The sequence below is a fragment of the Passer domesticus genome, chromosome 1, assembly GCF_036417665.1.
Source record: "Passer domesticus isolate bPasDom1 chromosome 1, bPasDom1.hap1, whole genome shotgun sequence".
NCBI lineage: Eukaryota > Metazoa > Chordata > Aves > Passeriformes > Passeridae > Passer > Passer domesticus.
Window position 1 is genome coordinate 121,589,294 of NC_087474.1, and position 141,085 is coordinate 121,730,378.

The 141,085-nt window shown below is 36.6% G+C and overlaps 1 protein-coding gene and 2 long non-coding RNA genes across 6 annotated transcripts; 1 reads left to right on the forward strand and 2 right to left on the reverse strand.

Annotated features, from left to right (window-relative positions):
- Positions 1–17,299: 17,299 nt before the first annotated feature.
- On the reverse strand, positions 17,300–33,685 carry LOC135289400 (uncharacterized). Its single transcript, XR_010352155.1, has 4 exons — positions 33,392–33,685; positions 25,120–26,585; positions 17,893–18,196; positions 17,300–17,422 (listed from the first exon to the last, which is right to left on the reverse strand). It is a non-coding gene; the product is annotated as an uncharacterized LOC135289400 (long non-coding RNA).
- Positions 33,686–52,425: 18,740 nt separating this feature from the next.
- RB1CC1 (RB1 inducible coiled-coil 1) lies at positions 52,426–118,564 on the reverse strand. Of its 4 annotated transcripts, XM_064386222.1 has the most exons (25): positions 118,342–118,564; positions 105,530–105,635; positions 104,284–104,402; positions 103,434–103,561; positions 100,957–101,083; positions 100,529–100,699; positions 90,205–90,407; positions 88,665–89,100; positions 84,518–84,688; positions 82,498–82,682; positions 81,342–81,528; positions 81,179–81,260; positions 80,290–80,351; positions 79,174–79,277; positions 76,609–76,735; positions 69,696–71,611; positions 65,760–65,916; positions 63,374–63,482; positions 63,014–63,254; positions 61,419–61,470; positions 60,284–60,331; positions 57,218–57,276; positions 55,339–55,475; positions 53,716–53,786; positions 52,426–53,395 (listed from the first exon to the last, which is right to left on the reverse strand). In XM_064386222.1, the coding sequence occupies exons 4-25, from the start codon at positions 103,502–103,504 to the stop codon at positions 53,318–53,320; spliced, it is 4,794 nt and encodes a 1,597-aa protein (XP_064242292.1). In that variant the 5' UTR covers positions 103,505–103,561; positions 104,284–104,402; positions 105,530–105,635; positions 118,342–118,564; the 3' UTR covers positions 52,426–53,317. The 4 variants fall into 4 exon arrangements, with proteins under 4 accessions (XP_064242292.1, XP_064242302.1, XP_064242282.1 ...); XM_064386232.1 differs by lacking the exon at positions 104,284–104,402 and having other exon boundaries at positions 55,348–55,475; XM_064386212.1 differs by lacking the exon at positions 104,284–104,402.
- A 7,370-nt stretch (positions 118,565–125,934) lies between these two features.
- On the forward strand, positions 125,935–127,522 carry LOC135289405 (uncharacterized). The gene is made up of 2 exons (XR_010352158.1): positions 125,935–126,302; positions 126,628–127,522. It is a non-coding gene; the product is annotated as an uncharacterized LOC135289405 (long non-coding RNA).
- Positions 127,523–141,085: the final 13,563 nt, after the last annotated feature.

The following is a 141,085-nucleotide window of genomic DNA, read 5'->3' on the forward strand; positions in this document are numbered from 1 at the left end:
GTGGGACAAAAAGAAAAAAGACTTGAGATATCCTGTAAGATGTGAAAATGGGAAATTTAGTTTTGAAGGATATTTAAACTATTCTGAATCTGTCTGGCACACAACATTTCCCTACAAACGTTGTCTCTTTCCCCAAGCTCCTTCATTCATACCTTTCTCTGTCTGTCTCAGGCAGCACACACTCTGGGCTGTGTCTCACAGGGGCTGTGTCATTGCTGGTGATGGGGACCAGCTTCTTTCCCACATCATCCTCTGCTTGGGCCATCCTCACTCACCTTTGGGGGTGTGATCCCACAAAGATCAGAGATCAAACCACATTTAACTAATAAATGCTTGCAAAGGGTTTTATCACAGTAATTTTTTTTAGATGTCAGTGTACTGCACTAGATACACTGGACTGAGCTGTGGATTCCCAGAATAACTGAAGCAAGGTGCCACTCTTTTTCTTGCTAGGTGGTTTCCTGCTTTTGCATCTTTATTGGGTGCATATAAGGAGTTTACTTTTGTCAAGCTGATGGTTAAGTTCAGTGAAGAGGGAAAGGAGAGCACTAATCAGCTGAGAAAAAAAAGTAGCATATTAAATTATCCAGCTGCAAAATAAATCCTAAATTTTCTCTCCATTTGCTCATTTGTTTCTATTATTTTATTATTCTTTTATTTTGCCCTCAGAGACATATATCGACACCACAGAATGGGACTGATTTTTTCTATGGAACCTACCGAAGTATTGACTTGACTGAAGCTCCTCTGCCCAACTTCATTACTAGTTATAGATGAGAATTATATCTTCTAGCCCTGGAAGCAGGTCACATGGGAAGGAAATCCATGTGGCACTCTTAAGACAGAATAATTTTGCTGCTCATAAAAACCCCAAAGTCCTTATTTGGTGTCTGTTTGAGGCAGATGGCAGAATACTCATAAGGATTAAAAGCAGTATTGCAAAAGGCAAGCAAGTAGTCCCTCTATTCTCACTCACATCCCCAAAGAAGACCTAGGGAGTCTGCAGAGACTAGCATGGCTGACTATGTCATCTTGATGGACAGCATCCTGGGGCTGCCAGTTTGGGAAATTTCTAACCCCTTCAGCAAAGATTCTCAAATATGTCACCCCCACGTAGTGGGTTCATAAGATAAAAATGCTGCTACAAATACAAAGGACATTAAATTTTGTTCTTTAACTTGCATGTTGATTATTTAGGGAACCCAGCTTGGCCATTTACCATTATGAGCCACCCAGTTTTAACCTTGTCCTTTAGGTCTGTTATAACTTGTTTCTCTCCTTTGGAAGAGCTGTATCCTTCTTTCCTTGGATGGACGTTATACTCACCCAGAGGGAAATGAACTGTTTTATAATTAGTTTTCTGTTAGACAAATTAAACAGGTAGGTTACTTAATTTCTTACCCTTTTTTATGTTATATTTTGGAATTTTCAAAAGAATAATCAAGAAGTCAAGAAAACAAGAGAGTGGGTGTCCCTGCAGAGCAGCTTGAGAGGCAGATCTATCAGCCCTTGAAGTTACTGCAAAGATTTTCATTCATTTCTGTAGGAGTTGGGACAAGACTTAAAATGAAAAGAACCAATTAGAACCATAGCACATCTAAATCACAAGTTTTAAGCAGCTTTTTCAGATTCTTTCTATGCTCAAGAACCTTAAAGTTTTGTGTAAAAACAAAAAAAAAAAAACAAACCCAAAAAGATTTGTTTTCCATTATTGTGCAAAGCCTTGTCCCCTTTTAAGTTGTTTGGATATTTGAATTCATCAGAGAGAAGTTGAAAGAAGGAGGACCAGACTGCATCCAGAGGATGATGTTTTACTAATCCTAGGCAATTCTGGCAAGATGAAACCCCATTCTCATTGGCCCTTTTGTCAGTAGCTCTAGTGTTTCTCCTCATCATTATATGGAGAAAGAATCTCAGCATGAGATTTACATCAAAGAGACCATCTTAGTGCTTCACTCACTATCTTATTTAAGAACAGAAAACCTGTTAGTAGTGAGCCTAAATAAGTCTGGTTATTTGCTTCCTGTAGCTAACAGATTTAAACAGGTACTTCACATTATTTTTCCTGCGACATGGTCTTTTTATTTTCTGGTGTGCCTTACCCACAAGTATGTCTGATTGAAGTCAAAAGCAAATCAGTTATGTTGAAGTATCATAGGGCTGACAGAGACTCAGAGAGATGATCTAGTGCTTTCCCTTGCTCAAGGCAGAGACAACTGTATCTATGTCATCAGGGCTCAGCAAAAAAACTTTTAATTTCTCCCATTAAGCTCAACACTTCATCACAAATCCATTGAATGAAAAATTGCTAAATGTGGGTTTAGAAGTGACATTTTACCTTAGGATTTACACTGAAATAAAAAAATTATCTAAATGTATTCCCAAAGCACACACTCAAATAAAAGACAGGCTAAAGTCGTTTAAAATTTAGGTGTCTTGCTGTCTCTACATAAATCTATCAGCCAAAGATTTCCATGGCCACTCATCTAAATCAAGAAGAAAAACAGAGAAAACCTGCTTCTGTTGAAGTTCATGGGAATTTTTCTGTTGACTTTGTTAAGCAGGGATTTAATGCAGGGTTGTTACAAAAGGAGAGGTGAAGAAGTGAAAAATCACCTCAAAATATGAATGTATTAGCCAAGCTAGTAAACTATAGATGGCTGTTGTAATTTTTGGTAAATAACAGAGGATTCCAGCTGTTTTCAGATCAGAGCATTTCCTTAAAATCGGAGATTTTACACAACCATATACATATGTGCCTATAGGGGCTCAGTGCAGAGGATTTGATCAGATGGCCTTTTGAATACTTTTTGCATTCCTTTGTTTCTATGAGTCTATAGGGTTTTTGCAAGTGGCTTTTAAGGCACAGGTCATGCTAATGAACTGATGGGGAGGCAATATAGCTAAAGAAGCAAAACAGTGTCACTAAAAGAAATGTGAGAGTCAATGTGCTGTATTTATATCTTAAATTAAAACTTGGTGCATCTTATAACTTGGTGTTATTTTTTGAACGTTTTTTATAGAAGTAGCACAGCAGAGAATTGTGGTTGTTGTTAATAGAACTTTAGATAGCAGCTTCCATTGGTTATCCTGTACAATAAAGATCATCATTTTTCTCATTAAAGAGTAACATATGTTTTATTACTATAAACATATCTAAGCATTTTTAATTACAAAGCTGCAATGATCTTTACTGGCCTTATCATTAAGAAATTCTAAAATTAAGTCACCTTTAAGGTTTGGGGGGCATTTTGCACCTTCAATTAAAATATGAGTCATTCTTTAGGCCCCTTGTCTCCCTTGTGCCCTGGAAGGCTAAGCTGGAAACATGAAGAAGTTTCTGACATAAAGATTTCAAACAATAACCTGAATACTAAGCTACAAGTATTTTAGCAGGAGGTGAAGAAGATCTAGGGAGAACACTGAGGAGTCAAGTTTGGTAGGACTATGAAATAAGTCCTATATTCTTTTATTTTTCCTGAAACAGTTTCAGATGGGAAGGTTTTGTTTCTGCACTGTCTGCAGCTGGGACTGTTCAGCTGAAGGTGGCACATGGAATAAACTACTGAGTCTGAGTCTATAGATGTTATTTCACAAGAATCTGACCCGAATAGTTTTTCTCTTAACATAGCTGATATTGAGAACTTAATAGCAAGAAATGAACGTGGCTTGCCTTTTAAATTGCTCCCTGGACAAAATCTTCTACAAGATTTTCAAAGAAAAATAAAAATACTCTAAAACCTAGAAAGATTTTCCAGGACCTGAGAATTGTGTGCTGAGGACAGCTGGTCTCAAGGGCTGAGAAATAATCTGTCTGGTCAAAGGACCCTTTGAGCTGTGTGCAGTTCTTCACAAATGCTGGAACATGGAAGGTGTGAAGGCAATTATTTGTATTACCAAGAGTCTGAAGATAGACAGCTTAGCTTATTTTTAGAAAATATCCAATAGCAGCTTGATTTGTTGTCACCTTTTGATTTTGACCAGAATTACCTTTAAGAAGGACAAGGCAGACCCTCCACCACAAGAATCCTGCTGCAGGCACCTGCTGTTAACTGACCCCAGAATACCAAAAATAGATACCAAATTGTCCCACTGGTTTGAGCTTTTCTTTTTCTTCTGAACCTAGATCCTCAGCTCTGTCAGATGCACTGCAAAAGACAAAAGTTCTTTTACTGAGGTAATGACAGCTTATTACACCTGTCATTATAGCAGCTAAAAGAGTTTATTTCCAGATGCAGCAGGTTTAAATTAAATCTCTTGCCTGGCACAGAAGACATCTCCACCATTATGCCCCTTGTGACAGCAAATTCATGACAGCAACTTCCTGACAGCACCAAAAAGCTGACTGGTGACCAGAATAACCATGCTGGTGACATGGCTTCCTTGAATAGATCTGTCTAACCAACATAAGGATCATTACCCAAACTTTTCCTCTCAACAACAACAAAGATTGAGTGACACTTTCAGGGCTTGGCAAGAATGACAATATCAAGACTTTACATTCAAATCATTGAGTCGTTGATTCAGAAAAAAATGTTTAATTCCATCTTGCAGTGAGAGCCTTTACCAGGGGAGCCTGAACCTAGGGATTTTTGTGGATGGAAAAGTTCAAGGGCAACCTTCAATGCAGATGAGAATCACTCCAGGAGTGCTGCAGCACAGTGGCCTGAGATTAGAGCTCACTGACCTCCACTGCTGAAGTAATCAACTTTTAAAAAAGAACAAGAAAATTTGGTTGTGTTATGTCAGTGATGAAAGAGGAGGCTTGAAAAATTGTAGAAAAAATTAACTGTAAGGACCACTCCAAATTAAAAAGTCCTCCAGCTTAGGTTCATCTTACTTCCAAAGCACAAGTTAAGACATCTGATGCCATTCCCTACAGCAAAGATGTTTTCTGATTATCTATTACATTAAGGATAGATTTCCACAGTGGTCTCCTGTGAATCCTTGCTGATTTCTTGTATGATTTCTCATCAGACTGGCAAGCTTTCCAGACCTGCTATCCCATGGATAGTTTCAATGCAAAAGATTTCTAAGAAGCTTTGTGCTTCTTGACAGTTTAGACAAGAACTTTGAAAGTTAACATGGTTTTAATTCAGTGGATTAACTAGTTCTCAGAGGAGCCTCATACTAAAAATGTTAGTGGGGTAATGTTTATTTGAATAAAACACACATCAGTGTTGATTTCGTAACAGATTTTCAGCAGTAATTGATTTTTAGACTGAAAAGAGGTAAAGATTATTGGTCTCTGATTTGCTGGCCAATATGGGCACTGAGACTGAGGGCCACATGCAGGGAGAGGAGCTCTCTGAGGGTGGATTCCTGCCTGAAAAACAGTTGGCCAAGCAATGCTGCTGATATCCAGAAAGAAGAATATCAAATAATACTGTTTCTCAGTGGTGAGACTGCTGATCAAATCTTGTACTTTAATTGTCAATTCAGACATCAGGAAGAATAACAGAAACTGAAAAGAAAAAAAAAGAATATGATTTTAAGTTCAGAAAAAAATACTTTAAAGCAAAAGACTCAAGTTCATCAGAAAGGACTTTGAGCTTGGTCTAAAAATACCTACTCAGAAAGCAGAAATTTGATGCTAGGAATCTCTTTAATATAGGAACATGAATTTGTAAAAGACCATTGTGGCCATTCAGTCTACAAACCTGAAGCTGTTAGAGTGCAATAGAGACTTACTTCAGACAGAGTATAAAACATGCCCTCCACATGCCCCTACAGACTTCAGATGACACAGTATTATTAAATAGTCTAGAGAAAATTTAAAAGGCCTATGACAAGCCAAAAGCAAGTCGATAATGTCTAAAGGCACTTCAGGAAAATATCCAGAACAATGCCAAAGCCTTGAATGAGTAGGGGATTTTTAAAATAAACCAACCTGAGGAAGCAGGTCATCCCTTGCTATGAATGTCAGAATTCTTCTGCCTACCTGACCCAGAGGAAAAATTTCATGATGACTCCAGCCCTGGTGACTGACTTAAAGCTGAACCTGTGATTATGATACATAGCCAAGCAGCTGAGAATTTTATAAATTACTAATGGATCTTTTTGACATATTGTCTCCAGCTGTGAAAATCTCCAGTGACTCAAAGGGAAGGGAAAAATACCAATCTGTATATACCAATTCCTCCTCTCTGCCTCCTGAGGCAAAGAAGGCATCAAAGGGACACCTAAGGAATAGTTTATATTTAATCAGGTGAGAACATGGGATTAAAGCAATGGGAATGAAATTGGTGAGCAGTACTCCTATAACTTCTAAATTCACTTGGATATAGTCATTGTTATTTTTCAGAGACTACTTCTAGATCTGGCACTGTTCTGGTAGTAGAGGCTGTGGAACCAATGGCTTTATCTTCTCCCTACCACTTCCCACCCCCCAGATTTCTTATTAAACTAAATAATGGTCCAAGGGAATAATTGATTGAAAGACATTTTCCTTATTTCTGAAGATGTCTATCCTTTGATAAAAGTTATTTTGTAAAAACCTCTACCAATGGCAGAGAAAAATCACCTTATGCTAAATTATGTAAAAGTGTCTTTAGATCATAAAAATTTAAAAAATAAAGTGTTTCATTTGTTAGCATCATGTTTGAAATGCTTTTAAGGACCTTGCCATATCCCTGATCCCAACTAAAGCTTTTGATTATCATAAGAGGAACTAATGAATTACACATTATGTAATTATATGTGGGGTTTTTTTCTGATAAGTTTGAAAAGAATAAGCATTTAATTTTTCTTCCTTTCTACTGTGTTGCAAGACTGGACTGTTGAAGGTCTCAGCTCCAAAATCATATAAAAAATAAAAGAACTAGATCTTTCTAACCCTCTTCAATTTGTCCTTTTTTGTCCTCTTCTATTGCACTTCCTGTCATGCTACTCCTAAATCTTAAAACATCACTTAACCTGTTCCTTCAACTGCCTCAGTTTCTCCTTGGTAGACACTTTTTGATCCTGCCTTCCTCTTGATTCTGCCTTCCTCTTTTCAGCCATCCATCCCCCACACTATTTTTTTTTCTTTTCATTTAAAATTACACAGGACACTACAGCTGAAATATCAGCTGTGTTCACTCATGCGGTTTTTTACATGTTCCTCATATTTCTAACAAACAGAAAGCCATTTACTAAGGTCTTTGTTACCAAGGAAAGAAAGAAGAAACCATATTAAACACATCCAAAATCTCTACTAAACTTTAATTTTTGTCCTGATCTTAATAATGAACTTAATAACAACTTAATAAAGAATCTGAGTAACACTTTTAGTGGTTTTTAACTATTTAATTTTAATAATAATTTTAATTTTGGTGGTGGTGATGTATTTTTTTTTTCTGTGGAGTTCTTTTTTCCAAATTGACTTGGACATTTTTAAAAGAATAGAGATTGACTGACAGAAAGTCAAGCTGTGTTAATTACATGGTGTATTGTTGTTGGAGATTATTTTCAGTCTAGTTGAAAATAATATTAAAACTGGAAGTTGTGCTGAGGTTGTACATTCCTTATTCTGAATTATTGCATCCTTTGATATAAGTCCTGGCAGTGAGACCCTATGGGAGCAAAGCTGTGCCTACCTAATAGCTTCCACTGGATCCCTTTCTGTTCACCACTGAAGGGACTCCACAATTCAGGTAACACACTTTACACCAGTGTCATCTCTTTGTCAAAACGGGACCACTTCTGATATAGAAAGGACCAAATGGAGCAGAAAATAAAGAAAAAAAACCCAAATATCTATCAATCCTTTCCAATCACGTACAGCATTAATACGAAGCACATCCTGATCATAGAGGCATAGAATAACATGAGTTAGAAAAAAAAAGAAGCTGAACTGGCTTGAGAAACCATTTTGAGCTGAAATTCATTCCAATAGGCTGGTTCCCCTAGCAGGCCCACTGTATAGCTCACAATTCCTCTTGGAAAGAATGTGAAGAAGCGGGTACCATGGAGATGTCAGTGAATTGCTGGTAGCAAAGGGGAGCAGGAGTGCCTCTTTCAGAAGCCTTGCTGTCTTATAGTGTTCATAAATTTGTGGGTCCAGATGAGATTGTGGTGCCCTCTGCCCATCTCAACAACGTTTGAGTGCACTGGACATTTCAAGCATTTTGACAAATGTATAACAGTTAAAGATATCCTCATATTTTTCTAAATATAAAAGACCAAGCCAGAGCAATTCATTAGTGCATGGAGAGGAAAAGGAACTAAAGACCTTTGTGAGGGATGCCATGCTCTTCTGTTCTCCTTCCCAGGCCAAGACAGAACTGACTCAGCAGGAGGTGGACCCAGGAGTGCATTCGCTACTGCTCCATCTCTACTGTCTCATCTCCTGTTTTCCTTCCTCCACAATTCTCATCTCTTCATCATTGTAAGAATTTGAATATGGTGCTGAGACAACTGCACTGGGCTCCTCCCATGCTGCCTACTCACCTGGTAGGCAACACCAAGATGTGCAAAACCCAACAGAAGGCTAGGCAAAGACTGCATTTCGAAAGCCCTTTCTTTTTTACACTTCTAAATTAAAAAAAAAAAATCCCTATTAAACAATCTTTTACCTGCCAGATGTGATGTTTAGACAGTTTATAAAACACTGTGAAAAATGTGTTACTAAAGCTAGCGGATCTAAGATAAGCAGATCTCCTTGGCCCAAAGACCCTGAGCTGTTTGAGGAGAAAGACTAAGATTAGGGATAGCCTGCCACACTGCCTGCCTGCAATATATGGGCCTTTACTAAATCTGATTTCAGTAAATTTAACTTATTTGGATGTAAGCCCTAATAAATATTTGAAGAGCACTTTAGAGTAAAAAGACACAAACAAACCAACCTTTTTTTGCTTTGTATGACAAAGTATCAGCTCTGTAAGGCAGAAGAATAAATACTGCAGACAATACTGGAAAACAAAGCAGAATATGGATGTCTCTGACAACTGACTCCAGTGACATAGTCGAAGCACTCCCACTTGGTTATCTGAAACAGCTACCTATCTAAAGTGAGCTTAGCAAGTACTTTAATCCCTAGCCCAATTTTCCCTCAGTAGAGGATCACTGAACAACAAAATGATGGGAAACTAAACAAGGACTTCATCATCCTATTAGATGCCATTGCCTTCTTGAGTTGTCTTCACCCCATCTTTGTCTCTATAATCTCTTTTTATATTGTCACGTTCATTGGCAGAGACCTCATGCTTTCTATGAAAGGCTTCTTTTCTACTATTATTAATAACAATAATAACATGGAATGAGTCAAAGAGAGAATTTAACTAGGGAAGATAACAAGCTAGTGGAGGAGGTAGAAAAAATTAGAAGAAAAATGTTGAGTGAGTGCAGTGAGGAGCAGTGATGCAGGGAGGAGGAAAGATGCAGGGCACAGAAGGGTTAAAAGAACAGCAAAAGAAAGTCTGAGTCAATGCAGAGTAGGAGGAGGTGATTAAGAAGAAATCAAAAAGTTGAATGTGGAAAGGAAGGAAGATTTTCTTAGATTGAAAGCAGAAGGGCGAGGAGAAAGAAATGGAAAGACAGGCTGAATAGGCTGAATGAAGGAAGTTCTGCTCCACACCTTTTTTGTAAAGTGAAGAAATTGAAGCAAATTGAGAAGGAATGAAGGAATTGGAACACATGAGGTAAACCTGAAGAAAAGAATAGTGGGCTGTGGTAGGATAGGAAAGGAAATTATGAAAAGCAAAAATCATGTGTTTGACATATGAAGGGGAAGAAGCTGAGGTATTGGTTTAAATACTATATTCACTGTATTTTCCTAGAAAATGAAGGGGTGTTTTCATAGGGAGAGTTAAGTCAGAATTGAACATCTGAAAACGGGAGTTAAAAAACCCAAACAAACAACTTTTATAAACTGAGGGAGAGGTGTTTACAAAAGAAATATCACTTCAAATAATAATTTATGGGCAAAGACTGCTGTCAAATCATCACCAAATGCATACCTGAAACACATACGGACAGGTCAGATTCTTTTCATGCACTCTTCTCAAATATGAATTATGCTACATAGATTTTGCTCGGTATGTAAGTTAGATTTTATGACATTTACTAGCTGAAAAAAAATCCCAAAGCAAAGTATTTTCTCTGGCATAGGGAATTATAGAGGAAATTTGTTTGCTACTGAAGTAAATGGAAGATTATGAACTTGGCTTTGCTATTGCATAACCAGGGATGATGTTCCTTTAGCTATCCTGCACTCATGCAACAATGCTGAGCTTTTATAAACTGGCTCTGGGCATTTCTGAAGCATGACAGACTTATAGCTTTCTGTGTCTGAAAGCTGAAGACACTGGCTTATCAGGGTTTCCCCCCAGCTTCTACCCATTCTCTGAGATCATTCCTATCCTTCTGAAAGGCCCTGCTTGCTCATATCTTGAAATACCTGAGTGTCTTTCACTATTGTCAGCTTTCAGGACCCCTGTGGCTCTTTTTCAGTTTTTCTTGAGCCCTATTTGAATACAGTTCTGATACATTGGCACATCCTGGAAGTGTGCTGAGCACACATAAAGTGTGGATTTGAGAAGAACTCTCCTGCATGCCACAGAAAATTGTTTTGCTGAAGAAAATTACTTTTTGTCCCTGAAGGATTGCTACTCCATTGGAGAGTACGAATTAAACAGCACATATAAATCCTGCAGGAGTCCATAAAAATTCAACAGAAATAACACAGATTTCCTCATACAAGGCTCCAGCCAGCTGGCAATGGGGTGGGGAGGTTGCCTGCTCTCCATAATCCTGCACTTGCTCCTTTGTGGGAAGAACAGGAGCTCGGCAGCTAGCAAATCAAGAGAGACATTAGAAGGATCTCATTCCCATGAAAAATGTCAGGTTTCTAAGTTTTCATCCATATCCAGGATGACATACACGCATGTGTATGTATGCTTATGTATAAGCAAAAAAAAAAAATCATACATACATATGTCTGCATATATGCACACCTATTTAAAAATACTAATTTTTGTGAGAAATTAAATCCTTATTGTTGACCATGATGAATTTTTGCTGTTATCTGCCATGAAGTTTCTAAGGAGGCAACTGAAGGCCAAAATTAAGCAAGATAATTTCAGGGACCTGGGCTGATTATAAAAAATGCCATGATGTTGTCACTGCACATTATCACAATAACATAACAGGGCATGAGGTTAAATTGATAGAGCAGAGCTTTTTTAGTCCTCCATTAAACAACCATCACTAAATGCTTTTTCAAGCTTTAAGTATGAGGAAAATAGGAAGGCAAGAGGAAAACAGTGTAAGTCATTTAATTAAATTTAAAAAAATATATATTTTTGTGAAGTAGGTCTTCTGTGTCAGCAATATTTGCTCTTACATTTGTCCTGTTCCTATTTGTAAGAAAAAACATTCCTCCGTTTGGCAACATAGAGAAAAAAAATAAAGCATGAGTTGAGAGGATCATAAGCTCATTCTGAGGACCTTCTGATCCTGGTTCTTTAAAACAAAGGGCAAATTAACGGAAATACTAAAAAAACAAACAATAGCAAAGGGTGAAAATGCTGTAATATGTCCATCACTGCTTCAGACAGAGGAGCAGGCTCTCCATTTTAGCAATACTGATGGAATGGCCAGCAGAGCCATAGAAATATCCTGAGGATGTTGCTTTCAGCTGGCCATATCACAAAAGCAGTGTTTTGAGGAATGCAGTCCTGGCTGGCTGGACCAATCAGTCAGTGGTTTTGTCTATCCAAAGTGCAGAGTAGGGGGGAGAGAGAAGAGAGAGAAGACTGAGGCAGAGACACACAGGTCTGTACTGTGCGGGTGACTATGCACTGGAACACAGTGCCCAGAGAGGTTGTGGAGTCTCCCTCTCTGAAGCTATTCAAGAATCATCTGGATACAATCCTTTCAATGTTCTCTAGGATGACCCTACTCAAACAGGGAGGTTGGACCAGATGGCCCACTGTGGTCACTTCCCACATGATCCGTTCTCTGATTCTGTGTGATTCTGGGTCTGGAAAGCACAAGAGTGGCCCGAAGGACAAACAGTACAAAGCCACAATTACTGCATTTTAGAAACTCCCTTGTATGTAGAACAAGGCGAAATTATAACAAGAAAGAAGTATAAAAGATGCAGGAAACCTCCTCATATGAAGATTTTTTGTCTTGGATATGGAAATCATTCCTTCCCCTAAGCTTTAAACAAGTACAGAAAAATGTTACATTTTCTTTAAAAAAATTAAATAATTGAATCTTATTTCATAGAATCATAGAATATGCTGTATTTTAAGGGATCCACCAGGATCATCGAGTCCACCTCGTGGCCCTGTGCAGAACACCCCAAGGGTCACACCATGTGCCTGAGAGCATTGTCCAAAGACTCCTTGAACTCTGTCAGGCTTGATGCTGAGACCACTTCCCCTGGGGAGTCCATTTCAGTATTCAACCATGCTCTGGCTGAAAAACATTTTCCTGATACCCAACCTAAATGTCCCCTGGCACAACTTCAGGTAATTTACTTGGGTTCTCTCACTGGTCAGGAGAGTGAAGAGATTGTTACCGGTCCCTCTTCCTCCCTTCTCAAGGAAGTTGCAGACTCTAATGAGCTTTCCTCTCTGTTTCCTCTTCTCCAGGCTGAGCAAACCAAGTAACCTCAGCCACTCCTGATAAGGTTTCCCCTTCAGACCCTTCACCATGCTCTTAATTGTTCTTTCAACACTCTCTAATATCTTAATATCTTTCTTATATTGTGGTGCCCAGAAGTGCCTCCAGCACTCAAGGTGAGGCCACTCCAGAGCAGAGCAGAGCAGGACAATCCCCTCCCTCGTCTGGCTGTGATGCTGTGCCTGATGCACCCCAGGACAGGGTTGGCCCTCCTGGCTGCCAGGGCACTGCTGGCTCATGTTCATCTTGCCACCAGCCAGGACCCCCAAATCCCTTTCTTCAGCGCTGCTCTTCAGCACCTTCCTCCCCAGTCTACACATATCCAGGGCTGACCCATACCAGCTACAGAATCCAGCACATTCCTCACTGAAATTCGTATTGTTGGTAATTGCCCAGGCCTCTAATTTATCTAGGTCTCTCTGAAGGGCTTCTCTGCCCTTGAAGGAATTGGCAGCAAATTTATTAGATAATAGCGAATTAAGAATACTTTCTATTTCAAGAGAAATAAGTTCCAACCAAAGTTAACAGTATAATATTTCTTTTATTGATAGTGAATTTTTCTTCTCTTCTGAAACACCTCAATAATTAAATACAGTAAACTTGAAACATAAATATATCCATTGACGCTAGCATGCTTTGATCCCCTTAATACTGGCAGGCCTCTGTTGCCTCCCACTCTTGATTTTGTTAACAGTAATTTAAGCAGCAATCCTTTCAAGATAAAAGGATTACAACTATATGAAAATGTTCTCTTACAGAATTCAAACAACCATTCATAAAGCTTGTCAGACAGCTTTACTTGCCTCGTACTTCCATAGCACAAGACCCTGAAATCCTTGGTCTCTGCTGATCTGTTTCCTCCTACAAGCTAGTAGTCTTAAATTTTATTTTAATTTATGGTTCAAGTTGACAAAGTTTTCTTTACTGCTCCCAGCACCTGAAAAACATTCATCTTAAATGAATGAGAAATGAAATTTTAGGCTGTTTGAATCACCATTTGGCTTTTACATCAGTTCTCATCTTACTTGGTGAATGTGCGGCGGTTGTTTAGAGAAAAGGATGTCAGCTGAAGCAATTTCAATCTATAATTGGAACACAAATATGGATGAAATTTAGGGCTTCTGAAAAAATACATCTGTTAATTTTCAAGAGAAACTAACAACCATGAATGTGTTTAGGAAAGTCCATACACCATTGACTACAAATTGAAAAAAAAAATCCTTCTTCCAAATTTGTTTTGATTAATCCTCTAATCTAATCTATAGTTGCAATAATACCACTGAAGTATAAATTTACACACAGCAGAAAAACTTATTTTTGTGTTAGTTACGACACAAGTGCAGTAATGGCATCACTCAGGGTAAATTTACATTATATCTTTCTAGTGTAAATGGCTCCAACTTCTAATAAAGTTAGTGACGTTGAGCCATTGAGGATGTGTTTAAAATTAGTTTTGAATTATTTATATGTAGGCATGAAAATCTTTTAAACACTGAGCATTCAAAATAAAAGTGTTGAAAAACATTAGTGCATTATTACATTTGTTAGTTCTGTACAATTAGTACCCTTAAATATTCAGATATCGAAGACAAATATTTAAGATATTAATAAGGGGTTTGTCACTTACTTTGTTTTGTCTGTGATTGATTTCATAGCTGCTGGTAGGGTCAGCTCTCCTTTACATGTTTAAATTAGTAGAATTTCCATGCAGCAAGGGTTTTCCTTTCTTTGCTCTTAAGACCAGTGTACCAATAATAAACAAAATGTGACAATCAGTGCATTTCTTTTAGAAGCTCTCACGGTATTTCTTCTCACAAGATTTGTGCCATGAGTAAGAAACTAAATGTGGCGCTCAGTGCCTTCTTTGAGAAGATGTCATGGTGTTTCTTCTCACAAGGTTTGTGCCATGAGCATGATTTTTTTCCCTCAAGCAACCAAGTAATCTCATACTTGAAAATTTCAATTTTTTAATCCCTTGGAGGTGTCCTAGCCAGGTGTTTGTTGAAAACAGGAGCACAATCTCATGTAAATCATACAAATGGAGATTTGTGTTGTAAGAGACAAAAACATCCAACTAAGACAAAAAAAACTAGCATAAGAAGTGCACATTTCACATGGGGTAATATTCTCATTAAAAGAAAAAAAAGAAAAACAAAAAATTTTAACAGCAGCACGTTCAATTTCAGGTCAATTTTGTAATTCCAAATGCATTTTCTCAGTGGGATAGTAATGTTAGCTTATTTGTTGCCAATAGATGGCAGTGATCACTCAGTTTCCTTCAGGAATAAAAATTCTGTAACAAATTAAGTGTGGGGAGATTGGTAGGTATTCAGGCAGATCCTTCTACAAATCCTGAAGTTATTACTATTAGGCGTTTAACCAGAACATTTCCTTACTTTCATATGTTCCAACATCAGGTAGTCCTTGGATTAAGGAAACCTCTTTTGATGCTTCCTTTGAAGCCAATTTCATGGCCTGGTGTCAGGCTGAACTGAAGCCCTCCCAGTACACTACTCCTCCCTCCTCAGGAGGCACCTGGGCAGGTGTACTTCCTTTGCTAGCTCATATCCCACAGTTTATAGGAACATCTTCCCTGCAGTTTTCCCTTTCTGGTTTCTGACATGTCTCTCCTGCTCAATGGGCAGCTGCCAAGGGCAGCTCAGCAGGCAGTAGCCACTCTCTTTGGAAAGGTACAGTCAAAAGCAGACTTGATGGACAGGAAGCTTGGGGCTTTGAGAATGGTGAATTGCCTGAATTGTTTGTGTCCCTGGTGATGCAAAGGATCTCCTCATCTGGCATATGAAATAGATTCAAAATTTCCCCTTTCGCTCACTTCCTGTAAGCAAAACAGAAATCAGCTGGCATTGCTGTGCCATCAGCATGAAAGCAAGAGAAGAGAACAGCAAATCCTCACCGAGTCACTGGTGGGGTTTTTTCTGATCCAGATGGAACCTACTGGGCTTGAGTCCTCTGTAGCTCTCAGCAGTATGGATGTGTTTCCTTGAATGACTCAGAGCACACAAATATTCACTCCTTCACAAAGTTCAGACAGCCTCTTGAAGGGTCTGAGTATGCAAATGGTGAAATATGCAGCACATTCAAAATTTTCTCTTTCAGCATTTGTACAGCTTGCCAAGACACAAGGTGACTTCAGCTCACATATTATCTCTGACAGATGTGTCTTCTCCCAGCATATTACAGCCCATATCAAAGCATCTCACAGCTTTGGAAAATGAGTTAACTATTTTCTTTGTTTTAACTACTTCCGTGACCACTCTCAGTTGTTTACTTTCCACTGTGTTAGAGGAAAATGAACCCTTCCCAAACATTTCTTGAGACTTTAGCAGCCTTTGAATAGACTAATCACTACAGATCCGTTAAGGGACTTGGACATTTTACTTCTTCTTTGAATACCTAAGTCAAATCTCTAGATCCTCAAAATACCACACTTGTCAATCACCTAATCATCGTTCCATCTGTAGTCTGAAGGCACTTTTGTTTGTGCAGAGTCTTTATATATTTGATGAGCAGCCAGACATTGTCACTGTACCAGAGTTCCAGCAAAATTAACAAATTAAGAGCTTCTCTTCCAAGTTGGATGAGACTATTCTCAGAACAGTATTTGCACACACACCAGCAAAAGAGAAGCAACAATGGCAGCATATTTTTGCTTATTAATACTGTGGTTAAAAATTTACTTGGAATGAAGAAAATCAAAGCTAGCTCCCTTTCCTGCTTGAAAATAAAAAGCTTTGAAATTTGACAGCTGCTCTAATCTGTACAGCTGCAAATTCACAGGAATTCACAGGAGGTGAGCACACTTTTCCTCCTTTCTAAAAATTACCCAAGCCATTGACTCATCCTTTCAATACCCCCTTTCTCTTCCCCACCACCATTTATACTGCATTAATGTTTTCTTAACTACAAAACAAACGTCATCGATATGAATATCATAAAAAGAAATAACTATTTTCCAGCCTTGAGATAAATGTCAGACTTCCTAGAGGAAATAGTAGTGGCTGAATATCCATGTCCAAGTATTACAGAAAGAAAAAAGGGACGTGTACCTATAGTACTACAAGCACCAACATGAATTTCTGGTACACCTGACTGAATTTGGATCCAACACACATTTCCTAGTCACAAAGGTCTCTTCTACTCAAAAAAATAGCTTCTCCAGGTCCCATCTGTAGTACTGATTAGCATGAACCAGTATATACATGAGGAGAACTATTTAGTAATTTTGGTGTCTTAGGGTGGGAACATCTCGGGGCTTTAAGATGGATCATGGTAGGGAGGAACAGGCATTTCTCACCTACCAAGCTTCTAATGCATTAATGCAAACACGTGGATGGTAATTTTCTCTCTGTGGCTCAGTAATGACTCAGCTGATATAGTGGGTTTTTCATTTAGATCTGAAATATCACCAAAACCAAGCTATTTAGATATTTGTGTTCACATGCTCATCTGGTCTGGTAGAAACAGATGTGATCTGATACTACTTCCCATGTAAATTAATTCAGTCTCAGTATGCTCAGGACAACTAATAACTGCCATGGTACAAACAGCTTATGAAAGACAAAAAGAAAATAACAAATAATCCACTGTATTTTCAGGATGCCTCCAACATAACAGGCTCAGCTGAATTGGGCAAAATTTGAACCCAAACTACAGGACTTGCATCCAATGTCTTTTATAATATCTCATTTCTTTATTGCACCTGTTTCATAGTTGGTACCATTAATATTCAGTATCATTCCTCTTTCAATACTATTCAAAAGGAGATAGAATGGAAAAGAATGGATAGAATCTGAAACAGAAAACAAAGAAAATGAGTTGAATTTTTTCTGCCCTCCTGCCTTAGCTTTCAAAACTTATTAGTCAGGAAACTTTTAAGAATGAGTGTACATAAATTGCCTAATTTCTCTTCATATATAAATCTGTGTTAATTTCTCATTAGACCTCTTCTCTGCTTTGAATCTAAGTTATCAGCCAGAATCATAGATCATAGTTTTGCTATGTGTTTCACTAGACTTTATTCCAGGGTAAAATTTTAACTTAGCTGAGGCCCAGACTTTCACAGCTGACTCAGTGCATGACATCCATAAATAATGTAATTTATGACACAGAGCTTAAAACCATCAAGACAAGATGCCAGGAAGTTTTCTCAGTTTAGAATCTTTTTTTTCATATGAGCTTTGATTAGTGTCAACAATTTTTCTTTGATCTTTTTAGAAAGGAGTTCAGACTTCTCACTCCTAAACTCCAGCTAAAGATTACCTTGATGATATCTTGAGCCTCCAGACTGTGCCAGAAGAGTTGCCAGAACAGCAGTACTTCTGTTTATTTATGAATTCCATTGGTTTCTCATTCACCTCTGAATAATTCCAGGCATTACTGCATGCTTCAAATCTGCCTGAGGGTTTTTTGTTTCAGAAACCTAAGAATCTACCTCATTTTTTGGTCTGATGCAGTAGCTCTGAAACATACATGCTCTTCATATAATTGGCTTCAGAAGAACTCTTATGGTTTTACTGACTTCAAGGTCAGAGTGCCAGATTTGTTGCTGTAATCTATGATAAATCTGAATAGAAAAGAAGTCATTAAGAGTCTGAAAACACATTTTTAAAATTTTGAATTATTGGAAAAGTAGGGAAATATTAGATATTTAATTCAATATTGAGGTCTATAACAATCATATATCATAATGCACTTAATGTATTAGAATGGATCCATTCATTAAAACGATTAGTAAACCAAGATTGGTAATTGAGCACAAACAATCTGTTGCTCTAACCATACTGTTCTTGATTGAGGGAAGACAGAACACAACAGCAGCTCAACAACTTATAGAACCTATATTTGGGTGAGGAACAGCTCCTATTTAATGACGTTCCATGCATAACACACAGGCTTTTAAAAGAGAAAATCAACCCAGAGCAGTTAGTCACTGACAGAAATGTGTTTTGGCCTTGGTTGGTATCTGTTTAGAAAAGCAAATCATTCCAAAGTTTTCAAAGATCAGAGCTCCTCTGCCCATCCCTGGTTTACAACAGAGCTTGTACTTGAGTTGGAAAAGTACTTAATTGAAACATTTGTTGAGTTAATATGGAAGAGTTGTTGTCTTTTACCAAATGCCTCGGGATGGGAGGGAAGGCAAAGTGATGCAACCTGAGACCAATGATATCACAACTTGACCAGTCAGGATTGATTCCAGGTCACACAGAGAAGTTCCAGTGGATGCTCACCCTGTTAACTGTAGGTGGTTTAGCTCCTTCAGTAGCTTTTTAAAGATTCCTTTCCTCTTGTGTGTTCTAAGCTAGAATAAAGTTTATAGAAGTCTTGGGGCTAGATTTAAACCTACTCATTTCAAAGGAATGGCTACGTTAAAACAGAAGATCAAATTCAAGACACCATAAAACAACAAATGCATTTTAATATTTCACCCAAAATTTGTAGCTGTCATATTGGATCTGTCCTAGAATAGTTATCTTGCTGAGAACAGAGACTTGTTCAATCAGTCACGTCAGATATGTAAGGTATTATTTCTCTCTTGGTTTCTGACCAGCTTGCTATGGCTCTGATTAGAAAAATCTCATTTGTGAACTGCAAACATTTCATATTAACCCATTAATATTAAAACATAACACAACCTCTTCATAAACAGCAATTAAAACTTAGAAGAATAAACATATTCTCAGGTATGTAAATAGAGGCTAAAACCTCAAAATACCTCCTATTAACAGAACCATGCACAGTTCTAACCTACAAAGTTTAGTAAGGGTAAATGCAATAAAGATCACACTGCTAAAACAAAATTATCATCTGGGAAAAAAATTATTTACAAGCTCTAAATAAATTTTGAAAATATTAGATCTAGAGTTGATCAAGTTATTGAGCTGCTGCAAATAGAAGAAAGGTGGTCAAAACAGAAATATTACAGCCGCAGACCTTAGGGATATACAACTGGATGACAAAAAAAAAGGTTTACATGGCTAACATACCAACATTCACTTGAGAATCCAAATGCCCTAAATAGGACTCTGGGAGGAAAAGTAATTCCCTAGTAGGCAATACGTCTATTGCCTTTGAGACAAAACATCCCTGATCTACTTCCTTTTGATCTCTGATCAAGTCTGGTCAAGAGGATGGTCAAGTCAGATGATCTTTATTTCAGAAAAGTGATGGTAGGGAAATAAGTTTCACAACCATCCCCTCTGACTCACTTCTCTTGCCACTTTTCTTTCAAAAGGGACTTGTGACAGATCTTCTCTGCAGTCACCCATCATAGTTGGTAGAAATGCAAATTCAAGATCAGGAAAGGCTTTACAAACATTTAATTACCTGTTGCCCTGACTGTGAGGCACAGAGAGAGCATAGCCAGCAGATACCTAAAGAAACAAAGGTTCATTCACCTCATAAAGGAAGAGATCTGCAGTAACATCCAAGGGAAAAATGGAAATTGTGTCAATTGAACTTCAGACTGGGTGTGCAGAGTGAAATTTCCTGTAAAATTCTTCGTTTTCAATTTCACCAAAACTTTTAATGTAGTTTAAGTTTGACATGTTTTACTGGAGTCCACCACAGTTAATGTAAACCCGAGAAGGGTGTTGGAGCCCAGGACATCTCTCTGGATACCCTGGATGTCTCAAAGCCCTGGCAGGGGCTCAGAGACCCTGGCAGGAAGCCAAAGACACCTGGAAATTCGATCTTAATTCATGGAGCAAACTGCCAACCTGATATGAAGAATTACAGGTCACAAAAGTTTAAGTAGCATAGTAGTAGCAATCACAAGGTGAAGGGAAAGATTTTGGAGCACTGTACAGGGGGGTTTTGAATCTTGTACAGGGGGGTTTGAAATTCTGTACACGGGGGTCAGAGGTTCTAAGATGGAGGGATTTGGGCGTGCCCTGTCCTTCTTCTTTCTTCTCCTTGGCATCCATGTTCAGGATGATGTTGGCATGTGTGGATTGGTTCATAGAGAAGGTGCACTTGCCAACAAAGGCGAAAAGTATTGGAAATTGAAGGTAAATATCTAATACGTAGTTTTCACTATAAAAGAGAAAACTAAAACCGCCCCGTGGGTGGGAGAGAGTGCCCTTGGCTGTCTTGCTTATCAGACCTCGGCTGGACAGACAGAAAAACTTTGTAGATAAGGAACAATAAACTCAACTGAAGACCGAAAAGCAAGAGTCCAGACTCCTTCTTTGAGAGCGCGGCCTGCCCAGAACCACCTTTTCCCGTGCTGGGGCAGAGACAAGTGACAGCCGACCCCGGCAAAGGGGATATGGAACAAGGCACTGATGGAATATACAAGGGAAGAAACCTGGTTGTGAAATATTTTTACACAAATTTAGTCTCTCAAAACTATAGACACATCACTACAAGCAATGTAGTCAATGAAATGTACTTAAAATCACACATTTTATTTAATTTTTTTTGTAGTTCTATAGCTCTTTTAAACATGTCTTAAAAGAATCCTCCTAGTTTGACATTATGTTTAGTAATAGAGAATCATGAAACTGTACGGGTTGGAAAATACCTCTAAGATAATTGGGTTGAGCTTTTAACTCAGAACCACCATGCTCATCACTAAAACATCCACAAGTCTTTTAAAGACCTCCAGGGAGAAGGCATCTTTTCACTGTTCTGTGTTTATTGAGGCTGGAATTAATCAATACATGTAAGGAAGGCTTAAACATGAAGTCTCAACAAATTTCTTTGAGGGTCTCCTGGAGGTACAGCACTGGTCCATTCAGCAATAGGGACAATAGCATGGTTCATTCAGGTAAAAACTGCAGAGCAAACTCCTGTGTTTTACCTAAGGCTGACAGGGAGTGAGCACCTGACTGCTTTTGTGTGGTCTGGAACTGTCGATCAGAGGCACTCTCTGAGCCACTTCCTTTCTCTGCAAAATGGGGTAAAATTGCTTGAGCAGCACCCCGAGCTGCTCAGCAGAGGCTCTGCGTAAGCGCAGCTGTGCCGTGCTCACAGGCTCTGCTGGGAGCCACAAGCAATAGCTGAGTTCTCAGAGCCTGATGCCTGCAGGGATGACACAGGAATTGTGTCAGTGTCTCCTCTGGAGGTAGCCTGCAGGTAGAAAATGCTTCCTCTTCCATTAGCACAGATGAAAGCAGAGGGAGCTTATGCCTAGCAGGCACAATAGAGAGATGGCACTGCCTTCCTCCTCATCCTTCCATTACAGGTCATAGTGCTGCTCTCCCATTTGCCCTACATATGGGTTGATGGTCCAGCATTGGCACCATGGGAAGCATACTCTCCACTCTCCTCTTCCAGAAAAGTGTTACTCTTTCTACATGCAGTTCTTGAGTTCCCTCTTCTCATAGGAAAGTAGGGGTGGAAGTGATTATCACATAACATCTGATCTCCCAGCCTTCTCCAAAACACAGCACTGGCATTTTTGATGGATGCTTGCACAGTCTACTCTGAATAGCCTACAGTGCTGGGACACTCTCTCGTCTCTAAAATCAAACTACTTCAATGCTGTAAGAAAGTTTTGCTCTATGTAATTTATTGTTACTTATTATAATTTAAATCTTTTATTAGTAATCCAAATTGAAACAGGGTGAGTGCTTACTCTTCCACATCTACCTTTAACTGAAGGCGATTATCAAATCTTCCTCAAATCTTCTCTTCCCTTAAGTAACAGCCATCCTTATGGAGACAAGTGACCATGATTGTTTTTCTTTTTTCTGACATAATAAGAATCCAGGAAAAGCTTTCTGCTTTTTTGTTGTTTGGGGTTTTTTCTGCAAGAAAATTCTCATGACTATTGCTGCAGGCTTGGCTCTTTTTATGGCTGGTAAAACAACAAAGTCTGCACTACCTCCCAAAATATATAAATATTTTAGATTTTACAGGCAAATGTTACTGTCTAAAAATATTAAATCATATCACTAGGAATTACCTAACCCTTGAACCAGGTTTTAAACTGTGATTCACTGAAGACATCAATCAATGATAGAAATAAGCATTTTTCCAGGAAGACAGAAACCACTTAATAGAAGACTAAGGCAAATAAAAAAAATCTGTCTCTTAAATCATAGTCCACCTTACAGAAAAGCCAACAATCTATAACATTGCTGTATTACTGAAATTGCTTATTAGAGTCCTTTGAGAATTTCCCTTAAGACTTTTAGAACATTAAGACTGAGAAAAGAACAGGAATAAAAGTGCTCTTGATTTTCAACTTACATTATTTAACTTGAAAGCAAATATAAAGCAAGGCAGAGAATTCAGCTGGAGGCATTATTTTTGGAAGATGTATTTACTTGAAATATTCTGTCACTAGCAGTTAGAAAAGAAAGGGAATTTAATGTAAAAGTATCAGCACTTTCACAGATCTGGGGCTCTTGCTGGTGTTGCTTTGCCTTAGCTTAGCAAATCTGACTCTAGCTTCACAAAGAGCCTTACTGAAATGATTCCTCCAAAAATTAGTTTTCTCAAAATACCCTTTTTTCTCCTTCCCTCTTCTGTCCAAGATGTATTAGATGATAATCTGAAGCATGACTTTGATTACATGTCCATCTACAAACAGTGTACTTGAGTAGCAAACAGATGTGGAGGAAAAGATCATTACTCAGTGGCCAAATCACTCATGGTATGTGACAGGTAAAAACAAACTAAGAGCACAGTGTTTGCTCTAGAAAGCTCCAAATGATGCCACCACCTGATAGAGATTTTTCCATAGAAATGGTATCTCCCTGTTCATGCAAGACAAAATGAAATTAAAGATTGCCATCTCTGTGGAGATTATATACTACCCATGAAATATTGATTTTCTCTCTTTTACTTATTTAATACTCGGAAGTCCACCGAGAAAGGTGATATGATCACAATCATAAATTTTGTAGTTCTATTGCTCTGGTTTTCTGTCTAGGAATTGTAAATCACTTTTAAAATAGAAGCTTAGCACAGAAGAAAAGGCAGTTCCCATTGGTACCTCTCTGTGATCTGACAGACTAGGAAATAGACAAAATGTGTAGAACAAATGTGTAATCTGTCTAGAAAAGGCATTTTGTAGCATGGTATAAATTTCTGCTGAAGAAACTGCAGGAAAAGCTAAAGCTCCTTAATTCCTCACTGAACTTTTTAGTCACTCAAGAAAAAACACTGGGCAGGAACAAGAAAGATGCAGATTCCCTTCCCACCATCTTAAACCATTAATGAAACTGCCCAAACTCTTTTAAGAGAGCATATTGATCCACGGAGCTTTTTTGTCTTTTTTGGTTTTAATTTTGCTCTTATTAATCAGCTAAGAATTGGAAATATGTTTTTTCTTGCAAGCTTGTTTGTATCTCAGAGTACGAACAGGGAATATCTGGAAAGAGACCACTAGAATAATAAAAAAGAGTGGTTAAACAGTTCTTTTTCTACTAGTTTAACCTTTCCAAAACCTGATGCCAATACCTAAAGCCCATTTTTTAATTAATTGTTCTCTTTGCAAAGGTGGACAACAAAAGCTGTGTTTAGGTCCCTGAAATCAAGCAAAATATATTAAAAATCTACAAAAAGGAAAATAATTTAAGTCAGCATTTACATAAGCAAATTTGCAAATTTGAGGTTTTAAATATTTCATCTAATAGTCAGAAAAAAACTCCAATAATGCACAGAACAAATTTTTGTTAAAATGAATGATGCATCTTCAATCATTAGAAGTTTTGAAATTTCTAATTTTCAGTATTTGGCAAATAATATCCAACACATAAAAATAAGCATAATACTTGTATTTTTTTAATTAATAAGTCACCAACTATAAGAGTGAGAAAGAGGTATGGCAGACATTTTCTAGATATCTATAATGTGTAGTCCCCTTCCTTAAAAAGCTCAAGTGCTTAGTTCATATAACACAAATATATATAACATATAATTCTCAAATATAATGTCCCTCCCCAAAAAAGTGAAACCCTTTTAATTCACATAATTAAAAAAATTACTAGGGCAAGAATGAAGGTGTAAATAAACTAAAATTTATAAAACAAGGTATATCTTCATAATATACACTAGTTTTGTATGCCAGTTGTGATATACCAATAATCTCTGCCAAGCACAGGATTGTTACAACTTTTTCAAAACACTTCACTTTGAGCATCGAGGTTCCCTTTGTGTGTGGCAGGTTCTATTTTCTGTGACTAACAGTTTAATTCAATCACAAAGACTCATTCAGCAGTACTAAATATTGTAACTCCAGTGGCAGTATGAGCTGTTAAGAAACACTTCAATGCGACAGCTATAAGTTTTAAGCCCATCATCAAAAATTTAATTGCATAACATTTAATTGCATAACATAGGGACAGGAGCTGGTTGCAGGTGTAGCTCTCTCACTTGATGACTCATATTATTGACTCATTTTAATGGTTTTAATGACTCATTGTCATGATTTCAGCAACATAAATTCAGTTTGTTTGTCAGCAACATAGAGATATCAGTGACACACTACAGAAAGAACAACATAAGCAGTCTAAATTAAATAGAATAAATGGAAACCTTTTTTTTGGGTAGTAGCATTGATGTCAAACACATAAACCCAGTCTTGTTTACAATACCCCTAATTTGCTTGTGGCATTGTTCCGAGAAAAAAGTAGCTGCTCACTCATTGAAGGGTGTTTCTGTTGTCCTTGATTGATGAGGGCAATGCTCTGAAAGGTCTGGGCTACCACTGGTTAGCCACTGTGACTCTATGCATGTAATTAATTTCAAGGCATTTGTGACATCTGAGATGTTCATATCTGTACATGTTTGCTCACTTGAATACACTCGTTGTCCTCTCCCTTTGTGACAGAGCAAAGTGGAAGAAGAAATGCCACCCATCTCCTCCCTTGTCGCAAGAAAGCTGCCAGAGTTACACCTGCTTTTCTTGAGCTGCCTGAGCCTGCAGCCCCCAGCTCCCCTAATGGGTCAGTGAAACCCCAAACCAGTCTGTATCACCATTTCCTCATGGAGCTGAGAACTTCTAAGATGGGAAATATCTCTGTCACACCCCAGTTTTCTCTGGGTTACTGAGAGCCTGGGCAGGGGTCCATCGACTTCATTCCCCAGATCCTGGTGCTTACAGACATCCCCAGAAACAGGAGTGTCAGAGGAGAGGAGATTTCCATACCTAAGACAAAGAGAAGTAATTCCTAAATCACACATAGGTACTAGGCAACTCGGGTGTCTATGTATAGATTCAGCCATAACTACTAATAAGTTTAAAAATTGCCAAGAATTTCATGAACCAAATTAAAACCATGAATTATTTAGCTCACCAGCAAACAAGAACTGGGGAGAAAAGTGCCCCAAATTTAGCCATAGACCAGCCCTCTCTTAAATTTTCAGTACCCAAATTCTCATTTAGGCTCACTTTTGAATTCACCTTTGAAGAAGCAGTCTTGTGTGTGTAAAGCATCCTCAGATACTTTACACAGTAAAGTATCTGAGGATACCTTACACTTTACATCTGCCACAGATTAACTGTGATCCACTTCATTAAAATCACAAAAAGTGATGCTTTTCTGATAACAAACCTAATGTATTTTTTTATCATTATAATCTTTATATCCAAAGTCTTGATGGTAACGAAGTAGCATTTTGTTTCCAGTGCTGATAAATAAAATTCAGATCTTTAAAATACGTCAACATTTTTCACAGCTTTTAACAGTCCTAGAGTACCTATGTTGTTAAGACAAAATACATACATTTTTCAAACCCTTATTTTATAAAGATAGACCAAATTTTGTTGTGAGGGATACATCTAAATTTTTTTCTTTCTGTTCTTATTGACTTTTTTCCCATGTCAGAAAATATTTAACAGAAGAGCAAACTTCCTGAATACTTAGCTCACTATTCAAGTATGGACCCTTTGTCTGATCTCTTTTCCTTCATATGGAACTTTTTACATAGCCGTTCTACTCAGATCTGTGGATAACATGTCTGAAGAGCATCCTCTAGGAAATTCTTTCTGTGGCAGACACCTGCAAATGGACAGATAGAAAAACTCCTCAGAGTTCATCACACTGCAAACTTCCTTGCAAAATGTTCTGTTGGACAGAAAGTTATGGCAAAATAGCTCAAAATCTGTGATGTTTTCATTGTTGAAACCACATCACTTTGGTTTAAAAATAATCCGTAGTCTGATTAGAAGCTACTGAAAATAAATGTAACAAAACACATGTTTTGTGGAAAAGGCATTTTTTCTGGGCCTGAATCTCATAAAACACCATGGAATTTTCACAGATTCATAATTTGTAGAACTTCTAGTTATTTCTCATACGTAGGTCAAACTATCTTTTGCTTCTCTTCTTTACCTTGTTCTGTTTCTACATCAGAGCAACAAGAGTAAATGCTTCCTCTCATCAAGCAAATAAACCAAGTGGCCTGGTCCTGTTACTGAAAGCATCCCAGCAGCTCCTCCTGGCTCCTCTGAGAGTGACACTACAAAGACATTCTCCAAAAGAAAGTGCACAGCCAGTCACATCTACAAGTCCAAGCAGTTTCTTTTAGACTCTTCACCTGGGCCCACTTTTCTCCTCCACTACAGGGCTCAGATCAACAGAAAATTTTCATCAGAAAATCATCAGAAATTTTTCTAAGGATAAATAGAGAAGATAGTACCCTATTATATTCCAGTTTTTCAACAATTAAAGCAAAATAAAGCGTCATCATTTGTTCTTTCTGATCTGCTACCATGATTTGTCTTACAAATAGAGAACTATAGTAGAAATACTACTAACAGGGTTTTGTTTCTCTAATAGACTTTTTTTCCTAGAAGATAAGTTTTCTAAAGGATTGCTCATTCTGCAAAAACTGACTTTGTTTACTTTTACCACAGCATGAGTATGGAGTAAAAAGCCAATAAAAGATAGCTAAACTTTAAAAACAAAGTTTTCATTTACTTTGGAAGAGCAGTCTTTGCCAGTGAGCATCCAAACCACAATCCCTCATTAACTTTAACAATCATGTCCTTTGGAATAAAAGATTTTTTTTTGCTTGTTTTGCAATGCTATTTGTTGAATTAGTGTGAAAAAGACCAGTCCAGCAGCAACTGAATTCAGGAAGGATTACAAAAATACAATGCAGGAGTAACTCAGACCTGCCTGGTGGGTTGACAGTTACCCATTCTGGTCTAAGACAATTAGAGGACAAGGAATCAGCACAATTGAATTGAGAAGAGAGAAAACAAGTTTAGGAACCCTAAACTTTCTCTGCCTCAATGTCAAATGGAACTGCAAAGTCTTTAAAGTCAGACACATTAATGTGCATTAGTGCCAGCAAACTACTCCAGCCTTCAAAGCACAAAATGCCCTGAAAATTCACAGTCCTGCTGTCTGTGCTGGAGCTACTCATGCTCTCTACAATCACCAAATGCTTTGTCTTAATGGGGGCCTTCAGCAACAAGGCACTAGTATAAATTTTAGAACTTCATTGAGAGGAAGTTTGAGCTTAAAGGAAAAATGCCTTTAAAGTGGTGTCATCAGGCAGAGTTTTGAAAAAACTTTTGGAAATGGCATAATCAGTTTTAAACCAGCATATGAGGATATATGTGTACAGACAGAATTAATTAAATTCATACTTTTAATGGCCAAAACCCATAAAAATGTTGGGAATTTGGTGATCAGTTAAATTTTCAAGTGATAAGGCAGAATAGTGACATAATTTTTGCCACACAGGATGGACAGTCTAAAAAGAAATGGAACCCCTGAATCCTTGGAGGCCAAGCACTGACTGCATTACACAGGGTATGAGCCACACTCTAAAGATAATCTGGAGGAAGTCTGCAAAACTCTTCCATGTCATACCTGCTCCCTAAATAGGCAGCAGCTTCCAGAATTCAGAAGTTCCTTTCTGTAATTTTTCCAGCAGGACTAATGTATGTTTTTACATTGGAAACAGGGAGCAGAGCAGGCTGTGGACTCTTTCCAGAAGAGGTTGGGTTGCCTTCAAAAAAACTGAAGTTCAGACATTTGGCTACTTCCCAGCTTATCCACAATAGTAAAGAAAAAAGAAAAAGGTCAGCAGCCTGTAAACAGTTTCTTACGGAATTTAGAGTTATTAGGGCAAGTAATAATTAACATTTTACCATCTTTGTAATTAAGACAGAATGTAGCCTCCAAATACCTCTGATTTATATATTAAATAGCTCAAATGGTAAACTTTGCAGTCCTATTTCCAAGCTCACACTCTCCAACATAGCCATCCAAAAGGTGACAAAAAGTTAAAATAAAAGTGGTGTGAATAAAATCTAATTTCCTGATGAAGAGGCCAAAATTTTTCATCAAAAAAAAGTTTTTTTCTTGTCAGAGAATATTTGAATTTTGACTTGAATATGGTAGTTTTAGAACAAGAGTACACTTGGATACAGTAAATAGATTTCTGTAGTACCAAGCCAAACAACATTATGGACAGCAATGAAGAACCCTCCTGTTAATTTGTATGTAGAAAGTGACATTTTTTCCTATAGTGAAAAATGCAGCATATTCTATTTTTCTCTTCTTACAACATTTTAAATGTCTTCAAAGAAACGCAAATTTAATCCTTGTAATAAATCATTAAATGATTCCCCTATGAAAAGACAGACTTAATTTCTGCATGTCAATTTAGTCAGTTCAGTCATTAATTTGAAGTGTGTAATTGTTTCAGTTAACAGTCAGAGAGCTCAGAAGCTTTTACCAACTAAGACCAGGGCAGGAAATTACCTAGTTCATTATGATTTATAAGACACATAAAAGAATTGAAATAGTGAAGGATTGCCTAGGAAAGGAGGTCTTTTTAATGAAGTGCAAGAACACAAAACTTAGCAGGAATCAGTCCTACTAAATCTCCTTTAATCATTCACAATTTACTATTTTTTCCTCTAAATTTTAAGTTTCTGTTTGAATGTTATTATAACTTGTATATAAAGCAAACCAATACTTTAAAGAATTTTGCTCCTCCCAATTTAATTATAACAATTTCTGTTAAAAATGTTGATGAATATTTAAATTTTCTTAGAAGAGTTAAAGGTGGTTGGAAGGGGTATGATTTCTACAGCACCAAAATGTCCATTGAAACTGGAAAAGCGATTTTTAATTCAATTCCAATTATACAGCGGAGTTTTAACCTGATCTGCCTGTTTCTATTACAGTTAAAAAAATACTTCAAAGTTTTGAACTGGCAGAGGTTTAATTTTTACTTTTGTACAAATATAAAGTTTTAAAGTCGCCACCTTAGGTGAGCACCAAGCCCACAAGCTTCTGAAACCCCACCTGCAATGCCCAGAAGGTAATAGGTTTCTACTTCTTATTTCACTAGTCCATCCATAAACCTTAAGGCTTAAGCACTGGCTCTAAATTGTGTTTATTAGATTTAGAACTGTGTGTAGGATTGGAATTGTGTTTCAGAGCTTTAACAGCCCCACAGAAGATGCAGTATCACAACAAATAAACAGGCAACCAGCTAAGGAAGGATATTAAACACTTTATCAAACAGGCTTTACACACAATCACACAATTGCAGTTACTTCCATTTGTGTTGACTTTTTTTTAAGAAGTTGGGCTCACTCAGAGGGAATATTTTCCTCTGTGTTAAAGCTTGGAGGTGACTTAGAAAAGACAAAGCTTGGTTTTATCAAGTTACCACAAAATTTAGGTTTATAATACTGGCAACACAGTATAAAAATGTGAACATTCTTACAGATATCGCTAAGTCCTTGAGATTTTCATAGTCTCCTGCACATATTGATTTATCAAATTATTTTATTTGCATAAACTGGTCCATAATCTAGATAGAAATACACACCTAGACCAAAGCTAGGAAAGCCTATTCAAGTGCCTTTGCCTCATAGGTCCCTTGTGGTCCAGAATTAAGTTTAGCAGCACCTGCAGAAAAACCAGAAGGTCACTAACAAAGACCCATATCTCTTAATAGGGCTGATGATGTTTTAGTCATTGCTTATGTGCCTGCTTTTCCTTACAGGTTTATGGAAAATGGTCACATGCAATGGGAACTTCAAGGATTTCTCAGGTGATGTCTGAGAACCTTTGACTTAGACTGGTTTCACTGGACAGACATAAACTCAGCCCATCTCATTGCTGCCTGGAGCCTTACAGATTGTTCTAGCTGCCCCAGGACTGACACTGAAGTAAAAGCAAGACATTTGATAAGCATATGGGTGCAGTAATTTTCACACTGAGAATCATCTGAGAAATGCTGTGAGAGCAATAGATCAGAGAAAAAAACCCACAACACTCTATTTTCATTTACTGTTTTAAAAAGTTTTCCTTTCTTATTTTTAAAAGGATACTGAAATGAGAAAAATTTTCCTCTTTAAAATGCCTAGTACTGAATTGCTGTCAGATAAAGCACAGCACCTCTCTGGGTACCTAGAAAAAATTACATACTTTATGTAGGCAGTTTTCACCTCTATTATTTGCAGGTGGTTTGACACTTTGAAAACACTGTTGGAACGTGAACTGTGAGGTGAGCAGGTGCCCATAACACCACTACAACACCAGTGACAAGATAATTAATGTAAAATTGTAACCACAGGTTTGGAGGGTACTTTGGTGAAGGGGGTTGGTTGGTTGCTTTGGTTTAATTTAATTTAACTTACTTAATACAGAATCACAAGCATTTATCCGCTGAAGCAGATTTATCTTGTGAAAAAAACAGAGAAGCCAATATTAATTCTTAAATGATTGTGTGTGAAATAATTAAACTCCTGCAAAGCTCCACCTTCTTAAGCTAAGAAAATTGGAGTGACAAAGTCACTCGCTCAGGTGCTTTGCCCATCATGATCTCATGATGGCCACTAACAAAAGAGAAGAGAAGGAATTTAAGTATGAACACTGTCTCTGCCCAGTTTCCAGCGCCCCAAGGAGCAGTTGTATTGACACCTTTATGTCCAGACATATCTTACTGCAGTAAGCAACACAATTTTACTAGGATTTATTTAAAAAAACATGTTTGCTTTTGCTTTACATTTGCTGCCTACTAATTGCATCTGTTGTCCTCCCTTTTAGTATCAAGAAGCCCAGTGAATTATTGCCTTTATGAAGCTTTATGGCAACCTCAGAGACAAATTTCTGCTACCCTCAGGTGCATCACAGCATCACAAGACTGGCCAGTAAGGTCACCCACCTGGCTGGTAACAGTGGTTTGCAAAGCAAGGAGCATTGCAGTGACCCTCATGTGACAGGCCTGACAAGTATTTCGGGCACAGCACATGGATTGCTGAGAATTGCATTCTTCTACTGTGAAAGAGTAAACAAATCATTCAGACAACTGTACATGGTCTAAAAACCAATTTCAGATATTTCAGGTACCCACGTGTGATTCTTTGAAAGAGGCTGAAACATTGCCACAAACAAAAACAGCCCTTAGCTGCAACTATTATACAAAAAATAGGCAACAGAGGTTTGACTGTGTCTGGAAATAGTTTCAGTTAACTGCTGTTTATATTTCAATGCAAACCCTTTTAGGCAATTTAGCATAGATAAGCTCAACAGACCAAAAATACTCTGAAAACAGGAGGAAAATTTGGTGCCATTATAACAGCATACAAACTAACTATCCCAGAAATAACCAGGGATCTAGAGAATGTAGTCAAGAAGTTACTCTGCTCCCTCAAAGTTAGTACAGGACAAAGCAGACTTCCAAAACTTTCACCCCAAGTGCAATTAGGGTATGGATGCAATGAAAGACTCTTAGGGTCAAGACATCAACAAAGTTTGAAGAGAGAGTGGTCATTTCTGCAGATGACAGCAACTTCCACAGTATCACTCATTACAACTGATTCAGTGCAAGAGACATTAAACCACAGCCTTCAGGATTTAAGCAAATTTCAAATGATTACAACACAGAATAAGCCTTCAAATGTCTGTGTATTAGCCAAGAGCACGTAATCCCATTTTCAACTGATGTAAATGACACTAATCATTGCTGGAGATATGGTATGGCATTAGGTGAGGTTTGGACCTAATCCAAGGTGTATTTCCTCTATGCCAGCTCAATTCTACGTTTAGCTTTTCTGCCAACCCCCTCCAGGGTGCCCATAAGCAGAGCAACTATTGCCAGCATTTGTTTTAACTGCAGCCTTGAGACTAAAATAGTCTTGAAGACACACAAAGAACCAGTGCGTCATGTAAGAGTCAGGAATCCTTACCCCAAGGAAGAAATGTATCAGAATATCTCCCAGTTTTCATATTTTTAAGAACTGCAAAGGGAGAATCAAATATTCAGGGAAAACAGAGAACAGATCAAAACTTTTAGAAGTTCAAATGTGCTGTCTGAACTATACATACTGATTTAATATTTTTTTTCTGAACTCTTGAGTTTTTCATGCTGGATCTGGATAGAAAGGGCAAATACCTCTAGCCAACTTTTTTACCACCAAAAAAAATCTGTTTTGAAAGACATCTGGATTTGAGAACCCTGGGGAGATCCAAGACTGTCTTTTCCAAGCATTCCAGTACTATCGGTCAGTATCCCTTCATACACTTAAAAGTGTAATATTTTTTTTCTTAATAATCAAATTTAAATCTACTCATCTGAAATTAAAACACTTGGTCAAGCTAATTTTCCAGGCTTACAAATACCCATAAAGCATTAACTTCCATGGTTCAAGGGATATTTTTTTTTGTTTAAAGTAATCACAAGATTACAAGTGCTGGAAGTTCTCAGTTCTAATGACACTACAAACATTCAGCATACCAGCACTTTTTCCTTTCTCCCTCTTCTCTGATCAAGCTGTGAAAAAAAATGAAAAAACAGAGCAAAGTCCGGATAGCAAATAAAAACCTACTATTTGATCTCCTGGAGCCAGACTTTCATCTCATGAATTGTTATAACATGGCCAAGAATTATACTTAGCTATTGTTCCACTAATCCAACATCCCCTTCATAGCAAACCCTTGAGATTCAGCATAAATCAGCACCCAGAACTATTAAAGAATTCCTGGGAAACTCTATGTCATCAACTCTGTTAGAAATAAGGAATGTGACTGAAGATAACAAAACATAAGCAAGGCCTCACAATATTGTGCTTTTCTTCCTAGAACTTCCCTTTCTCATTCAAAATTAACCAATTCACACAGTATTTTTTCTCTTTTTCATGCCTTGTTCATCTGCCCCAGTTTCTTTGCTTCTCCTGAAGCTGCTGAAGCCTTATCTTCACCTTTTTTTTGATACTTCCCAACTGCTAATATACTTCACACATCTGTTTTCCCAGAGTAACAGATGTTGTTGCTCAACGAGGACAACAGTCTGTATGTTTAGGCTATGAAGTGCAGGAAAAGCATTTAGAGCTAGTTTCTGCTTTTTCTCAGAAGATGCTTCAAAAATATAGATTCTGCAAAGAAAGTGTATTTCCAGTACGTGTGCACAGGGTTTACAAAGCAAACCAAACTGAAATGGACCTAGATAATTCTTGCTGCTCAAGAGGGCAAAAAGTAGCATCTTTCTAATATGTTTAAAAAAAACCCAAAAACAATGTTTCAGCCCTTAAGTGGCTATTAATTGCATGCAATTAAATCCACTGTAATTATTTGATATTAAGCAAGATAATAATGTATGATATATTAATGGATAGTAATTGTATTAATGTGATTCTGCTCTATTCCTTCATATTCTGGTTCTGGGTCATTTGCTCACTAAAACAGTGCAACATTTAACAACAAAATATTTCCAAACCAAGACAAAGAAAATAGCTTTCAAGTGGTATCTAGCAACCCCGCCAGCAGAGCCCAGAGATTATCATTCTGCTCATGGTTGTTATTTCCCACCATGAGTGTTATTTTCATGAACTTTGGGAATCCTGGGCAAATAGGCAGGACAAGCTGGCAGGACAGATTTTCAGTGGGCATCAGGGGCACGAGCGCTTATCCACCATGCACTGCACAGTCTGTACGTACCTGGGACCCTGGACTCACCCTGTGACATGGTGCAGGAGCTGCCTCCAAGTGTCCCCTCAGCACAGAGCATCAGCAGGGGAGCCCAGAGACCCCCTGCTTTTTCTGGATACACCACTCTGTGTCCCACTCCAGATACATCCTGGCTGCTTCTGGAACCACTCTGCACGTGAAACAGAGTAATAACAGAGTATGTATTAACATGGTCTACAGACACAGGCCAGCTGTCTCTTCAGTAGAGATACTGAAATAATATAAACAATAGAAATGTAGCACAATGCTCTATAAGAATGCCTTAGAACCAAATGTCTGTGATCCCGTAACTTAATTATCTAATTTTCTTAGAATTTTGCAGAGAGCTTGCATGTATTTGGAAAAAACTAAGTGTTTGTCCATTTGGATTTGCTCAGCAGTTATAATAAGAACTTCCTCAATTTCTATACTTCTTCTGTGGAAAAGATGTCACAGCACTCAACTGAAAATAAAAATATTTCTAGATGGTTGTGGATGTTTTCCCTTTATAGAAACTTGCTGATTTTCTCATTATCACATTTTGAAGGCTGCCAGCCTTTTCCCATAATACACTTTGTAAAACTATTCCCCCCACCTATGTCATCTCTAACTCATTCTGTTAAGCATCTACTTTTAAGAATATTATTCCAACTTTACCCACACCCTTCTCCTTCATTTACTATTAGAGCTACTCTCACTTATGTCCTAGTTTCTGCAGATCTACTGCAGCACTATTTATTACCCATATTTGGGTAAATTCTTTCCAATTTTATTTGCCTAACCCTCCCAGTTTCAAGAGGAAGGAACAAAAACCCTGAGAAAAATACATAAGATTGATCAAAATAATACACAGGTATATTTTTGGCAGAAGCTAACAGAGCTCCAGATACTTGATAATGCTATTTCAAACCAGCTCAGTGCATAAACAGTTTACACAAGGGTCCAAAGGCAGATTGTAATTAACTAATTCATATTTACTTATGAGAACTATCATTATTCTAGGAAAGAATTATTTTAAACTACTAAACCAGGTCAATTATTTTTATGACACAGCCAAAATCAAAACATATATATGTTGCACCTACATGTTACACACTCTCCTACAATTGAATCTATTACATTTATGAAAATACCTAAATGTCAGACAGTAAATGCATAAAAGTTCATTATGCCTTTCTCTGAAAATACGTCCTCACACTTATAGCAGTGTAGAACTGCACCTTTCACAGGAAAATGATAACAAAATGGAAACAAAATACTGCCCCCACCTACAAACTCTCATTGTTCCAGTGGAGCACAGCTCAGATTTCCAATATAACAAAAGGCTGTATTAGCCAAAGATTTTTATACATGCGAGTCAAGCCTGTGCTATGAAGCACTTCACAGCTGGGATGCACTTGTCTCTAATGAGGTAAAACTATCAAAGCTGGAAGTTTCTTACAGACAGTTTACATTTTGTGATGACATTCCCTTGAATCTTAAATGCAGCAGCCTTTCTTTTTTGTGGGTCTGAAGCTCTCTTCTGGGAATGGAAACATTAGCTACTGATGAAAATATTCATGAACTCTTTGTCATGCTGTTTTTATGGAAGAAAATTCCATCTATATCATGATCACAAACTGACAAGTAAACTAATCTTTTCTCCTATGTGTTACTCATATTTTCCCGTATGCTCTTTGTAGAGCTAGTGGCACATGCGTATTTAATTTAATTCTGCATAAATATTCAACAAGGCCTTTATCTTATCACCTTGATAGCTCATTTGGCCTAATAGCAATTAGCCTTAGAGCCAGAAAAACAATCAATTTTTTACACTTAATACAACAGCATGTGACGCTTATCAGCACTCAGCCTCACAGAAAGCGTATTGCTGATTTAAGAGTAAATAATCCTAATTCTGCACATCTTAAGGAACTGGCCAATGACAACCAGGATCTCTGCTTTTTTGTTCACTTTCAGTCACAATATTCACTGATTTATTTGCAGTTTTTACTCATTATTGTGTACAAGCATTATTCAACTAAGCGTTCAAGTGATGATGATGCACTTGAATTTTGCAGTTAGGAAATGAGGTGATTAAATAAATTTAACGTGGTTAAATGGCTAATTGTGAAGAGTCTAGAATCTGAATATATTCTCTGTGTGAGAGTGATTATCATTTAATATTCAGAACAACTTTGTGACACAAGACAAATAAACAAAATCTATCTAACATGCCCTCAGAACAGTGCCGACAGCTCTCTGAAGAGATTTGTGTTTCCAGCTCACCAAACACCTCCGAGACTGCAGAGAGAACTTCTCACTTTCATCTGCACCAACAGGACACATTTCTGCTCCACTGTGAACATCACATTTGCCATTTCAGGGCAGGCGCTTTCACTACAGGCAGCAGCATCGTTTACTTAGGAAGTGATGGAGAGAATCTTCCCACCTATTCTGCTTCTTCTTTGGAGGATACACCATCCAGTGTTCTAGCCCTTCAAAATGCCATAGCTAACAGGGATGGAAGGGGAGAGAGCCATGACCTGCTGCTGCACTGACTGTACAATGGATGGGGCACAGGGAAGCAGCCTTGGAGCTGCTTCTGTGCACTATCTTGAAATCTCTGGCTCTACTCCTGCTTGCCACTGCCAATACTACATCACTGCACTAGGACAGCCAGACCAGTTTTCAAGCTGCCATTGAACTAGAGGACAACTGAGTTCATCTTTCCCACCTGTGCTATTTATATGCAGGATGTTCAGGAAGTGTATGTTGCACACTGCTCTATTTCTGACCAAAACATATGCTTTCAAGGCAGCCTACAATCACATACAGCTCAGAAATACAGTGTCATAGGGGGAAAGAAATTTCTTACATAAGCTCCCGCATCGCTTCCTGTAATACCAATTGAATTTGCCCTAAAAGCCAGTGATAGTGAGCTCAGAGGTATCCAAAGTGAGTTCAACAATCCAAGGAATGTGTCTGAGCAGCCTATTTCCATGATGACCCATTCTGGTCTGCGATGTCTTTCTTACGTGGGAAGATGCTCTAACTGTTTAACTTCATCTCACTGGAATGTGTTTTGCAAATGTTTTAATAAGTTATGACCCTACTTGTCTATGCAATGCAGTTCTTCAAATATCTCAGCTGCTCCTTTCAGCTGTTTAAGCTGCAAATTCCATAACGCCTGTGATGTTTAGGAAAAAGGGAAATTTATATCTTGCTAAATAGGGCTGTTGCTATCCCAGTGACAAATTCTCTGGATGGAATAATATCTGAGAAAACTTTTTTCCTTTCCTTTTTTATTTTTTAAAGGTATATTTATTATCTTTCATGGCTTCTAGGAACCTCTCACACCTCTGCACTGGATGTTTTCCACCTCTCACAGCATGAGTGTCACAGGAGATGCAGCCTGCTTGGAGATCTCAGCACATCTGGAATCTACAGCAGCCGCAACGATCCTCACAGAGGAGGAGCACACTACCTCCCACTCAACTGCTCCTTCCTAGAATTGGCACTGTGTTCCACAAAGACTCAAAGCCCTAGGTGTGGGAAGCTTTGCCATTCATTTGCTGTCAAGAAGACCATTATCTGTGTTTAAATGACTCCTGAATGTTACCTACACTATCACAATAATTAGGCAATCATTTTACTTAACAAAACTAATCAGAGAAAGATCAAAAGGCTAAATGTAGCTTCAAATATAGTTAGGGGGAAGGAAACCCAAATAGTAAACCCAACTTATCATGTTCATCATATTTCAAGAAGGCCAGCATGAGGAGACTGAAAAATTACTTTGCCACCACATCTAATGGGACTTGTGGGGAGTCATCTCCTGGGAGGTTTGTCAGTCACGTGAGCTCTGACACTTAAGAGTCACTTTTTATCAGTATTCAACTTGCTCAACACATCAGTTCCAGTTACTGCTTTTGAATATAACAGAGACTCATTTTAAAAATATCCTAATTTCTAAAATTTCTAAATAAATACTTCAGTGTGATGACTACACATTCAACACAATGAGAGCACCTTCAGCTATTTTCTCCCCTGGCAACAGAGCACTGAGCCAATTCAGATCTGCCCTAGAGGTAGTTTGAAATCCACCCTCAGGATTGGCAGTCAGCTCTGGGGCTTCTGGTCACAGAGCTGGAGATTGTACAAACACTGAAAGAGCATGGGCAAAGACACATAGAGCAGACACAGGAACTGGGCCACTTGTCCCTCCTGAGGGATGGGGCATCTCTGCCCTTGGAGGTGCATCTCGTTAGAGTAATGGTCTGGCTGGTAGATTTTTGTGAATGTACTTTAGATTTCCACAAAGAGAAAAAAAACCCCTAACAAATACAAACCACCAACATCTTACATACTTCTAGAGATCAATCTGTGCAAGCCAGTTAAAAAAGAGGAATAAGACACAAAGACCTTCAGGAAGAGAAGATGCTTTCCTGCTCTACCTAGGCCAGCAGACACAGGATCACACTCAACCATTTTTTGAGCACAACACACCCTCCAGGCCCTCTCTAAAGTATCCTGGGCCAGCAATGAGCAAAACTAAAACATGAGCTGGAAAATAAACCACGTGCATTGGATTTAGAAGTCAGGCCTTTTTTTTTCTTTTTTTTTTCTTTTTTTTTTTGTTCTTATTTTTAGAAGGTGGGATTAACCACTGTTACAAATACTTATGAATTAGTGAGAGCCTTGACATCAAGACCAAGTGTCTTGTGGAAGACAGACTCATGTTTTGAGCTATTTTTATTTTGGCAAGTGGAGTTTAGTTCTGCCCTAATAGAGAAAAAAATATAATGGCCTCTAGAGTGCCAAACTAAGGCCAAATTAAGTGATCTAATCAGTTTTCTGACTGACATGGTATAAAATTAAAATACATAATTAATTATTAAATAACTCATTAGAACAGCAGCAAGAGAAGTTATCCCATTCTTTTTTGTGAGATGGAAGAATTCCTCATGCTGGCTGAAGATAGTTATTCTAAAGCCTTTCTTTAACACCATAGAAACAGATTCATCTAAAGAAAAACTATTATTAATGTTTTTCATTATTTACTTTTTAACACAGGTCTTCTATTGAATTACTAAAAATAAATTCATATTTATCCATAATTGAGACACTTTGTCACCACAAAGATTAATCTAAGAACATAAATTCTAGCTAATGTTCACTGCTCAATGGCTGTTTTTGTTTCTGAAGGGTCTTCATCTAATTATTTTGTAGTGGAAGACTGCTCTAAAGGATCAGCTTCCAAAATAGTTATCTAGATGTTTAAGATCATTATAATGAATGCACACTTGTTTAGTCTCAGAACATATTGCCAAGAGATTTTTACATGACTGTTTTATTTTTCCCAAGATAAATTATCATCAGCTTTTTTCCTCTCTTTTTTTTTTTTTCTCCTTCAATACCTTTCTTCAAGTATCAGATATGCAGGATGATTTTTAAGAACATATTTGGAGCAAATTTAAAATTCTTTTTCAGAGATGAGATTAGATTTTTTTTTTTTAATTTTTGAAAAACCAAACATTAAATTAGGTAAAATAGACAGCTTTAATAAAATTCCAAAAGGCAGCCTTTCTCACCAAGAGTATTTTTATTTTGGTGCATCTATTTCTTTGTAGAAGATTGTTGATTCCCTCATTATTTTAAAGTTGTTGGAGAAAGGTTGCAGCACCTTTTTTCTGACCAAGATGCATGATCTTGCAACACCTCCCATGGTGTGTTTAATATCCAGGATGGCTTGAATTCTTGCAGAACACTCCATATCCGTTAACAGACATGGCATTACAGATGTTAGAGCAGTCAAAGGTTCATCTCAGCAAGACACTAATAGAAACCATTCGTACTAAAGATAAGGCTTCTCATGAATAATGAAAAAAAAAAATCAAAGTCAATTTAATCAGTTGTCTTTTGGCTCATATTTCCTGTCACAGGCAACTTTTCCCTAATTTGGAAAACAATATTTCAAAGCAACAGCAGTTTTTTATTAGTTTCATAACTTCATGGGAATTTCCCACTATTGTGGTTGCGATATTCAGACCTATAAAGCAAGAAAAAAACTTTGTTTTTCTCACAGATGCCCATCCAGTTGTGACTGCTTTCCCAAAGAATAATCTGTACCCCTTTCTCCCACTAATAAAGAAACAGTTGTGTAAACTTAAAAATTTCTACTATAGGCAAAAAGTGACCAAAAAAAAAAAAAAGAAGATAAATCCATGTCTCCTAAAAACTGACAAAAAACATTCCAAACTCTGGATTGTTAGGCTCAGTCTTCTAAATTCAGTTTATAGGTGATGTTTTGCTGTTGCTTGGATTTGTGGGTCTTTTTTAAATAGTACTGCTCTGCCATTAGGGGACATTACATTAATTTCATTGGGCATCACTGGGCCTCAAAGCAAGAGAGATGTTTTCCTTCAGCAGGACAGAAAGATGTGGCATTTTTAATTCACTTTCTTTCATGTCTTGAAGTAATTTAATTCTTTATTTGCCCTTCTCAGAAGATAATCTTGTAAGAAAATGAAGGTAACTTATTTGTAAACATTGTTATCAGAAAGCACCACCTTTCTCTCTGCATCCCTCATGCTACTGCCACAGTGTCAGCTGCTGGCATCCTAAAAAACCAAGGACTGATTGATCCACTTTTTAAAAAATTTTAACCACTGCATGTTTTGACACTTCAGTGTGAGATGAACTGCAGATAGGTAGGTTTCTAACATTTTTACTCTGGGTCTTCCTTTTAACAAATCAGAAAATGGCAAAAAAAAACCAACAAAAAAAAAAAAAAAAAAAAAACCACAAAAAAAAAAACCACTTGAGGGTACAGGTCCTGGATCTTTTAATGCTATGGAAATTTTCTTCCCTCCCATTACTTTGGGATGAGGAGTCCCAAAGGAATCATGTATCTAAGCCTGAACTTCTCTGCAAAGTCCTGCACTTCATGCTCAAACTGTGACTCATTGCAAACATTAGACTGTCCTTCATCTGAAGTCCTTGTGAGGTTTTTCTGTAGTCGGTAATGCTGCACCAAAGCCTAGACAAGGGTAATTGTGCAAGAACTCAAGGGTCAAAGTGTAAGGCAAGGGCCTATTTTTCCCCACAAACCAGTCAGCATAACATTGGTCTTTCCTAAGCCACCAGCCTCGGGTTACCTTGCTTGTCTTGGTCTTTATTTTTAACCTGTACAGCAGAACCTTGAGCATTTCTCCAGGATTTCTAGCCAAAGCTGTACTTGGAAAGGGCTCCTCAAACCTCTGAAATGGTCAGAGACTTCCATATAGTGTTTTAATAATAATTTTCAGTATCTTTCTGTAACATGTGAGGAAATGTCACTCTGCTCTGGAAATACCACCCCATGCAGGATCAAATGTCTTCATTATATTTGTCCATATATTTGTATCTTAGGAACAAGGAGGATTACGGGAACCTTCTTCCATGCCAGAAAACCAGAGACACTGGGAAAATGAGGACCCATTGGAATACTCAGTGAAGCACCTGGGAGCCTTCAGGAAAAAAATTTCCTTTCTCCTTCAAAGTGGAAAGCTATTTCTGTCACAGAAATATCTAATCTGTGAAATTCCAGGACTATTCTAGAATCTGTATCATATTGCTAATGGTTACCTCAAACCTGAACAGCATCATTTCCATTCTGGTATTCCTTACAAATACTGCAGCTTTTCTGAGTAGCTAATGCCACAAACAATCAATTTTCACTTTTACTCTGAAGACAACAAATTTTTTTCCTGCCTCTTCATAACTTCAAAACCTTCCTGAAATGCATGCAGGCTTTTCTCCTTTAATTTGCCATCAAAGAGTCACTCAAAGTGTGTAGTCTTCAGGTCAGAAGCAAACCATCAGCAAGATGACCTTAGCTGCCTGCCAGGGCACTGCTTGTTTTTCTTTTCACAGTTCAGCACTTCAGAGTTGCAAGGGATACAATTTCTTCAAGGCAAAAAAAAATCAATATCTATTCTCTCACAGAATCAAATGATAGAGATTAGAAATCAGGAGACAAGGGGAAAAAATGAAGGCTAAGAAGGTGGAAAAAAAATCTCAAACTGGAGAATAGGAAAAATGTGCAGACTTGTAAGGCCTGGTTTATATGAAAGAGGAACCTGGAGAAGCAACTCAATTGAGACCCTTATTTCCACCTACCGAAAAGTGATACAGAGAAGTGACTGGAATTATGAGTAATAGCTCTTAACAAGTAAAACTACAGTATAGTAAAACAGTGTTACTTATCCTTAAGAAAGTATCCTTTAAGTATAATAATGTGTTGTTACTTGGGAAAGTATTTTCTAGTCGATAGTCAGCATGTTACTTTATCCATTATCTGTCTCCAAAACTCATATTTCTCAAAAAGCTGTGGGTTTTGCTTCTTACAAAGCACAAAGACTGTATAGAGCCATTCTTCCCTTATAATTCTTTTCATATAACTTTTTAAATAGAATATATTTTCACTCACAAGTCGAAATTAGAACTTGGTGGAAAGAGAGGAAACAGAGGCTAAACTAATTCCTTGCAGGAAATTACTCTTTTTTCACGTCCATCTTCAATGCATGCAACTTTTAAAAGCAAGCCTAGAGGAAGTTGGTCTAATGAAAGGACTAATCTCAAATCAGACAGAAACAGACAAAGGGAATTATCAGCTTTATATTAAGCACATTCAAAATATCACAGAGTAACACAGCTGTTCATCATATCACACAGTAACAGCAATGCTGTTTTCATGCTACACAACCTATATATACAGAAATATGTTGAAGTCACAGCTCAGGCATATCGTCTTAGTCAAAGGATGAAGCACAGAAGCAGGGAATTCCATTGAAGGGGTTTCCACATTTGTTCTCTACTTTTACTGATCACCAGAAACAACCAGAAATTGTCTCAAACCCATAAAATAACTGTTTATATAATTGGACGCAGTTCAATAAAAGAGAATTTTATTTTTTTAAATCTCATTTTAAAATAAGAAAACACATAATTCTATATACTTAAAAATAAATTTAAACATTACTTATGTCAAAGAATTGCACGAGAATAATAGTATGCTTTTTTTTTTTTTTTTTTTTTTGCTTTTCATTGAAGTAACCCACAGATTTTGTGTTATAAAAAGACTTCTGGATTCCTGGGACACATTTAAAATAGTAACTTACCACAATTCACTTTATGCATTCAAAAATTTAATAATAGACTATCCCTGAGTAGGAATTTCCTTTTTTTTTTTTTTTTCCACATCTAGAAAGGCTTTCAAATGAAAATAGCTACTAAATCAACTCCTTCCACTTTCATGTGGAAGCATAATCACATGGTTGTTTAAAGAGGAGTAACCAAGCTTGCAGAAATGGAAGGGCTACTATTCTTCTGTCATTTATCTAATAACTGTGCTCATAGATTAAAAAAAAATATTCTCTTGGAAAGAACACAACAGAAGTTATGCAACAGTGACAGACATCATCCTGTTGAAATGATCCATCTATTTTAGGAAGATAAAAATGTGGAGACTGTACCTTCTGGAGGTGCGTTAAGGATGGAAACGCCACAACCACAAGTCACTGAAACTGAGTATTTGTGATTGGGAAACATCAGAGCTCGTAGAGAAGCCAACCACATTTTTGTGGGGGCTCATAAATCTCTAGCTCTTGCAGCATCACACTGTATAAAAGGGGGTGAGCTTTAAGCAGTGTCCTGGGTTTCCTTTCTTTCAGAACAACATGTGCAGAACTGCTTTACCAGTGACCCTGCAGAGGACATGCTTCAAAGTTAAACTTCAAGGACAGTTTCAGAAATTACTTTTAGTTCCCCTGGACAAAGGGAACTAAACCTGTGCTAAAATAGCTTTTCTATCTTGGTACCAGTTTCTGGGATTAATGTTAAGAAGAATCACAGGAAGCCTCTGGCACAGCTATTTCAAAGCCCTCCTCCTCTTCCTGCTGTCGTCTTCCTCACCTTTGCATCCAGGCTCACACAGCCGCAGAAGCCTGGATCAATGCAAGGAAAGACCTGCAGCAAATCAGCATCCTAAAGAACCTGCCTGTGACCCTGTGCTGTGAGTATGATCACAGGCCACTGCCAGCACCAGAGCTCTGATCCCACTGAGGTCCACTGCTCCTGAGCATAAATCCAACATCCACTCCTCCCTTGTGCCACATTTCCTGAACATGAAAAGTACAGCCATAAAGGAAAACAACATCCAGCCCATTGCAAAACAACTCGAGTTTCTGCAGAAATCTCACAAGGTGAAAAGATTAAATTCCACCAACCCAGGGAAACAATTTGACAAGTTAAACATAGCAATTTTGGAGCAACTGAAAACATGAAGGGCAGGGGAGGAGTATTTATCGAAGATGGTGTAAATTCTGTGGCAAGGAGAAGGCAAAATGTCACCAGTGAAGATGGTTATCATAAACTCTTAAGGATATTCTTCTCTCACCATTCAACATGCAAATTCAGCAAATGAGAAACATCAGCAGCAACACAACAACAGCAGATTTGTCATTTTTCTCACCTATATCAAGTTTCCAAGAACATCTACTGGGCAATGACTAAACAACCCCTTCACTACATTTCCTTCTTATTTATATTCATTTATGCTTAGAAATACAAGACAAATTTATTTTCCTTACAATAAAAATAATAATTCCTAGTATAATTTTCATTTTCTATATAAATATTGAGGATGCTTGAACAAAAAATTCTATATTTAGGAAAAAATCAAATTATGCACTGAAGACCTGAATAGGTTTATGACTTCATCCTCTATAGCTGTCATAGGAAGCAAGAAGGGAATAGGCATTGCCATCTCTAAAATGTTGATTTTTGTCTCAAAATTTGATTGCAAGTGAAATTACAGAATTATCTAAGCTGAAAGTCTTTCAGCTAGGCTGAAAGTCTGTGACATCCCAAGATCTTCCTGCAGAATAAACTGTTGTAGCCTGCTGTTTAAAACAAAAGATGAGATAACAGATGCATTGATTTCAGCTGCTTGAGAAACACAAAACCAATAAAGAAGTCACTGTCTGATGGGTAAAGGAACACAACAAAATAAATTGGTAAAAAATTTGAAAATAGACTTTTTTTTAATATTTACAGAAAATAAAACCATTTTAACATCTACCATTCTCATAGTTTCTTAACATATCCATTAAAATACTTGATTATAAAAACGTTTTGCAGTCAGGAGACTGGTGCTGCTGATGCCCACTAAACAGCTATTCCTCTGCACAGAATGCATTCCAGTTTTGATGCTTAACTCTTGCAGTTAAGGAGAAAAAACAAAAAACCCAACCAAAAAAACCCCAAACACTAAGACTCCTGGGAGAAAGCTATTTAATCAGTGGCCCAGCAGTCAGAAGTGAGGTGTCTTCCCTCAAGAGCCACGTGGCCCCTTTCATGCCAGACCACACTGTGGCATCTGTACTCACAGCAGCTTCCATGTACATCCAAGGAATTTTTCAAGATCCTAAGAATTGAGATTTTCCAAAAAAGAACTTTGTACTACACCCCAACCAACAAGCTCCAGCACATCAAACCTTCTGCACAACTTTTTCTTGTCACCAGTGAGTAGGTTAAATTACCTGCATGGAATGGAAAATGCGATTCATCTACACAATGAGACAAACACATTTTCTTCATTTAACCATACAGGGATGCAGGGAATGGACTTGAGCTGGCAAGTTCCTCCTTCTGAACTAACTGAAGAGCTGCAAAGAGGACATGTGACATTAAAAAAGTATAAGAAAGATTAAAATAAACATGTAAGAATCATGGCTCATCCTGTTTCTTGTGCAGTATTGGGTCATAACTTAAAGAAAATTTCTCAAGATGACTTCTAGGTGACTACAGGAACAAAATGTCAGAAAGTTCAAGATGACACTTGCAGCTTGGCAAAGAAATAATATGGCAGATGGAGAAGTGCCAAGATTGATTTTTTTCCCTTTTTTTTGAATATATTATGGAAGTCTAATATAAAGCTGAACAATGCAGGAAGATCTCTAGACAGAAATCAAAACCTACTGAAGTCCACTGAAAATAAATTAACATTTTCAGGTAAAAAATTGATTTTTTTGGTGTATTAGGTCTCAGTCAAAGAAAAACACTAAGTATGTGATTTAACACACACGCCACATTACAACAGTGCATCTTGTCTTAATATGGAAAACTGGTTTATAGAGTAAGAACTGACCCACACGGATACCAACCCACAATTCCCAGAGGTGCCTGAAAATCACAAGTACCAAACAGGGCAGAGAAGTAAGGCTTTAAGTTTTACTTTAAGTGTCACATGCCTTTGAGCACACTGCTTTACCTTCTTGCTTACATAATAGAGAGAACAAAATGGTGAGAGCACAGGATTTGAAGATATAAAACTGCTATGGTATGAAAGAGCAGCCCAAGTATCACAAATTGGTCACCCTGGTTGTCAGGTACCAAAAATAAGTAAATTGTCTGGAGAAATTCAGGTCTTACGTAAGAGATACATAGCAAGCATTCTGCTCAGAAATTGCCACCATAAAAAGGACAAGAATGTAATCATATGTTCAAGGCAAGGTTTTTATGTATAACTGAGAACAGATGTGGAAGCACAAGCACAGGAAAAGAGCACCTAATTAGCTAATTGAAAAGCGCATCCTCAGGCATATAAAATCCCAGTTTGACAAGCAGTCATAAGCTGACACATCTCAATTTTTCAGTGCTTTAAAACTGCCAAAATAGAAGCATATGCCATCACAGTATATAAAAACATTCTGTAATCATACATAGAATTGTGGAATATTCTGGATTGACAGGGTCTTCCTAAAGGATGTCTAGTCCAACTCCCACTAATGTGAATGGACATCTTCAACTAGATCAAGTTGCTCAGAGCCCCATCCAGTCTGACACTGAATGTTTCCAGGGATTAGGCATAGACCACCTCCCTGGGCAACCTGTCCTAGTGTTCCACCACCCTCATCATAAAAAATTGGTTTTATCTGGTTTGAATCTACCCTCTTTTAGTTTAAAGTACCAGTCACCCTATCCTATACCTACGTTCAAAAGATTTACTGGAACTCTGGTGTTCCAGAGTAGCAACAACACAGTATATATACTTACATTCTACTGGTAATTTGGAATTTTTTTTCAAGCTCTACAATGTACTGCTAGAAAGTCAACAGAAGCATATTTAGCTGCATGTATCATATCTGGGGCAAATTATTTGAGCTTCCAAAAATTCACTTATAAGTAAGAGCTACAAACATAAGGAATAGAAATATTATTAGTATTACATGGTCTAAAATTAAAATAAAATATTTTACTTCTTAGCTGTTTTGTTGATTTTAAAAAATACAGTCTCTGAAAAATTACTTCAGCCTAATTCAAGAAATCTTAGTATATACCAAAAAAGGTTATTTCTAGTTTACAGACTTTTAAAAGCAGACAGTTGGTTTTAGTCAGCTGATTTCAACTGAAAATAAATACGTTTTTTTCTGTATAGTTACATAAAATAAATGTCTCTTCTGAAGCTGAAAAAGCTATCAATTGTCTACAAAATTATCACTTATTATTTACAGTATTCTGTGCTGTATTCAGTATAACCTTTTTCTACCATTTCAATCATTGTTAAATCATTGCTAAAAATACACCCCACCATTCACAAGAGACATGGTAGACAATTAATGCTGACCAGCACCCCACAAGAAGCATAGCTTAGCAGTCTCCTCATGAGCACTTTGATTATATTAGACATTAAGAGCTGACATTTCAACTGCTTAAATTAACTGGCTCAGAGATGGACTGGTACTTAAAACTGACTGCTACCCCTTAAGGATCCAGGATCTTCAGGCCATGTTTTTTGGCCCTCCTATATAACTGACATATAAAAGTTATTATGTCCTTGATAACGACTATACAATGTGTCAACTCTTAAGTGTAAAATTCCAACACAGCAGAATGTTTTGGTTATATGTAACTCATAGCTCTGTACCTAATCTTCATTAAAAAATAAAAATGAGGCATTACTTATAAATTTTTTTTCTGCAACTTTAACGTTCCCAGGACAGGTAAACAGGTGCTACTTGTTGCAGGATTTGCTAAAGCTGTGTGCACAGGCATGCATCCCTGTGTTCAGAACAGGTAGATCTCATGTAGAGATCTGGGGCAGAAACAGGACTTATTAATCTGAGCGAGGTGAAAAAAAGTTCTTCATTAACATCCTTTTGCAAACAGTACAAATTTTTGACTAGGAGGTAAGAAAACATCTCTTCTCACTGCAGAAAATAATCTGCTACTTACTAAATAATTTTGCTTAGAAAGTTAAAGCCACAGTGAATTTAAGTCCAAAGAAGCAAAAGTCAGGAAAAGGAAAGCAAGGATGGCACCTATGATTAATTTCAGAAAATCGAACCAGAAATAAGGGAGAATTTAAAAATTACTCAAATTACAGTAACAGTTTCAATCCAGGCTTCAAAACAAAGGACTAAATTGAATGTTGAAAACATTGAATTGCCAAATCAGTTGCAAATTGAAGACCCTTACTAAAAATGCCACAGGATTCCAGTCCCAGCAGAGTTGGGCGAGACAACCTCAGGAGGTTCCTTACAACCTCCACAGTTCTCTAAATCTGATGCTGCTTGAGAGCATCAACATTGAACTCAATTCTTAGCCAGTATTTAGAGTCTGGGGACTAGACTTTCCCATGCTCCTCAGTATTTTATGTGGATGTTGTTAATATGAGTGAGTGTTAATAGAGCGAGTGCTAAAGGAAGTAACTGTTTACCCTCTCTCATTTATCATTGCTGCTTCAGGACTGCAGAATGGCTTGTAAAGACAGATAAAGAAATCAGAGACCTTAAAATGCAGCACTGAGATCACTGAAGTTTAAAAGGCTTGAGAAGGAAAAGGAGTTCTTATATGGAGAATGCTCTCTTTCTGAATTATTAATTTGGCACTAAGCAGTAATTGTCTGCATTTATTAATTTTAAAAATTAATAATAGTTTTATATTAATTCTTATAATTAATCATTTAATTAAAATAATTGACAATTTATTAATTCAAAATTATAGCAATGAAACAGCACTCCAAAGTATTAATAAATTTTTGCCATAGCTGCTCATAGCCAATCTGCCTTCTAGTTAAACTTCACAAAATAAGGCTGCAATGTAGGTCACAAAGAAAACTAGTGGTGCAAAAAGGCACAGAATAATTCTGCAGAGGGCAGACCTCCCAGTTCTACTATACAATATAGGTAACTTATGGAAAAGTGTATACTTCAGTGTAAAGATGGTCCTATGCAGACCATCTTAAGATTCAAATGCAACAAATGCTGAATTCTAAACAGCATAAGCTCCTGACTGACTGCAGAGCAGTGCAAAAACTGATATGCTTCTCAGAGTATTCAAATGGATATAGCTTTCCAAGAACACTGGAAAAAATCCCTTTTAAATTATCACATCCCTTCTGTTTTAAGTCTGCAGGACAGCATGTGCTTTCAATCAACTTTTTCTACCATTCATTTCCCTTTCTGCAGTTCAGAAAAATAAATTTCTTCTCTCTAAAGCCAGACTTTAGAATAAACATGTATTAGCAGTAGCACAAGAGGCTTTTACTTTTAGTATTTGCTGTTTCCAACATGCTGCTGCACAAAAGAATTAGGGAAATTTGAGATCACCAAATTTATCCTCCAACTTCTCCCCCATCCCTCCTGACCATGCTCCTCATCCAAATTATATAGCTACACACAAAGTTTTATTACGGCGCAAGATGAAGCACATAGGTGGTACATAACAAACATACTTTCAAGAACCAGTAAGGCTGTGACACACAAAAAATATGTAAACTACATTTTTCTCAATGGCTGTTCAGAATCATTACTGAATACGTTAGGAGTTTGTTTGACAGAATTTCCATTTTGAATATACATAAAGATTATAAAATGAAACACATGACAAATATTCCTAAAACCCAAAGGCACTGTTGTTTATTGATATTTTTAAAATATTATGTCATGTAACAATAACAGACACATCCTGGCATTCTATTAAGTGGCTGATATCAGAAGGGAAGGAGTTTTTCTTCCTTCATAGTTTGCATTACAGCAATTTATTTTAATCAATTTATTTAGGTGCTTCCCAAGTTCACTTTCATATATTGTTCATGTGTTTCTGAGTTATATAAACCTCAGTCATGTCTTTTTATCTGAAACTAGAAATCAAGCCAATTCTCATAGTATCATATATCATCGCTGCTACTGTCCATATATAAGCTTAAAAGTATGCATTTTTAATCTAGGCGACAGTAAAATGAGACTAGAAAGTTTAGATGTTTTGATAGACAAAGATAAGGAATTTGAGGTCTTTTTTATTTTTTGGCAAGCAAGTTAAGTCTCAGCATGAGTTCTGTACTCAGCTCACTTTAGCACTCAGGGTACCATCTCAGAGCCTACAACAAATGAACTTCATGGTATGTCATCAACACAAAGCAGAAAGACACACAAACTTTAGTGATTAATGATTCACAGTGTAAGAAAAATGTGTATTTTTGTATGTCCTAAAAGGAGTGCCACTTGTAAGTACTCTGTCATGTAGGGCCATCACCAAATTAGCAGTTTTATCCAACTTAGAAGAACCTGATAAACAACACATCCTTTCCTCCTGGAGAAAACTCTTATTTTACTTTGAAGTAGATTATTCAATAACAAAAGAGCGGGGTCTTATGTTATAGCACTGGATTGCCCTTTGCTACACAGATTCATTGCTGCTACTTAAGGAACACCTGCCCTCCCAGAAACTGAAGGATTCAGTGCTCCTTAGCAAAGCCTGATGGCTTCCAAGAAATAACTAATCCCTGGAAGACTTATAATATTCACAGCAGTAGTATCTGAGGCTGAGAAAGTTTTGTCAATGGGTAAAAGACATCAAGGCTACTAAACATTTGGCATACTAAAAGAAATGAGTTACACTATGTGCACAACTTCTTAAACCACTTGTGACTAAGTTGACTTAAGAAACAAGACTGCACCAAATTGCAGACAGAACTGAATTCCCATTTAGCTGAAGGTGAAAAATTCAATTATTAAAAAAACCATTGCATCATGGGCTGTTTCTCTGGCTTGCCTTTTTTATGCATTAAACCTACAGATCTATGTTATTTACACATTTGACACTGGGCAATACTCAACTATGGTAATACTACTCTTGAAGAACAAGGCACATTAGAAAACTAATTTTAGAAAGTCAGTACATCAACTAGTAAATTTAACAACCAGGTAAGAATGCAACTTGACAAAATGACATTGTTATCCACAGATCAATTGTCTTAGATTTATTTAATCAAAGATATGATACAGTTACAAGCCCATGCATTTCATAAAAATCTGAACTTAAAATTTGTATGGAACAAAATTTTAAATAAAGCATATACAAATGTTTCTGGCTATTTAACTGGACTAATTAGTCTAGAGAAATATTATTTGAAACGTATGAGCAGAAGCATTGAGATTTTCATGTGGTCGTTTCTTTACCTCCTCTTCCACTCCACACCTGAAGATAAATCACAGCTGAATAACTCCATGAATTGAATCCGAGGCATAAGCTCATAGCTGAACTCGTAAATTCACTTCCCATTGGTTACATATTTATAGTATATCCCTTTTATACTGTTATTAAAAATAAATAAGACTACATTTTAAAAATGTAGGCAGTATAACTACTAAAAAATGTCACTTATGCATTTAATATGCTGACAAAATTAAAATTTCTATTTAAATTCATTTTGATGATTACAAGGTAATTCTTGTAATTCCCAAATGCTTTTGAAGATTACTACCTCTCATAGAAAATGTAGATATTTCTATGTAATGAAACCACTGGAGAAATCATAAAGATGCAACACATTAACATGAAATAAATATTAGAGATGGTATTTAAAAGGCACACAAATACTTCAAACACATACAGTTTCAAATCTTTATTGTTTTAAAATTCTACATGTCTTTTACAATTACAATAATTTGTTACTTAAATGACTCTTGTATGGTTAATGTACAATGAGTTTTTTCCTGAAACTCAACCATGAAATACAATTTCATCAATATGATTTTTCTAAATAGATTAATACAAGACTTCTGTTTTGTTGGGAAGAACAAGTGCTTCACCTTGAGAATAAACAGCACAGGTGTCTTCCCTTCAGAATCTGTGTGATCAATCCATCGAAAGTGCTTTTGAAGATTGCAGATCTAACTGTGACTGATTTTCAAAATCAGTCCATCAAATTACAAGGGTTTTTTAACATTTAAGAGCATTTTCATGTAATGAAACAAGCTGCAGTAGTTATTTTTATTTATCTACTGAGGCAAACTCACGTTGAAGAAAAATTATATGATTATCGGCATGCAATGAACACCCTCTTTAAATAGTTGATGAATTTTACACATATAAAGAATCTGTTAAAGAGTGCAAGTACTTTGATAATGATTTCACAAAAGGACATATGCTGGTAATAATGGTAACTAACATTTAACATCTAAATACAAGCTAATGGTATATTTAACAGGCAATTAACATGGCAAACAAACCATGTTTCATGTGGTTGCCCTTAGAGAAAATGAACTCATTTGGTCCACACTCTTAAAGTTATCTGGGTAAAAAAATCGAAGCAGTTAGGGCCAGAGTTTTTGATGAATTTCTAAAATGTCACCTGTTAAAAAGTAAAAGCAGTACATCAATGACGTATCTTGTCACATGACCTCAGTATAAAAAGATGGCCTGGTATTTGGAGCGATGAACGAGCACTGAAGGACAAGTCAAAAAAGAATGGAGACAGAATGAACTAAAACTTTGTTGTGTTATACTTTCTTGTTCCATGGTACTGCTTTCACTCTGTAGAATTTTGTACCCAAGGGAACTTTGAATCTGTTTTGTGCCTACAAAAAAAGAATAAAAATTAAAATGTGGAACTAGTCTACCGATTCTGGTACTTTTAAGCTCAAATTGATTCCCACTACTCAGTATTCAGGAGACCCTTAGAAGTCCGGCAGGACTCTGAACAGTGTGGATGCAAATACCCAACCCACCACTCGCTCAACTCTTCTAGCTCCCCTACTCTTGCTATTCACTGACTTAAAAGAAAAGCACTTTCGTCTAACTTCTTACGCAGAGAGAATTTCTCACAATTGTTAAAAATACTAAAATACACTTTTCTTCTCTATTAATCAGAGGTGATTTCTCATTACTATCTTCTTACCTTTTTTGCCTGGCAATACTCCTTTTCCATCACTTTTCCTAGCACCCATGGTCTCCTAGATGCACCCGATGCTAAAGAGAAAATGTATGTAATATTTTGGATAAGCAACTATAAGTACCAGGATATTACACTATATTTTCATTAAAAGCAGATTTTTTTTTAAAAAACAGTTTAAATAAGCAAACATTAAGTAAGGTCAGATTTAAATGCAACATTTTGGTGGCCCTTAGAACAATAACTTGCAGTACCTAGGCCAACCCCAATTTTAACCTATCACAAATACAACTAGTGTTCTGAATTTACCTTTCCCCACTTCCCTGATGCAGGAATAGAATCAAGATACAGTTTCCTGAAGCAGTGAGACAGAGACAAATGTGTCCCTCAGGCCGTTGTTAAGTCTTGATATTTGTTTTATTTGCAGTTTTCTTAGAGTTGAGATTAACTCTATTCAGCAATTGGTAAGAACCAGAGCAAACTAAGTACATTTGAAAACAGGTCAGTGAATCAAGTATCCACAGTAACATACAAACTGACATAGCTTTTACCTTATATATGTAAAAAAAAAAACAGTAAGAAAAGTCTATCATATTTCACACAGCTATGTATGCACTACTAATGCCATAGGTCAGAATATATTACATCTGGAAGTAAGACATGCATTTTGCCCTTAGGTTTCACAGATGACACATGACACAGATCCTTCAGCAGACTCACAACCCAGTTAGGGCTTAGTGGTCTTCTGGAGAATACACAATTTTTCAAGATCTATCATCTTCCATCATAACTGCAATCTACAGTGAGTCTGCTCAGGAAAATTATTTGACAGCTTGTCATATGTAATAACATAGAAACTTTCACTGATAAGTTAGAATTAATATAAATTGTATTTTGATGCATATTCTTAGAAGTTTTTACAAAGTTGGGAGCATAGCTGGGTTTGCAAAAAAGCATGATAGTTTAAAAACATTTCCATTAATCCACTTCATGTAGAGCTCATGGTTTAGTGCAAAGCATTGTTATTTTTCCTCATCTAAAAAGATTTCAACTTAGCTAAGTTTAGATAGCTGCCAAAAAAAAAGCCAACAAAAAGCCTTGACAATTAAGGGAGAAAAAAAGTAAATCTGCCATCAACTTGAACATAAACAAAGAAATACAGGAAGTCTTCTCTGAAAAATTATAATAAATACAATTTTAATTTGGTGGAAAAACTATAAGCAAAAACATTGCTTGTAAACTCCCATATACTGTTGTCTACATTTTTTTATTTATTATTTATGCTGAGTAGTTAAAGCAGCCTGATGGGAATGTTAACATACCCTGTGTGTGTACCAAATCGGCATATTCTCCCTCTTTTTTTTTTTTTTACAGCTTACTTGGAAGATGCAGGTCCTTTTCCCCAGTTTTCCAAGATATTAACATCTAGATAAATTTTTAATTAAAAATGTTTTGCTTTGAAAAATATTTTGCATCTGAACAAGTAGCAAAAGCTACAAAAATAGCTGACAACTGCTACCTGCTTCTTGTATTTATCACATATATAATTATAAAAATCACTTAGTGTTAGAAAGTTAAGACTGTTAGTTGTAAGAGGAGATAATAATTAGAAAAAAATCTGACACTTACCACACTCACCTGGTTTGAGATCCAGTGCAGCAAGGGACTCCGAGTGCAAGAAATACAAGGTTGGACTAACAGTAAACAACACGTAGTTGTCATGCCTTTCATCCAAGATGATGAGTACTAAATCGCCAACCTGAAAACTAGTGAAAAAAATAAAATCACAGAACTTAACTTAAAAAAAAAGTACAGAAGCTTAAAATTACATTACTTACACTACATTTTTTCCCCCATGTATTGCATGAGAGAGACTAAGTTGAAGAGCAGCAGACATTTCCACATATGTCAACTCATATACATTTCCTATTTTCTGAAGACAACAAAAGCAGGCTACTTTTAAGAAGTGTTTTTGAAATGTTCTACACCCATTGGCTCAAATTCTTTTTCTCAAAAGAACTGTCATTTTTTTCTTTGAAACATAATCAGAAATACCTAACTATATGCTAGTATTTCAATTTTGCATTATTTTTATTCACCCGTACTTAAGGTAACCATCACTGTAGTGGTGTTTACATCTTTTTGTTGTTTTAAACTGAAGCAAAATTGAACACAGAAAAATACAGCAAGAACATTTATGCAGCTTCCAATCTTAAAATTTTAAGCACACAAGACAAAGAAGGGATGAAGTGTTTATCTTTGATCAAATGATGAAAAGCCAAAGAAACACTGTGGCAACTGTATGTAAAACCTTTTAAAACTCTGCTTTTCTGACACCAGCATAACACAAAAAAACAAGTTGTCATGTGAAATTTCAGCTACAGAATTCAGAGAGCAACTTCTGTCTCCAAACTTCTTATTCCACAGTGTAAAGTGTTGCGAGTAAATTATTTACCCATTAATGAAATGAAGTCTAAAATAGCCACAAATTAAGCATTAGATCACAAGGGAGCTGTAGGAATAAATATTATTACTCCTCTGGGGATGAGGGAGGAAGTGCAAAGAAAGTGAAAAACTTCTCCACAGAAGGAGACTACAAATACACAGAGTCAATTGAGCTGATCTAGAGAAATTTAGGTCATCATCTTTAAAGTCCATTTTTGGGTTAAATAAACAATACTTCAAACTTTTCTGCCTGGACTTACTATGAAGACAGGCTATATTGACTTAAAAACATCTCTACTGAACAGATTAATTCTTCTTTCATACTATTTTCTTCCTCAAAATCTACCAAGACACTTGTGAGAATTTTCAGATGCTAGAGGGAAAAAAAATATTCTTCACCTCCTGATCTTATTACAGCAAAAATGAGTACTGGTGTAATTCAGAAAACATTAATAGAAAATCTGCACAGATTTTCTTTCTCAAAAGATTTTTTATATTACTCAAGTAATAGATAAGCCTAATGTAATTAAAAAGCTGTCTGTAGCTTTTACATTTTACAAGAATACATCTTTTTCCAGCAACAATTCTACATGCAGCTGCTAAGAGATCGATGATACCTCACAAAATGTTTCAGTTAGTTTTATTTCATTTGGTTAGGGTAAGACAAGAATTGGGAGACTTCAGGAAGGTAAGACTTCTCTTGAAATATAATACAGCACTATGCATATACAGGATGAATAGATTTTCTTTTTCTTAGGCTTCAAGGTTACAGGTAAACAAAAAAGTAATCTAAAAAAAGCCTCAGAATTCTAGAAATCCTATGAAGTAAGGAATTCAAGACAGTCACTGACAGAATTCAAAAAGGCCATTTCATTGTTTATAAAAAGGTTTTATAAAATTTGATTTATGCTCAGGTGGGACTGTTCAATAGCTGATGGCTAAATTATAGTGATCTATGCACATTTCACCACAGAGCAAGAACAGAAGAATTGTAACATTAACTATACAATTATTTTATTGCAAGCATATCCATCTGTTTATATGAAAATTAACATGTACTTACTCTCTAATTGCTATTTTTTCAGAATGCCTTGAGGATACTGACGACATACTTTGGGACATCTATAAAAAAAGAAAAGCTATAAAGTACTGGCAAGCTATGATGAAATGCACATTGCAGGTGAAAATATGACAAGATTATTTTTCATTGATGTCAAACAGTGCCTAGTCTTGCAGGTTTTATATTCACTCTGTAGTGGGTTTGGTTGCTTGTGGTTCTGTTTTGGCTTTTATTACTGTACTTTTTTTTAATAGCTATCTTTGATTACAAAAGTTCCTGCATAACTTCTCCCTCATTATTTAAAACTGGGAAGGACTTTTCATATCAGTGCCAGTGAAGACTTATTCTGGGCAAACACAACAGCTACGATAAAACTGTCCATCGTAACAGAGAAGTCACTGGTACTAGAAAAGGCTGATGGTAGAACACCAGAGATTAAACACGTTTATTACAATTAAACTCTAGATGTTGAGCTCAAGATAGTCTCTCAGTTTTTCTACGAACTGTCACAAAATCTCAAATTTATTGCAATCAACAGGGCAGCACTCCCTGGAACAAAACTGGAGTCAGATTTACTAAGACCAAAGGTTCAATAATAAAGGTTTACTAAGAAACAAAGGTTCAATTCTGTAAGGTTTTGGACATAAGAATTATCTCCTATATGTATATTAGCTTTTAATTCTGTTTAAATTAATAAAATACTAGCACATGGAACAACTTCAATAGGACAAACTAGACCTAAAAATAAACATAAGTGCACACGAAGTTTCTACAAGAGCTGTGATAACAAGAAATGACAATGGGTAATTAACACTACCTCTATTTCCACAGGAATACCTATCCTACATGCAGACAAGTAGCTGGGAAAGCTGTCCAGATGTAAATGTATCAGTTTCATCACCCTCTGGTAACCTCCTTACAACAGACAATTCATAATTGTTCCACAGAGACCCTGTCTAGAGGTCCTGCAGTTTTTCCATCCATTCCTACTTCCTGGACCATTTATACATGCTATTCAAATCTAGATTGCTCACACTTGAAGTTTAGCATGTGATTTTTCAGCTGTAACTCAGATATTGTTCCCTACAGCAAATTTCCTTCCTATTGTCAATCTTGCCCCCTGCCTTCCTCAGAGGCAGTACCAGCCTGTTTTTGTTTTTTGAGCCTGAAGCCTATTCACAGCTCATTTTCTTCATTTCTTCAAAGAACAGGTCCAAACTGAATGCAGTACATCGCAGAATGCTCTCAAATTCTGATGACACCTTCAGCAGTGTTCTTTATACAATCTAACTTCAGATTTTTTCTTAATTTTTTTTTTTATTATTTTTAAAATTTTAGAGGCTACCTTTCTTCCTTGAAAAGGTTGCAGTTACTGTGAAATTTGTCAAATTTCTTTAGACTGTTCACAAAAGTGTTTGAGGGTTCTCCTCAGATATAAAGACCAGATATTTTCTTGCTATTTTTTGAAACTGGAATAAGTGTTAAATGAAAGCACAAAATAGCTTGATTTCTGTAGTTTTCCTAAACTGCTAACTTCAATAAAAACAGAATGAACTAGAATGTTGAGAATAATTATATTAAAACCTAGTAAGGAATGTTTTATTAATACAATTGTAGTAGCCTTTATACAGAAAAAATTGTTCCCTTTCTCAATAACTTATTTACTGTAACAAAAATCCTGTAATAACAAATATTCCAAATATTAAAAGGAGCTCCTTTTTGTTCCTTGTAGAAGTAACCCACAAGTTCTTCTGCAAAAGCCAATGAGCTATGAAGGTTTTCCTTTTCCCACATAATGCCTTCTGAGCTCCCTCTCCGAAGTACCTCAATAGAATAAACACGGGTATTGAAGTGTTGTTGTATACGTCAGTTTTAGAAGTGCATTTAAAAGGAGAAGGAGAGGGAAAGAAGGATGAAGACACAAATAATAAACTTATCTATGTAAAAACTCACTTTATAAGTAAGGAATTTAAAAGATATGAAGTTCCATTTAGAAATCAAATTTGAATTGCTTTAGAGACCAAAGAATTGCCAATGTCTCCTACACGGCTTTGTATTAATCATAACAACAATAATCCTCTATTTGTCTCACAGAGAATGTTTCTTTCATTCTATTTTACTCTAATTTGACAAGAGATTAAGAGTTTGATTCAGGAAATCTACAGAGAGGTTTAGAAAACTGTCTGGGTGTATTTTCAATTTTATTGTAAAAATTACACTTAAATAAATTCTGTGTACTTCACTGACATTCTGAATTAAAAATAATCCTTGAAAAATTATACTTTTAGATGTTTTGCAATCCTTTCTTACACCTGGTATGAAGTCTAACTTCCCACTACAGAGGTATCAGTTCCTACCAAACTTTTAGGTATCACCTGTCGCTTAAAGAAAGTGTGATCTCCCTGGCCAGTCCATCGAAATGATGTGCCTGTTTCTTATACACACAGAAATTTTTTTAAGACCTCAAATTGAGACCTCCTAGCACAGATAAAGTGGGAAGAAATAAAAGGAGAAGAATTTATACTACAGGAATCAAGGGCACTCTGTCACTGAATTATTTTTCGTTCCACAGACATTTACTGTAGGCATTTTGTAAGGTGGCTGCCTGCCTGCATTTCCAGATACTAGGCAGAATTACAATTTCACACCTTACAAGGTGGCAGGTGCAGTTTTGCCAAAACAATCTGTATGTTATTGTTAACACTCCCAATTATGCTTAAAGTGCAGGCATATTTCTATTTTTGTAAACTGGCCTTTAATCTACTGCTGCTGAAAACTGAATCATGGTGCCCTGGAAATTAATACCCCGTTATCCCAACTCTGGATGGTCTGTATTCTTTGGGAAGAAGTCACTCTTCAGTCCTGTGAATCTTTTTCCATGAGAAGACTAAGCTCATGTACCTCTGGAAGGTTATCAGGTTACCTATTCACCACATGCCTTAGCACTCAAAATATTTTTTTAATTAATTAAAAAATATTCTTATATTCTTAGATTTTAACAAACTTAACATTTTTAAGCTTTTCTTATTTTCTCATGAGGCTTAAAAAATGGACTGCACAAATACTCACCAATCTTTGATTTAATCTCTTATTTTCCTCTTCTTTCAACTGTAAAGTCTAAAAGAAAATCTTAATCTGATTAACTGGATATTATACTTTATACAGTACAAACATTTTTTAAAAAAGTTCTGATATGACTAGAGCCCAACTACTTGTACAACACTACATCCTTCAGTTCTAAAATTATCAAAACAATTATCAATTATCAAAAAACCTTTTGAACAAAGACGTGCAAAAAACCCCTTGAAGTCTAGGAAATTATCCTAGTGCTACAAACTCCCATGCTAAGATTTCACCTCCATACTCATACTTCTCTTTCAGCTAGAAAAACATGCAAATGATAGAACAGCAAAAGAAATGTAATCTATTACTATGTTATAGCTTCTACCCATGACAAATCCTTTGTAATCAGATGACATAATAAAGCATGTATGTGCTCATAGTCAGAAACATCCAGGCACTTGCTTCATACGGTGTCACAATCCATTAACAGAAAACATTCCTTTTCTTTATTTGGTCCCAGATTTTAGTCCAAGTGATCCTAGAAAGCTGGAAGCTAATGACACCGTTTTTTAAAAATAAAAAAAAGTCAACTTCAAAAAGACAGCTGTGATGAAGTTAGATATGACTGGCCAGTCAAAAATTACTAGAATCTGAAATACTCCAGTGTAACTACTAGAGGTTAATATCACATTTTACCAAGAATACAGCCTAAGAGGAGAAATTACCCAATTTTATGAGAAACTGGCAAATCAATCTTAAATCCTGTCCAGCTGTTTTGTATTTCTTAATTAGAAAGAGAAATTGTAACTTTTTTTCTATAGAAATTCACTGTATCAGTGATCTGTTGCTCCTAAAATACGAGAGCAGTCACTCGTACTAAAGCCCACATAAACATAACAAGGATAGGCCAAGAGTAATGTTTTAATAGTTATCCTGAATTACAGTTATCTTGAATAGTTATCAGTGAATTACAGTGATCCAAAAGTACAATGAAAAAACATTCTCTGAAATCATATTTATAATCCCTGCGGACACTATATTGCATCAGAGCATACAACTGACCACAGCACAACTTCACATGTACATACTTTTAAGTACTTTGTTTATTTGTGAGGTAAAGTACTTAAGACTATCTACTCACTCTTTCTAGCAACATTATCCTCTGCTTTTCTTCAGACATATGAACATTTTCACTAAAAGAGAAAGAAAATTGACAAGTTAAAAACTAACTTTTTTAAATAATCAAAAATGGTCTTTTCCACACCCACCTGTTATCTTCACTCAGTGAAGAGTGTTATATATATTTGCTAGCACACAGGAAACAGCACAGAAAGACACTTTAGGAATCAGCATTGATGTTTCTGGCTGGTGTTTTGGATTTTTTTTTCCTTTGCTTTAAACCAAAGAGGTTCTTTGCTGCAACATGCCAGTGAATTTTCAGCCACTGATTAGTTTATCAAACTACATCAGGGCATTTCTTGGTATTTTGCGTTGTTTTCAAGACACCAGGATGAAAGATACAGCCCCATTTGCTTTGACAGTTAACCTCTGATAGTGCAATTCAGCTCTATTATGCCCCATTTTCCTGGTCTGTAGCTCAAAGGCTACTGGGGAGTAGTCTGAAGTGCCCTGGTACTCCATGGTAGAGACATTAATGTGAACTGCTACTTGTTGCCGTTGATCTGTGGGATAAACTGAGTACTGGGGCATGATAAAATAAATGCTAACATCCCAAGTAATTGCTTAAGAACATAAACAGTAATTCCTAAAACAGTTATAACATACTTTAAAAGCAGTTTAAATAGGGAAGAAACAATGTATTTTCTAGTCCAAACTGATTTGGTTGAGAAAACAGACAAGTTTTGGGATGAAACATGCTATAAATCCAATCAAAATAATCTGAAAAGCTAACTGATTACAATTAAACCATACTAATCATTCATTTCCATTAAAAGGCTGTTTAGCTCTCATGTAATAGGAAGCAGTCAACAGAAACCTGTGAAAGTTTCTGTCTAATCATACATTGGGTCATAATTTTTTTGTTCACAAGCTCACCTTAATTTTTTTTTTGTACACCTGTTTTGAGAGTGCAGGACTAGAACGATTACTATAAGAAACAGCTCTTTTTGTAAAGATGGGGTACTTCCTTGTTCTTTTATCACTGCAAGTTTAGTTTGGCGAGGACAACCTGTTTTTATCTTCACTTCTACAAAGCTGTTTAGTGCTCTGGGTAAGGCAGCATCGGTTGTGATGCACACTGACTAAAGCACACCTAACAATTTTGCTCTTGTTCCTCTCATGTGGCTGCCAGTCAGGTTTCTTATTTCTCTGAATGGTATGGAGAGAAGGCTGGAGTTCATTAAAACGCTAGTGGCATGCAAGTGAGACACTGTTCAAAAGATGTGTCAGTAACATGCAGCCTCCCAGTTCATTCACCGCTAGTTTTCCTTCTGTTTGATGTATGTTTTGCATACTTAGGTATATTCTTTTATGTCATGTTTACAGGGCCAAGTTTCACCTTGAAGCTGCATACTTCAAAGTCATCAAACCCACGCATTCCTAATGATTGTGACACCACAATTGTATGCACATGTATGTTTAAAAGAATATTTTCAGGAAGAGCATCAAAAGCAGGAGGAGAGTTAAACATGCTCATCTGTACTTCACACTGCCCAAGAGCACACAGTTCCAGAATTGAGAGCGTGCTTTGTTTCTACTCTAATGCCCCATACTTACTGCACAGCCATCATACTGGTTTCCATCGTGGAATCCATTCTCCCCTCAGCCCCAAAGTCAGCAACCAATCTCTCTGTGTCTGTGGGCACATCAGCTGCACAGGCCCCACAGGCTTCTGATGCCGCTGCCAAGTAGGTTGATGGAGAAAAATTACTACTTCTCAGTTTACTAACTTCTTCTTCAAGTTTCTTCTTCTCTTCAAGTAAGCGAGCTCTATCTTCAGAAAGTGTTTCAATCAAATCTGTGACACAAACAAACAGAATTTCTTTTAATTCCAGCAGCACTAACGATCGAAATCAACCTGCAAAGAATGGAACAGTCCTATCACAAAAGATGAAACTTCATCAGAACTTTGCTTACCCTTATCTTTTTCTTGCTGTTGTGTAAGCACTTTTAATTTGTCACTAAGATCATTAATAATGTTTTCTTTTTTCATTTTCTCTCTTGCCAGAACAGTGTTAAAGTTGGTCTGAAAACAGAAAGAAAGTATTGAAATGAGGAATGTATTGTAAAAATGTAATGCAAAATAGTACAAAAGATTCCAGTTTTCTACAATATAATTAAAGACGTAATTAAAACTTTTTTACTTTTTGCTTTGGTGAAGAGATAAAATGCCAGTACATTTTATTTTCATGTTTGTCTTTAAAATTTTTTGTAATTAATTTTATTTTTAACCCTCTCATTCCCTCAAGCCTGATACATACAAGTAGTACAATAAGAAATAATTTAAAAAAAATAAGTTGTTGATTGTTCTTTAAAATTAATACTTTTTATTCCAGTTAATGTAAAATAGTTGAACATTCTATATTTAAAATAGTTACTTGAATGGTTCAAATTATTAAGATAAAACTAAACTGCATCCAGATATGTTACATAAAATGAAAAATACCATTACCAGTACACTATAAACTGAATTAAAAATACATTTCAAGTAATGCATTACATCTTGAATGAACAATTCATTCTTGCAAAAGACACACAGGAATCCTGGTTAATAGCTTGAATAAGTGAACATAAAGAGACCAGCAGAACCTTCAGTACCAGTCTAACAAATATTTCCACTTCTTCAATCCTTCTATTGACCATTGTGCCCTTTAACTCTGAGGGTGCTGCTGAAGAGATAGACAAAACCTACTAACAACCATCTATTAAAAGGATATTTCAAATTACTTTTAATTTTTCTGTGACTTTGAAGATTCTCTTGATATATGCCTATCAACTCTTAAAATGCAAACTATTTGGTGGGCTACACAACTTACATAGGGCACAGCAGCCTTTGTTATATGTCTGCATAACAAATCTCTGTTATATACAGATATATAACATATATATAACTTTGTTGTATGTCAGCATAACAAAAGCATGACACCTCTAAAGAAACTTCACAGAGGAAAAAAAACCCAAAAAAGACAAAGGCAAGGCTGAATACCCAAAATACTCAGTAATCAGCAGAGCCAGTGAAGTAAAATGTCAGCACTGATACACCTTTTTCTGGGCTTGTAGTATTTATTTGCTTTGGTTAGGGTCTTTTCTGGGGTTGTTCATTGTTTGTTGTTTTTTAAAAAAGTTCCAGCTTTCCCTGGAATTTGCTATCAATGCCTCAGAACCTTCCCTTCCACGCTCTGCTGCAGAAATGAAGAATATTATTACATAATGAGGAAATTGGAATACTAAGGAATATTGGAAAAAATAAATCAAATTATTACCAATGTAGGAAAAAATTTCCTATTAGATTTACTATGTAAGGCTAACTTCAGTATTAATGCTTGCAGCCCAATTGCAGTAACACTCCTTTACAGCCATGTGCAATTCTGTGTTCCCTATTCCCTGCATCAAGTGATTCATAGCATTCATTCACCAAGCTGGCTGATCACCACCCTTGTCTCTTTGTCCTTATTTGATCCTACCACTGCTACAGTAAGGAGAAATGCTTAAAACAGAAAATCTTTTCTCAGCGTTTAAATGCAACAAAGCTGCAGATAATAGCTGTTACTAACAGATTTAATTTAAGAACTTGAGACTCATCTACAGAAACTAAGAGGCTCAAGATGTTTTCAAAGGAAAAAATGTGTGGCTACAGATGTAAAATAATAATCCAGTGCAATGTGATTTTTCATCAAGATAAGAACTACACAGTGGCTTTAAGTTTATTACATAAAATACAACATATACTATTTGAACCTCAAAATAGAATACGTTTATGCTTAGAACCTCAAAACACCACCTGTCCATGGTAATAAACTTTAAAAGGCAGTGAAACACTAATTGATTCCAGATCAATTCATAGTTCAAATAATTAATTTAGTGTTGTCCACAAGTTTTATAATACCTGGTATCTTTCTGCAGTTAAAATTATTAATTAAATATTAATACATTTATAATAATAATAAATTATTATAATTGATTTAATAACAAATATTATAATAATTTAAAAATATGCCAAGCACTTAAGCAAAAGAAGTCACAAAAATTTAATCTGGATTGCCAGTTGTTTGGTAATTGGTTTTGTCTTTTGGGTTTTATTTTTCAGTGGAGTATTTTTGTTTGTTTCTTTCTTGCGTTTTTTCTCTTAATGCTTAAATGTTTGATTACATTAACACATCATATCCTGGCTTCAGATAATATCAAAAGTTTAGAATGTGGAAGTGTTACAGAGCAAAAGAGAATACCATACTCTAACTTCAAAGAGGCAAAAGAACACAACTGTCATGGAAGCAAAAATATTTTTTTTAAAAATCAGCTTTACCTGCTGCTCTGCAGTGAGCGATGTTCTGATGTTCTGCATTTCTTCATTCTTTCTTTTCTCTTGTTCTTCAAGTTGCTCTAAGAACTTCATTTTTTCTTCCTGAAGCTTCTCCTGAAGTTCAGCGACTAAGTTTGATTCAGCAGATGATTCAGCAGGACTTAAAAAAAAATGTTTATGCTTTAAATGTGCAGCATATACCAAGCCCCACATACATGAAATAAACACACACAAAAAGTCAGACGTTCATTTTGAGACATTATTCCTGAAATTAATTATCTGTATTACAATTAAGTCATTACTAACTTCAATTCTACTTTTTAATCATGTCCATGTCACCAATTCTTACTCTTGAGCATTCTGTGTTTCTGGCATAGCATGCTGGCTCTAACTTTGAAGTTTTGTTGAGAGGGAGGACTTTTGTGTATACTTTTACTAATGTAACAGAACACAAGGAAAGTGGTAAAAAAAAAACCAACTATCAATTTCACAAAGATACTTAGTATGTAAAAATGCAAAGCCTTCAGAAATATCACATAAGGAAAAAATTCAGCAGAAATCTGATGCTAAGGAATCCAGATGTGAAATTCAAAATTCTGGATTACAGAATCTGGAGGACAGCAGTGATGAACTTAAAGGAAGGAAAACATCAACAGTCACAAAGGCAGGATAATGACCTTAAATGGCTTTTGAAACAATGTTACATAGTATTTTTCACCACTGAAGCAAAAACTAACTACACTCTTCTGTGTTTTGGCTTGAGTTAGCAAAAACGCCCTTGAAGAACTTTAGAATAGAGAAACCCCTTTGATTGTCAACAATTGTGAAAAATTGCATTATTTTAAATGTCTATTATTCATCTGCACCCGAATTGTATTTAAACCATATTGATATTAAAATTAATCATATTTAAACCCAAAGCTCTCAGCTGACCTAAACCAAAGCAGGAATCATCTGCCTCTCAGATGGATTGCCTGGACTACCATTTGCAAATGACAGCCAAGTAAAGGATATTGCTGTTCTGCAAAGGACGCTAGCACATTACCAGTTTTTATACCTCATCACTGTACCAGGCAGCAGGTTTAAGTATTTAATCTGAAAAGGTCTTGTCAACTACAGCAACAGTGACAATGCCTAACTTTATTGTTTTCAAGATACCAAAAGCACATATCTTCAGATCGGGGTTTCTTTGCAAACACTTGCACTGCTCTAAGATGACAAAGGATGTACTTAACAATACTGCTACTGTTCTACCACATGGGCACGTACTACATACAACTATTATGCAGCAGCTCAGAAACCACTCAGAAAGCCCATAAGAACCTCTAAATAAGAGCTCTGAAAGCCAACTGAAGTTCTCAGAGTGGCTAAACAGCCTCTGACATTCATGGAGTTAGAAGTAAAATAAGCAGAGAAAAGAAAGTCATGAAACATTCAAGCAAATCTTTTTTGTGCCACTGAGAAAACATTTTCATGCTTGATTAAATTTCCATTTATTTCTAAATGAAGCCTAGCTAAGAGAGAGAGGGGACATGTGCTCTGTGGAGAAGCTCCACTACTTATGGTGGTCTGACAGAAGTGGCTGGACAATATTAAGACTGCAAGATACCAAAGCAGTAATTCCGTCTTCAAAGCAGTTTGGATTCCTATTCTACTTTTAACATTCTTTACAGTATTATATATACATATATATTTCAACTAACTGGAAAACTGTCTTATAACACTTAACAACAAATCATTAAAGATATTGTGGTTTTCTCTATTGTTTTGCACTACTACAGAGTGCAGAAAGAGTAAATGGAACTACAAACACCTTGCAGTTTTATTATCTTTCTTAATCAAAATGACTTGATTTTCAGATATACCAAACCACGCTAATGTTTATACTGTGGTAATGCATGGATAGAAAACATTTCTTTGTTGACTCTTGATATTTTTTGTTAGTTTTCATGAACGTTCAAAACCTAAATTCCTGACACCAGCAAAATACTCAGGTCAAATTTAACAATCCCTCTCTCTGTCTGCACCTTCTGAATGGCTAATGTGACATTACTCTTGTAGAAAACAACAACCATATCGTCACATGCCAAATGAAGATTGTTTTCTACCATTACAACTTCTAAACAATGAGTGAGGATAACAAACAAACCTGAGTTATTGACATAGCTTGGGGTTTTAGGAATTCAAAAATCAAACAACTAAATAGTGACTTTGAAATATTAGGACAGATTTACTTAACATATAAGCCCTCTAGAGATAAAACATACTATATCTTGATTCCTAGAGAAAAAAAAAAATTACCAGCAGAATAAAGGCATAAAAAGAAGCCTTAGGAGGCAAAATATATTTCAATGTCACACTAAAAATTAAATTACTTTACAGAACTTGTAACAAACTAACAGCACTTCTTTAGATTGAAGCAGATCATATTTCTTTGAAATACATTATCTGTTTTATCCAGTATGGATAAGAGTACAGACAGCTGTAATCGCAAGTTGAAAGTTAAGTGTAGGTGGATTTTTAAAAAGTCTGATGACATAGCTGCATCTTTTTCCTGTTGAGTCAAGTTCTTCAAATTTCTACAATGCATTAATACACAGAAAAGAATGCAGAATTTAACATTTTTCTTCTCATCACACCATATTTCATTAAGACAATATTTTCTTCAATTAAGAAGAGCTGTTCTTAAGTTTCATTACATCCCAATCTTAATTCAAAGAAGCAATATTATCTCGATGCATTTCTTTATACACTGACAAGCAAACATAGGCACTAACACAACATCACATAATGATGGATTTGCTTGCATGTGAAGATCCTGAGGTAGCAGACAATTCCAGTGAAGCAGATATTCCTATTTCCCTTGCACTATGCATGACCTGCCCTCACCTACCTTTTTTTTAACAGTACATTGATACTCAAAATTTAAAAGCTAACTTAAGTCTGTACTCATTTTTTGCAGTGTTCTTTTATGTCAATTTTGTCAATTTTATTGATCTTTTCCCATTTCACATACTTGGTTTAATACCTGGGGAAAAATATTCCTGTATTAAGATATTTTACAAACAAGATCTATCTGCTGCATTGATCTTGTTCACACACCACAAGAACATCAATGAAAAATGCTAGCATTTAAAAAAAATATTATTGCTAAGCCTTAGTCACATGGAAAAATTCTATTTCCACTCTATAACAACACAATCTAGGCTGCTGAAAGGCATTACAAACTCATAAGTACATAAGATATGATAAGTCAGAAAGAATAATTCTATGCATTCTTGGCAAGGGAGGAACATTTTTAAGACGTAAAATCTCTGCAGAAATTAACAAAGAAAAATGGTGGCGTTAGAATGTTCTTTAAGATTATGTTACACCTTTATGTTTCATTACGAAGCTCAAACTGAAGACCCTGAAATAGGTCAAGTGGGGCAGCAAAAGTCAATGGAAGTCCATGTGGCCATGGGACAGCTCTCAGTCAGTCCTGTATCAATTCCCACTCAAGTTTTCATGCCCCGTTATCACCACCTTGGTGTACAGTCAGCCAATAAAGTTATCAGGCTACCTAAAAGCCAGCCACTGCATGCTCCCGCAGTGCTAGCAGAGCAAGGATGGGAAAAGAGAGAGCGGCTGAGATCATCAAGATCAGAATTTCAAGTAACTTGCTACTGTGGAAACACTCCTTCAACATGACTGAAATATAAAACTTTCATTGCTGTCTTGAAATAATCCTGTATAACGTATTTTACAATCCTTGAGATCAACTACAGACATGGGAACACCACTACCTATAAAACGGAAACAATTTGAAATGCAACTATAGAAACCAATACAAATAAACACTATTACAAACACAACAATTTTAGTTACTGCACAGTGTGTCATGTATATACCATATTGATTAAATATTAGGAAAACACAGTAACTTAATTCTTACAGTACCTCTGATTCACTTGCATCTCAAGTTGTGTTATTTTTTCCAAAAGCCCTTTTTCAGCAGCTTCCCTCTGTAATTCCAACTCTTTACAAGCAGTTTGTACTGCATCCTCTTTTTCACAATTGAGCTTCTGAATAAGCAACTGCCTGTCTTGTTCTTGGTTAGATATTAACAGTTCTTTCTCTTCCTTTAGCTTATGGATAATAGCTTCATATTTTTCCTGTTGCTCACAGAGAGACAATTTTTCTGTTTTTTCCTTCTCTAGGGCAGACATTTCCAACTCTAACTTACTTTGCAGTTCTGTTATTTGCTCTGAAAGTCTTTTTTCTGCCTCAGCAGTTTTTTGATGAAGAAGCGTTACTTTATCTAATTCAGTTCTAAGCAAATTTGATTCTTCTTCATACCTATTTATTAGCTCAGAAATACACTGATCTTTCTCAATTGTCATCAGAGTCCTTAGTTCTGATAATCCCACTTGATATTCATCACTGCTGATTTGTATTTTATTGTTTAATTTATCTATTTCCTTTCTTAAGCTTTCAGTTTCCTTGTCAACCTGAGATCTTAAGGTCTCTTGTTGCTGGTTTCTGCTTTCTTCCAAAAGAAGCTTCATTTCATCAGTTTCTGCCTCTTTCAGGGCAAGTTCAACTTCTAGTTTGCACCTCAAATCAGACAGATCTGAAACCTTGAGTTGTAACTCTTCTACTTGTTGTTGTTTCTCTTGCATAACTACCTCATGAGACTCCTGCATTTGTTCAAGTCTATGCTCGTTCTCCTTTTTTAATTTATCCAAACAGTCCTTGTGCTCAGCGAGGACCTTCTCAAATTCCTGTAAATGCCTGGCTTGTAGGTTGCTTTCCAGTTCTTTTAAATGGCTTTGCTCTAAACTCTCAAGTTCTGCCCTCAGGAGTTGCAGTTTCTCATTGTTTTCGACATGAAGTTTTTTCAAGTCTTCAAGTACAGTTTCACGTGACTGCCTCAGTTCCTTGATTTCAGAATTCTGTGTTTCCATTTGGCATTCCAATTCAAGTAATTTCTGGTCTTTTTCATTCTGAAGGCAAACTACAGCTTCTTTCTCATTCTTTACTATTGCAAATTCATCATTCTTATTCTGAAGAACTTCTTCAAGACCCAACAGGTCACCTTTTAACTTTTTGATTTTCTTTTTATTTTCTTCACCATCCTCCAATAATTTTTTAATTTTAGTTTCATACTCACTTTTCAAAGACTGCAATTCATTTTGATGTTTATCATTTAGTGTTTTTTCAAGTGAAAGCTTTACCTTTTCAATTGTATTTACTATTTCTAAGGAAGTACATTTTAAAGAATTAGAAAAGTCACACTGTTCTCTTTGTACAAGTGTTCTGAAATGGCAAAGATCTTCTTTTATACCTCTTAAATGTACCTTTGAGTCTTGAGCAATAACCCTACACTTCTCCACACAAACACTGAGAGAAGCATTTTCTACTGAAACATCCTTTACACAAGAACTTGTATCTTGCATACGCCTACTGTCTATTGCATTGATAACTGAAGAATAAAGAGATTCCACCATCATTTCTGGGCTTTGTGGGTCACTTATTACATTAGGAGACACCGGATTTTCTTCTATTACAAATTCATTTACTGCTGACATAAAGTCAGATTCTGGACTCTCTGCCAATGAATCCAAGTCTAATGATCCTTGCTTAAGAGCTTGCTCCAAGTTCGGATGGGCAATAGTTTCAAAATCGAACGTGTGAGCATCAATGCTGTCCGGAGACAATTCTTCTAATGGAGCTGGGGGACATACAGGAGGACACAGGGGACCCTGAAGACTGAGTGATGGAGGAGTTCTTGAAGAGGTAGTAATTGCGGTTCCTGTAGTACTTTCCATCCTTGGTGTGGTAGCAGATTGTGGCGATGCTTGACTATTGGAGGCCTACACGTTATAAAAGAAATAAACACAAAGTGATAAGCAGAACTGTTAATACTGAAAATTCATTCTAAACCTCCAGGCAAAACAAGAACTTGAAAAAATCAGCCTTATTATTTGTAACAATCCAAAATATGTACTACTAAAACTTAATCAAAAATTGCAGAAAATCAAGGAGATCTTCTCTTAAGTTTCAGAAAAGCATCATTTGTAAACACATAAATATTAAATGTTCACCTAGCCAGAAGTCCTATGTAGAGCATAGCCAACTGTATCTTACCAGTCAGAAAGAGGCTTTGGTTTTTTACAGCCTACTTATTTCATTTTTTTCCAATAATTTCATTACTAAAATATCTTTTTTCTATTATTACCAATATTGTCATTAAAAACTCCTTTAGTACCTTATGCTATTATCTATCATATACAACAAGGAATATGGAAGCCCTAATGCCAACAATGCATCTATAGATTCTTAAGACAAAAATATAAGCCTTAAGCTTTGGCAAGTGCAGAACACTTCCCAGTGTAAGCCAAAAAGCAATGTACAGCCTGAGTATCCACCAAGGACACATTCCTGAAAAAGTTTGTAATAGGATGGACAGCAAAGCAATTTTTCCTAGGAAAATTACAGTGAAACACACACAGTTAAAATACATAAGGCAAGCAGCTGTGACACACAATTAAGGGGTATGCACAGGATCATCAGGATCATAAACTGGAAGAGATGCAAAGTTTTCTGAACATTACAGCACTCTGAAAGAGCCCAGATGCATTCTCTGTAACACCATAGCTCAATTATTACCTTGCTCTTCCATCCTTCATCACTAAGAACTTGTTTGATTTTATTCATATAAGAAATGTGACCACCTTGAAAATAAATAGTTCCTGAAGAAAAATGCATGGGATTTTTTTCCAGCAGAAAATTTCCAAAAAATGTTCAGTCTCAAAGTGCTGGAAATCTGGTGGTGCCAACATTGCCTCCAGCTGATAATTCTGTGATCTTGCTCATGCCTCTTTCCCAAACCATCCACACTGCCTCAAAGCAACTAGAATGCATGTCTGGTGTTCTTTACTATATTAGCTATTATTGAAGAAACTTCTGTCATCCATTGAATTGAGCTACTTGACTGGCAACAGTTAGTGGAGCTTGGCAATAAATGTTCAGCAACAGCAAAAATCCCAGAAGTGATAGACATTGATCTGCTGTCATATAAATAGCCATTTTTTGCTGTCTCCATTTTGTACAAATGATTGTTACTCTGCACCAAGGAAATATTCCTTAAAGGATATAGCGTGTTTAATAATTCTCAGCTGATTTAAGAAGAATATTTCCAGTTTCAACGTTCATTTATTTATTTGCACCTCAGCTCTCTTAGCTTTTGCATCTTTATGAATCTAAATCATACAATGATTTTTAAATACATTGTAAAAAAACCTTGTGATCATTGCATACAGAATATTGTATACACGAAAAGTGAACAGAACATAGGAAAAAATGAAAAGGAAATGCTCCTTTCTAAATGGTTCTATTAGCCCACGTTTAAACACATCCCTTGGACTTAATTTCAGCTTGTTGTTTATCTGAGAAAACTTACAGAACTAGATGTTGAAGGGCACTGTGTATGCTGATACATGCCTAGGTTCATAGCATGCTTTAAGTGACAAACATCTACCATTAATATACTAGTAATAAGAAACAGTAACAAAAACTATCATCACAGATATCAACCACACACTAAAAAAAGCAATTCAAAGACTTCAAATATGGGAAAGTCCTACAGAAACCCACATGCAAAGGAATGAGAGTATCTACTTTTGGCAACCCTGCAGAATCATCCTCGATGATAAAGAGTAAGGATTTAACATAAAGAGGAAAAAAAAAGAAATAGTCACTCTGTGGAACAATAATGAACTCTGTTTCCTCATGACCTGGGGCTGTAGCATACTACATGCCTCAGCAGTGGCTTCTGTGAGTTGGGAGTCTAATGAGAGCACCAGATTACTGCTTAGAGAAGAGTTAAACCTCACATTTTCAATGGCTGAAACTATTCGAAGACTGTTTACTGAGAAGCCTTTGCCTTCCATCTAGTCTGTTTACAATCTACAGGCAGCAATGTATGCACATGTCATACACTAATTTTTGCAATGACAAAGGAAGAGGAGTCAAGAGCAAACAATAAAAAAATAGAGACTGAAAACCAGAATTAATTTCAAAACTCTCAGGTATTGCAAGACTACGTGCCTTGCTCTAATTATGTTACTACAAAAAACAATAACCAGGGATGCTGCAAGTTCTCAGGAAGCTTATAAGCAGTGTTTCAATTCCAAACTCCACTAGAAGAAATGGTAGATTTATGATCTGATCTGAAAAGCCAGCTTCCCTTATAAAAAAACCTCTAATACCAAAGGACTGCATATGTTATCTACTAACCACTGAGAAGACACCCTAATCATCTTACCCACGGGCACCTTAGCTTTTCCTGGACATCTTTAACCCAACTGCTGACCTGCTTAAACTTTGTATTATGGAAATAAGAGGGCACAGCAACATCTTTGAGACTATTAAATTAGAAATAATAAGCAGAACGTCTTAAAAATGAAAACATATTTCAAATATTAACAAATTAAACAAATATCCACAAAAATGTCCTTTAACTACTCCAATGTAATTCTAAAGTAGAAAATTATCACTTATGTTCTACAAACGTGAAAGTTGAAATACTAAGAGTTATGGAGACACTTGAAAATAAATACGCTCAACACACAGTAAGTTACTGAATCTCCTCTGACTTGCTCTTTGCTCACTTGTCTGCAGTCACAACTTTTCCCTCCTGCTTAAAGCAACTACTACAGGACAGTTGCTGTGGCTGATGCAGTAGGATAAACTTCCACTTGACCCATACAGAATTCAACTGCTGCACTACCAACACCCCAGGGAAACTATCCCAGTCAAATCTGAAGAATCAGGTTTCTCCTGCCACTAATATGGAAAGGGAAATGCTGGAGTCAAATGTGTCTCCTTGGTAGAGTATGAGAATAATAATATGGGCAAGACTAAACACCTGCACAGGCAACTGCACCAAGCTGGGACAGTTCACCACCAGAAAAAGTGGATGCATAAAGATGCAGGCATCTCCCTGACAGTTAGTAAATGCTTATTATTCTTCTAATTATTTATTGTGAATTCCCAGCAGTATTGATATAAAAATGAACATTTTAAAAACTACTTCAGTAATTCTACAGAGGCAAAAGTAGTATAATTAAAAAAAAAACATTTCTATATTAGCTGCAGAGCAAAACAACACAGAGAAAGACCTTGTGTCTTTCACCAAGTAGTAAAAAGAACATTGCCTTTGAAAAGAAAAAAAAAATCTCTGACAAATCTGTTTGCTTCAATTCCAAAAAGAGTTCAAATGAATCACTGAAATGACACACAGAGATGGGCATTTTCAAGATGACATCATGAATGGCCCAGCTCTGATTGTGCAATGCAATTTGCTCTAAGGAAAGAGACAATTATCCAAATCTGTCTAAACACCTGACATTTCTGTGTGAGTGAAGAATCCAAATTAGTCAAACAAAAGCAAAAGAAAAGAATGTATTTTCCTGATCTGGCAAACATCTTTTTCAGTACAACCAGATATATATAAAATTTTTCCAGATAAGCATGTCTGAAGAAAGAAAGGGAAATGACAAAGACTTCACAAATTCAGGTATATTTTCTGCTTATCTTTCTACTGTTATTATGCGTATTTTGAATTAAAACCTAAATTTCACATTCTTCTGACACTTCATGCCTTCATGAAAAACTTAATTTATTCGAACAACTGTCACTATCATAGTATCTTATGAGATAAATTTCAGGATTTGGGACTCCATGTTGGGAGCAAATGTCTGTATTTTAGAGCAAGGTCTGTTTTAAGGGCATGTTCAATAAACACCAACATTTCACAGAATTTCACTTCCAGCAATTTCAGTGGCTGTTACAGGGTTCAGGCCCTAATATTCTTAATGGCTGTTCATTTGGAAAACATTCTTCATGAAGAAAGAAAATATCTGGGAAACAATACTTAAATAATACACCTTTTCTATATTACAGAACAAAGAGCAGCCCAGATTTCATATTTTACACAAATAAAAGACTTCCAACAAATCTGTTCAAATCCCATAGAAATCAAAAGATAGAGAACTTCATGTCACTTGGTTTAAGCAGGAAATTGCTATTCAAAATTAAACATGCTCGTAGCTTTATCTGTTATATAAGATGCTTCCCAATCAGCCAAATGCATACAACAATTTACACTGCAGACAATAACACAGCCCCCGGAAAAACCTACTGATTTTCTACAGCAAAAGAAACCCAGTTTGAATCAGTCAACTTCACAAAAAATCTTAAGCATTGCTAATTTCAACGTGTTTCTGAGAGAGGCCAGTCAGAAGCTAAAAGGAATCTATTGGGTGTACTATGGAATTTAGAGGCTGTATGCACAGAAGCAAAAGTGATTGGTAGAAACAGTTTCTAGGGGAAGGAATCTGCTTGACAGGCAGAGTGAAACTAGGAAGGGATCTTTTAACCATCTGTTCCTTCTGTACTCAAAGAGAAGGACTGCACAACAGCCAACCAAAGCCCTAAAATCTCCTTAACTGCTTGTGCCAAAAGGAACAATGCAGAAATCCAGAGACGTTCCAAAAATCACTGAATACAATCTAAAGCAACGAAGGCACAATGCACACATTCTGCAGACAGAAGATTTGAAAGTGACAGAAAACTACAATATAAACAGAGCAACTCTACTTCTACAACTTCTGTGGAATACAAACATTTGTCAAATATTCTCAGAATATTTACTAGGTCATGATTAGAAAGAAAACTTACTGTTAATCTTCATATCAGGAGAAAAAAAGACGTATTCTAAACCATTTGATAAAACAATATTATGAAAATATTCTACTGCTTTAAATATAATATTCTCTTTTATATTGATAAAGAAAAGCAAAAATACCTTTTGCTCATTCAGCAGGTCTGTAATAGTTTGTGACATTTCATCCAAACTCTGTGCTGCCTTGACCAGGTTATGTAGAGCACGTACATGCTGGTGAAGAGGTTCAAAGTCACAAAGTATGGGAACCCTTAAAAATAGTACAGGATTACTTTTTTCCATACTGTTAGTTTAGTACTCCAGTCTATTAAATTATTATGTGTATGTTTCAACAACACTAAGCTTGCCTCTGTATAAGGTCTGTAGGTTCTTGATTTCATCTATTTTATATGGAAAAAAAATCTACAAAGACTCCCTGGTATTTTTGTTTAAAATTAAAAACTTGGGCACCTTTAAGGAGTCTGCAACAATAAACACAGTGATGAGCAAGTAATTCCAATCTTTCCTCCCAAGGAAAGCATGTGTCAGTAGTACCTAGAGTTCCAATGACAGTAACAGAAGTGATTAGATCTCTAATTGAAGCACTTGTGTTTGCAAATGACTATATTTTGTCTCCAGTTGGATTCTCTCCAATCCAGCTCTTCCTCTGAAGAAGCAATTAATTCTCTACTGTTTTATTGTCATGATAGGTAACCTAAATTAAACAACTGATTAATGTGTCCTGATCACATATCAAGTGTGGCAAGATAAGCTGAAAACATGGAGCAAGAGTTCATCTAGACTAACAATATAGTAAAAGCATATAACACTTTAATGTATTCTGCATTCTCTGTTCAATATATAGGGCAAGTGGCATTAAGTGTATTTTTGCAGAATTAAGATTTCAACAATTGCTCAAACAATTTCAGAAGACAGAAGCACTGTAGCACTGTGAGTAAAATAAAACATCAAATTAATTATGCAGCTCAGAGGTTCAGTGCTGATAGAAAAGGACTTTGTGCTGGGTCTGTTTTGCTTATTGCTTGCTCTTTACATGTTAAATGAAAACATCAAAGAAAATACTGCTCTCTAGTTTCTTCTGAAGATCAGCATCCACCCAAGGTTTGTGACAGCTTTTGCCCACACGAGCTGCAAGTTCACCACTATCCTCTGCATTTTTCATCAAATTCAGCCCTGAGCCCAGAAACCAGGAGGAATGACATAATCCCACCTCTATTGCCATCAAGTGGAAAGCTACGTCACTACAATTCAAACTAAATAAAACATCTTAAGTCAATGATTGGTTTTCTGACATATAGCAGGGCAAAATTCTTCCTGAACTCAGTATAAACTTCCAGAAGATTGTAAAAAATCTCACAAATTAAAAAAATTAGGCAAACAATAGGAATAAGATCATATAATTGCACTTTTTTCCACACAAAAGTGATGAGGAGCAAGCCAAGGAGCAGAACAAGAGAAATTAAAAGGATACATCAGCTAAAAAATTACCTACAACAAACCCACTGTGATGCTGACTAAGCTCACTACACTTGTTAACTCCACCAACATTACCATAAAGATAGCCAAGAATTCTGAATCAAAAAAAATGCCAGTCCAAAATGCAGGTGAATAAAAACAGTCAATCCAGCTCCTGCCTTATGCACCAATAACAGGTATTCGGTTGACACTGCTGGTGGATCTAACAGATGGCAGTGAAGCATCATCCTCCTGCATTTACCTTTGTAAATGCAATCCTAGCTTCATGGGACTATGGCCTTGGGGCTAAAAAAAACCCCAAAAACAAACAAACAAAAACAAAAATTAAAAAAAAAAAAACCAAGAGAAATCACAGCAAATATCAAATCTCTAACTGCAGATCTCTGTTAGGAGGAGGATGATGATACATGCAACATGAGAATGTGGTCATATTGATAGATCTCCTCCTAGGCAGAACTTTACATACAACTTCCTACCACCCATTTCTGGCCCATTATCTTGGTTGGCATTTCTCCACCTTGACTTCTCTGAGTTTGGAAGCTCACACTAACAGTCATCTTTTTCACTATGATATCTCCAAGTTCTAGATCAGGAACTAATCCCATAAATTGCTTGTGAGACAAACCAGTTGCTTTCCTGTCTACATATGCATGTTGCCTCGCTGTTGGGAAGTAAGAAACAGAGAAATAGAGCTTCTACTCAAAATGATGGATTTCCATTGACAGCAGAGGCACTTAAGAGAATACACTTTTTAGCAAAATCAGTTTAATAAAATTGGAGAAAAAGTAGTAATTTAATACATGAGATCTCTGTGATCTCATGCTGAACTAAAGACATTTATTTTATTTCCTACAGAATACCACACAACAAAAAGCAAAAGAAAAAAGCATCAAATCTCATTCTGCTCTGAAAAAACATAGTTATGAGTTTATTTCAGTATAAAACTGATGGCAATTTTTTTTTGCTTTTTAGCTCTGAGGCAGATCTTTCTGTCTCAATACAGAATAGGTATGTTCAAACCATCAGAGCTTGAATACACATGTGTATCTGCATTAAGTCAGTGAAGCTCATTGCTTAAGAATGGCAATTAGATCAGAAAATATCCTTGTTTGTTCTTTATGGAAAATGACCTAAGGGGGTGGAAAACTGATGGGGATGGGACCCTTGGGAAAGCTATTTCTGTAACACACAAAGTGTAAAAAGGTGCCTTACCTGAGTAATGGCTGTACTTCTGAAGGACAGAAAGACTGCAAAAACTGCAAGTCACTCAACGAGATATCTGGAAGCTCACTGTCAAATCTGCGAGGTTTTCGTGTCTGTAAAGAAGACATTAATTTACACATTGCTGTCAAGTATCAGATGACTAAAGAAGGATTAAGAAGAGCTTAATAAATAACACGGAAAAGTTAGCAGTAAACTGATCTCTTACTCAAAAGATTTTTCATTTTTAAGAAACCATGTCTGGTCCTTGGCCCCTAAAAAACACCCCTTACATTTGTAATGATTAACTATCCCTAGTGCTTGGGCAGCAGTAGAATAGAGTATTCCAGTTGCAAGGGAACTACAATGAGCATATAGTCCAAATTCCTCCCTATTACCAAGCTTCATAAACATCATGGATGTGTTTAGAAGTTAAGGGATAAGAGATGGCATTAAGTTTTATTTATTGTGCTGGTACACATACAAATATTAATTCAGTTCAGTATTTGAAACATTGAAGTGAGTAGCATTCTTATTTTCCAAGTATCCTTTAAATTTAAAAAAAAAAAGCTGAAAAGGAGAAGCTGAAAAGGTTAAACAGGCAAAGTGAGATGGCAACATTAGAATCAGGGAGTTAGCTTACTTCAATTAACTAAGCTGTATAAAATCAAAGTTAACAGACAATGCTTAATTATAATGCCCTCATGTTATCAGCCAATTAAGAGGCAAAAATGCTTTTCCACTCATCCAGTGATTACATGGAAAACTTTTACTTGCTTTTACCATCCAATTAATTTTATTGCTCTATTATTCACAAGACAATTAGAGGATCAAATTATTCCTTCTGGCTTCTTTTTTCTGATCATTGAGATTAATTTTTTTTCAATACCACAGACTAAAAAAGGACTGCACTGCTAAAAAGGAGAGCTGACATTTCCTCTCCCACTGCACTCTAAGTTACAAACCAGTGTTAATATAGGTCACTTGAAATGGCAGAGAACACTAGCTCCCAGCTTGTTCATATGTCAAAGTAATGCAAAAGGCATATAGCTTCAATGACTAAAGCCCAGGTTTTTAATTTATGAAACTACATAGAAATTAAATAAACCCAAAGATATGAGTACATACACAAAAGGATGGAGGCCAGGAGTCAAGTCCTCTAAACAAACGATTCCTTAGAAAAGACTTCCCTGAAGAAAAAACCCAAACAAACAACTGATTTAAAGGAAGAAATGCAGCATCAAGAGAAATCAACTGAAGTTACTGCAGTTTAATAGCTGAACTACATTTGGAAGCATTACTACTTATATTGATGTCTACATAAAATTACAAATGAACACAGAACATCAGACAAAACCCACCATTGAAGCAGAGCTCCCTTCACAGAAGTCTCTTTTTGCTTAATGTACACACAGGTAAAAGCCTCAACTTATTTTTGAAATTTTCACTGTAGTCTTGCTCATCTCCTTTCCAGAAAAAAATCAATAAACTTTCACTCAATTTTCTTATTTTAGCTGTCCATTCAGAACACAAGTTGCAGGAAAAGTTATCAAAATTGTTTTAGTAGAATCTTCATTTTTAATTTTGTTTTTAAAACTTCTGGTGATGGTCTTTGGATATGGGTCTTAGTTCTTGGATTTTTCTGGAGTAGTATATAGGAAGTCATAGCAGTACCCAAATATTCAGTAACAGCTTTAGAAGTGTTATTTAAAAGAACAATAAAGCTCACAAGGCATGTTTTAAGCACAAACTGCATTTAAGTGTGACAATGAGAAACTGTATATTTTACAACCATTACACAGCTTTCACATTATTTTGGATAATCTATATGAAATAGTCAATTGATTTGATCAATGGAAAAAATATTTTCTTTGTAATGGGACCAGCATGCACTCCTTATTTAAGTAAAAGAAAATTTTTAGGTCTTGAAATTAGAATATAATGAAAATTATTTTAATTACAAAGACAAGAGATATACTTTAACACAATTTAACTTCACAAAACAGAAAGTACTTACTAAAGAGTTTACCAAAAGATTCCCTTTTTGCCTTTTCAGCTTCATATAGATGTTTCCCATCTTTTATTAAAGCACCTGCCCACTGTGGAAAGGAAAAACACATAGTTACTTGTTAATTTATATGCTGATACAAAGGTTTGATCTCAAAGTTTTATTTACTTACCTCCCTGTAGTGTTTTATGAACATTTTTCTCCTCACAACTTCAACAACAGCTAAACAGTACATCTGAGGAACAGTGCTGAGAGCCTCTACAACTTTGACCCTTTCTAGGAGCTCTGTTACAAGACGAAGCAGTGCTTGTAATTTCTCTCCATCTTGGTCAGCATGAAGCATTACAAAACAACACCACCTACAAAAGCAGATTACACTTTAGAAGATCACATCTTGAATTTATTTTTTTTAAATTAGATTAGCAACACGTCTGGATGAAATGAACAATGACATCATTTCACATGGGACAACAACAGGCTAACTGAAAGTACCAAGAATTCAGAATTCAGTGGTCACCTTGCAGTTTCCTATTAATTTCTCACAACAGAATATCCATATCAGTGATCAAAAATGGACATCTAACACCATTTGAGTTAAGTCAGTGGTTTTGAATGTCTTGGTAAGACATTCAAGTTATTAGCATAAGTAACCTTAGGAGTAGTACTAATGTAACTTCCTCCAGTGGAATTAAAAAAAAAGCTGATATATCCTGAGGGGGAAAAAAAAAGAACTACTTTTTGTTTATAGATCTTAAAAATACTTATTGAAAAGCTTTAGCAACAGGTATTAAAGGTTAGAATGCTGTCAAAGAAGTAAGAACACAACACTGTTTGGGAAGTCCACACAACGTACTCACACATTACAAGCAACAGCCCCTGTAACAAATTCTCACATCTTGTAACCACATTTTCAATTCCCTTAATCATACAATCAGGAGAAAAATTTCAAGCACAGACACCAATATAATTAAACCACGGGATAACTATTGGGAAGGTGATCAACTGGTGTGCTTGAGGATAAATATTACAGCAACTTCGCCACCAGAAAATACTTAAGGTGGAGGTATATCCCACAAGTAAGAAAAAACAATAAAAGCAGTTTTATATATCAGAATTGAAGCAAAAGTGAAACAACAAATACAAACAAGTCAACATCAAGCAATCAGGAATATATTCTAACAGAAAGCAATTAGGAATATATACTAACAAAGACACTACAACATTTGCACTCTTGATCTTTTCATAGTAATGATTTCCTTCAGACACACATTCCTTAAACAGCCTTGCTGCAAATGGAAGTACTATAAAGTTGTGAAGCTTCAACTTACTTCAGTCTGACTTGCAGATTATTTGCAAGCTCCTGTTTGGCAGTGGTACATTTCTGTTTAATATCTAACAGTTTTCTGTGATTAGTTAACATAATCATCAGCTGATTTGCATGACTCAAACACAAATCAGGCAGCACAGAAGGATCTTTCAAGTTCTCAGCTCTCTTCTGATTAGCCAAAAATCCCTAGAGGAAGAGAGACATTTGTTACACAAGCTTTGTGACAATCAAAAAGTGTGAAAGTGATACATCTTCTCTAAGAATGCAAGAATTTTAACAAACTCACTGTAACCACTGAGAAGTATAACAATGATACATGGAAAAAGCAAGTGTCAGAGTTGCTTTCTTTCAGTCCCACAATCCAGTCCAAATCAATTTTATTCCATATTTCCCTAACAAATAGCTATCAACACAACCCTAACAGAACTTCACACAACTAACCAACAGCAGTGAAAGACCACAAAACTTAATCAGCAGAACCATAGCTACTAGGATGGAAGGGATCAATCATCATTCTAACATCTGCTAACAATCTTCTTCCCAACTTCTGGCATTTGAAAGATTAAATATCAACTTAGAGCATGTTCAGTACTACTGTGGGCTAAAGAATTTATATTTCTTGCATAAAGAAATTCCCACATGAAACTAATTCTTCTCAACAGCCAACATCAAGAGCCACACATCATATTTGCATGCAAAGTGTACACTTACATCATAAGTAAAGGAATAGACAGTTTATAAAAGGAAATGGCAAGGATGAAGGTTTGAAAGCTGAAGCCTCTGCCAAGTCTTAAAAAGGTACAAATTCTAAATTTACAGTAGCACTCAAACAAGGTGACAAAGTCTCTTTCCAGCTGACTGTAATGCCTCTTATTCCAAAGTACGATTCATAAACTTGAGATAGGCTCTTCATCCAAGTGAAGGAAAAAACAGCTAAAAGCACCACTCACAATATAGGGCAACTAAGCATAGGGATGGGAAGACTAGCTTAGCCGTCATGCTAAATTCACTTAAATTTAGCACTGTTCTACAACATAAAGACCACAAGACTGAGATTCAGAATTTGCTTCTAAACTTACTCATTCAATTTATTTGGAGACAGGCTCCACTTTTAAATAATGCTGCCAGAAGTACTGGTTGTATCTACCTTCACATACCAGACCAAAGAGGCAACAGGGAGCATGGTCCTACACAACTTTCAGCCCAGCACTGCCCTCCTCAAAAGGGGCCTCTAACCTCCCTCAAAATGGAGACGGCAAGATTGTTCATTTATCCCTACAAATACTATATCAGTGTGTAAGCAGGAGTAAGAAAGTCATGCCTTTTTTCAGAGTTGCAACTCGAAGGTCACGATGAAAATCTGAACATCTGTTCTGATTTTTTTTGTTCTGATCTATTTGTTCTGAAAATCTGAACAAATAGACTTTTATTTACTTTCAGTAGCAAACAAGACATTAAAGGACAATCCTAATTATCAAGTTAACTGAAGCTCTTTAAAGAAACTGTATTTAATAAAGTAACATTCATATGATACTGAACTGTTTGTTAAAAATAGGAGCTACATTTTTTATATTTAAAATAGTCTTTAACTAAATTTCTTAGCACTTAAAATGACACCATCCAGTGAAGGCACAGTACTTTTTCTCCTTACTACAATACTGATGATCAACCCTTAACCTATTCCCTGATCATGTATCACTGAGGGATAAATTACCAAGGATTCAATATCTCCCTTCAAAGTTAAAATTGATCTACTTAAACTCTTATTATGTATCTCTAATTAAAGTTCTGATTTTTTAGCTGTAGCTTTAAACCACATGAAAACATGACAATAAGATGTAAAAAACTGCTAATATTTAATGTCAAATTATTATGAAATAGCATCTTATTGACTAACCCCAGCGTGATATGTTGAAATCTATCTTGCATAAAGACATGCAATTGATTCATTGTAACTTTAATAGCATACACATATCAAAAGCCTACCATCTCTCCATGTTGCACACACAACTGTGTATTACCTGAGCAAGTTCTTTCTGTTCATTCACCAGTCTGCTGCAGCTTGCTATCATCTGGTCCAATGCATAGAGTCTGTCCTCGAGACCTTTAATAGCCTTCATGTTCTGATTATCTAGTTTGGCAATAGTTTGGCGACATTCTGCCAGAAAGGGTTGGATGATCCTTGGATCAAGCTAAAAAAAATAAATTTATTAGTATTTGACACACTGAAAGGTGATTTAAGTTAGTTAAATTAAGTTTTTTAGCCTCCTATATTTTCCTTCTGGTTTTTTTTTTTAATCTAATGTATGACTACATCTATCATCTATTTCAGAATTCTGAGTAAATGAGTCTGTGCATTCTATATCACAGCCTGAATTTTTCTGAAGTATTCCAACCAGACCATCAGAGCAATCTGGATCCTTATAAAGGGAAGGGACACTGGTCGATGGGACAAGGCGAGCTGCAGGAGGAAGAGGTGCTTACCTGTAGCTAATGGACAGTCTGACCTGTGACAGAGTCCTTACAGCTACAATCAAAACCCATCGTGAATACGGCTCAGTGGGAAGTGAAGAAGGGAGGGTAGTCACAAAAAGATGCAAGAACTGCAAATCTTTTCCCAGTAAATGAGTGTTTTAATTGACTACTTAAAAAAGCAGATAATTTCTAAGCATCTGGAAAAGATCCCATGGAAAAATAGCATATTTGTCCATACTTTTTGCTACAAGTTTTTTTCTTCCCAACAGAAACATTTTTGAAGTTGTTTCACAACATCCAAGAAAAAAAAAAGTATTTGAAACATTGGGAGTCTACCAATGTCCACAGATATTAAGGGTGACTTTTACACTTCACTGTAAGAGTAGTGAACTAAAAATAACAATTCTAGAAACAACATGGGCAATTGCTACTTCTTACGAAGGCTTAGTGTAAACCTGAAATACATTAGTTCAGAACATAGTAAAAATCATTAGGTGATAGCAGAAGATGAACACATTTGCCCAAATTTATGCAAAATGGTTATGGTATGCCATCTCTTACAAGAGAACCCAGTGAAAAGGATGCTATTTGTGAGGTCACACTGGCTGTCACAGCACTGGCTTCTTTCATCAACATGCAGAGTTTATGCCACTTACAGAGCACACAAATCAACCTCCACCCTCAAAAAAAGCAATTATTTGACTCAGTAGTAGCATAAGGGAAAGTACATTTCCCCCACAATCTACTATTTAACTAAGTTTTCACACCCAGCACTTCATCCTGGAAACAACCTTCTGCAGGGTAGAGAGAGCAATCTGGAGAGGAGAATCATTAAAAATTAAGGAGCAAGTATAAAGAACTGGTCTTTCATTCACTTAAAAACAAACAAAAAACCCCAAACAAACAAAAGAAACCCACCCAAAACCAGCCAACCAAGAACTTCGTGGCAAAGTACCAAAACCCAGTAATAGCCCAGATCTCCTAAGAATAAACAGTAAGTTATTAATGTGACAAAATACATCCAAACTCTCTGAAAACAAAGGTTAATTTTTCATATGTGATGTCCTTTGAATCTAGGTCTTTTCTCAAGTCACTTGTTCATCTTCAAGAAACAATAACAGAAGTATTTAACCAGACTGATTTTACAGGATCATCTCCACTGCCATCCTGTTCAGGATTATTCCCTAAGACATATTGAATTAGTCCATTGCAGCATCCACAAGAGTTTCTTAAAAAACAAAATACTAAAGAACAATATAGTAGTTTTGTTTTTATGTTCATAAACGAATAGTGTTTTATACCTTTTTACAAAGAATGGCTATTCCCCTCATTCTTTTCTTACCTATTTCTTCCATCCACTCTTTTTATCCCATCTTTACCCTAACTGCATCTGTAGGATCCATCTCCACTTTCAGTGGTAGATAATACTGCTCTTGTCATCATTTCAAAGTATCTTCCATTTCTAGCCTCTTACTTAAGTGGCTACAACAGCCCTTCACAAAAACATCTGGTTAGCTCCTACTTACCCAGTGCTTTTACTGCAGCCAAGGTTTCTGTAATTAGAAGTGCCATTTTGTAGAGACATCTAGAGGCTAGAACCATCAGAAACTTAGCAGCACTCTGTGCAACACACCAATTATCCCAAGACTACCAGTACCAAATGTATAAACCCCTTACTCTTGTGCTTCAAGCTTTCAGGGAAATCTTACCTGAATTCAGTTTTTGAAATAACAATTGCAATCACAAACCATTTGTATTTGTTCATATTTCCAAGAAGGAAAGGGTGTGGGAGGAGTGCAGGCAAAACAATTTAAAAAGTTAGTACCATTTTATTCTATTACTTTATTTTTTTTATATTAAAGGGTCACCTCAAATGAATATTAGCAGAAAAATTATGTTGCAAGATATTTATTTAGAATTTTCTTTTCCTTTTCAGCTGCAGGCCACTTCTGTTTTCAACTAATTCTCAATCTATGGTAAGCAAAGATTCAATGCTTTGTCTGTGCTGCTATCCAAACAGAGTAAATTAATGTTTTCCTAAGGAGAATCAGGAACACATTACTTCAAAGCTCTGGGGTTTTTTCTTGAAGCAAAATGGATCAGGAGTGATCAATCACAACTGCTCTGGTGGTGGCCAGAATACTCAGACTGAAGCACCTTCCCTACCTGCCAATTCTGCTTATGCCACAAATACAAAAAGAAACTGCATCTCTTGCAGGTTCAAGCACAATTTTTTCCCATAAAAATTGACTGCAGTTACAAACCAATTATAATAGTTGAAATAAAGGATTTCTGCCTAATCTTAGAGAAGGCAAGGATAGAAAAGACAAGTACAAGACAGCGCCTCATATATTTGATATATGCCAGATAAGACTACAAGCTGATCAAAAAAGACAGAGTATATAATTAACCAAAGTATTCTTAGCGTTTTTGTGTCTTTTGGGACACTATAATTTATTTGGAAGCAATTGTTTAACATCCATCTCTTCAAATACTGATTTTTAAAATTTTTAGAACACAGATGTGTTCTGTTAATTTTACATCAAAATTGAATTTATTGCCTCACAACCCATCTAGTGGGTTCTGTTACTCTTGTTTTATAATAGTAGAAAGTATCTTATAGCATTACTGAACAAACAGGATGGAGAACTGTCTCAGGCTTCAGCCAATAGGAAGCCTTTAGTACACAAAATAAATTCTTGTTTTTGCTAAAGAAAAAAACAAACTTGTAATGTCCAATCTTTTCCTTAGCCGTTTCTGCACTAGTAAAATCTTAGACATTAAAATTAAGCCAAATTCTCCAATTAATTTTAAGACAGAATCAAAATACCAATGTACAGAACCAACTATACCATGATGTTCCCTACAACAGATGGGTTTTAGAAATCACTGATTCAGTCTTCCAGTCCTACCTTACAGCGGAAATAAAGCGTCAAAGACAACAGAAATTGTTTTCTTTGTTCAAGATATGTTGTGTTGTAATAGTATATTATACCTATGCAAACAAGGCTAGACAATGTAAAAAACATCAGCTACAGTGAAAGTAAAGAAAGAAGGAAAATTACAGGCAAAAAAAATTTTAAAAGTTTATATTGTTCACTGATTAAAATATTGATTTTGAGAGTAAAGTGAGTACTGTTGTATTCTTCCAGCAGCAGAAACAAACTGAATGACTGAGCCCTTCTGAGCACCTCTGTATCAGCTAATAAAGAATGCTGACACATAGATTATAAATTTATTCCAATTAACCATATATTTTTTTAATATATTTTAATAAAGGCTTAACTACTTTGAGCATAAAAAGCATTGATTTTGGTCCAGGAAAATCTTTATTTTTATTATAAATGTAGTTCCTATGAAAAAGGCAAAGAAATAATAGTAGTGTCATTTTGCTTATATACTACAAGAAGCCTTTGGCTTTAAAAAAGAAATGGCTATTTGAAAAAGCAAGATAACAAGCACTCATAAAATTATACATCTTCCTAAAGATCAAATTCTTAACATTCAAACTCATAAAACACTTTCCCCCACACTTATCCCTCCCCAGTCTCTGCTCTGGCTTTCTTTCAGAAAGTGATCTGAGAAATAAGCCACAGAAGAGTTTAGTCAGTCATTTCAAAAGCACCTGCATGTGGAAAAAAAAAAGCTGCGGCCTTCAATGTAATGCAATTTAAAAAAAAATTATTAACTTACCCTGCTCATGGAATCGAAACATTTTCTGACCAGGGATTCAACATCATTAGGTCTATCTTGAACATTTATCCAGTCTAACAAAGACACATTGAAGGAAGGCTGATCATCATCTTTCAATTCTACTGACAGTTCATTGTCCTGGACAGTAGCATTTTGACCAGATTCCTTATCATCTTTTACATTTTCAGGATCTGTGCCTTCCAAAGCTGAATGTTCAACTGACTTGCAAAATGATGCTAACATTGATTTACTGTTCGCTTTAGATACATCCGAATAAAGCACCAATTCAGGAGATTTCCCATCCTCAGTTCCTTCACTTTCTGCTCCTCCATGCTCAGGTGAAGACTCCAGTCTTCCTAAACACTCTCTGTAACTATGTCTTGTTAGGCACTCCAGCAGTGGTATCTTGGCCATGATAGAAACAGCAGAACCCAAGCTTTTTTCAAAAAGTGAAAAGAAAAAACCCATCAGTATCTAGAAGCCAACATGATACAAAATCTTAGATAAAAATTACCCACAATATGAACTGCTATTAATTTTAGAATTGAAGCAGATTTCAAAATTATTTTGCTACTACCCTTTAAAACTTCTGTGATGAATATCAACATCATGGAAGGACAGCTAAAGAAGTCAAAGTTTTTGGTCTCTTCCACTGCAGAATATGGTATCTTCTACACCTCCAAGCTTATGTTGAATGAAAAAAAGTGATAAACAGAGAGACCCACTCACTTCTTTGCTTAAATGCACAACTGGGACTTACATTTCCTATCTGCATGGATAGCAATACTTCTTATCAAGAGTTTTGAATGTCCTCTGTCTGACTACTTCTGCAGAGTTGGAATAGTTTCTATTTGGTAAAAGCTATGAAGCTAAACTTGTTTTTTTAAAGACAAAACATATTTATGGTTTATTTTTTTAAGGATCCAATATTAATTTATATTCTATTAAGCAAAGCACTCATAGAAATACCATAATACTACAGTGGCTACAAAGATGTAAAAGATCTTCTTTGAATTAACATCCACAGTTTGGAGAACACAAGTAAGACTCATACACATACACATATATATATCTACATAAATGCCCCCATCCCTTTCAAAGGTATATGAATTCATTTAAAGTCTGTGCTATGACTTCATACTTTCAACACAGATTGTAATTCTAAGTATCAGTTCAAGTTATTAAAAAACAGTTAATTCAAAAGTGTAAATAGGTATTTAAAAATGTTAACATCTAAATTGGTTATCCAGTTTTTTGTAGTGCACATTTGGAATGACTCCATCTCTTAAGCAGCTGTTCATTAACAAGCTTATTTTCCACATAATTCAATACAGGTTTCTTTGTGCTGACAAATACAAGGAAAAATGTCAGTTTAAAAAAGTCACCAGCATAGAACAAAAAGAATGTTCTCCATGACACATAATCAAACAAAGACATGCCTGATTAATCAGAATAAGCACTAGACATAAAACACTTTAAAAAACTAAGTTTAAAATCAAGTAAATATGGAAAGGGAGAACGAATTTAACAGCAAACCTACTGTGTAAGTTTCAATTTGATATCATCTATGGACTGCAAATAGCTTGAATACACATTTTCAAACTTGTAAAGCAGCTTTTGGTAAGAGTATGTACAATCTTCCAAGTTGGCCATGATGGCAGCCCAGCCTTGATGCTGAAGATGTTCATCATGTACGAGACCTTCACAAAAGGAGCAAAGCTTCTTGGCAACCTCATACATTTCCTGAAAAAACAACCAAAAAAATACTAATCAGGATGTTGTAACTTTTTGATATTAACATAAAAGCATGAAATTTAGACAGCTAGAAAGTTGCACATGTTAAAACTTTAAAAAAGTTATTTTTATGAAGAAAAAAAGGAAGTTAATTAGATAAAGTATGTACTATTTACTGAGAAGAGAACTCTTCATAATAGAGAGATGAAAACTGTAGTTCCAAAACCACCTTATAAAATTAATTAAATGCTGATAATATAAAATATTCAGGATACACACACACACAAATAATAACCCTCATATTAATAATATGATAGAAAAACTGGCAATCAAGGTCCAATAAGGAGCACATTTTTGATGAGCCAAGCAGAAGCTCAGAACAAGACAGTAAAATGCACAATCAGTCAGCAAAAAGCACAGGTGGATCAGGTGCAAGAAGAGATGCATGAGCAAAGAGCAGGGCAAATAATTTAAGTTTTTCATTGATTAATAAACCAGATGCAACATGACAAGCAGCAGTACAGTGTCCACAAAACTCTGGAACATACCCTGAAACTTGGCATGCGCAAACCAATGTGGAAATTACGTTTTCTGTTAAAGTACTGGATGACAGAGGGGCATTTTAATGCCGTAATAGGGTGAGAATTTACTGCCCCACTTGGCAAAGTTAAAACAGAGGTCTACATATGGCAATTACCAGATCTTAATAATCATGTACTAACAGCAATGCCCATTATAATAAATTCCAAAGTTTCAACTAGTAGGAAGAGAAACTATTTTAAGTTTAGCAATATAAGAAAAATTCTGTTCCCCTCAAAAAGCCTATCAGAACATCAAAAATAAAAAGGCATACAATCAATTCTTCAGCTCAAAACATCACCAGTTACAGACTCCTTGGAAAATACTTTCCTGTGCACCCCTGTACTTCAGGTTTTAGGATCTATTTAACCTATAAGAAAAAGGTCTTTCCACTTTTTGCAGGTTGAAGCATGCTATTAAACCAGGATGGAAACACAACTCCCCTGTGCCATCATACATGTGAGAAAATCATGCATGGAAAAACAAGTTATACAAAATACAGTGAGAAAGCAGTGTTAAAAACCTAACACATCATATATTTCAGAATGCATTTGCTGCTGAACACATGGTTAGCAGCACATATGCACACTCAAAAAAATTTAGGGACCAACACCACTCACATTCTGAAATAAACCACAAAACTACATGGCATTTTAAACAAACATTTCACAATTCATACTGAGATTTATGATCATCCTCCCTGTTTCAGAAGTCCAAGCCTTGTTTCAAGTAGCATGACAAAATTCTACTATCCTTCAAATCACTGATAGCTAAGCTATCAGCAGACAAACGATGAATATAGTTATATAAGCAACTACAACGAAATCCTAGGTTGTTAATACAATTCCTATCACTTCGTAGTAAAGGTGGTATTTCTTTTTTTGTTTTCTGAACTTTGGCAGCTTCCTGTACATGCGAGAATGATGATTTCCGGTTTGAAAAGAATGGTTATTTTAATTGCTCCAGGAACTCTTGCTTCCTAAGTTAAAAATCAACCAATAACACAAATGGAATGGTATCCAGACATTGCTGAAATCTGCAAGTCATTTTCTTCAGACTATCCCCAGTTTGGCTGTACAATTTAAATGTACATAAGCTGACGAATGCAATATTGATTTGAACATTTGAACATTTTTTTACTGTCTTAAATTAATTTTGTATACAAGTTATTCAAAGGCAAACTGCACAGCACATAAAAAAACCCGCAGAATTACTGCTTCCTCAGTTATCACATTAAGAATCAAAAGAACAAGCTGTTTTACCCTAAGATATACAAAAAAAGTATACCAAGAATATGAAGCTGAAAAGGTAACTGAATGTCTCTGCTGCATTCTAACATACATCCTGGAAATGTACACAAGCAATTTACTTTCAACTCACAAAAATTATTCTCTCTCAAAGTCAACCTACCGCCAAATGAGGAGCCATACCACTCCAAACCACTATGAGCTGCAGTTCCAGAAGTGAGAATATACAAAACTACACATTTGTTTCCAACAGTTTAAAACAACATAAGCCACCTACAAAATCAAAACTAATCATGAAGTCTTTTTATCCTGCTCCTCCAAATGAGTATCAACCAGACACATTAAAGACTGGACCCAGCTGTTTCTTTAAATGCCCTGAGTAGAAGTTTTTGCCAGTTCTATTTTCCTTTGGATAAGCTCACTTAGCACAGTACAGCTCATATGTTTAACACGTTAAAGTATGCACTAGGCTTCATATAACCCAACTTTCCACCCTGAGACATATTCTTAACTAGTAGGCAATATTTGCTTTTCCAGCTAGATCCATTTATTGTGCTCACAACAGAAGTCAAAAGTTACAATCTAGAGCTGCCCTATGAAGCTTTATTATGTGTCATTTTTGACACTCGTTTCAGAACCTAAGTGTTGCTAATTTAAGATTTTCGTTTTAACAGGCTTATTTCCCCAGCAAAACACTTTCAAACACAAAACAGAAGTTACAAGTAGAAATAAAAATATCCTCACAATTGAGATCACTTGTTACACAACTGAAAACCAGCGCTGACACTCTGTACCTAAGAGTCTAACCTGTGGCAATTTCCTCAAATTTAACCGTAAGAGGAGCTCCTATCCCAGCAGTCTGGGTCCTAGAAAAGCAAGGGTGAACAGTATTTCCCAGAGTAGGAAATTAATATTTGTTAATTTTTCAGAAACTTTGTAACAGAAGGACATTCTAGTGAGTGTCAGAATTTCTCATATAAACAGATACACGCCAAAAGGAACTATTATATAAAAATACCCCAAGGCCATCTAAGTATGCAACCAGGTATTCATTGTCAGATGAGCTGCAGCTTCTTAATGTATACACAGGAGATGCAGACATTAAAATAAAAATGCCCTTATGAAAGCCATCATTAATATTGCTCATAGGTAATCTCAGTCATAAGCATTGAGACATACTATGTCTCTAAGAGGCAATTTTTTTTCCCTGAGCTAACTCTGAGATCAAAATTCATTAGCTAAGTCTCTTGCAAGTAACTTATCCATATGCTAATAGACTACAAATCAGATTGCACAAATGAACAGACATGTATCAGGGCACATATGCAAGGTATTACAACAGCATCCTATATTAACATCCTCTCAAAGTTATTTTCACATGTGACAAAGAGATTCTGTCTATGTGGTAGGAGGCAAACAGTAGAATTATGTCAGTATGGCATGCAATTAGAGTCCATGGTAGTGCTTTTGATGCTGGTTTCTTCAGCCATATCATAAAATAAGCTCATTACATTAAATAGTAAAGAATATTACTATAAATTCAGGAGGTTCCAAACAGATGGTTCTAATGAAGGTCAAACCACATGGAGTAATTATTTCTGCACATGCCAAAACTGTTTCAGACTTTGACTATACTGAGCAGATACTAGTGCATACAAGAAGAACACTATGTTAAACCAATATTTCATTTGTATTGTTTTAGTCATCCTGCTTTCAAAACGTGAAAGCACACAGCATGAAAACACAGCAGAGAATTTGTTTTGCATCATTTGGAGAATGTATGTAACTTAACTTTAACTATTTTCTTTAAAATTATTTAATTAAAAGCTACACAAATGTACCTTTCTTATCTTGCCATCACTTCTGAAATAAACCTACAGGTGATGTGGCTTGTTCTTCCTACATGCTGTTTACTTCCATAGACAACATTTTTGTGAGAGATCTCAAGCTACTTTAGAAGGAACTACATCAATTTATTTTACATAACTGTATGGCTCTATACAAGAAAGAATTAAGCAGCTCTCTGCTAAATGAAGTCTAAAAACAATTATATCAAGCACAGAAGTAAAGGCCTGCAATCCAACATATGTTTTAATGTTTCTCAGTAAGGTTGCCAGCTCCAGCACAGAAAAGGAAGCCTGCCTAACAACAGGCTTGCTTTTGTCATTGACTATTCACAGACACACTCAAGTCTTACTGGCAGACACCCAATGGCTCACAGAGCACAAAAGTTAACTTCAGTTGCCTTGTAGGGCTACATTCATCCTACAGAGGTACAGCAGCACATCTAGAACACCAGCTGCCTCACTGCACCACTGGAATGAGGGCCTGAAAGAGCAGCATTACCAGAACATGAGTACCAAGACCCTGACTAATCCCCACGTGCTGTAACGTTGAATAGTAAATAATGACATCTTCATGACCTAATTTTTCAAGAAATCCACAGGGCCACCAGAATGCATTTAATCTTTGGCTGGGTGTTGTAACAGTGTGTAGCTGAATTATTTCCTTTGAGAATCACAACTTAAATTTAGGTAATTCTTCTGATGAACAATCTTCTTATAATGAATTCTGTTTTCTTTCTGTTTTCAATCAAAAATCAGTAGAAGCAACAAAGTATGTTTTATTTAAAGCAGCAATTAACTGGTGAAGCGTTTAGGATTAATTTCAAGTCTGTCTCTGCATCCTACTGTCATAACTCTGCTCATCTGAATGAGTAAAATCTGAAAAAGGCCTGTTTGGCCTAAGCAGTCTTTGAACTTACCTCTAAAGAACAAAAGTTCTCAGGAAATGCAGGGTTCTTTCCACTCTCTAAAACCCTGTGGTAGAAGGAAATAAGTCAAAGTCCTCTATTGCCATGTGTCTGAAACCCTGTAAAAGGGACTCCTTACAGGTTTCAATCACCATAAAAATCAACTCCAGACCAATCAAAATGATCCTTGAAAGTAAAATTCCACGAACTTACACACTGCAACAGCAGATAAATGCTTTCACAACAAGGAACTGCAGCCTTTTTACCAAAATTAGTAACCACGACCATTATCTCTAATACATACGTATATATGTATACATTCATATAACATGAACCTACTAAATTAAGATATATTTCAACATTTAAGTTTCTAAAACCTGTAATTGGAACAGCTTCACTGTGAGGGAGACTGATATTTCATGGCAACTTCTTTCAGAAGACAGCTGTTTATTCCATTCTCCTTTAATATTGGGTTATTTTGGTGACTGTGTCCTTTGGATATTTGTCCACATAGTTCATGACTTATTTCCTACTCAAAGTATTTATTTCACCAGCATAGCACAACAGAAGTTATTTTTTAAGTCACAGTTTAATTACTTTCTTCAGTAATGCTTTTAATGCTTTCACTAGATCTCTGATATTATAAGCAGCTTTGGAGAAGTCAAGCGACATAACTTCCCATCAAAAAACAAACTGAGAAATGACATAAACCACATCAGAGAGTCAAACCATGGCATAAGGTAAGTGTTGGCTTCCACTAGCTTGATTCCAAGTCACACAACTTTTTTTCTTCTGATCCACTTTTTAAAAGCTTGATCTAAAGTTTTGGTTACAAAGAGGGGGAAAAAAAAAGGCTAGAGTAGCATTTAGAAAGATCTACCTTGGAGTAAATCTTTCATTATACCTAGGGATAAACTAAAACCCATTTTACCTCACACTGCTCAATTACTTTAAAAGATTGAGACTGATCTGAGTTACAGAGAAATCTGGACTTCTTAGGAGGAGCCAGAAGTGTATCTTTGGCGAATAATTTAGCCAAAACTAATTTGGTCACACAATTATTTCAAACACTACAGACCTTGAAGAACATTAGTATTTTCAAATTATTCTTTCTGGAGAGTCTCAGAGCAACTTCCTGGTAGAAAAGCACATTTGTCTAAATAGTAGATCCACTGCTTTCAGGAAGTATGACTATACTTCTTGGCTCAAATATCTGAAGTGTTTGAAACTAAACCGAGAATGATCTATGATGATGTCTATGACTACAGTCGTGGTTTTATGCAACCAAATAAAATGACCACATAGTTTCTCATCCTCATTTCCACTTCTCAAAGAAGAACTGACAGGAATTGACAGTTTGATCATGATATCAGCAGCATCCCATGAAGTGTGAAACATACCCACTCCCAAAAAGCTCAATATCCTTCCCAGACAAATGACATAGGAACTCCAGTTAGATCACTTAAAAAAAATAATCCTGCCCTAAAGGGTAAGCTACTAGAAATTATTTTAAGTAGTGGCATTAAAAGACCATAAGATTGACACAACACAGCCTATTGCACAACATGCTGTGTAGAGAACAGCTTGTTTTCTCAGCTGCTGTGCATGTAACTTTTTGCAAACACTGTGTGCACCTCACTGTCCACACACTGCAGCTCACTGCAAGAACTGCTCAACTGCAAGAAAGGTGGAAAACCAGGCTAGAGCAAAAAAGACACCCTGGAACCCATCAGGCAGAGACATTTCAAATGTAAGCTTTTAGCCAAGGAGAAACCAGAATGCCAAGACATAAAATGAAAACAGGCTTACAGAGTTGACTTAACTGAGCTTTTTAAAAAAACATATGAACAAAGACATCATATTGCAAATGACAAACCTGTGGCAAGAATTTCAGTTTAACTGGTAAAGGAATGAGTTAAGGAAACAGATGTAGCTTCTTTAAAGCTACCTAATCTTTATACTGTGAATGCTACATAATGAGATCATGGGAGGTGAACAGGAACTTAAGAAAATCCATAATAGATGCTAAAATCATGAAAACAGAAAGAAACAGAAAATGGATGTATGACACAGTACCATGGAAAACCAAATGCAAGATACAGGAATCATTTTTGGTTAGGATTTATAAAATCTAAAAAAAGATTGTAACTTTTTAAATGTCTAACTTATTTTACTTTTTATGTAACTCGAAGAAATTAGTGTTAATTGGGGGGGTGGGGGAATGGCTGCTTTTACATACATTTGTATCCTACAAATAGGTATGCAACAGGCCATAAGAATGCCAGGACCTCCATTATGAACTAAAATATGACTTCCATACCAGAGTAGTAACAGATTATAGAAAAAAAAAAGCAGAATGTAAAAGCATAATTACATTCAATAACAGACATAGAAAAAATTATGGAGAGGCCATAATGCATGGATTCATAAAAACACTTGTTAAAGGAGACTCTAGAACTACTTTTACTGAGAGGAAAAAAAATTAGAGGCCATATATCACTGTATGTTTGCAACTTCCTATCAAGTCTGATTTTAAAGATCATATCCTATAGTCTCTGGGCAGATACCAGATTAAACAGAAACAAGTAGCTATCAAAAATTCTTCCCTTTTAATATTTACACATCACTGCTTCTTGTTGTTGACAAGTACTTGATAAGACTTTTTCAAGAGCAATAATTTAGAATGCAATCTTTATTTTCCTACTATATACTACATTATCATATAATAGCACTTGTATTAGTAGTAAAAATTAATCAAATTTAATTAATTAAAATGCTCTAAACAATTACAACAGGCAAAAACCTCTCCATCATCAACTACTGCCATTCTGCTTTTCTGGTAAAGCAGGTTACCATTTCTCTAGAATTAAAAAAAGACAAAGCTTGGATTATTTTGCAGGAGCTCTCTCATACAGTACTCTGTGTGGCTTTGGGTGCATCAATCACACAACCACAGAGGTTCAGAGCCTTCCTAGCTCTCCCCAGATCTTAATTTTGAGAAGGATTAATATCCCATGTTCTTTCTTCCTCCCAGGCAAGAGGCTTATGGTGAACCTTGGAGAAGATTAATGCTCTAACCACATTCCCAGTCCTCCCTCAGTTTCTTCTGAATTACTGCTCAATATTCTTCAAGCAGGCATCACAAAAGACTACTTTGGTACAATACTGCAATATTTCTTTATGCAGTTTTCACACCTTGGTACATCTAAAAATCACAACAGACTATTTATTAAGCTTCTATTACATATGATGGATTTGTCAGTCCCCTGACATCCCAGAGAAGTACTCAATTCATTTTCACAGCCTAACACAGAGCCTATGGCTTTAGAACATTTAAAATCTTGGATGAAATTAAATGTGGATGTAAAGGTGAATCAGATGTAAGACTATTACTACCTATTTAATCTTTAAATAAATTTCCAAGTTTTTCATGAGCAAACAAATACCATCACTACAATCACTTTATAAGCAGGGAAGAACTGCCAAAAGTGGGGAACAAATAATAATGTTCCTGAAAATAAATCTGCAAGCTAAAAATAACACCTGCATTCTACTTGGATCCACATTTAAAGACAATTCCTGCCCCTGCTTCCCCCAGTCCTGCAATGCTACTAATAGGTGTCACTAATAGGTGACACTAAGTATGGAAAGATTTATTTTCTCCTTGCAAATCAACTCATGATCACTCTCTCTGTATAAAGTTTCCAGCCTGTAGCTAAATTTAATAGTACTATAGGCCTGCTACCAGAATGTGGAAATAACTATAAATACATTATTTAAATCTTTAGAAATATCAAAATAACATATTTAATGGCATCAACACTGAAACTTGCATGCGCTGTGTATAAATACAATCTCCAGAATTAAAGGGGGAAGATTAGACACTACCAACAATTCTTTTCAAGTCTAAATAAGAGTATTTTTTATAAAACCTTGGAATAACAAAGCTTACTCCAGAGGGACTAAATATGTTCTGTTGTTGTACAGTGATTTTAACAAACTGAAAGCCAAATTAAGAATCTAAGAGCAGAAAACAGGACACAGAACAGAGAAACATGAGACTGAGTAACACCATCTTTCATGTTCATTACCCTCAACAAAACACAAACACAAAGACTGTAGCATTTACTACAGCCCCCTCTTCACATCAAATCAATGTTAAGTGTTTAGAAGCTATCAGTCTTGCTTACTTTTATAACCTCCTCTTAATACTTCACAGAGAATGGTTTTAAAGCACTTTCAGTTTCAGCTGGTAAAACCAGAACCCTCACTCTTCACAGAGCGCAACTGAAAACCTCCTACTCCTTAGCTAAACTCACATTGATATCTACTCTTGCCTATGACAGTCATATGACTCACAGACACCTAATAACTCAAGGTCCTATTTAAAAAGTCAGCTCTAACTGTCAACAGGTGGGGGAGAGAGAAAGAGTCTACTGGACTCAATCCTTGCCTTAAATCAGACAGTATGTCAAGGTCACATTATTTCACATTATTCACCTTCTCCTTCCTGGCAGGCCAGGATGCCAAGGGGGAAACCAAAATCCCTGTTCTATATACAAGAGTTAACACTTTTCTCTAAATTCTGCTTTGTAGTATTAAACCCCAGCCACTTCAAGTGTTACATATTCTTCTCAAATGCATTAAATTTGTCACTGAAACTAAGAAATTTTATTACCAAGACAAAAAACATATCACTACTCATTTTGTGTGAAGTGCTCCACATAACTATTCTCCTGCTGCCAACCACTGGAATAATCTTTAGAGATATGAAAAATACTTAATCCATTTAAATGTAAAATTTGTAAAGAAAATGAGATCAGTTTTTAATACAGAAAAAATCTGTAAAAATAAAACATAACAGTCCAGCTACTGAAGGCATTGTGTCAGTGTCTTGAGCATGCAGCTGGCTTTTACTGCATGCACACTTGGTATCTTACTGACCATGTTGCAGCAAATGACTTCCCTATCGAAACAACACAGAAATAATCAAGTTGGACTTCTGACCACTTTGCAAGTAAATGTATGCAATATGCAAGTAAGAGGCAGAACTCAGTAATAAGCAACCTGAATTTTGGGGAAAAGCTTTGTTTTATTAATTCCTCGCCAGTTGTTTAGACATAAAACAAGCATAAAAAAGAAACTTGGCAAGATGTTTTTAAAAATTAGTGTTAATTTTCTGCTTGAGTTAACATCGCTTCCAAAGTTACTTTTCTCATTTCAGGCTGAGGCAGACTGAGGACACTGAAAATAAGGGAGCGCATTAAGGCATAGTCCAAAGCAACCTGATTGCTTTTGTTTTGTAAATACTGCAAACATACACGTCCAAAAGGTGCCTTACACTAGTTTTGAAAGAAGCTCTGAACATGCTAAGGAAGCAAGCCTATTTCTCAAAATTTACCTTGAAACTCTGACACAAAGGCTCTGAAGAGTACGTCATTACTAATACAGCATTTTTACTGCCTTTTGAAGAAACTATTTCATATTTTAAATCAAGATTTCCCTCAGACATATTTTCCTTTGGTCTGCAAATCCAGTAACAATCTACTTACCACAGCAAGCTGTGTTCGCGATGCTACTGTATGAAACACTGCAGGCATCATAAGAGATTCTTCTACTTTCAATTCCATCTCATTCTCTGCTGAAAATGTGGTTTTGGGGATAGCTGGTGGACGTTCACACAAGATCATTTCTTTGTTGAATAAAAAAATTGGGTTGGTGTCCTACACTCATAAAGGAAACAAAACCAAACACTGAGTAAAGGCAACTTCCTGTTGAATTATCCATTATTTCCTCATGTGGGTAACGTGTCTTGAGAACAAGTTAAAGTCTACACTTAGAAGCTGAATACATAAACACCTGTTTCTCAAATGAAAGAAATCCAGCAAACTATGGAAAAAAAACTACAAATCCCTTATTAATTAAGCTTTTTCTTCCCCTATAAATGAAAGTTTAGACCAAGAATGCAGTATGCACTTACTGTTCCAGCACTGTAACTACACACTCTTCTGTCTGGTGCCATACACTCTCCTCCATTGACAACCAGTACTTGGTGCTGAATGGCAATCTTATACTTTGTTTGAATTGCATGTTTCAGATCAGCCACACTGAAAAAAGTGGGAAGAGAAGTTGATGTTATCAGATTACTCATGTCTCAAATTTTATGTATTTCTGTAAGAGACACAGGTGACTTGTCTGTGTCTAAGCAGAACACTTTTAAAAGAAATATTTTACTCTGCACAATGACATTTCTAAATTTTCTAAGCGCTGTGATGTGTTGCATTCTGGAAATCCAATGAATATGCTATCAGCTAGAAGAAAACAGTCTCTGCATTGCTGATAAGTCACCAGTGATATCTTTTCCAATATCTGTTAGCATGCTGAAATTTTGGATTAAGTCACACCAAGCATTTAGGATAGCAACTATAAAAGTCATATTGTGTTCCTTAAATTTATGACCAAACAACTGACTTGCTAAGGGCCTAGAAGTGAAGACTATCAACACTTCATTATTCACAACATTACCACAATTCCACTTAATAAACTCTGACTGATTTACTGTACATGAAGTACCATAGAGCACTTAACAATAACAGGAAATTCAACAATCAATACAACAAATTAATAGAAACACCACAAATTTTAACAGAGAAACAGTATATCAACAGAACATTTCTGGTTTTAATTCACCAGCCTCACACATTTAATTCTAGCTCATGACATCTTAACATTACTGCACATTTTAGACAGTTCTAGACTTTGTAAACAGCAAAGTAAACAAGAATTCACTAATTTGATACAGTTACTGACCCCAGCTAACATAACACACTGTGGCAACACCTGTGCAAAGGTATAAAAAAGCTTCAGAGTATGAAGTGAATAATATAAGCATAATATAATATAAGCAAGAATAGTTTTGATATAACTGGCAGGAAACGCAGAAGTGTTACTGTTACTTGAAAAAGATCATAAAGATCTGTAATTTAAAACAACCATGATTCAGCATGACATCACAAATTCATTACAAAGGTCTCATGAGTGCAAGCTTGTACTTGCTAGCTGTGTTACAGTAACTACTCACCTATCACCTCCCTGAGCTTTAGGAAGATAACTTGGCCTGTCCATGTACAAGGAGACAGGTGAAGAACCCAATAAAGTTGGTCTTACTAGAAAATGCAAGTCTATACATGCAGATATACAGAATAAGCAGTTACACTGCTCAACTGAGCAGTCTCTGATTTCGTGTGGTTCAGTTGCTGGAAAGCTTTTTCAAAGAACATTCAACTGAGCAAAAAATGGGCCCATAGCAAATTATTAAGAGCCTGGCATGGCAGCTTAGATGCTGCACCTCACTCACCATGATTTAGAAATGTAAGGTCTAAATGTATCAGACAACTTACAGGGGTGCAGGCACACCTGGAAATGATCCAGCAGAAACAGAATGGCTGAAACACTATTTCATGCTCAGTAATAGCCTGACTGTCAGTTTGCTTTAAAGAGCACACAAAAACAGTTTAGATAGTCTTTTTTCAGTCATGTAAATTACAAATACGAATTTGGGAGAAAGGAAACAACAAATTAGAAAAAAAAAAAGTAGGAAATCTTTCTTACCCAATTACTTGCAACACATTCATCATTAACAAACTACAAAGATAGCAGGTGAGTTTGACTCTTGCTACCCCCAAGGTGTCTTGCACATGTGAGCAAGAAAAATGATGCAGTACAAACCTCTCTAAAAAGCATCTATACATTTACAAGATGCTTTTACCATGCAGTGAAAAAATAGAAACAGTAAATTTATTGGGACTTAACTGTGATCCTGTAATACTGATCATGCTTCAGGCAGTTGGGCATTCAGAAATTCATGGTTTACATATACAGTCATGTAAAATAGTTTGGAGCCTTACAAAATAGCACAAAATTTTTAACAAAAACCCCCACGCCAATTCTTTAGTACCCAAAAACATTCCAGGGCACACATATTCTTCAGGATGAGTGTACTGACATGAGGAAGAACAACCTGCAGAACTCCCTCTATGATGCCAGACAGTAAAAAATAAAATTTTCTGGAGAAATCACAAATAAAAATACCATTCAAAAAAAAGGGCACAAAAGATCAGAAGTAATTCTGACAATTCTGGTTTTTTTTCAAAAACTATCAAACACAACACCACACTCTGAGCAGCAGGTCAGCCTCTGCCACTGTCCCAGAAAGTAAGTAACTTCTCTACTCTTTCATGGAATCACACACACAATCACCTGCAAGTCAATGAAAATGCTAATCATTAAAAAGACATGAAGGAAAAACATCAAAATTCACTCAAATATCAGAAAATCCAGAGGAAAATGACAATGACAAAAAAACCCAAACCTAATCTTCATCTGTCAAATACTTAGTATATAAAAGGATACACACTTTTTAATTTAAAACAATACACAATTAATTTACTCTCTTACTTTTGTACAGCAAGTTCAGTATCAAATGTAAGGGTAGTTCCAGTGTTGACCAAAAATACATATAGCTTCATGATGACTTCTTTAGGTCTCTGAAGTTTGTAACTTCCACCACTAAAATCATTTAGAAACTGAAACAAAAATGTCAAGCGTTAGTTTCACAGAAGTTATGAAAACAACAGACACACGTTTTCAAAAACACTTTTTCAGATATAGAGTGTGCGAATACATCAGTGCTCATATTCCACAGTTCATTCATTACCAAAAGCAGAGATGCCAGAAACAGAGGCAAGGTAAGTCTCTGCATGTACAGTTAGGAGAACACATGAGAATATACACTGAGAAGAATAAAAGAAACTGAATTAGAAAAAAAAAATTAGTTTCAATTGCAGAAGCCATCATGCCAGATCATTACCTGGCTTTCCTCAATTATAAAATACCTTCTTAAAGCCCCAGATAGTAATTTCCACACATCTTTCTTAGATTTTACAAACAGCAGCACAATCTAATAATTCCTCTAACTTACAGCTACTATCTGCTCACTTCTATTCCTACCCATACTTTTTCCCTCAGAAATTGAAGCACTGGCAAAATAAAAGACAGAAAAAGACAAAAGGCAAAATTCCTTTCTGTATTTCTCTACAACAAGTAATAGCTTTAAAAAATATTTTCTTCTATTTATCAGCATTAGCTAAATCTGTAGCTTCTTTATTTGTTACTGATGGCAAACATGAAGTATTCAAGCAAGAAGGTAAACACACATTTTCAGTCCTGTGCCCTACAAGAACCTGGATGAGTAACTCTATGCAGGTGTTTTTCCAGTGTATGTGGCAGATAAAAAACTTTAACCTGCCTCATAGAACACTGAACTTTGAGATTCTATTACTGAAGTACTTCACACTCCTGAGCCTTCTTCTCTTCTTCTTAGGAGCTAGGAAGCTTATGAGTAATTTCCACCACACTACCAAGCTGCTGCAGAAACACAAGCACTACAGTTACTAATGGCTTGCGATTTTTCTGTGGAAGGAATTACAGAATGTTAAGCTGTAAGTTTTAGCCACTAAGCAATATTTTAGATCATTATAAAAATGACTTTTTGGATTCAATTACTACACAGGTCATCCCTTTTTCCTTGAAATATTAATAGGACATACATGCAGTGTCCACACAGCTAATCATATTACTAAAAAAAAAAGTCTGATAAATGTGCATTTATCTCTTTGTCTACACATAGAAAAATTAACTAACCACAGAGAAAAATAACAAAAGTGCCATTAATATGAGGAGGGGGGGAGAGTTTTTATCATAATATTTATTCCAGGAAGTCATAAGAGTTTGCTTACAAAAGAGCAGCTATCCTCATGCTCTTCAAGCTTTAACTATAGACCTAGTAATAGATCTAGTTTAACTACAGACCTAATTAAAACATGCATTTTTACAAAAAGGTTTCAGAAACAGAAGCACATTAAATAAAAAAGAACCAGTTAAATAATCTGATCTGAAGAGAGTTTTGTTATCCTTACACCTGAACTCTATTGTACTCAATTGCACCAGCTTCATTTTACATCAGAAAAAGAAGAACATACTCTATACAGTAAGTTATTTGACAGGTAAAAACTGCTGAACATCAAAAATAAGGTAAAAGTTCTTGATTTTATTAATAAATTCTCCAGACCATGTTTCAGAATTCATCAGCCTCATGCACACACTTTTCTTTTCCCAAAGGGTATTCGTGACTGTGATCCAGGTAGAATTAGAAACAAGGATTAAATAATAGAATGTTCCAAGCACAGACCACATGACAAAAAAAAAAAAAAAAAAAGGGAAACTCTTTTCCATCTAACCATAGTAAAAAGCTTGCATAGTAGCTAGTTTTCATATGACCATTACTACCCAAGCTAAAGCAATATTTAAGACAGAATGTGTCCAAGACACACAAAGCAAAATTTTAATCAAGGAGTTACCCATCTACACCATAACACTAAACCTAACTAAAACATAGAAAGAAGAAACATTATTAAGATCAACACTATTCATGACAGCATCTGCCATACATCAGGAGTCTCTAACATTTTAACTTCTGACAAAGAAAGAATTACCTTCAGGCATTTTACAGAGCTACCGCCTTCTTCAAATTCAAGCACACATTCACTTTACTTGATTTTTGGCAACAGAGTAGCATGGCTGTTCAAAGCCAGAGAAGATCTGAAAAAAAAAGATTCAGAATGCAATTATTACTAAAATGTCAGGATTTTATTACCATAATTACATTTAATACTGAAATCAGTGCATGTTAATGCCAGAAGAATAATTATGTGGTAGTTGTTTGGCGTTTTGTTAATTAACAATGCTATCCAGTCACAAGTCTGCCCAGATCTGCCACACATCTGAATACTTCTGCTCATCATTTTTGTTTAAAATAACTATTAATCATACTTTTGAGTGTTAGCAAGAAGAGAAATTTAGTTCACTATAAAGAACGGCTTGCTTTTTCATTAACAGAAATTATTTTTCAGCACTCGTGCAGAATGCGGTTAACAGTGACACTGCGAGCAATAGAGAATGTCTTAACAATGCAATTTATCTAAGAAAATCCAGCATTAAAAGGTATACATGCTACTGCTGTTGACTGAATAGCCTTATCCAGCAGCTGCCTTACACAGATTCCTTCAGGAATCAGTATCCCCTTCCTTACCTGAAAGGTAACCTATTTTGCTAAGCCATTCACCTACTTTCAAAGCAATTGTTAGATTTATTTATTCTATTTTTTAAATAAACTGAAGATGTTACCACTCCCAGATTGTCACTACATCTTGGCCCGGGGGTTCCTCTACCAGAACTGCTTCTTAAACTACAAAATGAGCCAGATCACAAAGGTGACCTTTTTTAGGCTACCCTAGTTCATTTTAGCTGTGTTCAGTTAAGTAGCAGTGCCAAAGGAGAAGGAGCCTTGGCAAAGAACAAGTGGATAACCTGTTGGGCTCAGGGCAGTGAAACAAGTGCACTAACTCCAGACTGCAAACAAACATTATTTCTATCATGTTAATGCCCTAGCAAGCTTTCTGAGAAGATGATCAGGCACTATAAAGGGTGATAATCCATTACTAAAAATAGGCTTGCTGAAGCCTGAAAACCATTAGAACATGTAAACCATTTTACACAACCTATGTTACTACAGATAAATCGGAAATACTCACCCTACATTCTAAAACCTTAATAAATGAAAAAAAAATTTCTTGTCATGGAACAGAAAAATTATCTTCCTTTTGTCCACTCCCTCATCAAACCCATGCAAAATGCATACATGACATTTTATCAGAAGCAAAGGTACAATAAAAGGGAAATAACCAGTGTGCTTAAGTGCTGCCATTAAAAAAAATGTAATTGAACTGTCCTCCTCCTGTTTAGCTATCAGCAGTCAGTAGTTGTACTTGAGCAAAATTAATTTATGAATACTTGCCTTAGGTCAACATAATGCACATTAACACAAAACTGCTGAAATACTTCTGCCAGAAACTAGGAACATAAAGCAATAATCTCCTGCCTTATAATTGCTTTGCAACCACTAAGAAAAAAACAGGTGGTGTTTCTTCACCCAACACCTCATCAAATCATGTTGGGGTAAAAGAACTACACGATGCAGGGAGGACAAATTTGTACTAAATTACTCTTAAAAAAACCCCAAAAACAAAGAAGATAGAATTCACAAAATTCCACTAAATTTACCTACTCTCAAGGCTGTAACAAATTTCAGTGAAAACTTCAAGAAGAGGGGAATGATGTAAAGCAAGGTTCCAGAGAATATATGCCTTAAACAGCAATCTCTCCTGCAGATTCACTGATGTCCAACAAAGACGTGCTGCAGCATGTCCTTCCTCCCTTCAGCAGGAACAACATAAACTGCCTCTCTCCAGCTGCCTGTCTTCACAGCATTGGAAGAAAAATTAATTTTGAGAGCTCTCCCTGGTCTTGCATCTCTGGACAACATCTGCCTGTGTTCAAAGTTCCAGGGGATATGCATGAAAACCTACCAGAGTTGCCCAAGTTTCTTTTCTTTCAAAGGTCAGGTTATTGCAGACTGTTACAGGCAAGGTCAGCTACAGATCACAAATTAGCCTTTAAGTTTGTTTCCAATATTCCAGAATATTGTCATCATCCAGCAGTAACACAAGTTCTTAACATAATCTTGGAGTGAAAGTCATACCATCAAGCTTCAACAGGATATATCCATACAGGTTTTGTTCCTCTTCTGTTTGTATTACTACAACAGGCCATTAGGAGAGTATCAGGCTTTATTTATTCATTTTTACCTTTAAATTCTTAGGTAGTGTTACATGTTTCAAGACTTTTATAATGTTATGTTGCTGTAATTATTTTCATTTGTTTTAATAGAGATTCAACAACTACACAATTTGTCAACTACTGAAGACAGAGCTGCTACCTATGTAATCAAACAAAACCACAAACAATTAATCCACCCAGATTATTTGTTTAAACTGTGTGACTTGCAGCATTAGATTCATGCTATCCTATAAACTAGATTCTTCACACTATGAGATAGAAGTCTGTATGACCAACTGTCACAAATTATCAGTAATACCATTAAAAAATAGCTGCCAGATCAGACAGAATATGGTAGGCACAAATAAAAGAAAAAGTAGATTTTAAAAATGTAAGAATGTCACAAAGTATAAAAAGTTTCCATAATTAACTGAAAATATGTATAGTGTCACATTAGGTTATAAAACACCAAAACCAGCCACGAATACATTGTGCTGGTTGCAACATATTTCACTGCTCTACACACCACATTGCAATGCAATTACTGCAATCTTTTCTTGTATAATATAAACTCTTCAACAACCAACTACTTTTGAAGTCAGTGTTGATCAATACTTTCAACATGTGCTGTTTACAAGTACTGAGATGTATCTCAGTTCAGAACTTGCTCACTGTTATATCTCTAAAAGGAAACTAATGACTGCTTACAGACTCTTGTCATTACAGCACAAGCATCACAGGTTTCACAGCACCCTACAAACAATCCTATAGCTATATTAACCATCCATTTCTGCACTTAAATGCAAAACCCCTGCTTCCAAATACCTAATGCTGACTGTTCCATTGTTTCATGGTACAATTCTTTTCAACTTCACAAAGTCAAACACTGAATTATGGCATTCAGAGCGGGACAAAGACAGAAATTAACATTTATGCAGTCTGAGTTTAATGGGACATTAATCAACTTCACTTTCGTCATTAATTCCCTGTATTATCTTAATTGTTCACACTCATGCTTCTGACATCTCATTTTCCATACTTCCTTTATAATCTGGATTACAAACTAAACTTGAGCAAACAGAGACACCGATAACTTTTTCCTTAACACCATAACATTTAAACTGAACTATGCCAAAGTAATGGCTTTCCTTTAAAACCAGTGGTGTAAAATTCCATCCACAACAGCAACACACAAGCAGTACATGGTATCTTGCTTTTTGTTCCCAGGGAAGAGCAGGGAAGTGCTGCTCCACATCTATATGCTAAGTGTTGTACTTATCAATGCTTCATCTGCCAGGTCAGCTAGAACCAAGAGGCCCAAACTCCATGTCAAAACGGGTTCAAGCCTGAAAGCAGACAGAAGTAGCTGAATCACCTGATCAAGACAAGATCATGCCTGCATTTCCACACTGTTACTAGACAATCACACACTTCTATGTGATCACCATCTGTGTGCTGCTGATAAAGAAGTTTCACTTCCCTTACTGCAGAAGCACCGACGCTGCACTACAGGTAGCAGTGTCTCTTATGAGTCATAAATGTTACCCTCAATTACCAGCATCAGGACACCACCACAGAATTTCTGCCTGTTGAAACGGCAATTCATCTGAGGCAAAGGCTGACAAGTCTGTGACATGCTTAAAAAGACTCAAGTGCTATTCCTCATTCAGTAAATATGTTATCTGGGTAACATCTCCCCTCAAGGCCAATATACCTTTATTACCACTCAAGATGGGAGTCAACTTTAGAGCACATTAGCATGTTATTAAATTGTGCTTCATTTCCATACCACAAATCTTATGGTTTGCCTCTCAGATGCTACAGTTCCTGTGATTTCACCTTTCAGAGCAGGATTTCCTGCTTCACCTCGATTTGAGCAACTCTGTAATAGACAAAGGTACAAGCCCAGTGCAGAATACTCCTTACAATTAGTTTTGTTTTCTTCTAGAAACCTGCCTTCTACCTCCACTTCCTTTGTTTTTTGCAAGTGCCCTTCTCAAAAAATGCTCTCTTGCTTCAACTTGCAGACCCCAGCAGCACAGTATCTTATAGCACATAAATCAAAGGAAAATGAAAATAGAAACTGAAGCTAAATTTAATGCAACTAACACCTTTCTTAATGTCAGTTGTAAGATCCTCTCTAAAAGTAGGCTTCAAGGAACTTTCTTCAATACTGCAACCTAATGCATCTAATCAGAAATACCTTAATTTTGCAGAACATTACTACTACCACCACCAAAAGAATAGAAAGTATTACCTCATTGTGAGGGCACGCATTCTTTAGTAATGCTTTATGCAACAGAAATGGCTGTTTCTAAAACACAGTACAAATGCATATCATTTTCTGGATAGCCAACTGTTGAAAGGAAATATGCTTTAAAAGGCACTAAAAAAACTTAAAAGAAAAACTAAAAAATTAAAAAAAAATACCCCTAAGCTGTGTGACAAATAAGTAGTAGGGCTCCTTCTGACCCAGGTGCAGAAAATAATTTACTTCTCCTACTCCTCCAAAATAAATTTAATGGGAAGACCACATTTAATCACCGAGATACATATTACTGAAGTGGAGATCCTTTCTCCCACCGGCACCTTGTATGAAAGCCTATAAACCTCCTGTTCAAGTCACACAGTAGTCTTAAAGAAATGCTGTCAATCCCTGACATCTGTAAGGTTGCAGCCATCTGGAGCTCTATTTATATGTTGAGATGTGCATCAGGCACAGAGGCGGTTACTTAATTACAGCATCTCCAACAGGCACTGTGTTCTTAACAGCTCTCAAACTCAGCTGCTGGTCAGCACAGCAAGTCTTTTCCATTCAACCCAAGAGCCAAGCTGCAATCCTGCAGAGCAGCCACGACACATTCCTAAACCCCTACCTCCCAATTCAGTAAAGAGGAAATTCAAAAGTCAGTAATTCAGTATTTCATAGTCTAAGAGGTTTATTCCCTCCTTTAAGATGAATAATTTTATATCTTACTAACCTAATACTTCAGTTACACATTGGCCATCATATTCAGAGTTGCTCCTACAACTCTGAATTACCCTCATTCAGGTGCTGCAATGCCTTCAGAGGTCCTCAGTAACATCAAGGGTGAAAGAGCAGATCAAAAGCAAATCTGGGCAGGTAAGAAAACACTGTGCATTAAAGAGTGCTTTGAAATCGGTGCAGGCCAAAACAATGCAGCTTCTCACAAGTTCAGACAAAACTTACACTGTGAATTTTAGGAACGCCATGGTCATAAGGCAACAAGCACATTATCAGGCACTGTGTCATGATTACATATGGGCATGATTATAAAGCTTAAAATCTGATGGTTAGCAGCTATTTACACTGCTGTTTTCGCTAATTTGAGGAGCTGCCAAAACACAGTCTATATAACGCATCAGACAAAAGTCCTCTTCCAATAGTAAATACAGTTTTACCCCATTTTTCAAAACCTCACAGCTCTTACATGATAAAAAGTGAAACTTCTGTGCCTCAGTTAACAGGTACAGGACAGAAAACAAACCTAGGATTTCTGACAATCTTATTGCTAGGAAACAGCCCACAACCTGCAGAAGTATCCCTTTTCTTTCTTTTCTTTTTTTCTTTTTAATTGATGGAAACAAGTCTTTCTGCAGCTGTCTGCGCCTTACTTTTGACAAAGTTAACTGAAGGTTTTGGCAGATTTTTCTTTTTTTAATGTATAATTCTGCCATTTCAAAGCATTTCTGGAGTACAAGCCTCCCTTGAATTACAGAGATTAATACATTCTCTTTGCAGAGATTGGTACTTTCAGGTACATGGAGCTTCAGGTGGTTTTATTCAAGTTACTGACTGACTCCATAGTGGTGGGAAGGTTCTTCCTGTAGGTACATACTCTTTAAAATAATTAGCATGTAAAATCTTCCAGTGTTTGCAAACAATTCTGCAAGAAACAGACAACAACAATTTCTTATATCCAACTCAGACAAGTCAGCACCAGTGCTTCTTCCACTAACACTCTCTCTGATCAACCAAGAACACAAACTATGGAACACAAACAAAAAGAGCACCAAACTTATGAATACCTTTCCTCAGCCAGTTCTTCTGCTCCTTTCCCTGCATCAACTTTCAGTGGTGCAACTACCTGTTTCTGTGGAATAAAGTGGATGACTTTGCTGTAATAAGTTAGAAACACCATACTTCTCCAGGATACTGACAGCTCAAATTGGTTCCATGATCTGGTTCGTTACATAACTCCACAAACTACCCTTTAACTAAAGGTGGAGAGAAGCCAACGAATACAGAGGATACTCAACATCAGAACCATCATTCAAGAAGACAAGTGAAAATTTTCAGAAGGCATCATTCATATTTCTAACTGCCCTTCCATCCTCAGTTACTAAGAGAACACTTCTTAGAAACCTAGTACAGAAGCCCAAACCAGTACCCTCTTAAGAAGCAGGCTAAGATAATTTAAAAATTTTCAATTACTACAGATGCAACTAAGGACAGAGTTTCTCAAAATTTAGTCTAGGATGCCATTTCCCTTGTTCTCCCCTCTTCAGATACAACATCCTAATGCTACAACTTTCTTTTTTTTTTATTTGGAAAAGAGAAAAATCTTGGCCAGAACTATTTAAAAGACAAAACTACAGAACATAAGACTGATTAAATAGCATTTACTTCAGAGGAATGAAAAAACTACAGATGGAAAAGTAAGTCCAAGATTGACAATAATGAAATGTAAGGCAAGTAAAGATCCTTGTGATTTAGTCTGACTGCCTACATAAAAGTCATAGGTTCTTTCTTAATTGGTATTCATAAGCAATCAGATTTTTAAAAAACCATTAAAGTTATCTAGCAATAAGGAAATCCACTACCATCTTAGTAAAATGTTTAATTGCTTTGAAAGTTGCAAACTTGTTTCAAATTTTTCTTATCCTACATTAATTATAAAATCAGTATTTGAACTTTCAAGATCTAAAGATAAAAAAGAGAAATTTGATAAATTCTAAGTCACTTATAACTCATATGTCACCCACCAACCTCCTCCTATTCATCAACCTCCTTTTATTTTCAGTGGTATCTGGAAGTAAATGACCATCAGCAAGATGCAGAGCTGATATAAGCCTCAGTCTCCCTAGGTATACATCTTCAGAAATGTCTAGATTCTCCTCATATCAATTTATTAACTCTTTTTGAATCACACATTTAAAAATCACCTTCAGATCTCTATTGGCAACAGTGCAAAGGAAGATAACAGCAGTGTGCTGAGAAATGAGAAAAGCTGCAGGGTAGTTTGCAGAATATTAATTTGTCTCTAATCTCAAGGTGTTTTCTAATCTTCATCTGCCCTCCTTTACTCTTCTGGAATATAAATCTTTGTTAGCTTATAAAAGCTAACAGCGTGCACTGATAAATTATTTTATGCAGTTTTACCAATATAAGAACTATCCAACCACCAAAGAAAGCCCAAGAAAACCAGAGAAAAACACAATTTACAATGACTGAGGTACTACAACTATATTCCTGCCTTACTGAACTCTGGTTGTGCTGTTTAGAGCCATAACAGGCATGTGAAAATGCTGTTGTAATACATTGCTTTTTAAAATGTATAGGTATTTTACCACCAAGCCTCTCATTTAAAAAGGAAAGTTTACACACTACCCCTCCCCCCCTTCATTCAGAAAGAACTGAGAATTTTGAGTCATATTTTCAATCCATTCACTGGGTGAGAATCAAGTTTCTTTCAATCAGTAGACAACACAAGTACTTGTGAAGAATATTTTTAAAGAGAGAAGTCAGCTTGAATTTACTAGTAGAACACTTACAATATAGCATAAGCACAACGTACTAAAGACAGCTTCTAGTTCTGTTACACAATATAGTCTTATGTAAGAATCTTCCCTTCATCTGAATTTAATAAAAATACATACTCTGGAGGATGGAAGAATAACTGGATAAACAAAAGCACCATTTTGTCAGTATGAACTGTTTATCCTAAGTCAACTACAATAAATAAGGGTCCAAATTTCACACTTTTGAGGTACCAGCATAGCTACTTGGCCTCGACAAACTCAAAGTTTGAGATAAACCACTGACATTGAAAGTCCCTGCAATATCAGGAAAAAAAAAACACTATTCAAGTGATAAAGAGCAAAAAGTACTGCAGCTATAACTACAACACAAAAAAGCATAACATGTTCAATCATAGAACTAAATCAAAATAGAAGTTGGAAACTTAAAAACAGCTAGCTCAAACATTCGAAAATCAGACCTGAGCAAAGTGCAATTCTTACAGAATTTATATTTTTGCTTTCCTAAGGATGGTATGATTTTTTGAATCCACATTGTAAGTAAAACTCTCCCTATAATTGGTTCTTCAACACTGCATTCTACCTCTAAAATATGTATCATTTTCAATCTGTTCAAAATGAAAACAGCATACTGGCCTGTCAAATACATCTTCAAGAAAAATAATGAAGATTGATGTATCATACAGACACTAATTCCACCTAATCCCTCCAAATGAAAGCAACAGGCAATCAAAATACTGAACACACTATTTCACTATCACCACCACAGCTTTCCTATTCTCCTGAAAAAGCAAAAAAGAAAGTTTCAAAAGAAAGTCTTAAGAGGTAAGAAAACATGAGTTATGTCATAAAGAGAAAATACATCCATGTTCTGAAGTCGGTTAAAAACCCCTCAGAACATGAATTAGGCAGAGCTGCTCTCAAATATTCACACACCATTCTTCTCATTGATCCTACATCATTACACAGCAAGACAACCGCAGGACAGCTGGAACCCAACTAGTCAACAAAGCAGTTTCACATTTTACTTTCCATTAACAAGTAATTAACACAGGTCAGAAAGAAATTCATACAGCACTCAAACAAGCCTTTTTGTACTTATTTGCACTAACTCATAGAAAACAGTCCACCACATTCTACCACAGCTTATTTTCTAGATGCACAAACTACTAGAGCTTTATATATAGCACACCATAATCGTTTCACCTTGATACGACAAAGACAGCAGGCCCAGCTGCAAAATCTCTTTCCAAAAGAAACTGTCAACATCTTGGATGGCCATAAAAAGCTACACTGAGCTGTTGCCTGAGCTTAGAAGCCCTCTGAACCATGGACCACAAATCTGAACAACAAAAGGAAAATACACACCTTGAGAGGGACAGAAGACTAGCAAGAACTGCCCTGACAGCCCTGGTGTTTCTCCTGACCCCTGTCTCAATCTGTGGACATAAATGTGGTATCAATAAATTTATTTCGATACTTCTATTGACAACTTCCAATAACTAGTATTGAAAAATTATTCATGTATTATTAACAATATAGTTATGTTTGAATCCTATTAGAAAACACAAAGCATATCCACTTCCAACCCTGCTCACAAATAGAAAAAATAGAAAGAGCTGGTACATGGCTATGATGTCTTCCAAATTGCCTTTCAACTGAACTACATAAAAAAAACTAAAATTTAAATTAAAACTAAATAAAGAGTGGATCTGCACTATGAATTAACTCATAAATAGACAAGTGACTGTCTCAGTAACCACAGAATGTTAATCAGCTCACAAAAATAATTGCCAGCAATTTCATTATCACCATTAATCATGCTATAGGCTTTAACAACTCACAATTCATGTGAAGATCTTTCAACTTGTACAACAAAAACATTAGTCTGGCAAATCAGCTAGAAAACAGACACTGTAATTCTTGCAATTGGATTAGTAATTTACATATTAATGATTTTTTTTGGCCTGTTTGGTATCACTGCATTCAATCACATCCTGCAGTATAATACAATATTATTATGTAAGCTGGCATCTTGTAATCAAGTGTTTGCTATTCAGTAATACTGATTAACAACTTTGCACCAGAATGCTACCTATTAATAGGCTCCTTGAAAGTAGTAAGGTAATAATATTTGTTTTTTCCCCTCCTCATCTTCAGAAACCGTTCATATAATGCCATTGAGCTGTGGACCAAAAATCAGGAGCACAACTTTCTTGAGCAATATTGCAAATGCAGAAGGAGACACATGACTGCTTGGGCACTATCCAAATGACTGAAGTAGCTCTGTAGTGTAATAACCGGGTACACATACTATAGTTTTTCATTTTAACTTGTTTCCACTTTACCTCAACCTGCTAATGAACCCATCCTGTGCAATTTAAGTCTCAAGACCTTCACATCACTCTTTCACAGAAAGTAACTGCTAGTTTAAAAGCAAATAAAGACTTAAGGACATGCTGATAACATACAGAAAAATTCTTTCCAGTGACTCCACTGTAACTGCCACTCCTATCAAAAACAAATCAACTTGTCCTACTCCCTTATCCCCAATATACGCTCAGTCCCCTATTTAACCAAAATAACTAAGTTCAGTTGAGAAATTGTTTTCCACCTTAGTTTCTGCAAGGCCATGTAACAGCTGTGTTCACACAACTTGCAGGGACACTCCGTTTTTTAAACGGACACCACAAAAGACCTCAAAATAACCCTTGCCCTCTTCTCCAGGCAGAGCACAAGTCTGCTGCATACACTTCTAATTATAAATATAGTAACCTGACATGGGGAGGGAGCCAGCCCCTTGGACACGATCTCAGAAACTACTAACCCAAATCTGTGTTGAGCATAAGCCTAGAGCAACACAGTTGCTGCTAAGATAGGTTTTACAATCTACAAAACACACAGCTACCTGTACAGAGTGGACAACAATAATGGACTTCCAAAGCACAATTAGGTCTATCTTACAATAATCCACCATCCCAATAGATCCTGTTTGCATTTCCAGCTCTAAAACTGGCATAGCTGAAGTCCCTTACTATGTGTTTTTCAGCATGTAATCTTCTTTACTACTCTCAAAATAATAAAATAAAGCCATTTTAAGTCCCAGGCAGCATTTAGAGTAAGTACAAATATATCCTCTGCATACTTTAATCAAAACTTAACAATGCTAGAATATCTAAATCCTTTCTTGTTAATACTTGCTTCTTGGCACAAAAGTTTGTCTTAGACCACAAGACAAAAGTAAGGTCCTTTCTTTATGTGCTTCATCTTTTAAAAATTTTCCAAGGTACTACATTTGAAATATTCTTGAAATTCACAATTTAAATATACCACAATAGCGCACATTTTCATTATCACTATTATTACGTAGTACTTCCATGATGTATGGAGATGAACTTTTTAGAAGGGTATGTATGGGAGAATACAAGGAGCAATAGCTTTAAACTGAAAAAGTATAATTTTAGATTGGCTATAAGGAAGAAATTCCTTACTGTGAAGATGGTGAGACACTACAACAGGCTGCCCAGAGAAGCTGTGGATGTCCCATGCCTGGAAGTCTTCAGGGACAGGTTGGATGGGGTTTTGAGCAACCAGGTCTAGCAGAGGGTGTCCCTGCCCATGGCAGGGAGGCTGGCACTAGATGATTTTTAAGGTGCCTTCCAACTCAGGCCATTCTATAATTCTGATTCTGTTATAGTGTTATTCCTCACAGCACTTCTCAGCTGTATAAAATTCAACTGTCTGAAACATGTTTTTCCATTCTTGTCATTTCCCCAGTATTGCTGAGGTACCTTTTACCATGCAGTTAAACCCACACCTCCAGAAGTGGAAGTCCTTCCATAAACCCAACAGCACAAACTACTTCTGACACACATATATGTGAATACAAGGAAAAAGAACCAAACCTCAAGCTCCTCATTCTTTCTCACAAAGAAGTAAAGGTGAAAGCTTAAAATATGAACCACAAGAAATGGCTCATAGCCAGGACATACCATGTAATTACTTTAGACAAAAACAAATGACATAAGAGGAAAAAAAAAAGCTATGGTTATATGAGGTCTAAACTAACATTTCTGTGTTTCTTGGGACCAGACATGACTTTTTATTTCACGTCTAGATGATGTTAAGTAAGAAACACGAACATTACAAAGGTCGGCTCATTTAGTTCTCCCAGCATTTATATTAGCATTTCTACCTCCGGATCACTGGCAGCCAGTACTTTTGGGAGTCAGTGAGAAAGAAGCGAGCACTGATCCAAAGAACATCCTGAAAGCCTACTGAAGAGCCGTAAGAAAAAACCGAAGGGAAAATTCATTACAGGACACATGCTTCCTCGGGAGCAGGACCAAGTAAACAACGGAGGGAGAGGCAGAACAACGTTTGTAAACACACAACGCTTCTGCACGGGGCTCGCCCGACCGCCGCCGACGGCGAGCACGGAGGCGCTGCCAGGCTGAGTCATTCCTTGTAGTAACTTCACCGCGAATCCCTCGCCCTGGCAGCGGAGCCCAGGGCAGGCAGGGAGCACCCCGGCCCGCCCGCCGCTGCTCCCCTCTGACGCCCGGCAGCCACCGCCCCCCGCTCCCAGCAGCCGCGCCGGGGTCACTCCGCCGCCCCGGGACCGGTTCCAGCCGCGGGATCCCGGTCCTCCCCGACCCCCGCTCCGCCGCCTCCCAGTTCTTTGTCGCCCGCCCGCCCCAGGGTACAGCCCCGCGCCCAGCGCCGGGACCGCCGCCCCTCGCCAAGGCCGCCCTCCCGGTACCGGAGTCCCCGCCTTCCCGCGGCTGGGAGGGGCTGAGCGGGGCGGCGGGGGGAGCCCGCACGTCCCCGGGCAGCGCTCGGCACTCACCCCCGGGTCCCGCGCGGGCAGCGCCGCTCATCCTGCGGCGGTGGCGGCGCGTCCCCCCCCGCGCCGCGCGGCCGGGCCCGGCGGCTCCGCGGGGGCGCGCAGCGCCTCGGCGGGGCCCGCGGCCGAGCGGGGAGAGGCGGCGGGCCGGGAGAGGCGGCTCGGCGGGGCGGGCTGGGGGCCGCGGGGAGCGGGGGAGCCCTGCCTGGCGCGGCCGCCGCCGCCGCCGGTGTTTGTTGTTGTCGTCAGCCGCTTCCGGCGCGAGGGCTGCCGGGAGGGGGCGGCGCGCGGGAGGGACCGCGCGGCGGAAGCGGCGGCGGCGCGCGGGGCCGGGCGGGCGCGGGCCGGGAGCGGCGCGGGTGGAGCGGCCCTGAGGGGCTCCGGGGGAAAGGGGCCCTGAAGGGCGCCGGTTCCAGCCCCTCGGCAGCGACACCGTCCGCTAGAGCAGGCTGCTCAGAGCTCGACCCACCCCGGCCCTGGATACTTCCAGGGGTGTGTTCAAGATCCTGCCACCTTAACCTCTAGGCAGCCAGTTGCATTTCTTCACCAGTGTCACACTAAAGGATTTTCTCCTAGTGTCTAATCTAAGCCTACTCTTTTTTAACTTAAACGCATTCACCCTGTCCTTGCATGCCCTTGCAAACAGTCTTGCCCCATGTTTCCTCCTTCCTGCCTTCCCTTAAGACACTGGGAGGCCACAATCTGCTCACCCCAAAGCCTTCTCTTTTCCAGGCTGAACAATCCCAATTCTTTCAGCCTTTCCTCAAAGGAGCAGTGCTCCATCTCTCTGATCAGTTTTGAAGGCCTCCTCTGGACTCATTCCCACCCAGGTGGGACCCTGGAGCTGGATGCAGCACTGCAGGTGGGATCTTAGCAGGGCAGAAGGGCAGAATCCCCTCCCTTGCCCTGCCTGCTGTGCTGCTTTTGATCCAACCCAGGACATGGTCAGCATTTGGAAGTCAAGCCCATGGCCTTTCCCAAGTGGGAGGTTTATTCAATTTCATTTTAATCTGAGATGACAAGAGATCAAAAGTTTAGGAAATCTACAGAGAGTTTTAAATATCTGTCTTGTATGTTTTGAGTTTTGTTGCAAAGAACTATACTGAGATAACTTACATGCTTCACTGATATAAAAAGAAATCTTAAAAAATGATGGGTTTAGATGACACTTTCTTATGCTCTGCACAAACAGAAAAATGTCAACTTCTCCTAGAGAAACTTATCAAACACTTTTGCCATGAAATGTGACTTACACCTACAGGGATACCAGTTCCTACCAAACTTCTAGATATCACCTCTCACTTAAAGAAAGTGAGATCACCATGGCCAGTCCAGCCAAACAATGGGTCTATTTCCTAAACACACAGGAAGTTTTTTAAGACTAGAAATTGACACCTGCTAGCAAGGATAAACTAGAAAGAAGTAAAAAGAGAAGGATTCATAGCATGGGAATCAAGGGCTCTCTGTCACAATATTCTTTTTCCTGTCACAGGCGTTGACTATTACTTCAGCATTTAAGATGATGGCTGTTTGCATTTCCAAATGCTAGGCAGAATTTAGCAAATGTTCAATTCATCCCTGTGCCAGCAAGTGAGGGTGGACCCAGGTGCACTCACTGTCCAGGCCGGACTCCCATCCCCCAGGGATGAGCCCTCGGAGAGCTTTTGACGTAAAGCAGCCCAGGAGCTGTAGGGTGGGAACTGACCTCATATTCCTGTCAAGAAGACAAAAATAAACCTTGCACACATCACTTTTGGTTTCTTTTTTATTACAAGTTTCTTTAGAGGCTTAGCCCACTGAACTTTTCTTTGGGATGAGGACATTTCCACATAAATTAGACAAGAGTGAATTTGAGAGGAATACAAGCAAAGAGGCTTGTTTGACTCAGAGATGCAGGAGGGGATCACAATGCTGGCATCAAGGACATCCTCTAGCCAAATCCCTTGAGAACACCATACAGCTGGATTGTACTTTCTCTGCTGCCTACTTTCACCTCTCCTTCTATAACATACCCCACAGGCAGCAGGTCATGGCAAAGCATAATGTTGTGGCCAGGGTATATTCAGATACAGAATATTCTCTGCACATAAGAGGAGGATTACAAAAACAAGTGCAAGCATGTCATGGTCCCAAGCACAGGAAGGACATCAACATTCTGGAAAGAGTCCAGAGGAGGCCATCAGGTTGTGTAGAGGGATGGAGGATCTCTCCTATGAAGAAAAGCTGCAAGAATTTGCTTTGTTCATCCCGGAAAAGAAAAGGCTTTGGCGTGACCTAATTGTGGCCTTCCATACCTTAAGATACTTCTCACAAGCTGGACCAGGCTTATGGTTTTCACAGTAGACTTGTAGTAGCCACCTCTGCTATGTTGGGGAGCTTCCTGCCTGACACATGAAAAGCTATGTTGAATAGTCACAGCCTGTCCAGACAGGAATTTCTTGGCCTTTTAAAAAAAAGCCCCCAGTTGCCACCTTGTGGCACCCCATAAAAAAGTACTCCCCAGCTCTGCAGCTTGTTGGGAGATGCATCCAAATTCTGAAAGGCACCTTTGACACTTCAGACTACAGCAATAAATGGGGCAGGGAAGACATCAGTACTCAAACAGATGTAATGGAAAGTATAATACAGAACAAGTGGCATGCATGCTATTGTCAGAAGTCAAGAAAAAAACCCCAAAACTTTGAGGTTTGGTAAGCCTGAAGCACAAATAAGTATCATTAAAATTCTCTTGAGGAGAAACTACTGAGAGGACCTCCTGAAGGTTGAGAAGCTGAGACATTGGCAAAAGAAGCAGCAGCATCTCCTCAAACAGTGGAGTGGCAGTGCTGACAGGGCTTGTAGTTTTCTGTCAAAGCACCTCTGCCAGTCAGGCTTCCAACAATTGCATAAAGTGAGGCTTCAGGCACATAAGCATGGTTCTGGTTTTTACAGCACGTGTGGGACAGCTCTTGATTGATTTGAGAGGCAGCTCAGGCAGGACTGAAGCAGGAACTTCAGTTCTGGGGAGTAGGCAAAGTGCTGCTAGCAGAGCAGGTTGTTCTGGCTTGTTCTTGTAACGTTTCATTATGTTGCTTCCTCTCAAAGTGTTCCAGAGCCACTTCATGCCAAACAACTAATTACAGGGTTTTTTCATGAGCCTGTCTGAACAAAACCTAAAATTTAGCATTATATTCTATCCTAAAAAAAAAAAAAAGCACCATTTTATGAAGAAGTTTTTGCTCTAGGATATACGAAAAGAAAGCATTGAATCAGGGTTACTGAGAATTCTTCACACTTTCAAAGTGCTGTACAAAAAGTAGGTTATTATTCTTTCAAGATACTGTTTAGGATCCACCTATACCTTTTTCTCATTCTGTAAAATATCCAAGAAGGTTGAAGGGGTTTTTCACTGTGTGCTTTTAATTTTGGGTGCTAAATTGGGCATACCAAAGAATGTGTCTCTTAAACTACATATTCATGCAGCTGTAGTCAGAGAGCAAAAAGAGCCCGCTGCTCTTTAAGGGAAAGCAAACTGGGATCCGAGGCTGGCAGCAAGGGTCACTGTCACGGACAAGGGGAACAGTCCCACAGTATCAGTGAGGTCTGGTGACTGTTTCTCTGTACAATTGTTATCCGCATGCCAGTAAGGGACTGATACTGTCAGTATTTATTTAGTTGCAAATGTACTTCAAAACCCACATCTTCCTATTTTCTTTAGCTCTGCTTGCCAGAAATTCAGCCTGTGTACTTCTGCTTCCCGTACTGCTGTGTCTTGGTTTAACCCCAGCCAGCCACCAAGTACCACAAAGCTGCTTGCTCACACAGTTCCCCTCTGTTCCCACAGTTCCCCTCCTCTCACAGTGAGATGTGGAGGAGAAGCAGGAAATAATTGTAAAACACGTGAGTTGAGATAGAAATAGTTTAATAATTCAAATAAATACAATAACAGAGACAACAAAAAGAGAAAAAGTAAAACCTGAAACAGACAAGTGATGCCTAAATCAGTTGCTCACCACCCACTGACAGATGCCCAGCCCTGCCTTGAGCAGTGATCGGCCCCTCCCAGCCTCAACTCCCCCTAGTTTATATACCAAGTATGACATTCTATGATATAGAATATCCCTTTAGTCTATTCAGGTCAGCTGTCCCAGCCATTCTCCCTCCTGGCTTCTTGTGCACCTGCTCACTGCCAGAGCATGGGAAATGGGAAAGTCCTTGACTTGGGATAAGCCCTGCTTAGCAACAACTAAACCATCAGTGTGTTATCGACATTATTCTCACACTAAATTATACATACCAGATACTAAGAGGAAAATTAACTCTGCCCCAATCAAAAACAAACACATTGCTATCTTCATCAATTTCCCTTGATTTTTGTTTTATTTGGTGGTTTTTTTGTTTGCTTTTCTTTTTCCCCTTTTTCAAATACTGGAAACAGCTATATTCATTCCTCTGCTAGGTCAGGCTGAGGCTTTAAACCTTTAAACCAAGTTCTTTCCTTGTCTGTTGATGCTTTGAGGCATCTTGCAAAGTAATGTTCAACAAGAACTTGTTTTCAATTTAAGTCTCCCTCCAACTAAACCACCACTTCAGAAACCAATATTTTTTAAAGGACAAAGTACTGTTCTGACCTGAAATACGCAAAGTGAACAGCAGTCTCCAACAACACCAGGGCTCCTGCGTGTTTTGAGAGAGACTTCAAGAACTTCGATTATCCTTTAATGTAGCCTGGCAGTCCATGGCAAACACCAATTCCTGTCTCATCCCTTGCTTCTTTTTGAGAGCACTGACTGTCCATATGCAATCACTAATTTGTTTTTGAATGGTCAGTGACTCAAGAACAGCTGATGCCATTTTGAAAGCATGCCACTCCCTCTGACCTCGTTATGGATCATTCTTAACCAGTGATTTTAACATCATGTGGCTTCCCAATGTTTCAGTAGTTCTGACTACACAAGTTTTGAATTCACAAGTGATTTTTCTTGTTTTCTGTGAAAGCTCCTTGCAGGAAGGGAATAGTTAGGTTCAATTTAACATCTAGGTCATGAAATCAGTCTTGGTCCTGTACAGAAATATGCAATGGGCATTTAAATCTCAGATTAAAAAGTCAGAATGGACATACCCTCAGAAGTGGTTAAGGACAAAAGCTCTCAAGGGAAAACACGCAGCCTGAATAATCCTGTAAAGATCCCTTGTTGTGCATTTTCATTTAAGAGGCTCCATTTGTGTAAGAGACCTTCCAATACCACCCCTTCTCCTCAGCACTCAGATGGTAATGAGTACAACAAGGTCAAACAAGCATTGCAGTGCGTACTACATAGAACAAGAGTAATATTGTTAGAAATATTTATAGAAAGTTATAGCTGTGTAAGCATTACTGAATATTTAGTGTTACTGAGAATAGAATTCCCATTCTTTACTGTCTATCAGCTTTGGTTTTTTTATATTAAAGGACTGAAGTCATGTTCATAGAATCATAGAATGGTTTGTATTGGAAGAGACCTTAAAGATCATCTACTTCCAGCCCTCCTGTTGTGGGTAGGGACACCTTCAACCTGACCAGGTTACTCAGAGTTCCATTCAACCTGGCCTTGAATATTTCCAGGCATGGGGCATCCACCACCTCTCAGGAAGGCTATTCCATCATTTAAAAACCTTTGTTGTAAAAAACTTCTTTCTTATATCTTAGAGCTTTAATAAGGACTGGAGTTGGGGAGACACTAGCGAGCAAATTGGTATTAGTCATAGGCCAGTATTCCATTTTTCCTCTTTCAAAGGGATTTTCTCCCCTCTTTCCCAGTCAGTGGGAACTTCACTGGACTGCCATGACTTCTCAAATACGATGGAAAATATCTTAGCCACTTTCTGTGCTAGTTCCCTCAAGACTCATGTATGCAACTTATCAGGTCCCATGGACTTCTGTACCTTCAGGTTCCTTAGATAGTCTCAAACCTGTTGTTCTGCTACAGCTGATAGGCAGTTTTTCATTCTTCCAGTCCCTGCCTTTACCTTCTGCAACTCAGATGGTGTGTCTGGAGCACTTTCCGTATCTCAACCTCCTCCATATCCTGGGTAACCAGCTCCCCCATTCCCTTCTGGAGAGGACCCACATTTTCCTTAGTCTGCCTTTTAGTACTCATGTACCTGTAGAAGCTTTTACTGTTGTCCTTGAGATCCCTAGGCAGGATGTTTCAGGTCTTTAGTTGTCCTAACCTTATCCCTGGTTGCTGAGACAATTTGCCAGTATTCCTCTCAGGTTCCTCGCTTCCACCCACTGTTGGCTTCCCTTTTCTGTTTTTGTCCAGGAGCTCCTTGTTAGTCCATGCAGGTCTCCCTGTTCACACATAAAATTGCACTTTTAAAATTTAAGTTTAATTCCTGCTAACAAAAAATTATTACATATGCAGATATTTCAGTTACATATAAGAAGTTATACCAGGAATTTATTTAGTATTTGGCCTGTACTGCTATAAACTTGATGTATTTTCTTTTTACTTTCATGTAAAAATATAATGTCCCCATTTACAAAATAACATTCTAATGATCTCTGTTCACAGACGACATACTCTGATCCTTTCATCATTCACATTCCTCACTCTCCTGGTTTGGTAACCATAAAGACAGAATGTCTACACCAAGGGATAGAAGCTTCAGCTTCTCCCTTAGCCCTGCTGCCAGTGGACTTGTCTCTCACTATAACCCGTGGAACAGTATGGGAATCCAGATCCAAATGGCAGTGCTGAGCCAAGAGCAGGGATTTTAGGCATCTCCAGCTGAAAGCACAGGCCGCAAGCCAGCCAGCATCACAGCAGTTGGCCTGAAAATGTACATCATCAGGCACTCCAGAGAGTTAAACTCAAATGCTTCTAGACTGGGTCCACTCCTTCTATATTTAGCTTTTAATGTGCAGTCTATTTTTAGAGGCTAGAAAAGTATGGTTATATTTAATCTGAGTCACTAATTTAGATATTTGGGGGTTTTTTACATTTTGTTAATAAGTACTAAATTACCTTTTTTATATAAGCATCTAAATTCTCCCTCCTTCCTAACCTTTCTAGGAATATAAAACAGAAATTTATGATACCAAAACTCTTTGTTTAATATGCTTTATTGACATATTTAAATAAATTACAAAGAGCCTAAAACCCACTTTGTACTTACATAAAGATGAATTGATAACTGAAAATATAATATGTTAACATATTGAATTTTAGCAGAACTATTTGTCCTTTGTTCTGCTAACTTATACTACTCAGTCTTTTCTTTCACTTTTATTTCTGAATGGAATAGAAACAAAACCATCTTCCTTTTTTTGCAGCTCTCAGGGTCTCAATTCAAAGAATTAGTCACTGACCTCAATTAACAGAGTAAACTGGAATGATGAACTAAGTACACTGAAATGGTGATTCTTTGCATTTCCAGAAGAGACTATACCTTTCAAATATTCCTAAATACCAAGCTACATTATTTTAAAAGATACTGTAGGAGTAGACTAATTTAAACTATGTTTTAAATCATTTTCAAAAACAAAGAAAAAAAAGAAAACTGACTCTTCTGAGTGCACTTGCATTCATTACTCATTCTTAAGAACTTTTTTATATTCATTGATGAGCTCAGGCGTGGGTGCTGGTGGAGTCCTCTTTCAGAGCTTTGCAGCTTTGGAATTTGCTCTTCACTTGAGCTTTCCAATACAGCAGCTCAGATGGCTGCTGGTTTGATTGCATCATTTATGTTTCCTATGCATTTTAAAAGCATGTATAAATTGTTCAAATCTGTGTAGACAGGGAATTATTTAGAGAGATGGAGATTGTGGTAGGCCCTTTTGCAGTTAGAAATACCAAGGCTCTTAAATTAATGTCTTTCTAAAATAAATTTCTAAAATTATCTTTTAGTACGTTTCTATGCCAGTGTATGAAGAACAACAAATAGAAACTGACACATGCAAATCTCTAGTAATTACTCTCTTCTACTGAAATAAGTTAGAGGTAATAGAGATCAATACCTTCCTAATTATTTGAGCACAGGGAAGGGAAGGGAAGGGAAGGGAAGGGAAGGGAAGGGAAGGGAAGGGAAGGGAAGGGAAGGGAAGGGAAGGGAAGGGAAGGGAAGGGAAGGGAAGGGAAGGGAAGGGAAGGGAAGGGAAGGGAAGGGAAGGGAAGGGAAGGGAAGGGAAGGGAAGGGAAGGGAAGGGAAGGGAAGGGAAGGGAAGGGAAGGGAAGGGAAGGGAAGGGAAGGGAAGGGAAGAAGATTGCATCAAAACTTTAGTGCCAAATCTGGCTCACTGGAGGGCCTGCTGATGTACATTTCCAGGTTGACTGCTGCGATATTGGCTGGCTTGTGGCTTGAGGTTTCAGCTAGAGATGCCCAAAATCCCTTCTCCTGGCATGATATTCCTGCTTTCTTGAAGACTGGTTTGGAGTTTTGATTTTCTTTTTTTTTTTTTAAACAATCTAGGTGCAAAATCAGATTTGTACATAATGCTTAACATTGTTTCTTATTTAACAAGGAAGAAATTAATTTCAGTAAGCAGTATGTGCTTTACTCAAATACATAATTACAGTCAGTTAAAATTTACTGGTTGGAGTCCATTTTCACAAAACCTTTCTGAGCAACATTTACATTCTTAATCCTTCTGTCTGTATTAACTGAATTGTACCATTGGCATCATAAAGAAAAATTGTGTTCTAAGCATCAGACTATAGATTAATTGGTTTTATCTATATGCCCTTTTTGAACATTTCCCTAACATTAATACTTGCAGTTTTCTGAAGTTTCCCTGATTTTCACATTTTTATTAATACTACATTTAGTGGACCACAGCCAAGTTATCTCAACTTCTTTAAATTCCATCTCTGTCCAGTCACTTTCTTAATTAACAGCAGATAATTTTCATGTTATTAATAGTTTCAGCACTTTTTTGTAGGCTCAACGTTTAGTTCCAGGACTCTGGGGGAAAAAAGAGCAACTGGCCCCTGCCTTGGCTGGCTATGGACCATGTTTCATAGCTTCAAGTTCACATTACTCCTATCAGTTTCTCTTTTCCTCTGTTTTGTTACATAATACTGATTAGATTTGTTACTGCCGTTGCTTAATTTCTAACTGTATTTTTATATAAGTGGTGAATCTGGAAAAGCTCTTAGCAGTAGCTCTCTCTAGATTGTGACATTTGGGGTTTTTATCTGCTTATTAAATCCTTTTTAAGATACTCAATTTTCATCTACGTTTTAATTTGTATGTGTGTTTTCAATTAATTTTTCTCAGTACTTTGATCTCTGGAAAGTTAGTCAAAAGTAATTGCCAAATTTACATATGTCCCTTAATATCGGTTTTGAAAATAACATAAAAATTGTTGGTGATCACTGAACAGTCACAAACACTCAGTTTGTGATTAACTCAATTAATCTGGATTTATCTAAGGAAGAAACTGTTGGTGTTTTTTTTCCCCACCTTAGTTATGAGGCTATTTTTTTAAATACAGTGCCGGAGAAACTGTCATAAAAAATTTTGTTTATTATTTCTCTACATGCTAACTCAATTTGTGAGTTTGCTTAGGGTGCAGAAGAGAAACCTGGGTCTGTCCCAAATGCTTCATAATCTGAGCCTGCCTAAGTTTGTGTTTCCTTTATGCTCTCCAATGCCATATAGAAATTCAAGGATTTCATGCAATTATCTGTAATTCAGAAATTCTCCAAACTACCACCTCAAAAAGCCTTTTTTCCCCCCCACACAGCCTTAAGGTCATTGTGCCTATTAACTTTTTTGTGACATATATTCTAGCATGAAGGGCATGTTTTGTGATTTTACTGCAGGCAGCTAGTCTAAGGATGAGCACACATTGCTAATGCTCTATATGGGATTTCAGACCATCAAAGCAGAGGGGAACTTGCTTTACACAAATGTAGAAAACATCGTGTGGCTCAGGCAAGGCTGCAGAGCCAGCAAAGGGGCAATCTACAAATGGCTAATCCAGCCTGATCGCCGTGTTCTTGCACCTATGGCACCACGGTGCTGCTATCAATTTACAGCTAGCAGAGTCAAACCTGTGGCAGGAGGTTTTATGGTGTCTAACTACAGGGTGACATTTCTGAAAGTCTGTGATAAAAATAATCTCAAATCACAGATAAAGATTGGCTACAGTATTGAACAGGTGTACTCTGAAAAAAAAAACCAACATATTCACACTGATATAGAAAGTAGCAGTAAAATGGAGGCATTTAAGCAAAACCAAAGTGATAAAGAGCAGATGAAAACTCTTACTGTAAGGAACAACTCAGCAGTATGTTTAACATTGTTGTTAGAGAGAAAAAAAGAAGGAAATATTAAGAAGGACAAAAATGAGGCACAAGTGAGAGTAAGCAAGATCCAAAAGTGGAATTAAACACAGAAACATTACTCTCTTCAGTGCTTGGTGACAAGAGGAAGCTGTGGAAAACTTTGGAAGGTCACTTTGTAATTTCAGTTCAGCTGTGTTTAGGAAGCACCCCTCAATCATCAGGTAACCCACACAAGGATTTCACAGCAAATTTTGTATGATCTTTTTAACCATTCTGCTGGGGCAATTTGTCCCTAAAGCCAATTTTTCATATTTCACTGAAGCTGTAGAGTTTTTTTGTTCAATATATAGTAGAGGAAAAAAAAAAGAAAAAAAAAGATCCTGCTTCTTAAATAAGTGCAAAAAAAATTCTAAAAGCAAGGTCTGAGCTGTAAGAGTAAGGCAAATAATTCTGTGTTGTTACCAAAGACAAGTAGTGCATTTCCTCTCAAGCCTCAATGGTCAATTGGCTTAAGTCCCAGTACTGTCATTTTATAAGAACATTTGTGTATCGAGGCTTTTTCTGATCACTCTCATGGCTAATAAAACCAATATACAGCAGCATGAACATTTGCTTGTGGAGGAGACAGTAATGGCGTGAAGGTCATCTTAGAAAACAACACTGCGTTGTCTCTTCTCTGCAAATGGTCCAAAATATGTGTGTCCAGCAATAGTAAGAAATATAATGCCTTCTTATTTACTTTTCCTCTTGAAATTTCATTCACTATCTCCTGCTCCCCTTGTCCTACTTGCCCTGGCCTTATAATGCCCAGCCAGAGTGGCATTTCATCTTATACATAATCCTTGTTCTTGAAGCAGGTGCAAAGAAGAGTACAGAAAGTTACCCACTGTATCATCAGATGCAGACACTTTCAACTCAAACAGTAAACTACTTTTTTTTAAACTGAAGAAATAGCAAAGTATTCCTGCTGCTGTTAGCTTTAGGTAACAGACAAAACATTTTCTCTTCTTTAAATGAGCTTCTTGTGTGCTGCACTAGTAACTGAAAAATAGTCTAAAATTCCCTGGATGCTCCATGGATGCTGTGGTGTATTGCTAGCAAGAGTATTTTGCAGTACTGAAAGCACAACACTAGAGGTCATTGCTAGTCTTTACATTTTTAATCTGTCTGCAAGCAAGTGTTGGGAGCTCTCAGCCTGGTGGCAGGAATTGCTTTTTAAAATTCTCTAAGCACGCATGCTGTGGAGTACATCTGGTGTCAATATCCACTCTTGATGTCTGGTTTCATAAGTTTTCCACTTCTTTTTGGATTTTTTGAGGAGTAATTTTTAAATAGTTCCTGTATTTTATTTTGTTTAGGGTTTTTTAGGAGTAAGATAGCCATCCCAAAAGAGACAAGAAAGTATATACATTAAAAAGCATAATGGTCATAGCCACCTGCATGCCAGTCCTGTGCAATTCATTTATTTCTCTCTAATTTGTTCTTAAGTATTTTTCCAAACTCTCATTTAGCAAGGATGGATTTAGTTTTTGATATTTTTCATTAAAAGACAATATTAGTAACATCTACTGAATTCCAATGCAGAGCATCATATGTAGACTCCTTTGGGAGGCTAAGAGAGTTTTCAGAAAGTTATTTTAACTTTATTCTGTTTCTTTTATGGTCAAATGATTGCAAAGTTATCTGATTTTTTTTTTTTTTTTTTACAATTTCAAAAGTTATATCCCAGAACATTTCTAATGCACTAAAAAACAGCAAGCAGAAATTTAGAGGTCCAGTGCAGTGTGATATCAAATGTTCAAGTACTGATACAGAGATATTTTACTAGATACATGTACTTAATTTCACAAAGGATTGAAGCAGTTTAAATTGCTTAACAGATTCCAAGTTATGTTCCAATTGAAAATTACCATGTTCATAATTCAAAGATAACCATAGCAAACAAAAAAAAAAAAAAAAGCAAGGAAATGAAACTTCAAATTTGTAGAAAAAATTGTTTTCTTTCCAGAAAATGAATTAAAATGCTTTCAGAACCTTGAGCTAATGAAATTTTGTTTGTTACCAAGTGAAGAAATAGAAACAGTGTTTTCTTGTTCACTGAAAAAATTGTTCACTTTGTTCACTGAAAAAATGGTTCATGTCATTGGTTATTTCTAGATACAGTAAACACAGGAACAAATTAATTTTAAGAAAAGTAATATTAAGTAGGCTGAAACTTTTCTTTTCCTTACCCTTTTAAGTTCAATATCTACCTTAATCAAGATTGTTGGGTTTACATTACTCTTACACTAACTGCAAAGTTATTATTTTTAAATGAAATTTTTGTGAGGACCTTATTTTTATTTCAATCTCAAATTGTATGGACACCAATCCAGAGTCCTTCAGCTGACCCTGCAATAATACTTCTGCTGCTTTGCAAGGATGTGAAGATGAATATTAATCCATTCTTTGTACAGTTTTAAATCAGTGCAACTGTTCTTCAATTATCATTACTGTTTCTCAAAGAATAACTATTGGGATTTTGTTGTTTTGTGATTGTTTGGGTTGAATTTTTTACTGCAAAGGCAATTTCTTGAGGTATGATTTTTAAAAATCAACCTTTTATTAATGTTTTTCGTGTTAATAAATTGCCCTTATGTAATTTTGGGTTACTTATCTTCACTATACTGCCTTTTGCCCTTTGAGTAACATTTATGAAGTGAACAGGTAGTGAATATTTGGCACCAAACTTACACTTAAGAACACATATTAATGCTCTGCATTGTCATTTTAAGCATCTGCAGCCATGGTTCCTTGAGGCCAATTTTACCAGGACTAAATAGATTAACATCTATTTAGTTAATCATCTCAGGTTATTCGCATTTATTTTTCAATCCTGTTTCCTTTTGGATGTGTGAATATAGTCCTCAATTAACTCAGAACAACTTGTGCAGTATTTGAATGGTGTGAAGTGAAAACTGAATTTGATCATGTGGCTGTGGCAAGTACATGTATGTAGAAAAAATAGTTTCATATGATCTTTCATTTTGAAAAATAATAAATATTTTCTTTAAAAGGTGATCATATACTTTCAGTGCAATATTGCTAATTAAAATTATAAACATGGGTGTTTGTGAAGTGTAAGGCTCAAACATATAAGCTAGGAGTATGGCTCTGTTCTTCACTGTGCAAACTGAAACACTCCTCACAGAAATATCTCACAAATGCCTGAGAGCTTGACTCAAACCTGCCATGTTTACTTTGTTGTGGTATTTTATGTAGAAAAGATGAAGAATTCATAGTAACATATGAAATATATTTAATGCATGTTCTTGTTTGGGCAATTAAATTTGTTGTTGGTGGGGGGGGGAGCTTGGGGGTTTTATTTAGCAATATATTCTAATGCTTTTCTTCATTAGGTACTTATTTTTTCTGTTCAAATTGACAGACATATTTTGATTGTACTTTCTTGTAGCCCTTAAAGCCCTGATGCAACTGAGACTGAAATCCCTGCTGCACTATGTTCTGTAATGGTATTGCTCTTTAAAACCCTGTATTTCCTCTCCATTTCATATTTCCTTGCTGGCCATGCATGTTCAGCAATATAGCTTTTTCAAGATTGATTAACTAGATGGACAGAAGTAAACCTTAGGAATTACTTTCTGATTAAAAGTTTTTAAATTAAGTTGGGAAAAATTAGTATTTCATTCTTCTGTACTTTCTTGTATTCTTCTTCTTCACCAAGCACTTGCAGAAAGTATTTTTGTATACTAGATGACAGTGAAAGATAGTAATTGCAAACAAGATTTTGATAATTGGAAACACATTCTGTAAGGTTATCTACTATGATCACTGGTCTTATTTCTGTTGTTAGATATTTTGCATATAAAAAGGAATATTATTGATGTTGTCAATATCTATCAATAATATTAAGTTTTGCTTAAATATGTTTTTGTTTTAGTATTTTGAATGTTAATAACCTAATTTTATTTCTTTTCTTAGAAAGCTGTGGCATGTTTAATTCAAAGATAAATGGGATTACTGGTTTTGTGACACAGCTAAGAGCTGAACTTGTACAACAGAAGGACAGGACCCATATTGTATATTCATTTCATATTAGACTTGAAAGAAGAGGTTGATAACATTAAAAAAAAAAAAAGTAATTGTATGGACAGTAAAGAAACATTCTTTTTATTTCTAATTATCATATCTTGATAATTCCAAAGAATATTTTCTTCTATTCCATGACTATTTCTGAAAAATCACAGCTTCTGGGTGAAGTAAGCTTCTGCTTTGGCTCATGGTCATTTTAAAAGTCAATGTCCACCTCTGAAAATTAATCCAGTATCCAAAATCTTAGATGTTGAATGTCTACATCAACTCTTGTTAAGGTACTATTCCATCATTTCCAATTTCCTTTTTCCTGCATCCAGCTCACAGCCAGAGTTAAGAGAGCAAGATAAATGTAAAGTATACTCTGGTAAAAGGTCTGCTTTTGAATTCTTTATTCGGTCAAAAAAAATGTTGCATTGTGTAAGGAAAGAAAACAAAATTTTGCATCACTGACAGTCTCATCATTAAGGACTTGGAAAACTAGATTAAAACAGGTACTCTATCCATGAATTCAAATGCAACAAAAACTCTGCGGTCTGAAAAAACATCCATCTGATTTTTCCTGCCTTGAGCTATTCCTGCTGTCAATAATAAATCCAGTGTAATAATAGATGAATAAAAGCATACTTTTTAATAAGCATCTTTGGAAGGAGCAAAATAAAAACAGTCAGAATAGTTCAACATGTGACAAAGCCAAGAAACTGGCAACATATTTCTGTTTCAAAGGAAAACAAGAAAAAGTAATAGAGCAGACATAAAAGGAATATGCTGTTTACAGTAAAAATGGAAAAGTTATATAAATCTATAAGAATGGGACACTGCATTTTAGATGGATGAGATAGCCTACCAGAACTTAATTTTAAAAATCATGATGCCTTTTGGTAAATGGAGATAATATGTTTTGGAAAGTTAAATTGAAAATACTAGTTAACAATCTTTGTTACAAACATATAGTTGGCACTGAAAAAGGGAACCTTCTCCAGAAGTTGGATCACAACCCCTTTTCCAGGTCTCAGAAGACTTTGGAGTGTTTTGATATGAGACCCACACTGCCTCAGAAGAGGCAGATCTAGACTGTAGAGGGGAAACTAGAAAAGACTATTTCCAGTCTTATTAAAAAGCGACAAATTTACACCCAAGATGCATTTCAAGAATATTGAGGTTTTTATGAACCATGATATAGAGCAAATGACAAACCAAATTATCTTAGATTTCTTCAGTGAGTCTAAATCAACATGTGAATGAAAGCATGTCTTTTTTTTAACATACCACATGATTTAATTGGTTTCAGGAGAGTGGAATAGTATGTTGAGTACAATAGAGCAGTATGGCTTGTCTTGGTAGTGCAAAGAGCTCCTCATATCCAGCAAGCAGTTTGTACTGTAGCACAACAAATAATCTGAAAGTGATGGGTGAATTGCTTCATTACTGTCACACTCATGTAAGGTTAATGGCAAATGCTGATAAAAATGCTGATTTTAAAAGGCAGCTAAAAAAACTGAAGAAGGGACTAGTTATTTTCAGTCAAAGAAACTTTAAGGCAGAATGAAATATGCTAAACTAGTGTTGCCCCACATTTTTCTCTCTGAAAAGTAAGCGAAACTACGCACAGAGATATCTTTTCAAGCCACATACTATTTTGCAACTCAGTGAGGAGTCCTTACAGAAGTCCACTTAAGGAATGTCAAAAATCTTTCTGTGTTCAGAGGTAACCTGAAAATGGTGAAATGATGGTGCTCCAGGGCTACAGACAGCCACATTCACTGTCTGGACAGAAAATATGTGCCAGGGATTTTTGCCTGGGAACAATTTTTTTTAACCTTTTGCTCAAGTTTTATTTCACCGAATTATAAAAGATAAAACTGTTAAACAGAGTCAGGAAGTATTCTTGGGAAATGAAAATACAGTCCAGCTGGTTTGTGTCATCATTTGGAAAAGATTCAAATTGAAGGCATTCCTGACATAATGCTGTTGTAGGTGTAGAAGCAAGTTAGACACAGAAAAAGAAATGGTTCATAGATAATGCATAAAATAATGCTAAACTCAAAATTTTTATGGCAGAACAGGAAACTTATTATGGCATGGACATATAACTTTTCATTTCTATACATTTGGGGTTAATAGCACAGTCTCCTGTGGCATTTTTTATGACATATTCTCAGGGAGATATTCTGAGTCTGATTTATAAAACTGCTGCAGCTACTAATGTTGAATAAATGACTGGGAAAAGCTCATTCCTTATTTCAGTGCTGGAAATAATTGTAGGTGTTTCTCTCCAGACTTCCCCATCCACCATTTTCATGAAGAGGGACCTGCGTGCATTCCTTACTACAATTAGTGGGGATTAACCTCTCGTTTCAATAAGGTCAAGATTATATTGTTATGAAGACATATATTCATAAATATCAGTGTAATGCAGTACAGTAGTGTCTGTGTCATGGTTTTTAAAAGATAGAATATACACAAACCCCTTTATCTCTGAGGCAGACTAATTGTAAGCATAGTACATGGAGAGCCGATGATAGAGATGTTTGGAGAAGTTTCAGTAAACAAAGTAAGTTTCACCTCTGCCATTGATACATTCATCTGATAAATCATCACTGCCAAAATGTGTCACTGGACAATGAGTCACAAAGAGTAGACAGATTGTGATAGCTCTAATGTTGGGTTAGCTGAAGGCAGTGTTTAATCAATTTTCTGTAGTTCTAGGGAGGCATTTATTGCTTTCGCTGACCTTATCAGAGTGATTAAATGTAGCCATTTATTACTTTCCTGGGAAAGAAATTATATCCTCTCTGCTTAACTTGACCTTAGAATAACAGAATATTTTAGTTCAGAAGGGATTTCTTGCCTTGTCCAGTCATCTTTTAGATATCTGCAAGGATGGAGAATTCACATCTTTGATTAACATATTCCAGTGCTTAACCACCTTCATTTTTATTTTTGTTTTTCCTTGTACCTGCTACTACTTGAGGGTACTGCCTGTCATTCTGTGCACTGTAGAGAAGCTGGAATCAGAGTCTTCTATAGCCTGCATTTATGAAGCTGAAGACTAGTTACATTTTTAGTCTCCTCCAGCCTGAAATAAGACGCCTTTTTTAGTGTCTCCTCATGTGTTCAACTACAGCACCCCAGCCACATTAGAGTGTTTCTGCTGGACTTTTTCTGGTGTCAGACTGTCTTTTGTGCTGGGGAGGAGGAGGAGGACTCTGGCAAATACTGTCTAGAAAGGAATAATCACTTCCATTGACTTCTTGATGCTTTCTTGCTAATGCAGCCACACCATCACTGCAGGGGAGCACTGCAACCGCACCTAAATTCTCATCTACCATCATCCCAGGCCATTCTCTGCAGGGCTAATCCCCAGTCAGCCAGAACCAAACCTCTACTCGTGACTTATTTGGGACTGCACATCCTTTATTACATAGAGGTAATAAAGCACACTAGTTAATTAAGAAATAAGATAATAAAAAAAAAAACTTTTTAAGTATGTCAGCTCTAACTGAGATTTTGAAATACTACCTCATTCTTGTACTGAGACTTTATCAAATAATTTCCTGGGTGATAGCAGAGAATTTTTGCAAGAGCAAATTAGATTGTTTTCCAGATTATAGATATGAAAATTCTCTAATTTTAATTTCAGTGTCTTGACAGATCATGAAGATCATGAAGATCAATGACAGTAGGAAGTTTTGTTACAGAACAGTTATATTTTGTTAACTAGATTTCATAAATATAGCTTATTTATTCCTGAGCATAGAAATTGCACTATTTAAATGAAAACTTAGAGTTTTAGTTCAGCAAATGTGTTAATGCCAATTTCAGGAGCTGTAGATTGTCTTGTAAAACATGTATTGGAACAAAGCCATGTGTTTGTGGTTTAGCTTGTAAAACCTCAATTTGTATCAAGCCAGCTGCTCAGCAACAAGGCTGTGCCATCAGTTGGGTTGGTATAGCAACAAGTGTTTGGGAACCTGAATAATCTTCCTTCAAACAGCAGCACCTTGGAACTGTGTCAGTGAGAAAAAGCTGCTTTTCTGCAGGAGATGAGACCATGGCAATGGAAAACCAAATAAGGTAATGTTCATATATAAAGGAAAGACACTTCCACTGATTAGATCCATATTTTTTACTTAGCAAAATGTGTGAAAGTTGAAAAATTTGCTTGAGTTACTGAAACACCTAAAATATTGACAAGGAACAGCAACAATTTTGGTACTAGAGCAAATTCACTAGAAATTCTTCTTAGTGGTATCAGGCCAATAAAGTCACTCAAGCCCACAGCTAATTCTTTCCAAATTGATGCCTGCATGGAAGTACCTAAAGCTAACCTGCAGGTTCAAAAGAAGCCATATCACGATATGAAAAAGTTGTACTGTAACTGTGACAACTTATCTTCATTTTTCCATCCCTGAGTACAAAATCTATTTAAAAGTATGTTTTTCCTCCCCTGCAGAAATTCACCCTGCTGCTAGTAAAGGTGAATGAAGTTCAACTCAGTGAAAAATAACTTCTTAGTGTGGAAAGTCATGCTCAAGTTGATTTAAAGATGTCAAAAGAAGGAGTATCTGAGAAATAATTTTTGTCTTCCCATGTACATAATGTGAATCAGATGGGATACAGACAAAAAAAATTAAAGGGGGAAAATGAATTTTTACAAAATCTTTCTTTGATAATTGTAATAGATAAAATTGTTTCCATGGCTTCTTTTTCCTAATTTCTTAAGGAATTTATTAGAAGATATACTTACAAATATTTAGTTAAATATCTCTAGTTAGTAAAGATAAATGACTGAAAACTGTAACTATACTCAGTGAAATTCCAGGCTTAAAGAAATGCTCTGAAACAGTACTTTCAAACCCGTTCTTTAAAAGCAAAACAAAACAAACACTTAAATTGAAGTTAATTTTTGAGAAATAAAGGGAATATACTGTAGCAACATAGAGTTTGCAGAAAGGAGCACAAACAGGAATGACAAATGTGAAAGAAACAACACCACTCTGTACAGCTGTGGCTGAAAGATAAACTGAGTATGCACTACTTTCACGAGGCATCACTAAATACAGATTTATGGTCACATACATTTTGTATGAGCAAAGCAGGCCTCTTTCCCTCTAAACTAATTAGTCAATCAAAACCAATTCAAAATCTGTGGTCCTACTTCTGTATGCATTTGATCTAAAAGAGTTAAAAACCTCACCATGTTTTGTTTGTCTGTCTTTTACTTTTTGCCAAGAGATTGCTGCTTTTTTGAGATATTCAGTCTTCAAGACAATTCAGTAATTACATCAAGCAGCAGGAAAAATGAAACGTGCAGAAAAGCTGAGGAGACTAAATCAAAGAAAATCTTTAAGCAAGAGAGTAGAATGCTGCTAGGAGTTAGTTCTGAAAAGGAAAGATGTCACAATATCTACTCAATATTAATCTTTGCACAAAAATATGCTCAGGGAAGAAGACAGCATGAACGAATACTAATATCCATTTCACTATATATGTGTATTTAGGAAAGTCATGGTTCCAGTTGTTCAGTAACAAATACATCCATAAAGTCTGGAAAGAAATTGAGTGAGGGAAGAGGAACCTAAGAATTTCTTGGTAATTTTGTTGAGGGTTTTATGTACATATGAGTTCCAAATATTTGAAATGGAAATGCAGAATCAGGAGAGGATCCCATTAACTGGCTGCTTCTGCTAGGATGATCAGTGACAAAGCAATGTGCAGTATGAACCTTAACATCTTTAAATTGCAGAGTTGGTATTTCATTAAAAAATAGTTCACAGCTCTCAAAGGATAATTTTATAAGGGGAACGGAGACTCACAAGCACTTATACCCAGCTAATCATGACGAAGGAAAATCATGAATTTATACTTATATTTTTTAGAATAGTCATGTCAGCTATTGCTCCAGTTCATTGCTTCATTTGCATCACTGTGAATGTGATTGTTTGTGGAGCTGTTGGATAGGCAAGGAACAGGGACAAGTTAAAAATAGCCTGTTTTAACTACTGGCTTAATTTTCATCCATGAATTTCCCCTTCCAGCTGATCACAATGTATTAATAAGACAGTGGATTGGGGCTGGAAGAAGTCTATTCTTTTATTGTAAGAAATAACTTCATATGCTGGTAACTCTAGTTCGAGGTTTGCCACAATTTGGCATCTGGAATGTACAAGACTTGGAAATTCCTGTTTGAAACACAGCTTCAATTCTTCTTCTTAGGAACCTGGTTAAAATGCTTTCAGGTTGCTAATTTTCTCCACTAGTACTTTTTATCCCTTGAGATGTCTGTGCAACTTGATCACATTATTTACAATTTTCATGAACTACAACAGCAAGTGACCTAAATATATTGATTAATAATTATAAAATACAAAATTCAAACTACATTTTGGGTCAGTACAATGCAACACTTGAAGCTGAAATACTTCCCCCAGGATTTTTTTTCCCTGTGAAACCCTATTGATTTTATTCATGAAGAGGAGAGAGTATTAAGTAAAGAAATTACTCGAGATCTTACAGAAGAGAAGTGAAATTCTCTCTCTTCTTTTTAGATGATCAGTATAGAGCAATAAATTAGGGGGGGTTTGATGCCCTTCGCAATGCCTAAATAAAATGTTCACACACAGGCTCTTCCATCTACTTTAGCTATCTAAAGCATCACTAAGGTGTTTTTGAGTTTGAACCACTTTTCTTAAAAATCATTCCGAATTCTTCAGGAAGAACTGAAACCCTCCAATGGACAGCTTGAATTTTTGCCTATCCTGCCATGTCCAAGCATTTTTCCCTGTGTTTCTCCCAAAGAGTGCACATTAGAGGTAACAAACGTAGACTTCAAGGTCAGGTTGGACAGGCTTCGAGCAACCTGATCCAGTTGATGTCCTCACTTATTGCAGTGGGATTGTACTAGATTGCATCTAAAGGTTCTTTCCAACCCAGACCATTTTCTGGTTCTGTGATTCTGTAAATCTTCCCAAAAGGCTTTGTGTTTTATTACTTGCTGTGAGGTGGGGGATGGAGTTTTTCTGTACCTACAAACCCTTTATACATATTCTTTTGCAAGACTTTGCTGCTTGTTGCAAACAGAAACAAATCAAAACCAAGAGAAACTAATCTGTGTTTACCTTCAATATCTTTACTAAAAGCTCCTTTTTGCATGTGTAGTTGTTTCCTTAAGCAGATCTTATCTGAGGTCACAGCACTTTCAGGCTCAGCTGTTTTGTTCCACGAGAAGCTGAACTGTATTTTCACACGGGGAGACCATGGCAGAGGCAGCCTGTGGCAGTGGCTGCTTTCCCTGCAGCTCTGCCCACATCTTCCCTGTACCAAACACATCACATCAGTTGTCACGGCTGGCTGGAGCAGACAATTGGTCGTATTCCTCTTTAGAAGATGCTGCTTCTTGTGAAGCAGACAGCAAAAATGTCTGAAACTACACATACCTGGTTAGCTTTTCGTTAGTGCATGAAATGTCCTTGAAGGAGTTATTGATTTTATTTTCTCCCTGAAGAATAAAATGTGGACCAAGGAAGAATTTCATAGGCACAAACCTGATTTAAAGACAACAAAAGTGCTAGGTTTCACAGAGTTTTGTACAACCTACCTTTTTAACAGAATTGTTGAGAGTAATTAATAAAATTAAGTACTCATTTGAATTTCTTAAATGCATCAGTGATACTATAAGCCATAAGTTTAAATAAAAGGTTAATAATAAAATAATTTGCATTTTAATTGTTTCTTACAGTTCAGTGGAGGAATTGTATTGTCTTGTGGATTTTGCATAATTTTTTATTAGCGTCCTTTTTTTACATTTTCAGGCATGAATTGCTAATTATGGCTAAATAATTACTTTATGAAAGATCTGATTATTTTTTCCCATACAAAAGTAGGGGCAATTTACTAGGTGCAAGAAATTTAGCCTTATTTATAGACTAAAAGGGAGGGGGAGAAAAAGAAGAAATAAAACCAGCCCATCTGTTTTCATCCATCTGGTTAAGTACTATTATATCTGTGAAAAAGTGGAGTGCTATCACCATGAGCATGAGGAGAGAGTCAGCCTCAAAAAGCAAGGAATGGCAAGTGACCTTTTCTGATCTACACAAAAAGTAATAAAGGAAGCTGAGTATAAATGCATTTGTATTTTCATGAATTAAAATCAAATGAAGATGTAATTTCAAAATGAAATTATACTTCAATGTGACTGAAATTTTTATAAAATTACCTTTCTGTAGGCATGGAAATGCAATAGAAGAGTACTGTAATTACCTTTGTGTGACTTCCCTTCTTTAAAAATCCTTGTCCATTAGCATTTTCCAAGACAGTGCCACTGCTTTTTATTATTTGAGTTAGGCATGGATCCAGTGCACCTAAGCACATGCAGTGTTTCAGGAGTGAATCTTCTCTCT

Bases quoted from the DNA above. Each gene is read 5' to 3' on its own strand.
- RB1CC1 (XM_064386212.1), bottom strand. From the start codon at position 103,504: ATGAAGCTATATGTATTTTTGGTCAACACTGGAACTACCCTTACATTT. The intron at 81,529-82,497 runs GTAAGTTGAAGC...CTGCTTTTGTAG, and splicing joins AATCTGCAAGTCAGACTGAA to GTGGTGTTGTTTTGTAATGC. The intron at 53,787-55,338 runs GTAAGTGTCAGA...TTTTCTCTTTAG, and splicing joins TCTCAAACCAGGTGAGTGTG to CATCGGGTGCATCTAGGAGA.